The following is a 144,179-nucleotide window of genomic DNA, read 5'->3' on the forward strand; positions in this document are numbered from 1 at the left end:
GTATTATTTGATTTCTAAGATAATTGTCATTTGGTCACTCGGATACCGACCAATCCAATTAATTTAGTCACGTGAAACTGTGGCCTTGAACTGGTCAAGGATTCGCGGGAATTGAACCATACCCAGATGCCTTTCTTTCTCTCTTTCTCTCTTTCTCTCTCTCTCGCTCTCTCTCTCTCTCTCGTAATCTTTCATTTCATTTATAGTGTTTGGCATACCCACATGGTTATACACTTAGGCCGTCAGTTAATGCTTAGATACAGTGTGATGTTTAGCCAATGGATTGATCTTCTATTTACATCCTTAGTTTGTAGTTGGATTGATGATGTAGACCTGTGTACTGATCTGATGTGTAGTTATTCCCAATCAATGACAAGGTAGTATTTAGATCTAGTTCAAGTGCATATTTGTAATAGTTATAAATCAATTTTCTAGTCATGATCTATGTCTCTCTCTCTTTATTTGATGTAGATTATATTTGTTAAATTGTTATTCCAATTTGTGTCTGTACTTAGGCTGCGTATCTGACACGTCAAAGTGTAAATAGCATACATTATTCCATTATTATTATCACATTCGATATTCATGATTCATACTAGACCTGAAACTATCTAGTGGCAGGTTTTGCTGTTTGACTTGGTCATACATACTATTAAAATCACTAAATCTAGAGACACTTCAGAACACAAGTATCAACGATACATAAACACTGAACTATAACTTACAAAAGATTTTTTTTTTTAAATACTCAAAATGATAAATAAAGATAAAGGCACATTTCTTAAACCTTATGAGTTATGCTAGGACAAATTCGTACAAGTGCACCTTCTTCCCTATTTCCATTAAAACATAGAACGAATGCCTGAATCAGCCAGGAAAAAAAATGAATCAGCTGAGTTTTGTCTTTAATTAGCATGCATGACTAGATTAACGCTTGGATAAAGTCAGAAATATATTAGATGAAAAAGAAATATTGTGACATAGAGTACTACTGCAAGCAAAATGGTTGTCATTCTATGCTGTCAAATTTCTCTGCTTCCCAATGGTTAAATGATTAGTAGGCCAATACTATTAGATCTACACAACAGACCACATATATCATATAGTGTGTTTTTATTTTAAAGATTTAAACAAAACATACAATGCACACAAAAAAAGACATTATAACTTTATTCCACAAATAGACGTGTTTCTGGTTCTTCGTTTGTTTGTCTGGTTTTGATATCAAATACTTCGAAAACATTAAGAAACTAGAACAGACACAAAATAGAGCAGTGAGATTCATAACAAACGAATATTCACATTTGTCTTAAGTCAAGAGTAACACTTTTAGTAAAATCACTAAATTTAGAAAGCCTTCAGGAGAGAAGACTAAAAAGTAAAGTAGCAATTATACATAAAACATTGAAACATAATTTTCAAATACAAAAAAAAATCGAATAAAATACTCAGAAAGACGCAAAGATAAAGGCACATTCCTCGTTCCATATGCTAGGACAAATTTGTACAAATGCGCCTTCTTCACTAGTGCTATTAGAGCATGAAATGGGTTGACTGAGCTAGCCAGGAAAATCAGTGACTTGGCAGAATTTAGGTCAATGGCTAATATGCATGACTGAATGCATGACGCATAGGATCTAATCATCATCTTTTTTTTTGAAGTAACGTCTGTATTTTACAAAATACAACACATTTACAACTGACATACAGACCTATATAGATATGTCTCTATTTCTATGAGAACTGCCTATTTGGTATTTGCTTTGGACTTTCTTCACGATGGTTCCAAATTCGAATCCTGCCCGCTTCCATTTCCTGCCCTCATGCAAAAAGTTTGTTGTAAGCAGTAAAAGGCTCCGTTCCTTCTTGGAAATGACAATAAATAGTTGCAATCTTATTCTGAATACCGCTATTTCTGTTCTATATATATTTTTATCAAGCCTATCGCTAGAAACAATAGAACCAAAGCCCATAACGTATTGGCCCGGTTAGACGAGTGCCTCTTACAGATATGACCTTGTATTGGGTATAACGTATTGTTTAGTTGTTGTTTTTTCATTCAATGAAGAACATGCCAAGGGAGATAAAAATATATATATGTGAGGTTTTCTTCATTTTTAATGCCCTCCCCTAGATTAATGTTATATCAAGTTGAAGTAAATATTTAGTTACGAAAGCTCAGGCCTCTTCGTATGATGTTATTATTATTATTTAATTTATTTATTGGAAATAAGAGTACAAGAGCTGTAGGCTTTAATAGAGCAGTATGAGTGTACTGGACCCTCATCTTGTGACGTTGGAATGATGTGCTCTACCTGACTCTACGGTACCTCACTCCTTGTGGTCAGAAATCTTCCACAATCCTCTTTTGCACCTTGAAATATAATTTTGGTCAAGGAATCGATTTCTCAACGTGACGAAATCGACCCAGTTATCATAGCTTTACACAATTGAAGAGCACCACACTGCTAGTCTATTAAATTTTTAACTTTTTCTGTTGCTGATAATCGAAGAACATTAAGACCTACTTGTTTAAAACTTTTTTAGATTAGTTTTTTTTTATTTCTATTGTCGTGTTTGTGTTTGTAATGTTATTACAGCGCCTTGAGCCTACATTTTGTTTGCTAACAGCGCTTTATAAATAAAATTATTATTATTATTATTATTATATTCATCCAGATATTTTCCAGCTCTGGGCATATTGTCCTGCTAGTAAAGACCCTCTTGTTATGCTCACCCCGAGTGCTTCTATTCAGCTATTGATATATTTGCTATGATGCTTCTCAATCCGCTTGTTGTATGGATTTGTGTGGATTTCCTTATTAGATATAATTCCATCTATCCATCCCTGGGGCCCTGGCCTGCTTTAACACATCTCTCCCTTCTGATCTATCCTCCCGGGCTTGCTGCCCTGCCTCATCGTGGCGCCTGGGTGGAAACAATCGTATAGACCTAATGGGGGGCGAAAAAAGGCTCCCGTGGGAGTGTCTAAGGTGGCGTGAGAACATTGCCATTGCACTGGCGGGGATGTGAAAAAGCTCCCGCAAAGACCTGTCAATATCAAGGCGCCGTCCCTCAAGGGTCCGTTTCATAAATGGCGTGACCCGCATGGTTAGCCTGGTATAGCATACGAATACGACGGGGGAATGCAGTGGTGCGGCCTTCGCCGCGTCTCTAGTCCGCGAGTCCGGAGTGTCCGTGTCCACTGGAAGTGAACGCATTTAAAAACTCTAAAGTTTAACTCCGAGTCTCACCTCCCCCCCCCCCGGTCGTCGGACAGGGTGGCGGGTCGGGGGAACCCACAATCACCCAATTCAGGCTGGTGAAAGGGAGCTTTTGTTCGCTTTTGCTGGCCTTGGTGTTCCAAGTACGATGTACAAGACCAGTAGGACTCTTTAAGATCTAGCCAGTACTTTACGTCTCCATGCCAGGTCTTTGAGCTGGTTCTAGATCTGCCTCTACATCATCAAGCCACCGGTGAACAGTCCTTGCACCTCTGTTCTCAAGCATTCTTTCGAGGTGACCTGCCAAAACAAATCTGTTCCATTTTATTTCATTCACAATGAAGAAGTCTTCATATAATAATAATTTTATTTATAAAGCGCTGTTAACAAACAAAATGTAGGCCCAACATTACAAACACAAACACGACAGCTAAAATGACAAACTAATCTTTAAAAAAAAGAAGTTTTTAACAGGTAGGTCTTAATGTTCTTCTTGAATGTAGTGTAACATGTTGTCTGTCTGAGATCAATGGGGGAGTGAGTTCCTAACACAAGGACGCCCAAAAGCCTAAACCATAAATTTTCTTTTGTATGCCTTGTGGCGTTCGGTGTACATAAATGAAGCTATCTAGGGTGCTGAGCACTATGTGGCTGTAAATGAAGCTATCTAGGGCGCTGAGCACTATGTGGCTGTTCTGCTTTTTTAGACTGCTCGTTTTCTTAAAATATTTTACGGAAATTGTACAACCAGCATTTCTACCTGCACTTTAAAAAAACATTTCTCAACTTCCTTTTTATTTGCTTTGCGAGCAGTTTGAGTTGACTGCGTACAATATACGAAATAGTCCGGCGTTACGCTTGAGCGTCTATGTCCTGTAGTCATGCGTGACTGTTTCCGAATAGTCTCATTAGTAATGAACTTGAAATTTCAACAAGGCTGATTCTTTTTTAGATTTAGTTGAACTAGAGGACAATGCTTCAGGTATTCACGTGGCTTTATTATATTGAAAACTAATAGAAGTGCCCGAGTTTATTGTAAAAGATAAAAACAAAGTCAATGCAACTAAAGTAAAACCTTTGTTTATTAATGACCCCCTCCATCACCCGGTGATAGCGGAGGATTTTAATATATATATATATATATCCAGCTCACGTGCATACATCTTAAATTTGTGTTCTTATATTAGAACTAGCTATGTCTGTACCCGGCTTTGCTCGGGATTTTTTTTAATAATAAAAGGCATCTATGCTGTTTCAATGGTTAAAATCTATGTCAAGATGCCTGAGTGATGCCTCATTGACCTAAATCTAGTTAAGTCTCTAGTTGTAGGACAACTTGACATACTCTAAGATCACCGCTAGTATGTAGAGAACGTTCATGCCAAGTTTCATTAACTCTTTCTCTCCGTAATTATTTTCTATGTTTGGATGGATGTCTTTATTTTGCTCAGTAGTATTTCACTCCCCTGTTAGGATTAAGCTTCAATAACGTTTTCGTTTGTTATCAGAAAATGTTTTAGCTGGTATAGAGTTAAAGGGGAATGCAGGCTCTTTTTATATATAAGACAAAGTAGAGTTTAGATAATCAAACATTAATTTAATTTAATGAGTTTAAATCAACGATGCTATCGTCAATTAGGAGAGAAAGAGTTAAGATGGTCAAACGAGTTTAATTTACTATTTGGGACATGTAAATCTTACATTCTACTGTATGTATTAGATATGCGCAGTTAAAAAATAAATGTAACTATTTCAAGCTTTGTCTATTGCTTAGCCAAGAATTTTCAGTTCACATGGCTATTTCCGTGTAGCGTGTGCGCATGTCCGAAACGTCGATACGTCCAATGAGAATCATACGGACGTAAAATTTATAGCATTGCTTCATTATTCACCTAACGAAAAGACAACATTGGCCTAGGAAATGAAAGGATTGCGGAATAGCCTATCAGTTCACTTTATCTGCCAGAAACCGGAAGCACACACACAATATTCTCTTGTATATTATAGATACAGCATGTACAAGTATTCAAGATATTTAATGACCTTTTGGCTCGTCGGCGTTTTTTTTTCTACTAAGTTATGATAAGGATAAAATCAAAATGTAGTTTGTGCTTCCCTAAATGTCTATACATTTTTTTAATGCCTTCAATGACGTAGATCTAATTGAAAATATAGAAAGGCGTAAAGTTTACAAATTAAATAAACGATTTATATAGTTCAGGTCAGTTCATGTGTATTTAAAAATAAGGACTTTGTTCTCCTGTATCCTGAGAAGTAGCTTAGATTTAAGTCATTTGCGCCCCAATTGGGGAATATTGTTTGAAAGTTTGAACTCTTCCACCAGCCCAGCTTAATTTATCTTAACTAACGGACTTCTTTTTTTCTCCATCTCTCTCACTCTCTCTCTCTCTCTCTCTCTTTCACGTTGTGCTCTCATCCGTGAAAATATCAGTTACGCTTCCTGACGTCAACTAGCCCCCTTCCTCCCCAAATACCAGTCTGTCCTCCCCCTCCCGTCTCTCTCCTCTCTCCTTCTCTCTCTCTCTCTCTCTCTCTCTCCCTCTCTCTGACGGGAACAAAATGAAAGTAGTGGCGGCACGACTTTACTGGGTGCCCAATGGGCAGACGATATAGTTTACACCTAGAACTTCTAATTGAATTTGTTTGTTTGTTTGTTTGTTTTCCAGCTCTTGTCTCAAGTCTTTACCCATGTCTTCTTCGCGCCTCTGTCTAGAAATGTGAAGCTTAGAGCTAAGACAATAGATGATGTCTACAATGTTACGATGTCTACAGTGTTACGATGTCTACAATGTTACACATATAATGACTAGAACAAAGACATCGGTCTCCATCGAAATCCGACTTTTTGTTGAGGATGGCTTGGCCCGTTGGCTAGAGGCCTCACAAGTAAACATCTTTGTCTGATTCTACCATCACGAAAGACTAGGAAGTCTACGAGGCGACAATAGAGAGAAGAGAAAAGGTACGACTGGGAATAAAGAAGGGCAAGCGGTATTGTTCATTTACCGTCCGAGCGACAAGGCAATTAGAAACCACCTTAAACTGGAATGGCCTACGTTGTGTACACAAACTTTTAGCCCCCCCCCCCCCATTTTAGCACCCAGGGAACGCCCATGGATTGGAAGGAAATTTCTTTTCCTAAACAAAAAATTCACAGAAACTTAGCCTCTTGCTGTGTGGGTTGTCTAAACCCGGGTATCTGTCCGAAGCTACCCATGAACCAATATTGGACAATCTAAACAGATCTACTATTTATATTATTTCTCCGGGTTATTTCTGCTCCGCCGAGTACCCACTACACACCCGTTTGTGCGTATGGGTTTAGGGAAGGTTTCTTTTTTTCAAATTTCGATACCCCTGTGATAGCCATTTGTAGAACAGGTGAATGACCTAGCGCATGCGCGTCAAACATGAATAGGGACTGTTCCCCCCCCCCTCCCCTTCTCATCTGAAAAAAAACGGTGACGTAAATCACTTCTGCTAAACCATCTGTGACTGGTGGAGAGAACAGACGTGAACATCAAATTCTGAAATGTAACTTACAATTAAACCAAAAAAAAAAAAAAAAAAAACAGTCATAGCTCTAGCCTAGTAGTTTTACAATAGTCTGTGATTCATCTCATTAAAAAAAATAAATAAACCATTTTAAAAATATATTTTCATTCATAATGTTGGAAATGTAACCTATACAAAATCATTTTGCTCATTCTTACCATCATGGATTAAAAGCATACATTTTTTTTCAAATGAAATTGGATGTTATTTCAAATTGATTAAAGATATAAGACAATGTCCTTAAAAGTTGTTTTATTTATTCATTTTCATGTGTATGCTCTAGGAACGTAGAGAAGGCGGGAAGACTAAATGTCCATAGAACATGTCGTGTCTGGCAGACGACAGAAGAAAGTTAGACGACGGCTTGAAAGGGAGAGAAATCAGGAATACGATTGTTGTGACTTTTTCTTTTACAATCGTCTTCTCTGCCTTCAATGCCCTGCAGGTGAGTAGTTGGCCTTTGCTTTCCAGTTTTGGAGTTTGTGAAAGTCGATAGATCTTTCAGACAACATCCATGGTTACATCGATATAAATAATTCTCTTCTTCCCTCAAGAGTTTAGACGAGAAGTAAAGGAAAGTTTACTCTTTTATTTCTGAGGATAGAGTTATCCCACGAACTTTACGAGCCTTAAGTGTAGCAAAGTCATACAGTACCATGAAAATTGTATTTCCTACATAGATCACGCTCAATAGCAACAATTGATTAATACTTCAATCTATCTACGAGAATTGTTGAACTTAAGTAATTCTTCATAAGTTTGAGGCTCGAGAAACTTCTTTCACCAGATTCCACAATTACGGCTAATGCATAATGCCGTTTTTATTTATCGCCCGTAGGATTGGCGTTTTCCATATTGAATGACACCCCAAAAGGACAATTTTTGTCTATATATTTCATGAGATTTGTATGAGTTTTCAAAAGATTTTTAATAATTTCCGGATATTTCCAGGACTTTTTCGTATATTTTGCAATTTCAGGAAATTTTCAGGAGCTCCTGGTAAATCAGGCGGCCGCGAGAAATCTGTTATAAGTTTCTAAAATGGTTTAATTTAATAATTTACACATAGAATTAGCGCGGGTCCTATGAAAGTGTGAGGTTCACTGAGGTCGGATAGGTTGCTGTGGCCTATGGCCGCCCCTGCAAAATAGTGGCGTATGCTACGCCGCCGGTTGACTAGTTTGAAATCTTAGTGGTGATTTTAAAAAGGAAGATGGGGAAATGTACAAATAAATTAATTGCAATTAATTTACACACTTATTATTAGATGTTCCTATTTATAAGTAAAAAGCGGCTATTCCTTTGCTGTTGTCATTTGGTTTTTTAAACTCATATCCAGGTTAATTCGTGTTTTTAGCAAACGTCGTGTCAAAATCTCACTAATGAGCCTATATAGTCATTTCCTTCTGAAAACATTATTATTTCTCTGACACACTGAAAAAGATTTAGCGTTATTCAGAAATCTGGCCAACTCTCTATGATTAAAACACTGGGGTTATATTAACACAAAAAGTTATCCCAGTCAAACCTGCTCTACATATGTATTCTGTGCACAGGATACACCAGAAAGAATTGCTCTTTATGGATTGGTCTAGAGAATGTAGAGTTGGACCCTTTTATAGTGCCTACTGATATATGAGTCTACGAATAGATAGAAAATGACTTTTCAAACTAAAAAGTCATCATAACAAGCAAATGTAAAAAATCCTTTTTAAAAAAAAAAAAAAACAAAGTTTATCTAAAGGGCAAGAACTCCGTCCTTAAAACTATATCTACCAATAATGTACAAACTATTTCTCTTATTCAATATCGAACAAAGTAATTAATTACCAATAATTAAGTGACTAATTTATTCATTTTTTGTTAGGTACACTAAATAATTGTTTAAAGTATCAACGTGATCGGAGAATGCGTGAGTGAGAAATAGCGTTAACAATTAGGGGGACTAAACCCAACAAATTTAGCCATATATGTGAGTCCTGAAGTATTAGTTTCCCTTGTTGCTATTAGACAAAATAATGAATTACCAGTAATTAATTATGTAATTAGTAAATTTTTTTTATTGATTCATGTCTTGTCTAGGACAATGAATAATTGTGCAAAGTTTCATCTAGATCTGAGTATGGTTGTGGAAGAAATAAAGTGTACACACTTTTTACCAGACAGACAGAGTTGATATAAGCTTTGTAGTAAAAAAAAAAAGGGGAAATTAAAAAAAAAACTACTTATCGATAATCGTACACAGTTTCGTCGTTTTAAAAATTCCTACCATTACCTCACACACTAATTTAATAGTAAAAAAAAAAGAGTGTAAGGTGATCCAAAGATGGGTGTCAGGACTTGAATGTGTTCGTTAACTGTTTGAGACTATTGACTTGATCAGACAAGGTTACTGACTTCGATGAGATGACAATCAATACGTTAACCTAAATATGAGTTCGAAACATTCAATGGTCAGTATTAATTAATTTTGTTTTATATAGCAGAAAGGGAACTAAAACTTAACCCTGCTATCTTGAGATTTAAAATGCAGTAATTAGCGGTTCTTTCCGTTAGATAAGCTTTGTTTGGGTCACTACTTTTAACTGTCACTGAATACAATGCGCAGGGCCCGGAGGCTGAGTGGTTAAGCGCTTTGCTTCCGAACCTGGGGTTCTGGGTTCGAATCTCTGTGAAGAGTGGGATTTTGAATTTCGGGAGTCCACCCAACTCTTATGGGTACCTGACTTTAGCTTGGGGAAAGTAAAGGCGATTTGGTCATTGTGCTGCAACGTGACACACTGCTTGTTAACAGCTGACCAAAGAAACAGATGACCTTATCATCATCTGCCCTATAGATCGCAAGGCGAACTTTTAAATACAATGCTCAATATTTATATGCAAACTAATATAGTCTCCAAGCTAAACCAAACCACTAAAGTGAAACGAGGTATATATATATGGCTCCGTTTGTCTCGAAAGGCAATGGATGATCTCAGATGAGTCACTGGTTTTGGTCTAATCTTAAGACGGGGCAAAATCTGAAGTGGCTAATCAAGCCAATTCTAGAGCGGCAGACTTTGCCACAATTCATGCATATGTATGCCTCTGATATAGGGCTAGCGGACAGGGCAGCTTTCTTTTTTTCCCTCTTGAAACGAGGTATAAAGCGAAGTAAAAATATAAAACCAATTATTTCAAGCTAAAATTTCGAAAAATAGTGGTATACGTTGATAGAGAGTAATAGAGTCACGCTAATAGCACACTGTATTATTTGACCACAAAGTAAGATTTGATTCTTTTACAAAGCTTATATCCACTCTGTCCGTCTGTCTGTCTGGATTCCAATACACGTTTTATTCTCCCTCTTCCCATTCTCGGATCAAGTTGAAATTTTGTTTTTAATTTCGCTTGGTTAAAAAATTATTTTAGATGTACTAGTTTGTATACTAAATAGAACAATTTCATACTAGCAGCCCAGCATGAGCCTACATGCTTAATACTGTGTGAGATAGATATGTATAATTTTATTAGTATTTTGCATGTCGAATACTCATATTGAACACTTGAACCCTGGGAAGGTGTGGTGAATAACATTCAAGGAGGGGGGAAATAATGACAGATAGATAGATAGATAGATAGATAGATAGATAGATAGATAGATAGATAGATAGATAGATAGATAGATAGATAGAGATAGATAGATAGATAGATAGATAGATAGATAGATAGATAGATAGATAGATAGATAGATAGATAGATAGATAGACATTAATAGTGAGTAGATTATTAGATTAGATTTGATCCACAGATTATTTTGGTGATTAAAATGGTGTGATCATATTTGAGAGATAGTTAAATTGAGTTATTCGATCAAACATTAAATTCATATAATGCATCAGTTCTAAATATACACACACAAAAAAAGGAGTAACGTTTTATTAATTTACCTCGACAAATACAGAATTACAGGTATATTATGCTGTCCTTTTACTGTTTACCTTCTCCTCTGCATTAAAAATCCATGCGTGTTTTGTCTAACTCTGTTGCCAGAATCTGCACAGCTCCGTCCACGAGGAGGACAGGCTGGGGCTCATTAGCCTGGCGGTGTTATACTTCACGTCCACCCTGACCAGCGTCTTCTCTCCAACCATCATCAGCCGAGTGGGCGCCCGGACTGTCATGGTGGTCTACTTCTTCTGCCACTGTCTGTACGTGGCCGTCAACTTCTACCCAACTTTTGCTACCATGTTACCAGCGGCGGCACTGGTGGGGTCACTGTTTGGTCCTGCCTGGACTGCGCAGGTTAGTGGGTTTTTTTAACTCTTTCTCTCCGTAATTATTTACTACATTCTGGTGGAATCATCGCTGGTATCGTCAGTTAGGAGAGAAAGAGTTAAGTAGTTTCTTTTATCTAATAATAAAGTTTTAGATAGTGTTTTAATATTGTTATTCTAAAAATCTAAACTATAGAAAATAATTAGTTGACAACGAGTGCATTGTCTAGTCAGGTAATTGGAGGCCCTAGGCGAAGTGAATAGGCTGGCCCGAAATGAAAACAAAATAAATAAAGACAGAAAAATACGCAATGGATTATAAACCGTCCTGTATCTAAATCAACAAATAAGTTTGATTCATAGAGCGCCGATAGCTTCATGGAAGATTCATGATCACCAAACTAGAAATTTGACATTTCACCAAAAGAAAGAAACATTGGTCTTCTAATATATGTAATCTAACAAGCAGATCTAAACATTCGCGAATAAACCTTGAATCATAGTAGAACGTTAGAGCTAGGCTAGTAGATGTAGAGCCTTAGAGTTTTGAGATTTCATCTAGGTTTCGCAATTTTTTTATCTAAAAAAAAAATTTTCTTTGAGTCCTGTGCGATGCCCCCACCCCACCTTGGCGGTGGCCTAGTTTGCCTATACCCAATGCCGGCCCTGGTCTGGTTCACTTTAACTGTGGAAAAGTATGAAAAATGCTTGACTGTGAACATACTTCTACTAGAGATAATAGACACTTCCATCATACACCTTGATTGCCCTCGAAGGCATTTATTTGACAAAGGCAGAAAAAAAACAAAGATTTAAGAAACCTAAACTTGAAATCATCTGGCAGAAATGAATGTTTACATTTTGTACATTTTCAATTTCTCTAATTTATTATTAAGATGAATGATTTATTTTTTAAATTGCCTGCGGTTTGTACACCTGGCTACGCATTACTAAAACGACATAGATGCCTGTTATTTATTTAAAAAAAAATATTTTTTAAACGAGTAAAGCCGGGTATAGGATAGCTAGTAAGATATAAAGTTGTTTTTAACTAATCTTATATCCACTCACTCGTCTGTCTGTACAAATTTGTGCAGGTTATTTCTCCCACTTCCCATTCTCGGATCAAGCTGAAATGTTGCACAATTATTCATAGTCGATGACACTACATGAATCAATTTGAAAAAAAAAATAATTAAAAATCCGTGTTAATTAATTAATTAGTTTTTATATAGAAAAGAGAGTTAAAGCTTCCAGTATTGATATATTTTGCGGTTCTTCCATCGGCATAGCTTTTTTTTGTGTGTGAGTGTGTGTGTTTTAAAGTTGTTGTTTTTTATGTTTTGCTTGTTTTTGTTTTATTTGCATCTTAGCTCTACAACCCAAAAATATTTTAAAGACTTTTTTTGGTTCTTTCTTGGGTGATAGGTCTCTTTCCTAATACAGCACATAGGCGGTTGTTTTATGCTATTAGGTGAAATATTTAAATCAAAAAAATTAATGCACGTAGTCCAGTTACGTTTTAATTCAATGCAAAAAAAAAAAAGGGGGCTATTAAAATCATTCTTTTCATAAAATGCAACGTATAAATATGAGTACATAAGTCCATGTCGCCTTATGTTGACCCCAGGGGTGCGAATAGAGTACAGGGCACGGCCAGGGGAACAACATTGGGGCGGCTATGGTTACATCACCTGAGTATTAGCAATGGTAAGAAGAATGTCACCCACGCAGCAGTTACCCTCTCTCCTCTCTCCATGCAGCTGATGTTTCCAAAGGACCGACTGGTACCCGATAAATTTTGGATCAGCGGCGTCGCAAGTTATGTCGTGGTCTAGCTATGTGTACTGCAAGCTGATTAATGGTCACATGCTCCTGATTTCTTCAGGGTTGGTTCCTAAAGCTACTCACATGTTTTTGGTATAGCCGTAAAGCTGCAGGGGTTTGGATACAGAGTTTTTCTTTTCCTGTGTGGGTGGCCAACCAAGTCTAACAAGCCCTTTCTGTCCGAATAAGGTTACTTATGCCTTCTACACGGCATTGCAGATCGCTTTCTTAATAGGGACACATACGACGGTTAATATTTTTTGTTAGGCTTTGTTATGGTATCTATTTGTCTGTTTATCTATTTATGTTTCTATCTATCTATCTATCTATCTATCTATCTATCTATCTATCTATCTATCTATCTATCTATCTATCTATCTATCTATCTATCTATCTATCTATCTATCTATCTATCCGAATACATTCTTATAAAATCTACTCTTCATGTTTCACAGAGCCTCTACATCACAGTCAACGCCGACTCCTTCAGCAAGGGGAGAAAAACCTCGCCTTTCGTCATCATGAAGAGGTTCCAGTGGTGCTTCTTCGCTGGCCTTGCATCTTCCCAGGTACTGGGAAACGCCGTAAGTGGCATGGTCCTGCACCAGCATCATCTCGAAACCGAGACTAATAGCTCTGAGGATGGCGTCATCAAATCATGTGGCGTCTACGACTGTCATAAATATCAAAACTTGACGGAGGTGAGGAACTTTCTGCATTATAAGAGTCAAGAAACTAAGATTAGTTGGAACTAGCTATGTTTGTACCCGGCTTTGCTCGGGTTTTTTTTTTTCGTTCTGTTTTTTTTTTTGTTCTATTGCAAATGTCATCTATGCAGTTTTAATAGTGTATGTAAAGATGCTTGATTGATCTAAATTCTAAATCTAGTCAACTCTGGTTGTATGGTAACTTGACTTGTCCTAAGATCACCGCTATTGTGCAGAGAACGATTGGTCAAACGGTTTTGATTTCTATGCAAGACATACATAAACCTTACATTGTAATTTATATATTAGATGAGCAAGGACTAAGCATTATTATAAATTATAACATTTTATAAGCTTTAACAAATAACATTGTGATTGGGGGGGGGGCAGTGGTAGAGTAGTTAACTGATATGATGCCCAACAAAGGAGCTTTGAGTTTAATTCGGGATTTTCGAAATGTTACTGAGATTCTTGTTTACGATCTATAACAGGCAGTAATTGAGCGGTTCTGTCCCTTATATAAGCTTTGATTTTTTAAAGTCTTTTTGTATATATTGCTTGTTTGTTTGTTTTTTCTTTCAGTCAGAAGACCCACACGGTAAAGCTCTCACCGTAATCATGTCAGTGTACATCATCTGCACGGCGATTGGAGTTGCTATGGTCATTTCCTTTTTGCCGCCATTGCCTCGCCGTGATTGGATCACTACTGTCAGTGTCAAGGACAGCGTCGTTTCCTGCTGCAGTGTTTTGTTTACGTTGGATACGCTGCTTTTGGTTCCTTTTGTCTTTTACACGGCAGTGCAGAACGCTTTCTTAATAGGGACATATACGACGGTAAATGTTTTTTTCTTAGGCTTTGTTATAGTATCTATCTATCTATTTATTTATCTATCTATCTAAGTATACATGTATACATAGATACATACGACTATACAAATGCATACATATGTCCATCTCATCATCATCTGTCCTTTGACTTCCGTAGTAGGGGGCGCTGTGGCTGTTCTTGTAACCAAATCCCTCCCACTTTTTACGGTCAGCAGCTGTTCTTAGCTTCTTACAAACTGTACCTTGAAGAATGAGTTTTGATAGGGAGTCGTGTCTTACAATATGTCTAAACCAGCTCAGCTTTCGTCACTTCACAGTATTGAGGGGTTTCTGTTTTTTGCCAGCCAGAATGTTGACTTGTTACAATACAAACTCATTTCTCATATTTTCATGGTATCTAATACCAAGCATTTTTCTGTAGCATTTACTTTCAAAGGTTTGAATTCTTCTTTCAACATAGCGTTCAGTTGTCACAACTATATATGAGTACCTAGACCCCTTTTAAGAATACAGTTTTACTTTTTACTTAGAATCTACTGTAGCTCGTCCTGAATTTCCAGTTTCCTCATGTATTTAAATGTATCTATGTACAATCTCCCACACCCATTCTCGGATCAAGTTAAAACTTTAAACAATTATTTTTTGTACTTTACAAAGCATGAATCAATTTTTAAAAAATTAAAAAAAAATAAAAAATTAGTCAATTAATTGTTGATAATTATTTTGTTTGATGTCGAAAAAAAAAGGGAAATGACTTTTGCATTATTGTTATATAGTTGTTAATGTGGAGTTTTTCCCCTTAGATACGCCCTTCTTTTTTTTTTTTAAGAATTTTTTTTTCTTTTATATTTTAGTCTTATGTGTCTTGTCCGCTTGGATTGTACATGGTCGGCTATGTTATGGCGGCTTACGGAGTTACTACCCCAATCCTGTCCATAGCCATTTACAATCTTTCAAAGCTCATCAAGTCATTCATATGTCTCCTCCTGGCCATGGGGGCCCACATTACTCTCCTGGTCATACTGTTCTTCTGGGCGCCGGATGAAGATAGCACGGTCCACATCTTTGTGGTGCCCGTCGTTTGGGGCGCGTCTGAGTGTATCATTCTCACACAAGCCACAAGTAAGTCATACATAGTGGTTGAACGGAAGTAGTGAACATATTGATGGATGGATGGATTGATGGATGAATGGATGGATGTAGGTATGTATGCATGGATGAGTGGATGGATGGATAAAGGTATGTAAGCCTATGTAGCCTATGTATGTTGGCAGCTATGTAAGCGTAGATGTATGAATGGATAGATAAAGGTATGTAAGCCTATGTAGCCTATGTATGTTGGTATCTATGTAAGGTCAGATGTATGAATGGATAAATGTATGTAAGCCTATGTATATTGGTAGCTATGTAAGGGCAGAAGGATGAATGGATGTACGTTTTTATGTATGCATGGATAAATAGATTGATAGATGGATGGGTGAAAGGATGGATGGATTGATGTACATAGTTATGTAAAAGTAGATAGATGCATGGTTGATTAGATGAATAGATGGATAAATGTATGTTTGTATGCAGCCAATGTATGTTGGTAGGTATGTAATGTTAGATGGATAGATAGATGGATGGATGAATGAATTTTTGTTGGTTTGTATGGATGGATGAATGAATGGATATGTGGATGGATTGATGTATGTATGTAGATATGTAAGTAAGTATGTATGTATGTAGGTAGATATGTAAGGGTTGATGTATGAATGAATAGGTGGATCCATGAATTGATCTTTAACTGATGGCTGGCTAAATTGATCGTCTGAGTGATTGATTGGCTAAATGATTATAGATGCAGAGATTAATTGATTGATTCGTTCATTATTTCAGCCATGATATCCAACCACAACAACAACAATGCAGGTCACAAGTTCGCTAACTTCTACACGTGGCGTAGCCTGGGCTACTGTTTGGCCTTCCTCTGCGCCACCTATTTATGTGTGTCCATTACAATCGTACTCACCTTTATCTGTGCAGTAGTGGCTTTGGTTCTCTATGTGGTGGTCGAATTTAAACATTTGGTAACTTTTTTTTTTAATGTTGTTAGCTTATATCAGTAATAAACTCAATTATATTGCAAACTTTGAAGTCTGTACTTAATAAACCTTCAATCTAGAAGAGTTCCTTTTTCAGACCTTGCCATCTATTGGGCAGATGATGGAAAGGTCATTCGTTTCTGTGGCCCACGGTTTACGATGTTGTCATGTGGCCATGTGTTGTGGCCAGCGCCACGACCAACCACCTTTACTTTCCCCCAACTAATGTCAGAGCTGAGTGGACTTAAGACTCTTCAACAGGATTCGAACCCGGGACCCTGGCTAGGAAGCCTAGTGCTTTACCACTCAGCCACCTCGCCTCCCCATTACAATCGAACTCAAACCTGCGAGCAGTCATAGAAAAACAAAACTGTATAATACCGTTACTCATTAAGTACTTCAATAAAAACAAGAAAACAAAGTAACATGAAAATGCTTTTTGACTCTTAACATTGGACTGACAAGTCAACATATCAGCCAATATCAAAATACAAAATACACAACAAGATTTTTTTAAAAAGGGAGAGAACTTTCGTCCACTTTTTCGATCTTTCATTGGGTCGACTTCAATATTTGTTTATAAATGTCCTTCAAACCTATGAGGAATTGAAAGCTAATCAAACAAAAAAAAATGTTTTACATTAACAAAGTAGCAAATTTGTAAGTATACATAAATCTGCACCTTTCAGACCTTGCAATCTATGAACAGATGATGTATTGGTCATCTTTTTCTGTGACCCACGGTTAACGAGGACGTCGTGTGGCCAGCAGAACGACCAACTGCTTATACTTTCATGCACCCAACTTTTGTCAGGTACCCTATATCTATATCTGTTTAGCGTTATCTCCCTTCCCCCCCCTCCTAAAATTAGATATCCATTTGAAACAAGATAACAATGTGGACAATATTTGTACTTCTTTAATAAGAAGATATTCTGGTCGACAATTAAATATCTCGTGGAATATTTAATCCCATCTACCAATTTGTAAATTCAGTTTAACAATAATTCATTCTAAAATGTTAATGCAACACCAAACTCTAAGTAAGTGTTTAAGCCCAGGCAGTGCATTGGGGGGGGGGGAGGGGGAGGGGCGTAGTGACCGAGGGGAAAAATCTTGGCTTCTGAACCGAGAGTTCTCGAGTTCAAATCTTGGTGAAGACTGGAAGTTGGAACATTGGGGATTTTAGGGCTCACGTGCATGAAATACACTGGGTAAGTAAATGCGGTTGGTCGTTGTGTTGGCCACATGACACCCTCATTCACTACAAACAGAATAGATACCCCATAGATTGCAAGGTCTGAAAAGGATACCTTCTTTTTTTTTTTTCACCTTTTTTTTTTGTTTCATGTTAAACTTTTACCAACTATTTGTCTTTACTGACTTTTGTTTGTTTATTTATTAGCTGACGAAGCGTGAAGTGTGCGTCTCAGAGATAGATGTATCTGTGTCATCCAGCAATGACGATGTTAATGGCGTGGATAGACAGATTGACATCCCTACTGTCAACTCACCTCTGATGTCACTACAGGTAAGCACTTGTGTGGCACACGCCAATGTCAGGTGTGACCTTTTTTTATTTTAAGGAAAAAATCAGTTAATACGCTTATGCACAGTCATAGATGAAATTCTAAATATGGAAAAAAAAATTTTGCCAAGTCAACCTAAGCGCTTCCTAATGTAGAAAGCAGTAGAGAGCCATACACAATTTATACTAGAGAGCTTAGGCATTGATACTCAGGGGGAGATAAGTGACACACCAGGTTGAAATCACTTATGAGGTGATAGTATCAACTGCAGGATCAAATAAAAAGTACCCATCTAAAGGCCTATGTTGAGTTTGATCGTAATCACAGAGATCCAAATAGATAGACCAACGAGAAGATATGTATTCGCTCTTTCCAAAGCTTATATCAACTCACTTTGCCTGTCGAAAAGTTTGAACATGTTATTTCTCCCTCACCTATTCTCGGATCAAGTTGAAATTGGATCCAAGAGTGGATGTGGGAGAAACACACTGGCAGATCCAGGGGGGGGGGGGCGGTAGGGGCGATCGCCCACCCCCACTCGGCCGCCCCCCCCCCGACACAGGGGGGGCGGACGAATTATAGTATAGAATTCACACAATTTGTATGCGAATTTATTACTTATGTTAATAATATATACTAATTATTTATATTTCAACCTATTTTTAGATTATTTCGCCCCCCCCCTTCTAGTATTTTGGCCGATTTGGTAGGGTCGAGAGGGGGCGATGGCATCAATCCGCCCCCTCCCCACCATAAACTTTCGAGTGGGGGGGGGGCTGTCCTATTTATTTGTAGAAATCACAGCTTGCTAACAGAATCAATTAAATATCTATATGATTAAAACTTGTTATTGGTATTTTAACCGGTCTTTATATAATTTCGTTCACCTGTTGGCCGATTGGAAGGGGAAGAGCGAATACCTCCACCGCCCTTCCCATCTAAACCCTTTGAGTGGGGGGGGGCGGTCCTACTTTTATGGAGAAATCATAGTATGTGAACAAAATTAGTCGAATATCTATATAATATAAACAGGTGGAAGTGCGATACATGCAATCCCCTTCCCCCCATCGGACAAATCAATACTTTTTCTTTTTGTATTATAGTAAGAAATTACAAAATTTAAAAAAATCTGTCACTAATATAATTTATATATGCTATAAAGTAAATTCTTATATCGAGTCGCCCAACCCCTATTCCTTAATGCAAAATGCAATCAATAGCAGAAATTATAAAAAGGAGCGAGAATTAATCGTTTTCATTTTACCGCCCTTGCCCTTTCCAGACAGAGTTTGTGTAATTTGACATGAATTTATCATAACTATTTTAAGAAAGACTTTGCTTTGGAAAAGTTATAATTCAAACGAAATTTTTCAATATAACAGTCACGGTTGAGATGAGTTCAAAAGCCAGATAATCTTTTCCTAGTCGACTTTTTCCAACCTTTACTCTATCTCATATTTTTCTAGTTAAATAAATTTAGGACTATAACTCACAATGTATGCTAGAATTTTATTAAAAATTATTAATCGAATTTTTGTTTTCTGCGGCGATCCTCAAAACCTTAATCTAAATATGTGGGGTATCTAATCTTTTCAAAGAACAAATCGGTTTTATTTGCAATGTATTAAGGGACTATAAATTCATATTAGAATATTTTTCTCATTATTCAAAAGGCACTTTATAATAGAATGAATAATGAGCTGTAGGGCACGAGAATGCGTTACTGCAGGGAAGAATGCCAGAAAACGCTTTTAGCGTCGAGGCTTCGCCCCGAACCTCACTGATGAATAATAAGCTGTAGATGTCAGGAGAATGCGTTTCTGCAGTGAGAAATGCAAGAAAACGCTTTTGGCGTCGGGGCTTCGCCCCGAACACCACTAATAAGTAATGAGCTGTAGATGTCAGGAGAATGTGTTTCAGCCGTGAAAAATGCAAGAAAACGCTTTTGGCGTCGGGGCTTCGCCCCGAACCCCACTGATAAATAATGAGCTGTAGATGTCAGAAGAATGCGTTTCTGCAGAGAAAAATGCAAGAAAACGCGTTTGGGCGTCGGGGCTTCGCCCCGAACCCCACTAAAGAAGCTTACAGCGCTCTCCCAGACCCCCAAGCTTGCAAGAGAAAGACTGTTTTTTTTCTGTTATTTTCGCCGAAGATTGAGAAACAGTCTTATTTTATTCTCATATATCGAATATATATTTATATATATATATATATATATATATATATATATATATATATATATATATATATATATATATATATATATATATGCTGTACGCACGTTTATGCATAGGGTTAGGGTTTACTGGGCGTTAGGGTTAGGGTTTGGAAAAAAATCGCCCCCCCCCACTCCAAAGTTCTGGATCCGCCAGTGGAGAAACAACGGCTACAACTGCTAGAGGGGACAAAACCCCATATCTCTTAAGACTGAAGGATCAATTTGCCTTGTTGGTATCAAACAAAATAAATAATTACCAGTAATTAATTGACTTTTTTAAAAATTGATTCATGTTAGGTACAATAAGAAAAATTGTTTAAAGTTTCACCGTAATTCGAGAAGGGGTGTGGGAGAAATAACCTGTTAAAAATGTTTACTAGACAGAGTGAGTTGATAAAAGCTTTGTAAAAAATAAAAAAAAGATTCGCTTCTTTTATATTATGTACAATATGGGCCTAAGAACTGAGAAAAAACATTTTAATGGTTATTTTTTAAATCTTAAGATGCTAATTAGTAGAGGCAAAACTAGTGCTATCAATTCCTTTTATTGTTCACATTAATTTCTAGAAATCCATTATTGCATTTAAAAGAGTGTTGCATAATCCTCAGTTGTTTGAATTTTGAGTTTATAGGCCGACAATTTTGTTTTGTTTTTTATCCTTGCCCACATATTCCACATTAGCTCTTTTAACTCATACACTTTTCTTCGACTCCCAAACTTTTTAGGAACGAAGTGTGTTCGATTACCCCGAGCTAAATGACGTCATCAAAGAAGCTCAGTCCAATTGGCGCCGTGGTTCCAATGGCCCCAGACTGGACATTCAGAGGGCCATGAGCCACAAGCACCTCCAAGACAGTCAAGCTATGCGCCTCTACCACTCCCGGCACCTGGCCACGGTGGGCGACTCCCAGGGCATAACCAGGTCATTCTCTGACAGCCACGTTAAGAGCCTCCCTTCTCGACAGGGGGCGCCGTCATCCTGCTCCATCAGGGGCTCCAGCTCCAAAAGCTCTCGACTGTCCGAGCTGAATAACTGCGAGGCCCATTTCGATCCCCTGCTGGAGGTTAGTGTTGCTGACAATGTTGGAACTCAAGAAGACATTGAAGACACTGTGGAAAAGAAGATATTTCACATAGACTCTGACAGCGAGGCTGGTGATTTGATCAGCGACTTACATTTAGAAAATCGGCATTATCTCCGACACATACTTGATCCTTTGTGCAGCCGTCAGCATCATGAAACAAACTATAATGGCTTGTTAAACTTTGAACTACTCGTCGAGTCACCAAAGTATTCCAACCAATCAAACAAAGCCACACTTGAGAGTGGGAACCACGTGGAATTAGCAACGAATCAGCGAAACGGAGACATGTGCTCGAAACAAAACAAAGCCTTCATTCAAAGCGCCGTGCCAGCAGATTGTGGTTACGTAAGTGAAGAAAAGGATGTGATTGGGTCCAACCAGGAAAGCGATTCACTGTCATCCCCGACGAGCCCGCCTAAATATCCTCAAAGGAGGTCACTCAAACGGCGGAGCAAAAGCTCGTTCAGGTCAATCGCCTCATCCATCTCAGCGGCGAGTTTCAGATTTTCCAAAAGCTTCCGGCAGATCAGCAGAACCAGTAGCCACAGAAGTAGCAAAAGATCAGGGGACAGCACCAGCATGGACGCCGACAGCAATGGCTTCGTGCCAGAAGATAATGACTCGGTGATAGACGCATTTAAACCAAAGAGAAATAGGTCAAGGAAGACTGACCCAGATGAAAAAGATAGTATCAGTATATACTAAAACAAATGATTTGTTAATGTTGGTGACATCACCAAATATGAAATTGTTAACGCTGTAAAATGTCTCTTTAAAAAAATATTTTTTGTATGTGAATGTCTTTCACTTATGAGTCTCAAGAGGCCCAACTTTGGCATACAAGACAAAAACTTGTAATATCCAGGAATGTCTACCTCTAGACATCCATTTGTACAATCTGTATCAACATAGACAATTGCATAGTGGAACATTTCTACCGACTTCTAGTTCAAGTATTTAAAAAAGGAAAACTATTATTGAGTGTGATTTGTATTTATATGTTTACACTAGATATATGTAATTATATACATACCAGGTATATAAAAAGAAAGAGACGGGAGGGGAGAGGAGTGAGAAGAGATTTTATTCGAAACTAATGTAGTCTGTTTAAAACTATAAAATAATTAAAAACGGAACCATCTCTTTCTAAACCTTAATTTAAAAAAAAAAATGCAGCTTTAATTTGCTAATGACATTTCTGGAAACATTCACGATTTCTTTTCATATTCTTATTGTGTATCAAACTTGCAAAGTGGCATAATTATCCCTCATTAGTGACGTGTAAGAACTGGATTGCAGATGGACACAATTATATGTCCATTAATGACGTTTCAATTCATGAGCAGTCAAAACTATTATGAACTTTATACCCCCCCCCACCCCCCAAAAAAATGTTTTAAAAAAATAGCCGTTGTAATAAGCTGTCCACAGCTGTTGCCTGCACAGCTCAAACTCTCGTTTTATGTTATACATGTATAAAGTGTTCTATGGATACAAAAGGAGGAGATCATTCTCAGTCTAATACTCATGTACAAATATTATTGATAAATAAAAATGTTCAAATGATATAGATCCATATGTCAAGAGTTTTAATTTGTATTATATCATGAATGTGTGACGCTCTTTGACTGCTCTCTGAAAATACAGACAATAGAGACGCGGCTCAAAGACTATTGCCAGCCATGTGTGAATAGGCCAATACCTTTCATTGCTTTATTTCTTTTGAGCAGATGTATTGGGAAAGACCAACAGGTACGATAGAACAATAAATATTGAGAAATTGTTCCGGCCAAACGTTCTTTGTTTTACTTGGTCCCTCTGGGTCACATTTATGCATGTTTATTGTATGCGAAATTGTTGTCGGAAAAGACATGTGTGACACGTAATAGCTCGTTGTTGATGGTCTATTTTGTTGATGATTATAGATGTTAATGGTGCATGCGAGTCCATATGACACAGCAACAGAATGAATCAAGAACATACTTAATAACTCAGGCTGATAACTTCAACAATTTAATGAACAATAAAAAGGGCACAGTTCTCTGTCGTTCCTAGCCTAGCGTCGTCTCTAAGGCGTCTTGTCCGTTACTCTTTTTGTTCGTTCTCCCACTCTTTTATTACTCGTCACATCACTTAGGAAAAACCCGATTAACCTCAACTTCTACGCATCTTGTTTCATTACTTCGTAATGCCATTGAGAAGGCACTATCCAAATTCAAACCAGCATGTTGTTTCAATAGAATAATAGCCTCAAACAAGAAGAAAATGCATTAGCAACACCACAGACTTACTTTATCAGGAGAGAACAAGACATCAGCTCTAGAACTGGAATACATTGATACTTCTTTATGTTCAGCTTCCAATAGCAATGGTAGACGTAACACCACTAGCGGATTCAGAATTATTTTTTTTTGGGGGGGGGGGGAATGTTCATTGTTCTTTCTAAAAACATATTTTTAGATCTCTTTTCTTAAACTATGTGTAGATAAAAAGCTGCAACCAATTCAAAGGACTTCTAAGCAATATGAATCCAAATGTGCAGTACTTTTTAACTTTATTTATTTATGGAATAGAAAAATCTGACAAAACATATAGCACCTCTCTCACTGTCACAAATGGTACCGTCCGCCGTCTTTATTTTTAGATTTACTAAGGATTGAATTTGAGATTAGAGCGCGGTGCGACATAATATATAAATGGGTTTAGATATCAATAATTTATTTATTGTTTAAAAAACAACAACTGCGACGGGTATATTATAATGAACAGTGTAAATGATCATTAACTATATACAACCTGGACTGCTCGACAGTGTTATATGGTCTGAACGTGGATAAGTAAACATGTTTGTTTTGTGTATTGTTCTAAGTTAAATAATAATTCGAATATAGGCATACTAATGTAACAAACAAAAATATCGAAAAAAAAAATAGAAAAAGATGCTATGGCATATTATACTTTTCTAAAGTGAAGTGAACATATAAAAATAGATTTAATGTGACCAGGCGTGCCTTACATAGGCGGGAAAGCCCCGCGTTGTAATAAAATACAATTGTTTTCAAAAGCAAATTCATTGATTTAGAATTTAGCAGAAGTTTGGGCTAGGACGAAGTGGTTAGATCTGAAGCCTTCGGTGGAAGACAATTTAAATTATATCCTGCTTTGAAATCATATTTCTTTTATCAAAAGAAGTGTCCCGCCATATTCAAACGCTTCTATGAAAACCCATGGGCTGAATTGTGGCTGCATTTTGTAAACAACATAGCGACAATATTCCATGCAGAAGTTCTGTTTATTGAGGAATGAACTATGTTCTTTCATTGACTAATTGCAGAGACGTAGCTAGGGTGGGGGGAGGAAGGGGGAATTTGAAAATCCCCCAGGCCCCAACATGTAGGGGTGTCCCCAAATGAGTGTTTTTTTACATTAAATATTAAATATTACGCAAAATGCAGGGGTCCCCAAAGAGGTCAAGCCTCTGGGTCCCCAAATGATTGCAAATTTCTATGGCTACGCCACTGAGAAAAAAAATGGTTCAGAAATGCATGAAAAAAAGCATGAAAACTTTAAAATGTTCCTCCTCAAAGATGTGCACACGCATTACTATTCTGGATGGCGCGAGCTGGTCAGAAAAAGTTATGCAGTAGCGACAATTGTAAACTTTTACGAAAATTTTGCCTAGTATTATTTTAGAGAAAGAAGCTATTTGACAGGTTAACGCTTTCAGATGGATCACACTGCAAGATGATCTATCTTGAAAAACATTTCAAGTAGCCTGCAATTATTTAAATTATTGTATAGGTCTACATTGCGCGTAAATTGTGTGTGTATGTGTGTACATACTGGCTTGTTTTACTAGCTTCAAAGCTGTTAAAAGCAATATAAAAAATATATTGCTCGAAAAAAAAATTAAGCCTGTTCTTTTTACGTCCAATGTGTCAAGCTTTCACTACCCAAATGGTCACCTCATATAGATATGTCTAAACACAGGTGAGTTTTCTGAAAATGTTATATCAATATCAGGGGCGGACTTGCTATATGGGCATTCGGGCAAATGCCCGGTGGGCCGGTAGGACCACAGTATGTGCATATCTTCTTTTTTGAAATTACGTCTGTATTTTTATAAGACAAGGGCCGCAGGGATGCCACTATTAAATTGTTACATTTTTCATAGTACTGGTATTCCTTTTTCAGGTGAAATCTTTTACAGACTTTACTAAGACCTACTAATTTAATTGAACACATTTTCCGCACTAATGTAATAGCCTACATCGGTAGAGCTTCATCCTTTTAGGGCCTATACACTTTGCGATTAAAAAGCAACATAAAGCCTTTATTCCTTATAAGGACATAGTGTTCACTGTAAGCATGTGTACATCTATCGATACATTATCAAATTTAACATGATGATTTTGAGGACAGGTAGACCTAGAACTGGATGTCCATCATATAATATACAATTTATTGGCCGGATGGTTTAGAAATGCCCGGGCCGGTTTTGATACCCAATCCACCCCTGATCAATATATTGATGAATTAGGCTATAGGTCTATTATTCAGTAGCCTATTTAATTGGTTAATGTCCTATAAGCTATAGACCTTAATTTGTTTTGTCTTTAACTATAAATAATATAAACTACGGTATATTGTTTATCAACTTCCTCAAAAATATTTTCTTTGTTGGGTTTAAAAAAAACTATAATACACCAAAGGATTCAAAGATCCAAAATCGGCTCAACATCATTCAACGTCATATTATGTATTGTGGTTGTACAATGGTTGTACAGAGAGTAGAAGGTTTTAAAACTTTTGACATTTAGTTTCACCACGAATAAAATCCAGTACAATACTTTCAATTTTAACTATTGTTTCGTTATTTAGAGTAGCCAAAGAATTATGATTGGGATGTACACAAAGAAGGAATAACTTGGCTACTGTCAGAAAGTACTGATCCATCATTCCATGGTTTCATGGATTGAAATTGTATAGACCTCTATTATTTTGTAAACAAAAAAAAAAGTTTTGCTAAAAAAGCTAATAACATTTCTTGGGATTGCCCTTTTGCATTAATGATTACCTTTAAAAATGATTTCATAAAACAAGAGAAGAGGTAATCAAAATAACTTCAGAAATCTAGGATAGAGAAATAGAGACGATAGACAATAAGACATTCAATTTCAATGATAATGATTCATAAATAGAGACTAGATCTAGATCTACAATCTAGATGTAGTTAGAGTTAGAGCTAAGTCGCCTAAGACTAAGTAGTAAGGCTAAGAGTAGACTGTAGTCACTGTAGAGTAACTAGTAAGAGTAGACTATGATTTATGTTATTATGATGATACTAACTGACAGTGATCACTGATAGAGTAGACTTACACTTAGATCATTAATAGATCTAACTTAGATCTAGATTCTAAGTTAGAAGTTAGACTAGAAAAAGTTTAAAGTAGATTGATACTTAGACGTCTTAGTCACAGTTAGTGACTCTAAATCTAGGATTCTAGGCCTACTGACTACTGCGAAATAGATCTAGATAGAGTGATATATAGAGTCTATGATTAACAAAAGTATACCTTGGCTTAGGGCTTAGAGTAGAGTGAACTTATGAGTCCTTAGAATTTAGACTAAACCTTAGATCTATTCTAAGTTATAAGTATAATCTGTAGTTTCTATTAGACTTTTCTTTTAGATAATTAGTAATAAGATATCTCTTCTGGTTGATCCTGATCTAGAATTCTAATTTAAATTAATAGATATATCAGAATATATCTAGATTAATAATTTAAGTAGATCTATCAATCAAGTTGATCCATTGATGAACAGTCAGACCTAGTGGTGACTTAGGATACTTAGATCTAGATTATAATTCTAGAAAGATTCTAGATCCAGAGTTATATGCTGCAGTTTTTAATTTTGAATTTGTATAGCTGCGTAATGGTTAGTCCTAGAAAAAAACTGCAAACATCTAGATCTATATATAAAAATATAATATTATATTTATCATATATATATTTATATTTATCATATATTATAATATATATATATATAAGTATAAGTTGTTTTGTTTCATTACGCATAGTTACAATAAAATATGTTGTCGAAGAGGATCAGATCAATGAGGTCTAGCGCTGACATTAGCGAACACCTTTCCCTGCTTCGCAACATAACAAACACTCTCGGTACATTAATGAACACATGCATCCTTCTCATTTCCTTCTAGTTGAATATGTGCAATATATCATTTGAATAACAGTTTTGTTCACTGCTGTTGTTGAGCTTTATAAATGCTGTCCTGAGTCGTTTCACATAGGAGGTATCAGTTTTTTCCAAGTTTTGGAGGACTGTTTTTGCATCGGTTAGGAATACAATATGACTGTGCAGGGTACTTGGCTGATTATCTGTCGTGGTAGCTGCTTGCACTAGTGCTTCCTTTTCTGCGGCTGTCGGGGAGCTCTCCAATTGCATTTAATGGATTTTTCAAGTTTTTCTCCATCAGGCCATTCGATGAGTATTCCAGCTCCTCCATTTGTTGTGGCTTTATGAGATGAACCATCAGTGTAAACTGATCCACTGATTCTTAGGGTAATTAGTTTGTAGAATAGAGCTCACTGTTTCCTTGAGCTCTGTTGGAATGTAGTCAGATTTTTGGGTTATAGTTTCAATACAGTCTCTTAAGAGAGCTTTGGTCCCATGTATGAGATTGGCTGTATCTTAAGGGTCTCTAAATTTAATGATTTTACTAAAGGTCTTTTAAGGTGTTGTACTCCAATCATATTTGAGTTTTCATAAGGTCTGAAAGGGGAACTTTTTGACCTTATTGGTTCAGTCGTAATATAATAAGTTGTATTCAGTACAGTTCAGTAATTGTACAGCCAGTGTTTCAGTGATACCATTGCACATTATTCCGTTTTTAGTACCTTTAATAATTTTAAGGTAGTAAATTTCCCATTTCAGACCTTGTGATCTATAGAACAAATAATGTAAAGGTCATCTGTTTCTGTGCCACCACGGTTAACTTGGGTGTCATGTGGCCATCACTACCACCTACTGCCTTTACTTTTCCCCAACTAATATCAGGTATCCATTAGAGATGTGTGGAGTCAGGTGCCCTAAAAATCCTGAAATTCAATATCCCAGGACCCTTGGAAGCTTCAGAAGCGGAGCACTTTACCACTCAGCCACCATGCCTCCACAGTTAATAAAGTACCGCACATTTGGATTCATCTTGCTTAGAAGTCCTTTTTATCTACACATAGTTTAAAAAAAGTGATCTAAAAATATGTTTTTAGTAAGAACTAGTTGGTTGAAAATCTGTTTTATTATTTACATTTAGTGTTACTGTATTTTTAATACTTGACAATACTTTGTCATTCTTTCATTGTTTTACTTTTTGAAAAAGGGCTGATTCATGTATTTTATTGTCATGAGGTAATATTATATAATTTTTCTTCTTCTTTTCAGTAAAATATTTTCACAGATGTGAAGTTTTGACTTTTAATGCACCATGGCTATGAGATCATCCTATCTTCTGTTAGTGGGCACTCTCGTGACCCAGATATCATTGGGTTTCAAGAGCCCTCGCTGTGGAAAGAATTCATTCTATGATAACAGAACAAAGCAGTGCCGCATCTGTTCTACTTGCCCTAACAACCAGATCATTAAAATACCATGCTCAGAAACGGCAGACTTGGAATGCGGCCCTTTTAACTTCAGCAACACTGACACTTATATAATGAAGTCCTACCAAAAAAATGCAGAGTATGTGGACGTTGGGGACAATTATAATGAGAATGAAGACGAAGAAGAGCCAACTACTATTGAGAAGGAGGACAGAGAGTATTGGAAGTCTTTAGCCTTTGCTTTGATTGGACTACTCAGTATTTTAATTATTGTTGCTACTGTAGTCGTGCTGGTAGCTTGTAGGAAGCTGCAAAGAGCTTCTGTAATCAAACAGCCTGACGATGGAGAGACAGGTAAAAGGATAGCTATCAAATAATGCAGTGTTTCCCAAACTGTGTTCCGCGATACCCCAGTGTTCCGCATGACCTAAATAAGTGTTCCACAAACTACTGGAATAATGAACTAGGATGTCATCACGTAAATTAATCTCTCGAAAACAATAAGCAAATTGTTCCACTAAATACTCAGAAAGTGCGAAATGTTCCGTTAAGGAAAAAATTTGGGAAACACTGAACTAATGTAAATATATTGTTTTACCTTTTTTTTTTTTAATTAACACTGACATTGCAAAGAGCTTTGGGAAGGACCTTAATATTACTGTCTCAGTGTATGAAGGTTTTAAAATTGCTTTTATATAGTGAATCTTTCATGCATGCTCAATGCTCAAATCTCTTTTGTGGACCAATGGGGGGGGGGGGGGATCTGGGAGAAGGTTTCTGTGCTTCCTTTAGGTACTCAGCAAACACAACTTTTCTTGTGTCAGGATTCGAACTCAAACCCTCTTGCTAGGTAGCCAACCAGTTTTGGCCTCTCCTACATATGTTTCCACTTGAATGTGATGCTGATTTACAATCCATAGATCTAGATGAGTTACATGCTTAAATAAAGCAATAAAATATAGACTCAAATAAGATTATCTCAATTCAAGCAAGAATATAATATGCTCTTAGTTCCTCTGTATTCAATATTTTAAAAAAATCAAATCCATTACTTTGACAAGAAAATTAGTTATTAAATGTTAAAGCTGCCTATTTTCTTCTATCTCCCCTATTTATACATAGATTTATATTTATCCCCCAGAAGATATTTAAAATTGGTGGCTTAGGAGCTTCTATATTTTGAAGTAACATTTTTTTTTTGTCTTTCAATGGAACGCCTTGAATAACATTCATGTTGACGGTTAGGTTAAAAATGACTCTAGCCAAACTTCTCAATCATAAAAGTATATATCTAAACTGCAAGACAAATTTCTGAAATTAAATCCCTTGCACTAGATGAAAAACTAGAACGTTTCAAGCTCTTAACTGAAAATTCCATTTGCATTGGACAGGGCAAGGAAGGTTTAGTAGATGCAGCCTGCTATGTTTTTTCTTTGATGCCCACTTCCTTCTTCAAAAATTAATTTAAAAAAACTATTGTTTAAGATTTTCGTTAGAAATATATATAATTATATTATTATATAATTATTAGCTATGATTTTACCCATATAGATCTAGATGTATGCTTGAAATAATAAAAATCGCTGTAGCCCACGATAGATTCGTCTAGATTTATCGCAAAATGGGTTTACCTGGAACTGTGGTGACTGCCATTTGTTCTATTATTAAACAAAGTGATGCTAGTTAATGGTAAATATGTTCAGTAATAGGACTTCAATAATTGTACTTTTGTGACCTTACATCCAAATTATATTTGTATCACTTCTGCCTGACCTAAGATACATGCAATATTTATGAATGAGCAATTGTTCTTGTCTTGGGCAAGATGGCTTTGATAGCCTAGATCTAGTAGAGTCTTTTTCTTAGACAGAATTAAGATTTTTTTTATTTCTTTTTATTTTGGGGCTTTCCAATTGTGGGAGGGCAACTTTATATATATATATATATATATACACTACAGCCTCCAAAGTGATTGTTGTTGCCAAGTTTTATTAACATTAGTCAAATGGTGTTGATATATCTACGATGGACATACATACACATGGCATTGTCTTTTATTTTTATTAAATTATATGTACATAATTTTATTTTCATGTAATATATATTTTTTATATTTTTTTAAAATTAAGATGATGCAGACTCTGGTTATGTAGTGATTCGAGCTATCCGGAACATATCGACACCTAGGACAGGCAACACAGATTACAGCATGTTCTCACGAGAGGAATATGATGCCCGCCCACCTCTTTTATCCATATCACATCCCAACACAGAACAGCACAAACCCACATTTGACCCCTCCTTAGGGCTGCACATCATGCCTGGAAGGCTGTGCTTTCTCCCAAAAGTCTACCAGCCCCAGCGAAGGCTGCTGACCTATGATGCAGATGACGTCTTTGAATCTGAGGACAGCGGTGGGGCTTATATACCCCCTCTAACATCGAAGCTCCACACTGTGTCTGAAAATACACCATCTTCCAATTCAAAAGCCAGTGACACTTAAAATGAAGTGTTAATGCTGAAGTTAGAGTGTAATTTGGATTATTTATGGAAAAAATGTTAGAGAGTTTTTCTTTCTGACAGAATAGTTTTTCAAATGGTTATTGTAGATTGATACAAGAATTATAAAGAGGAGAAAAAAAAGGGGGTGGATAGAGGGAGTGCACTGTGTTTGTAAATATATTATATTCACCCAGAAATATATGTTTGGATTTTTCAGATCATTTTGCTGGAATGCTCACATTATTGATTGATTTTTGGTTGTGGGCCTAGAAGTGAATAAGGCAACAAAAAAAAAACCTATCTCTACAAAGCAATAGCCTAAGATTTTAGATATTTGGCATGAACTGTGCACGTGAAAGATTCTCAAATACTCATCAAAACAGTTTGATATTTTGTTATCTTTCTTGATATTAAACACTGTTTTCAAACAGATGAAATTTAGTTTGAAATGTGACACTAATTCTAGGACTTCTACTAAACAAATTTCTAAATATTTTTTTTGCATTTGTATCTCATGAAGTCGTCTGATAAGCTGAAGATCAAAAGAGGATATTAGCAAGTATTGAAAGTGGAATATAGCCAAATCACTCAAATTTCACACCATATTAGTGAATGAAAAGGTCTATAAGAAAATCTCGCAAAAAAAACAACTTATGTTGTCCACTTTCTGAACAATAAAAGTGAAGTGCCCACTTCTGTGTCCTTAACAATGTGTTTGTTCTCTGCTATTAGACTAACGCTATTACATCTATTTTTATAAATTATGTTAAAAGTGGCCTGGCACAATTGACGGTTATGAAACACATATCCAAATCATGAACAAGAAATTTTTTTTTTTTAGTTTTTCTTGTTTAGGCTACATTTAAAAAAAAATGCATTATCAGATTTGACTAGTCCAATTGGTATAATAAAATTTTATTTATTGATGTTTGACAATGTGAACTTTTAAATTTAGATTCGATATGTAGTAAGAGAACTGAGTTTGAATGTTATGGCATTGAGAGAAGAAAAAAAGTATATAATATTGCTTAAGCGTAAAAGCCATTATATTTGGCTTGTTTTTTTTTTCCCTTTTTGGTGAATCTTTAATCCATGAATATCTTCCAAGCTTAAGTTTGTGCATTATTTGCACATTTTTCTACTAAAAAAATGTATGTGAACATCGAAAAAATAGATTCCATGTTAGTCTTGACATCGATTATTTATGCCTGTAAAATATTGTAATTATCACTATGACTATATAATGTCTGACTTTTCTAAACTACTTTTTGGCTGTTGTTGGGATTGTTGTTGTTTTTTTAATGTTTTAATAAAATAAATTATTAAATAGTTGAATTTTATCAAAATATTTTGTTTAAAGTTTAAAAATGTAGATTGTTATTATGTCAGCATTCATTACATTTGACTTCCATTGCAATTGTATTTTTTAAACGATTCAAACTTATAATTGCTGAAATGTTAAGCCAATTCAAGGCAATCTTAGCATTAAAATATATATATTATAAATGTATTTGATTAATTAGCAATATTATGCCAACTCTAGGCAATCTTAGCATTAAAATATATTCTGAATGTTTTTTGATTTAGTAGCAATATACTTGTTCAAAGTTTTACATGTAAATTATCATATGTATAGTTTTTACAACTGCGTATATTCTCTAGTCAAATAACACTTTTTTTTTAAAGTAAGGATATTATCTGTTCTTTACAACCTTTGGCTGAATACAGTTTAAGAATTTTTTTTTTGTTTGCATTTGCTCTCATTTTGTCTGAAGAATTGTATTGCTATTTATTTCTTTGCCTTCATGACAAGTTTGTTGAGTAGAAGCATGATTTATTTCTTGCTTTGTTTTTTTTTTTTTTTTTTTTTTTTGTCATTGTAATTTGAAGCTTTTTGCATGCCAAATTTTCCCCTCACGACCTTGAGTTCTTTAAGGAGAGCTTATTTTATACCGTATTTGGTTGAGTGAATTACAAAAATTACTGTTGTGTCTGATGACAAGTATGTTTTATATGACAAAATAAACATTCTTACTGTTTGGACTTTGTAAAAATATTTCCAGGTGAATGGTTACTTGGCAATTATCAGCCCATCTGTCCAGTATTTGAAATTTGTTAGGGATAACAGCTGGGTTATCTCAGCGATGTGTGTCTGAGTGGCACAAAGTGCTTGGCTACCTTTCAAAGGGGCTAAAGTTCAAATCTTGGCTCAAGTTGAGTTGTGCCTGCTGAGCTCCTAAAGGCAGTATGGAAACCTTCTCCCAGAACTGCCTCTCCTAACACAAAGAGACTGAATCAAAGCGCTATGGCATAAAAGATGCGCCATACAATAGCAATTTAAAATAATAATAAAAAATTTCTCCACTAGAATTGAAAACCCTTAAAACTCAGGATCACATGTTTGTCAAGAACAGTATATCCAGTGCATGCAATATGTTTAAAGTATCATCAGAGCAATGTTGTGAGCTTTCTTGAGCTGACTGTCAAATGAAATTGTTTTATTGGAAAAATTGTTGTGTGTTAATTTTATTGTTTGGCCTAATTAGTTAGGATTTGTTTTATATGTTACATTGAAATGGTAAAGTTATTTTTTTAAATACATACCATTTACCATAATAAATTGGGTTTTCAAAATGGGAAGCTGAATTTTGTTTTAATTACATTGTGTAAAGTGTGTAAAGCTAAAAAAATATTGTATAAAGTTCTTTTTTGTAATTTTGTAAATGTTATTTTAAATATAGATCTACAACTATTTAAAAAATAAATAACAATTTGGGTAAGAATGTTTAACAATTAGGGTAAGAATGTATAACAACAGGATTAATTTGTTATTACATCTAGCCACAATAATTTGCAAGCATAGGGTTAGGTCAGGACCGGCCTTATGCCACTGCAACCTATGCCACCGCAGTGGGCCCCGCACTTTCATAGGCCCTACGCTAATTCTAGGTGTAAATTATTAAATTAAAACACTATAACTTATACATAATAGCAGGGTTTTCGCAGCCTCCTGATTTTCCAGGACCTTCTGAAAATGTCCTGAAATTGCAAAATAAACGAAAAAGTCCTGGAAATCTGAAATTATTAAAATCTCATGAAAACTCTTAATAATCTCCTGAAAATAGACAAAATTATCATTTTGGAGTAGGCCTACCAATCTTATGCGCGATTAAAAAAAAAACATCATTGTCAGTTTTCATTTTATTAAAAACGGTATTGCAAAGACGAATATATTTTTAATACAAAATCTTTATTTTGACATTATGGTTATTCCTACCCAAGATTGGGCCTCGCGCAATCCGTTTCGCATAGGGCCCCGCAATTGTTAGTGCCGGACCTGGGTTAGGTGATATAATTTCATCCTCTTTCTCTGACAGCAGAAATGAGAAATAATCTCTTAAAACAAATTTATTTGATAAATTTTATTTAGAAACCTTTAGAGTTGGAATAAGTTTTTTTTAATCAAACCAAATTGTAAATGATAGTCCTACACTTATATGGCTCCTTCTGTATATGAAGATAATGGATGCGCTCCGATGAGTCACTGGTTTGGTTTCGTCTTGAGAAGGGGTGGAATCTGGTGTGACTTATCAAGCCAATTCTGGAGCGGCAGAGTTTGTCACAGTTCGTGCATGTATATGCATCTGTTTTAGGGCTAGCTGATAGGACAGCTTTCTTTCTTTTGACTAAGGCAGCTTTGTACCAGCACGCACAGTCTGTCTCCATGCTGTCCGGTTTTGTCTCCTCCGACATACTTTCGTTAGTGCTTGTGGTTTCATGTCTCGCTTGCAGACATCTCTGTATGTTAGTCTTTGGTGGACTGACTCCCTCCTATAACTCAGCATATATCATGTCTTCAGGGATTCTTCCATCTGGCATAAATGTGACATGTCCTAGCCAGCGTAGTCTTCTCTGTTGAAGGAGCGCATAAATGCTGTGCACGTTGGCCAGTTTCAGAACGTCCTGATTGGAGACACGATCCCTCCAGGAGATGCACATTATGCGTCGCAGGCAGCGTAAGTGACAGTTATTTAATCTACGATCTTGACTCATGTATGTTGCCCAGCTTTCACTACCTTAAATATCAAAAGGATGGCTGCCTGGTCGTGCGGTTTGCGCGCTGGACTGTCGTTCGGATTTATCGACGGTCGAGGGTTCAAACCCTGCTCGCTCCCATCCCCCGTCGTCCTGCGGGAGGTTTGGACTAGGAAGTAAACTATCTTCAACTCTGAAGGAACATCCGAAACATGTAAAACAACAAACAAACAAAACAAACTATGAACAGAACATCACGCAGATTTTGTTAACTTTACTTGCAAGATTGAGTACGTGGGATGTGTGGCTGAGAGGCCTGAACCTCTTAGCTACGGCTTGGCTACCTAACAAGGGCCCTCGGGTTTGAATCCTGAATCGAGCGGAGTTGTGTCTGCTGAGCGCATAAAGGCTGCATGGAAACCTCCCAGATACACCCCTACCCCCAGTGGTCCACAAAAGAGATTGGACCCCATGCTATAAGCGAAGAAGGTTGCTCTACATATGAGCAATACTTTGCGGCATTATTATATATACATATAGATAATCTTTTTATTTATCAAATGCAAAATCTACTTTTGGTCTTCAACAGCGTGCATTTTAAAATAAAAAAAAAATGTAAAAGCTGTTTCATTGCAAAACAAATTTCGAAAGTAAAAAGATAAAATCATTTAGCTTCAAAATGTCGTTCTAAATAGTTGAAGGCTGTATTGCAATCAGGGCCGGATTTAAGCATGTGGAGGCCCCGCCTGTCTTTCCCTTATAAATCCAACCCTGAGTTCATTTACTAAAAGATGAAAGTAAAGAATTTTGGCTTGAGGCGAGTTTGAATTGACAATATTGTCAAAGTTTGGGTGGCTGAAGTCAATGTCGTCCAGAATGAGACCTCAGGAAAAATCTGATTGGTGGTTGTTAGGCGCATGCGCGCTTTGTCTTGTACAGATAAGTCTAAAGAGAGGTAACACTCAAAAGACCAAATCAATTAACACAAGGGAAAGGCCAACAATGCAGAAAATACTGAAGGCTGATGAACGATGTCGAATAAGGCGTTTAATACGTAATGAAGGGAACCAGGGGCGGACTGGGCTTCAAAATCGGCCCGGGCATTTCTATAGGCCTACAATGCGGCCCATAAATTGTATGTCATATTATAGGCATCCAATATATATCATATCTGTCCTCAAAAGCAATGTGTAAAGTTAAATAATGTATGGAAAGTATTTTGCTATATAAATAAGTTATTAGAAGATTTTGAATCTGATAAGCACTATTACTAAATGAATAAAGTATAACACTTGGAATAGTGAATCTCTTATTAGGCCTACTAAAAACATTTCTGCTACCATATACCATATACATGTACTTGACATTCACATTCATGACATATTCAAAGCTGGTTCGTTCATATTGTTTGACACGACTCACTATCAAAATCATCTCTAATAAAGGTGCAAAAGTAATAAAATTACAAAGAAAAGCTAGATGGTCGACGTCAAACAATGGACATGCCTTCGACTTGATTTCTGCTAAGGATAGCTTCTAATTGGGAAGAGTGAAGACATTTTGTTACGCCAACAGGGCGGCTAACTTTTAAGGGACGGATAATAATTCAAATATTTAAACAAAAAAATAGGTAACCACAGTGTATTGCAATTTTTATTGTTTTTTTCTGTTAATTAAAAAGAAGTATATAAAACTTCATGTAAGAAAAAAAAAATCCGCTTCAGAGAAGAGAACTCTCTAACTTTGGTATGAATAGCCAATGTTCTACGCAACTGCCACACGTCAATCAAGACTAATGGTAGGCTACTCGGGGTTATTTATACGTACTTTGAATTAATTTTTTTTTCTGAAAGAACCGGCCCGAGTACAGGCCCATTGGGCATTTTCTTGAATGCCCATATAGCCAGTTCGCCCGGCCTCCTGTATACTTGGACTTGGCGGCGTGTGCGTAACGTCACAAAACTAGACAAATCGGACAGAAAGGCAAATACCAGCACAGTGCTTGGAGCACTCAAAAGCAGGACAAGACACACAGAAATGCGGCGTCGGAACGAGACAACTGGAGGTCACTCACGAAGGCCGCGGGAAACACATTTGAGACCAAAAGAAAATCTGCTGCCGAGGACAAACGCAGACGGCGAAAAGAAAATCTAAATCGACCACCTGCGGACAATGGTCATGCTTGCCTGAATGTGGCAAAATATGTAGGTCATATCTGGTGCTGCGCAACCACGGGAAATACTGCATTCCTCACTAATCTTCGGACTCCAAGACAAGCCTTATTATTATTATAAAGTAGTCGATAGTCTGTAACAACAATGACCCAAAATTAAATGCATAGATAGGCCAGTGCAGTAAAGGCCGGTAAATATGGTTTGTTTTCGTTTACAAGACGGCGGGTAATATTAATTATTTAATATTTATATTACTAGATCTAGATTCTAATTTAGATTTAGATTCTAGAATATTCTAGATCAAGACGTGAAAGATCTAGAATCTAGACCTATATTGACACTAGATCTATAGATCTAATACACAGAATGGAATTTGGTAATGCTACTAAAGGAAACTATGATTATAATGGTAATTTTAATTTTTAAATTTATAGAATCTAGATCTAGAATCTAGATCTAGGTAGTTCGATAAAAAATTCAAACTCACAATATACTAATAAAACCTATATGGTTGAATAGGGCTTGAAAAAATATTTCCAACCATATTAAATTTATCATTGTATGACAAGTGGAAGGGGAGATATTAATTTTTATTTGAGAGGGGGAAAGTCTTGATTTTTTAGATCCATGTCATTTCTGTTCACTACCGGAAGTTGAATCAAACTGGGAAATAGGTCAAGAGTATTTTTTTGTTTGTGCTGCCAATTTATCTAATTTTGTGACAAGAATGATCCTCAATTTTTTTCTAATTTTGTTTTGAGTTTCTCTTTATTGCATGTAACATTGAATCAATTTTGAATGTATTGATAGGATTAATAATTATTATTTAAAGAAATATAAGTGTACTCTTAATGAATATATAGTAAAACACTATTTGTAATTGAAAAGTACTTATGTTTGTTAAAAATTCATTTTGAAAGATTTAAATCTTGAAAGAGAATTTTTTTTTTATTTATGTGTCTGGTATCTATACTTTTAAAGTATGAATTAATTATTATGCTGAAAATATTATTTAAAAAATTGAAAAGTAATGCTTTGATTTTAAGTAATTTTTGAAGAATGAAGTAAATTATTTTTAAATCTATATCAAATTTGCAACACAAGTTAATGAAGAACATAATTAATATTATGAAAAGAATAGATGCATTCTAAATATTAATACCTAATGCATGATTTTATATAAGAAAATGTCTAGATATTCTATTTTATGGGTTGATTATTAATCAAAATAGATTTTTTTTATTGCAACAAATGTTTGTCGTTGTTTTTTTGGAAATAAAATAGCATATTTACAATCATAACAGACATCAGCAAATCAATCAAATAAAATTAAAATACATTTAAGGAAATGTAAAATAGTATCACAATTAAAGAATAATTATAATCTCAACATCATCCATAATTCCATAATTTTTCTAATAGGCTATGGGTAATCTCACAGATTCTTAGATTATTTGCTGTTGTAAACAATATATTTTCTTTAAGAATAGGCACACCAACATCTTTCAAAGCAGCTTTTATTTCATTTGCCATTTCATTTCTTGCTCATCTGTCCACACTAAATTAATTAATCCATAATAATTTCCCCACATCTTTTTCTTGGTAAACAAAAAGAAAATTTATCTCTTGCTCATTTCTTTTTTAGTGCAAAGATAATGCAAGCGTTGTTGCCATTGACTTTTGTCTTACCATCTAAAAATAGCCATTTTAGCATTTGGTGCTTTTCATGATAATAAATTAAAAAACCTAAGATTCTTTCAGCCCAAGTATTGTGGTGAAGCACATTTTTTTATACATACTAATGGGCCTGATAAATCCCTTTGTAATGAGAAACTCATTAATATGCCCAGTGTAGACTGAGGTATAGTTTGATTTAAAAATTGAGTGGAGTTTACTAACAGTAGAGATATCATGATTTGATAATTAATTTAGAGGACAACTAAAAGCATTAATCTGAGAGTTAAATAGAAACTCTGGTGCATCTAGCAATTTTTAATGCAGTGTAAAGTGTCCTTGATGTTTCACCTAAATGTGAAAAACAAACCTTAGTATTGCCTTTAAAAATGTAATTCAATTTCTTATATTTTTGTATTTAACAATAATAGCTATATAATATTTTAATCAAAAAATCTTAAAATTAATAGTAATAAAATATAATAATAATAATAGTAAAAAAAAATTATAGTGAAATAATAATAACCTAACTAGAGTAGTTGATAATTATATGATGCAAACAAAGCTTAAATTCTATGAACATTACCAATGACTAGTGGTACAAACTTATTTAAAAGATAACTAAGAATTTTTTAAAATTGTATAGATTACATTAAATCATATATTGTATTGAATTGGAATAATTAGAAAATTATTTAACCTTATGTAAAAATAATTAATTTTATATTTAGATTAATCAATTGCTTTTAAAAAGAAATTATTCAAATCATAGATGGTTATAAATAGGGGGCCGATTGAGATGGATTTAAATACGTACTGACAGTGATGGATGTATATATGTTTTAGCAAAGCTCTTGTTTTCATGGATAATTTTGTTTCTGCCAACTTGTCCAAAAATATAGTGTTCAGTGCTGAAAAATGTCAACTATCGATAATTGGTCACATATTTGAGTGAATCGAGAGGACTTCACTCGAAGACGTTTTTCTAATTAAATCTGATTGAAAATATGCTTCTAAGTTATCAATTACGAATCTTTAAGTAATTACCCAGATGAGCCTCTTTTAAAAAGGATGAAACACGGATTATTTCAATTGACAAACATAAAAACAAAAATATGCAGTCATTTGATCTTCATTTTAATAAAAACAAGCCAACACTGGAATAATCGGGACATGCCATTTGAAAATATTAACATTCTAGAGCACATTGAGCACAAATTTTGTACAAAAAAAAAAAAATGTAATTTTACTATGAAATTCAAAATACCAACGTTTATGGACTTATGCAGGTTTTATATGAAAAATGGAATACTACTTCCGGTGTTTATACGCGGATTTCGAACTCACTACTAGATCTATTTCTAGTTAGTTATGTTAATGTTAGACTCTAACTGTTAAGAGTCTTGTCTATATAATAATTAGAAGTATTACTAGTATTAGTATTGTAAATTCTATATTTTTATTATAATAATAGTTACATATTTATATTTATTATGAAATATAATTAATATATTTATATTATAGTAGTCTAAACTCTAATTATAATACCGTAATACGCTCTAAATATAATGATATTAATATTATAATTATAATAATAATCTATACAATTACAAGTATACACAGTAATAAAGTAATCACTGAATAAATCAGTACTGAGACACTGAGTATGCTCAGTTTGTAGATCTATAGAGTCACTATAGACTATACTATATATATAGTAGGGGTGCACCGGATAGTCCCTCCGGCTTCTGCCGAATATCCGGCATTTTTTACTATCCGGTGCTATTCGGCTCCGGTCGGATATCACTACCGGATAGTAAAAAATACACCTATTTAATATGCATAAAGTGGACCTCGTTCCATTACTGTCTGTTATAGAATGTATTAATGCTTATATGAAAACAAAATAATGTGCTTAAAAATAGAGCCATTATGAATATGAACCAAATATCGTTTATTATAAAGACAAGGCATGTTAATAAACTAATATAAATAGAGATGAAACTTTACATCATAAATGCGCTTTACATACAGAGCAGCAATGGCTGGCACTTTTTTCAATTTGTCTTGACCTTTGAGTAAGTTAGTTAGTATCTTAAAATGCTACATTCCTTGACTACGTCATGCTGTCTAGCTGTGTGGGTATATCTCCAGAGGTAGAGATGAACAACTCCCACCCCCTTTTATTTGTTTAGTCCATCACATTGAGTTTATTTATAGGCAGGTAACCACAAGTTAAATACGATGGACGTAGGTTTAATGTCAGCGTATTGACACTATCTAGAGGTCACACCTTTCAAGGGAACTGAGTTTGTTTACTTAGTAGTTAATCTTTATTGGAAGGGGGGGGCTGGACTACAAGAGCCACACCTCTAAGGTAACCAGGTATATTTCCAGATGAACATCTCCCTCCCCCTTTTATTTGTTTAGCCCATCACATTGAGTTCATTGATTGACAGGTGAACCCAAGTCAGATACGATGGACGTAAGCGCTCTCTAGAGGTCACACGAGGGAACTAGGTTTGTTATTGGGGGGTGGACTAGACTTTACATTATAAATTTGTATTACATACGTAGCAGCGATGTCTGGCACCTTTTAAAAGCTTGTCTTGACCTTTGAGTGGTCTAGTAAACATGTAATATTCCTTAATTACGTCACGCTGATAATCTGTCTAGATGTGCGGGTATATCTCCAGATGGTAGAGATGAGCAACCCCCACCTCCATTTGTTTGTTTAGTCCATAACATTGAGTTCACAGATAGCCAGCTGACCACATTAAGCCAGATGTCAATGTGTTGACACTTTCTAGAGGTCACATCTTATGAGGGAACTGAGTTGGTTTACTTGGAGAAGAATTTTTATTAGGGGCGGGACTACAAGCCAAATCTCAATAAGGTTAATCTGGTATGAGTTTGTTTATTATGAGATAGGTTGTCAATCAAGGGTCTGGACCACAAGCCACACAATTTATAATATTGGCCGGGACAATAAGTTGTTTACTTTAAGTCTCAATTAGGAGGCTGGACTACAAGCCAAACAGACACTGACCAGGGGTATCTTTAAAGGGAGGGCTAAAGAGACTGCACACTAAACACTATTGCGTATGCCCAAGAACAAAAATGCGTGATGGTCAACACCATCATCTATATACACTACAGACAAGCCAGATGAGAGATTTCCATTAGTAACTAGTTAAATATATACTCACATATTTTACATTGACCCTCCAACACACAGCCTTTATGGTTGGTGGCCTCGTACATGCTACACAGATTAATTTTTGTTTATAAATACTGTTAAGCTTGAATAAATCAATCAGTAACAGAGTTTAAAACAATAAGGTATATAAAATGAAAAAAATAATACCAACAAATATAGGTATGTTATTTAACAGTTTCGTAAAATGCTCAGCAATACAAGCTATTTACAAGACACTTAGGTATTCGGCTCCGGCTCCGGCCGAATATCAAATTTTACTATCCGGTCATATCCGGCTCCGGCCGGATATCAAAAAGTACTATCCGGTGCACCCCTAATATATAGTATTACTGAGTTGAGTATACTAATTAACTAATTTCCTTTTTTTATTATTATTATTAATTATTATTATTATATTTTTTAAATTTATATATTATTTATATTATAATATACTTTAAATATATATATATAACCTAACCTAATATTTATATAGTCTATAGATCTAGAATCTTTTTTATAGTCTAATTATAATACGCTATAATGATATAATCTATACAAGTATACACAGTAATACACTTATTAAATATATTAGTCTTATTATGACTGTGACCGAAAAAGGAAAATTTTGCAATAAAAATGCTGTAACTTACAAACAATTTGAGTTATTTGCATGAAAACTTCACCAGAAATGCATGATTATGTCCTGATATTTATTTTACTCTCAAACAAGGGATAGACTGACGAAATTTTCTTATTAATTTTTAAAGTGAGGTTACTTGTAAAAAAGAAACGATCGACGAAGAAGTACTTTTTCACATTTCAAAGTCTAGACTACTCTAGTAGACTCTAGATCTAGTCTTGACTTTCATAGTTTCATCATACTTGTAGGGGTACTCACGGGTACTGGGACAGTTCACATACTGTCATAACCAAAATATGAAAATTCAAAGTCGGGTATATGCCTACCCAAAATCGCTTCACTTTAATAGACTTTATGAATTATCCTGTCAGCAGCTGTTCTTAGCAGTTAGGATTATTATCATTATGATATGATTATGGATATCATTATATTATTAAGAGACTTGGAGAGAGAGGCCAGCCCATTCTTTTATGTTATCCAGCCATCTCTTCTTTGGACTGGAGGACCCTTTCTTCCTGCTTCCTCTACTGTACCTTGAAGAATCATGACTTTTGATATTGTCATGTCTTACCATTCACAATATAGATCTATCATGACCAAAAAACAGCTTACTAAACTAGAACTAAATCTAGAACAGAAAATACTAGAATTTAGATCTAGACTAAAATGAAAAAAAATACTAGATATAGATCTGAAAAAAGCTAATTTAGAAAGCAATTTTAATTTTTTTTTAATTTATGATTTTTGTATTGTTGTGTTGTTGTTTTTCTCACTACATATAGGAAGTCTAAAAGATTATCTACTAGCTAATCACAGACAAGATGTTATAAAGATTCTTGAAGCCAGTGATGATGGAGATTATCATAGTCTTACTGTCAAGTAGGTATTGTAGATCAAATTAAGTCTGTGTCTTGCGGTCAAGTAACTAATAATAATGGTAATGTCTTATATTCTGAAGCTAAAGAATGGGTGCATTGTTTCACGTGGCAACGACTATGTAAACCAAGTTACGACTAGAGGTCTATTTCAGTTTTCTTTTCGTTTACTGCACCCATCTTCAGTAAGGGCTTTTGTTTGGGTTTCAAGCATGTGTCCCACTGCCTTTTTGAAAGCTCTCCAACTGTCAAGTAACTAGTGTAAAACAAATTACCTGTGCCTTACTGTCAAGTAACTAGTGCAAAACAAATTATCAGTGTCTTAATGTCAAGTAACTATTGTAAAAATATGACATACATGTGTCTTACTGTCAATTACTATTGTAAAACAAAATCACCTGTGTCATCAAAGGCCATCAGGCCTTCGCAAGCTACAAAACAAACAAAAAAGACAAACAATTAACACAAAATAGGTTTAAGACTTTTTAATTAATTCTACCACTTTAACTATTATTATTTAATCCGTTTGCCAAACCTTTTTTTATAAATACATCTAAATCCTATTAAAAAAAGGACCAATATAACTCTACCATTAAGGTTTCATTGTATTGAATTTAACTATAGCTGAGTATAAATATGATTTAAGATATTGTCAGCAGTATGTTAGGAATGCAGCACATGGCTCATAGTAACGTGACATGTGATCTCATATGTTAGAGTTGGCATACATATTGTCTTTTAAGTTTATGGTATATCAATTAAATGAATTCTCCTCCATCCATAAGGTTTGAAATTTTGGGTTTGTACTGGTTGGACTCATTTAGTTGTTAAGAAAAGCCTTGTAAAAGTATGTGTACCTTCTTTTTTAGATGATATAATTATTCCATTTGTGTTATTCACATTGAATGCTTGAATAAAGTAATTAATCAAGTAATGAATGAATTTGACAAAATGTTTATGAAGTAGCCATTCAAGACTAAAAATAAATCATAACTCCATTTTACAAGAGAATATTATCTTGACATTTAATTTTTTCTTGAAAGCATGCTATTTACATTTGTAGCTATAGTGTTAGCAGTGAGATGAGTAAAGTAACATTTCAAGTCTGTAGCTTTTTCTTGAATATTTCAGCTCCCTAACTCTGTTTGAAGCCAACATGGAGTTCTGTGATTTACTATTGACCCAACCACTTTCTTTCCTGAACATGTTTGACAGAGCACTAGTAGATGCAGAGAACAAATTGAAACAAGATCTAGTCAAAGATGGAAAACAGTCTCAGCTGGTAAAGTGCATATATCTATATACAGTGCTTTTTTTGTAAAATAATAGGTGCTGGTACTCAGTAATGGATTATCTGACTTTTAACTACTAATAAATTAATAATAAACATTAAAATACACTGAAATGTAATAATTTTTCCCCACATTGAAAAAGGTGCCATATGTTGTGTACAGTCAAAAAAAAGGCACTGTCTATATATAATTTAATAACTTCTTACATCTTATAAATTACAGATGTTCCCTCACAGAAGAAAATAATAATAATAATAAATAAATAATAATAAATTAATAATAAACATTAAAATACACTAAAATGTAATAATTTTTCCCCACATTGAAAAAGGTGCCATACCTGTGTGTACAGTCACCAAAAAGACACTGTCTATATATAATTTAATAACTTCTTACATCTTATAAATTACAGATGTTCCCTCACAGAAGAAAATAATTAATGAAATGGTACAAAGTCAGCAAAGCTGATATTGATCTAAAATTGACATGATATGAAAAGAATAAGTGTGTATTTGTGTGTATTTTTATATTAAGTTATATTTAGACTAAATTATGTCTAGGAAACTTGCAAAGCTATTAACAAATATATTTGCTATTGTGTTAAGATGTTTAATATCAATCTGCTTCATGGCCATTGATAAGTGTTATTTTATTCCAAAAATCATTGCACTTTTGATGGTCTAAAGGTGTTGAGATTTTTTAAAAGACACATTTTTTGATGCACTGTAGATATTAAGTAAAAACTTGTTCCTTGTTATTCGAATGTATTTTGAAACCTGATCAATGTGTTTAAAACTAGCTCATTCCATTCACTTCATGAATTGTAATCTAAAATACTAGAGCTGCACAAAAGTTGAACCAAATCTCTCAACTGCCTGTTAAAATGTACGTCAGGGATGTGTTTTTCATTAAAATGTTTTACCTGCACTGTTGTCCAACATATTTTGGTCCAAATCTATTAAGTTACAAAGTAATATCTTGCATGGATGAGTATTATCATTTTAAAATATAGCATTGTTAAGCGCTTAAACCAATAATTTTTTATATCTCTGTCATTGTTGAAATTAACAGATTTGATATAAAAATCTAGTATAAACCAGCCGACTAAAGCCACTATAATGTTTTTAGGAGTTCAACTAACTACACAACTTGTTAATTTGTTTTCAACAACTTACAGATTACTCATATTGCTCTTACAGATAACTCATATTGCTTCAAGCAAACTTATTTATATTATATAATTTGTATTTGTGTCATTTTGTTACTATTTACATATATGGTTACTGCAATCTAGGTATGCCAAGACTTAGTGAATTAGCTATTTGTAATTAGCTATTGTAAAATAATTTTACTAATATTGCTGATGTGCTAACATAAAATTAGTTAATTAATTAGCTGTTACCAAATAGTTGTACTGATGTTGCAGTTGTGTCCTGACACAAAGTTATTTAATAATTTGCAGACTGTCAAGACTAAAGTCCACGTCCGTGTCATGTCACTGCCACTGTGCCCAGAACTTAGTAGAACTACCCTACCTAAAACTGGGGACATAGGAAATTTCCTTTCTGTCACAGGTTAGCTCCTGTTTTGTTACTGAAGTTAATGATCTAATGGACACTTGCAATTTAGTGTGTTATTAGACTCTGCTTTGGAATGTCTAGATACTAGATAAAAAAGTACTGAGTTCCAATCAATGGAATGACTGGATTGGATGGTATTCTTTTTATTATCCATGTCTGATGTGCACCTAACATCTTTAGGTAAGAATAAGGATGGTGGATTTTTGTAATTATCATAGAACCATGTAAACAGATGTACATACAAAGTTACTCTGCACACACGACCTTGTTAAATGCCATTATTGGCTACAAATATGATAGAAACCATCTCTAGATTTCTTCAGGTCATGTTAGTCCAATGAGAGTGAATATATCTACTATTGACTGTATTTCATTCTAATGTAATATTTATTAAGTAAATGGTTTCTCCCATGTAAAATTATCTCCCTTCCTTTGATCTATCTAAAAATTTCCCCAAGTTAGTCTATATATTGTTGTAACCCTGCCTTGCACCAGTGCTTGAGGTGCGCACTAGTGAACGTAAACAGGAAGAGACTAGAACGGAGAGAATAACAGTGCATCAGGGATTGTGAAGAGTCTGAATGTTTGGGAAACTAAGAAGAAGACAGCTTTTGGTGCTGCCTGAAGGTTGTAGTAGGGACCTGGAGCGAAGCGGGGAAGGCTGTCGTTGGTCCACATTCGGGTTAAGTAGCAAAGGGCTGGTATACTTAGTAGTGAGACTCTGAGGAAGCTGAAGGATGAATCATCATGTTATGTGTTTACCCTAGTGAATAAACACAACTATTATTTCCTGTTAAACTGTGTTGAGTTGCATGCCTATTCGTTGAGTGCCTAACCTAGAGTTACAACAACTGGTGTCAGAAGTGGGATTTGGGCAGCTCAACGAAAGGAAAGAATGGCAACGCTTAGGAAGCTAGATGAACTTAGCTGTAAACAGTTAAAAGAGGAGCTCCGAGCCAGGGAGCTGAGGATCTTCTGTGCAAAAGAAAAAATGAGAGCCAGTCTTTGGCAGGCTCTTGTTGATGAAGGGGAGGATCCGGAAATATACCTGTTTGAGGTAGAACCAGATATTGGTGAGGTGCTGAACACCATGCAGAACTGGTTAAGTGAACTTTGTACCTTCCAGGATTCGATGAATCATTCTATGGACAAACTGATACGTAACGTGCAAGGCCAGATCAATCCTATAAGAGAGAGGAGTCTAACATCATTCAACAACAATGAACCGTTGCTCATTCAAGACTGTGGCTGTACTGATAGTTACAAAGAATGCGTCAATCTTAACAAGAAGCACAAAGATGAACAGAAAGAGACAGTCGAAGCAATAGAAGAAGTCTGCTACGCGACTGAAACTTTTGCTGTACCAGCTTTGAGTGCAACAATGACCTGGACGGAGCAGGAAAACTTTGAGCCTGCGTTAGAGCCTGTTATTTTGGACCTTAAGGACCCCTGTCGATCTGCCAGTACCTACGAGGGGAACTTGAATTTTGATTGTTGCATTCAGGTGGTAAGCAACAACTGTACATGCGGTGCTTCACGAAGGGAGTGCAAATGTCAAGAAACCCGTCAACAGGGTCTGAAACCAGTGGACTTCGATACTTCTGTTTTCACCAACGAGAGAGGCTCTGAAGGTGGTCAGAGGAACCCTGCAGCTGATGGACTTTTGCACCTGAAATGTTGTAAAGGTGCCTTACAGACAATTCTCCCTGAGACGGCTGAGGCTGACAGTTTGTTAAACAGCGTGGCTTCATGTGGGTCTACAGCTCTTTCACAAGTCATCCTTAGAAAGGGCCTGATGAAGCGCAGTTCTGAATCAACTGCATTAACAACAACAAGAGCTGTCACTACCACTCGATGTGTCAGGTGGCTGACGCCAGCGACAACCGTCAGGATGGAGAGGCCACGTTTGCGACATCGTGTCGAAAGAAACTTGGTCAACTGGAGAAGGAGAAAACGGCACCTGCAGAGAGCAGTGTGGATAGCTTTGTGGGGAGCACGCTCCATGCAATCTGTGACTCCCACTGACCGACCTCCACCTGCATTGATCAACCGTGAACATATTTCTTTTCGGGACGAAAAGACTAAGGTGGGGGTAGTGTTGTAACCCTGCCTTGCACCAGTGCTTGAGGTGCGCACTAGTGAACGTAAACAGGAAGAGACTAGAACGGAGAGAATAACAGTGCATCAGGGATTGTGAAGAGTCTGAATGTTTGGGAAACTAAGAAGAAGACAGCTTTTGGTGCTGCCTGAAGGTTGTAGTAGGGACCTGGAGCGAAGCGGGGAAGGCTGTCGTTGGTCCACATTCGGGTTAAGTAGCAAAGGGCTGGTATACTTAGTAGTGAGACTCTGAGGAAGCTGAAGGATGAATCATCATGTTATGTGTTTACCCTAGTGAATAAACACAACTATTATTTCCTGTTAAACTGTGTTGAGTTGCATGCCTATTCGTTGAGTGCCTAACCTAGAGTTACAACAACATTTTATGTTTGCAAACATTTGTTCAGTGTATAATGAAACAAAGATCATTTTCATCACTATGAGTCTGTAACAGATTTTTTTTAGTAATTGACACAATAAGTTTGTTTTGTATGAATAACTGACATCCCACAAAAAAAGAACTTCAAAATGTTACAAAAAATTGTGAATATAAATACTTGCTACAAGCTTAATCGTAAGGACATGCACATTCATAAAAGCTGAGTGAATTCATGGGCTAATTACTGAAAATAAAAGTTTCTACAGAATCATTAGAAACCAGAAACACTGTGGTAACTTTTCAACTTCCATCATCAGTTTCCTAGTACACAATGCATCTCTATAGTTTCAGGTGTTGATTTGGTTTTTAATATAAACTCCTGACTTGTAAGTATTACAGTCAAGTCATTTTGCCTTGTTGAAGTAGAAACATGGGAGAGACTTTAAGACCTGCATTCTTTCTGAGAAACTTTAATATATTTGGAAACTTGCTACATTTTGTGTTGTGAATATCGCAAATGGCAGAATCAGAATTGGAAAATCTGGGATTTGGGATTCTTAAATTAAAAAGATAGCACCTTGAGACTCACTGTTTACACTTTTATTAGCACCAATATTTTATCAAGAGTTCCACAACTACAAAAGTTAATTTTTTCTTTACACTATTTGTTATTTACTGAGTTAGATTTTCTCTCTAGTGCTTATAAAATTTCTATATTCTTCATAATACTTCATAATAGGACAGCCCATAAGCTGGTTTGATTTGGGCTATTGATCTAAGCTTAAACTCCTTGAAGTAAGAATTGACTATAAGGCTATGATCATATCTTATAAGTCACAGTAACATATGGTTCTGCAATGATCAACAACTTCAATTTCCAAGTCATCCTTCTAATTGGACACATCAGAATAAAGAAACCCTTGCTTAGGAAAATGAAAATTAGAACAATCCACAAATGCTTAATGAGTGGCTCTAAAGAATGCAAATCAGCATTTTCCAGCTTGCACATTGTATCCACAGGCCACTAGGACTTCTTTCAATATATAAAGTTCATCTGTTTCTGTGGCTCAAAGTTAATGAGGGTATCATGTGGCCAGCACAATGAGCAACCACCTTTACTTTTCCCCAACTAATGTCAGGTACCCATTGAGCTCTTCAATAGAATTTGAACCTGGGACTCCTTTTTTGGAAGCCAAGTGCTTTACCTTTTAAACACCATGTCCCCCATCACAGATATTGTACTAGTTATTTGACCCACCCATCAGTTTTCCATATGAGAATGAAGAAATAGATTATACTTTCTTTATAAACATTTCTTTAAAACTTTCTCACTTCTTTATTTCCCCATGTGAATGTTGTGTTACAGGTACAGTTATTCGAACAACTCTCATACGTGTTCTAGAACATGAAAGAGATTTTCTCTGCTCCAAATGTCGAGCAGTGAACGTTGCCAAGGTGAGTAGTGCTGGGCAGTAGTAAGTCTCTACTCTTTGAGAGCTGACCTTGACTTTTTTAAGGGAATATTTCTCATGGTGCTGTATTTATTTCAGGCAGACTTTGAGCAGTATTACAGTCTTTGTAAACCTAATGTCTGCACTAATGAGGCCTGTGGCAGTAACAGTTTTATCCCATTGGAGGACTCGGGTGAGTTGAAAGGAATATTGTATGCTTTAAAGTTTGCTTAGTGCTATTATCTACTGGTCCTTAGGGCAGCTCATGTAAACTTCATCGTTATGATCAGAGACAGATTGTGTGTTAAGCATACTTATCATTTTCAAATTACGTTTTGCTATAAATAATTTTATATGATGGTTAAGGGTTAAAGGTCTGGGGTGCTGATTTGAAAATCTGGGTGACTACTAGAGTTCTGATTCTTAGTTTCCATATGCCTTCTAACTCTTATGAGTATTTGTGATGGAAGTGGTGATGACATAATTATAATACATGCTTTGAAGCAGAATTTTACTTCCTTGGCCCTAAGACCCTCAAATTCTTAACATAATGATCTAGATGATGCAAAAATAAATTTTCTTAACCTTTCAAGGTTTCAATTCATTCAGGTTTTCAATTCTGCAACACTTTGAAGTTATTTCATTTTTCTTTATAATATGCTAATTAATAAAGCATTTGTAGGCATGTACATCTTGTCGTCAATATTCACTGACCTATATACATTGTCTAATAGCCTCAGGCCCTAGTAAGTGCAGAAACTATCAGGAAATTAAAATTCAGGAGCAAGTACAGCGTTTGTCAATGGGTACGATCCCACGTTCTATGTGGGTAGTTCTGGAAGATGACCTTGTAGATGGCTGTAAGGCAGGAGATGATGTCACTATATGGTCAGTCATTTTTTTTAAATTTCATTATTAATTATTTTTCGTCTGTATTCACCCCTCCATTCTGTGTATTAAAGCCTTGACAGATATACCAATGACAATAAGTGCCAACGATAATTCTCTTCACTGGGTTTCGCTAAGTTATTAAGGTCTTAAATTATGCCATTTGTTATTGTTTTTGTGTTATTTCATGTGTTTGATATTGATGAGTTTGATCTTATGACATTTGACAATATTTCATTTTGTTCCCAGTGGGACAGTTCGTCACAGGTGGAGACCAGCTGTACTTGACGCCAAATGTGACGTGGAAATTGTTCTCTACGCTAACCATATTCTGGTGACCAATGAACAGAGAAACCATGTGATCATTACCCAAGAGCTGGTCAGTATATCATTCTACATCTTAATGGGACTTAATTGCCAACAGAAAATCCCAGTTTCATATCTTGGTCTATATTGAGATTTTGATTCTCTAAGCTCCAGTAGGTAACTGACAGCTATTAGCAATAGATTCACAAAATGGGTACTCCCTATTTCATTTTTTATAGTGACATTTTTGTACTTTGAACATTTATTTTTGCATTGTATTTTTAAATCTATTTACGCTGTTAATGTTTGAACTATTTTAATAATCTTCCTCACAAATAGAAGTTAAAATTTGAAAGAATTTTGTCAACAATTAAGTAAATAGGTTAAATTTGAGCCACAAAGATTAAATGTTCATTCATCCCAGTGGTGCTACAGCACATGGAGGGCCCTGGCCTGATTTAGCACATTCTGATCTATCCTGTGCATAATGTCTCCATGCCCAGACTTATAGCTGTTGTAAATCTTCTCGTGGTCTGCCTTTGGGGCACCTGCCTTTTGTTTTTTGCCAGTGAACAATCTTTGCTCCTCTGTTCTCTGCCATTCTTTTGAAGTGACCTGCCCAACGTAATCTGTTCCTTTTTATTTCCTTCACTATTTTGGGGTCTTCATATAGCTGGTATATTTCTTGGTTGGTGCAAATCCTCCGTCCGGTTTACTCATGTATGGCATCATAAATTTTTCATTGAAAAAATAAATATATGGATTTTTACATTTACCTGATATTATCTTTATGCTTTACCATTTTTTTTTTTTTGTGGTCTCAAAATAATAGCCCTTTGTTAGTTGAACATAACTTTGACATGTTTTTCTTTTTTTTTTCCATCCTGTTTCTTCTAAGAAAGATGAAGTCATTAAATTTTGGGATGAGCACAAGGACAGTCCTTTAAATGGAAGAAACAAGATACTGGCCAGTTTCTGTCCGCAAGTGTATGGTTTATATGTTGTGAAATTGGCAGTCACAGTAGTTCTGGCTGGCGGCGTGCAGGTTAGTCAATGACATGTGAACATGATGGGAACTAAATATTTATACTGGTATTTGCTCTGGTGTGGCTTGTCTTGGAACTAATCAGTTGAAGAAATAAACTTTGCTTTTTTTTTTCACCTGTTTGATCATATGCTAAAGCTTAGGGCCACCACTTGCTTGCCCCCACCCTCCCACATATTGTTTTAAAGAAAAAGCAAAGAATTAAATTTCTTTATGCTGATTACAAAAGGCCATCTGTTTAGATGCTTTAGAAGTTAGCTTGTACTCTTCTGAACCAAAGAGATCATTGCTATCTGTTTGCTTCGATGGGTGGCCAAGAAGGGTGGATTTTTTAATATTTTTTTTTTATGTTGAGTGCTGTATATTATCTAGGATGTAAGGACTTCAAAGAGCATGCACAGGTCATATTTTGGCCAGGTCTAGTCAATCCTTCTAGGAAAGACGAGTAAAGCGTATTTCTAGGAAAACCCAGCTACTTTTGTTTTTATCATGAAAGAGATTAAAACTTTTTTCAGCTGCAGATGCTGGAAAAGAAAGCTTCTTGAAACTCTGTCAGTTAAAAAATTGCACAAGAAATTTAAAGTTCATTTGTATGAAAAACATCAAAGGGAATTTAAAAATATATATTTTTTAATTATGAGTTCTCAAAGAAAACCTAACTCTTTCAATCTTGTTTGTTTGCATCTTTTCATGTATTTTAGGTCTAGTTCTTAGAAACCTTTGTTTTTATAACTATTTTCAGAGGGTTGATGATGTTGGCTCTAAAGTCAGAGGAGAGATTCACATGCTGCTTGTTGGGGATCCAGGTTAGTTTTAAAACTGAACATATTGCAATGTTATGCTAAGAAAATAAAGAGTCAGAACTTACGTGTATTACTGACCAACTTACCTGTATTACTGACCAACTTACCTGTAGTACTGACCAACTTACCTGTAGTACTGACCAGACATTTTGATGAGACATTACAGCAAGTTGCAACCATTAATGTATGACTTTTTAAAATACATATCCCTCGCAGTCTTTATCAGCCCTCATTAAAAAATCTTGTGGTGTTTGGTTGCTGAAGGGGGGGGGGGGGGGGACAAATACTTGAGCGTTTGCCTGCTGTTTTGAAAGCTTCAAGTTCATGCCCTGGTGGAGAATTTAGTCAAACTTTTTTTTCTTTCAAGGCACAGGAAAATCTCAATTCCTAAAATACGCCTCCAAAATCAGGCCAAGGTCAGTTTTGACTACTGGAATAGGAAGTACCAGTGCTGGGTTAACAGTAACTGCTGTTAAGGTAAATATACTGAAATTTTGCAAGGTGGTTCTAATAAAACCAGAATTTTTTTTTAATTTTTTTTTACATTTATTTCATGCCATCTCTTCAGTTATAAATATCTTTTATTGTTTTTATATTAGCACCATTGTTATTTTATTTTTTTAATACACTTTTTATGTGAAAATTATTGATTGATTTTGATACAGTTTTGTTGAATTATACAGATGCAAGTATTATTATAACAGAATCTAAACAACTATTCTTATCATTTTATTCCATTGTTCCCCTGTTTGAAAATACTTTATTTTTCATATTCAGTTGTCCTATTCACCTGACATAAATGTGTCCACTTGGCAAGCAACATAATATGGTTCAACCATTTACTAAAGATAGATTCTACATCTGATGTATCATTATTGAACTTGTCAGCTTTCATCTATGCCTTGATTCCCGTGGAATCTTTCAGTTTTTTCTCTCATTACATTTTTGGCTCTGTTGAGATTTTAGATTTTTCTCTCATTAATTTTTTGGCTCTGTTGAGATTTTAGATTTTTCCCATTTACTTAGCTGCATTGAATGAAGGAATCTGATGTTAAAGTGCTTCCCAAATGAAAAGTCATTATGCTAAATCAGGGTGAAGACTTGAATAATTTGATTTTTGGACATTCCCTAGGCCATCTTAGTTGGGTACCTGACATTAATTGGAGATAGTAAAGGCACTTGATTGGGGCGTAGTGGCTGAGTGGTTTAGTGCTTAACTTCTGAACCTGAGATCCTGGGTTCAAATCTCGGTGAATACTGGGATTTTGAATTTTGGGATGTTTGGGCGCCCCAAGTCCACCCAACTCTAATGGGTACCTGACTTAAGTTGGGGAAAGTCAAGGTGGTTGGTTGTTGTGCTTGCCACATGACACCCTACTCCTTAACCATTGACCAAAGAAACAGATGACCTTAACATCATCTGCCCTATAGATCGCAAGGGTCTGAAAGAGGAACTTTATTTTACTCTTAAAGGCACTTGGTTGTTGTGCTAGCCACATAGAACCCTCATTAACCGTCAGCCATGGATATCAAGGTCTTAAATAAGAAGTTATCCCTTTTTTTTTTTAACAGAATTGTTTTAATTAAGTATGGACATGTTTATACAGGATGGCGGGGAGTGGCAGCTGGAGGCTGGGGCCCTTGTATTGGCTGACGGGGGTCTGTGCTGCATCGATGAGTTCAACTCCATCAAAGAACATGACAAGGCCAGTATCCACGAGGCAATGGAACAGCAGACCATCAGTGTGGCCAAGGTCAGTCAGGGTTTTTGGTAAATGTTATGTGCTTTCTACATATTGTAGTAGGTGAGTGTGATACCAATGCCTCTGTGATTTTCATAATTAAGTTTATCATATCAGGGTAATGTTTTCTTTTGATTTTTAAGATACCGTATACATTTAAAATACATCTCTTTTAAAAATAAAATACAGATTAGAGAAAAAAATGAGAAAGGAATGAAACAAATGAAAATATAAAAAATAAAAATTTTATAAATTTAAAAGAGAAAAATTACATAACTTATCAATACTTTCCTACATAACTTATATCAATACTTCTCTACATAACTTATCAATATTTCCCTATTCTATACACTGAATACATTAGTCATTTGAAGATTTTATCTCAATTTCTGAAAAATCCGCCCTCCCTTTTTTTTTTTAAAAAAAAAGAATAACTCAAAGAAAAATTTGGATGCACAAAAGCAACACTGAAGAATACTTGTAATATTTCTTTATAGAAATGTATAGAATACAATTATTCTTATGGCTGACATTGTTCTTTATGATTGTACACATTACCTTCTATTAGGCAGGACTGGTTTGTAAACTGAACACAAGAACAACCATCTTGGCTGCGACCAACCCGAAGGGACATTATGATCCAAACGAGGTATGCCGCCACCTCAATTTTACTAGCTTGCCAAAATAGTTTCTAGTCGAAAAACTTTCTATCTTTGGTCAATTATATGTGTAAGTGATAGGCATAAACCACTTCGCAAGTACATAACTGAGAGGTCTCGACTTGAAATCCTGATGCAGACCAGAAATTGTAAATTTGAGATTTGACTCGAGTTGAGCTGTATTTGCTGGGTGCCAAATGCAAGAGAGAGAGAGAGAGATACATAAATATATGAAAGAGTACTATTCAAAAGCAATTATAATACATTTTCATGCAAAATGTCTATAATCTTAAATGAGATTCAACATTAAAAATAAATACACTTGATTGACAGTAAACTAAAACAGCTCCTGGCAATGCAGCTAAGCTTTAAATATTTTTTTTCTTGACTCAGGTGTAGTAAATGACTAATAACTGAGACTGATGATTCACTTATTATTTAGAGAAAATTACAAAACTTAGAAAGACACAAAGATAAAGGCACATTCCTCGCTAGGACAAATGCTCCTTCTTCCCTAGTGCTATTAGAGCTGCATGACTAAATGCATGACGCGTATGATGTAATTATCTTCTTTTTTTGGCATAACATCTGTATTATATAAGATAAGATAAGAAATTTGTATTACAAATTGTTTCAACATTATCTCATTTGACACTTTGAGGTGACAGGTCAACAAAAGGGTTCTTTGTTGTGTTTTTTTTCAGTCCCTGTGTGTTAACATTGCTCTGGCCAGCCCACTGTTGTCCAGGTTTGACCTAGTTCTGGTTTTGTTGGACACTCACAACAACCACTGGGACCGTGTGGTGTCCACTTTCATATTGCAAGGAAAGCATCCAATGGGTTAGTTTCACAAGTAATTGTTTTAAAAAAATATTTTTCACTGTGTGCAAAATGGGAAAGAATGAATGAAAGTCTAAAGTTCAAATACTGGTGAAGACTTAAGATTGGATGACTTGTCTACAAGGTCATATTTGGGGGAAAGCAGGTGGGCCTACTGCCCCGGGGATTCCACAAGAGAAAGGGGCCCCAACTATAGAGATATAAAAACATGTCCAAATTTCCATGGGTCAGCAACTTTTTACATTTTTTGTCTGAGGCTTTTTTTTAAATATTTTTTTTTCGCATTTTTCTCGACAATACTTTAAATTTTATGGTTGGCAACACTGTTGTGATTAAGAAGTGTTCTCTAGTAGTGCGCTCTGTATTTACTGTAGTGCGTCAACCCAGGGTCTTAACCTCTACAAGCTCAAAAATATACATTTATTTTGACTCAAATATACATCTAAATATTTGTTTCTAAACTATGGTATGCTTTTAGAAATAAATAGTATTATTAATAAGGGGATTTTTATTAAAGCTTTCAAAAAGTGTAGGGGCCTCCACAAAAATCTTACCCTGGGGTCTCCACATACTCAAATGTACCTAACTTTTAATCAGAAGAGGAAGGTGGTTGTTGACTTTGCTGTCCAAATCAAGTTTAATACCCTTGTTATAGTTGCTCAGACAGTTTTGTTGTTTCTTTACCTTTTTAAAAAAAACAGAATTCATAAAGGATCTCTTGATGGACATTTCATATGTAAGACTTCAATGAAAAACAAAACAGTTTGAAGCGTGAATGAAATGGTTTGTAATACTTTTGTGTGAAAAACTAATTGTGATATGTCTGTTTTCATTTCTCAGACTGTGGTGATGCCAGTGATATGTGGCCCATGGATAAGATGCAAGCCTATCTGACTCTGATTAAATCTATTAACCCCCAGCTCACTCCAGAATCTAGCCGGTAGACCAAATTCATTTAGTTAGTCTCAAAACCTATTCGACCATTTACGTCTATAATCAGCACATAGGAAAATAAATGGCATTAAAAAAAACAAGAGACTTGGTTGAAACTTTTTTTTGTGTCTGTCTGTCACAGTGTGCTTCAAGCTTATTATCGAGCCCAGAGAGCAGCTGATGACAGAAATGCTGCTAGAACAACCATGAGGCTGCTGCAGAGCATGATACGCCTGGCTCAAGGTAGTTTAACTTTCAGGTTATTCTTTGGTGTTGGAAGTGTTTTTGTTATATTTTTACTAAAGAGAAAGCAATTTATGGATGTTTTAACCAAGGAAACTTTTTTTTCTTTATTCAAAATAGAACTGAAGATTTTGAGTTGTTAGTGTTTTAGATTTACATATGTCAGAAATAATTTTAAAAAATTTTTTATCCAATGTTAGTTTTCTATAATCAAGCAGGTCCATATGTCCATGATGGCTAATATATTTTGTACCTTTTTTTTTTTTTTGCCTTACAAATTGTAATTTCTTTATTGCTTTAAATAAAAGTACAATTCATCAATTTCCTTGGTTACTACTGGTATGTGTTTATAATGGCCTGCTTAGAGTAGCTCATAGATTCTAGTCACACCAAATCATGTTCTCTTTCACATTGGCCATATTCTTTGTTTAGTAGTTGTCTACTTTGACTGTGTCTTCATCAGCTCATGCCAGACTCATGTTCAGAGAGACAGTGACTGTGCAGGATGCTGTTGTGGCTGTCACCTTAATGGAGTCAAGTATGCAGGTCAGTGTTTCATGCAGTCATTCTTTTAAGGGCAAAGTCATTCTTTACCAATAGAACTTTGTTTTTTCTTCAATGCGAGAAAAAAAAGACATTGTTTTAATTTTCACTAAATTATCTTGTGAGGTTTTAGGGTTGTTGTTTTCTTTAAGCTTTATTGTTTTAATTGTGTTTTACTTTTCTGCAAGCTATAATTTTTTATCGTAATCTTTTTGTTAGTCCTGCAAATGTTACTTTTTTTTATCAAAAATCTATTAAGAGTAATGATAAATAATTTTAAAATATAGGAAATACCTGTAATATTGTCTTATACTTTCTTAAATTTGTAATCCACCTTTATGTCAACATTTGAAACTCTTACTCGGATTTTAATGAAAAATAGTTTGACTTCATTAAAGCAGTTCTTGAAAGTACATGGTGAGGAATGAAAGGTCATTGCTTTTTCTTAGGACAGCTCAGTTTAGCTTTCTTAAAACCGATTTGTAATCTATGTTTTTATTAAAATACCCATATGTTGAGACTTTAACTTGCCTTTGACTGAAGACTGTATTGCATCACTTCATTCCCAGGGTGCTGCATTATTGGGAGGTGTAAACATTCTCCATACAGCCTTCCCAGAAGATGCAGACACAGAGTATTTGGTGCAGGGTAAGTGTGACCTAGTTTTGTTGTTAATTATTTTCTAAGCAATGTCCCATCATGCATCTTTAAATTCCTCTCAGCTGTTGATGGTTCTCTACATATGAGTCTAGTGACTTCTTCTTCTAGCCAGCTTTTTGCTTCTGAGCTGTGAGCTCTTTTGCAGACTGTGCCAAAGAAAAATAGAGTTCTGTTTTCTTCAGTTGTTCTGCACTGCTGTACAGGCGAGTCTACTGACACATTTTGACTAAACTTTGAATTGGTCATAAACGTCTAGTGAAACTTTCTAATCAAACTTTGTAATGTGCATTGGAGTCTAGTGAAACTTTCTAATCAAACATTGTAATGTGCATTGGAGTCTAGTGAAACTTTCTAATCAGACATTGTAATGTGCATTGGAGTCTAGTGAAACTTTCTAATCAAACATTGTAATGTGCATTGGAGTCTAGTGAAACTTTCTAATCAGACATTGTAATGTGCATTGGAGTCTAGTGAAACTTTCTAATCAGACATTGTAATGTGCATTGGAGTCTAGTGAAACTTTCTAATCAAACATTGTAATGTGCATTGGAGTCTAGTGAAACTTTCTAATCAAACATTGTAATGTGCATTGGAGTCTAGTGAAACTTTCTAATCAAACATTGTAATGTGCATTGGAGTCTAGTGAAATATTCTGATCCAACTAGGCTTTTTAAATAGAAGTATAGAAAAACATTCTGTTTAAACTTTGTTTAGCTCATAAAGTCTAGTAAAAAAAAATCTTTTCAAATTTTGTCTAGTGTATAGGAGTCTAGTGAAACATTATTATCAAACTGTGCTTTTCAAATAGAAGTACGTCTTCTGAGAGCTTACTTTCTAGGATAAGACTAGAAGGCCAGCCACAGAACTCCTGTCAATATAATTCACTTCTCTTAAGTTTTCAGAAACTTATAGACAGAAGCCATTTGTTTTCTATAATATATGGCATATATAATGTAAGGTTACTGGTTGGTTAGTTTGTGTATATATATTCTTGCTAATGTAAAGCAAGCTAAATCAGACACAAAAGCTTTTAATTTTTTAAAATTGTAATAAGCTTTTCATGGCCACTATTGGGTTGGACAGCCATGTGTTGAAAATAACTTTGTGCTCATCTGAAATCTTGGAGTCCTTCCAAGTCTTTGTCTTTCATTTATTAATATGCTATCGTCTTTTTTTTGTTTTTGTTTCATGGAATTAAATCTATTCCATTTTTTTTTATATCTCAGCTGAACTGATTCTAAAAAGACTAGGTTTGGAGGACATCTTACAACTAGAGCTTCAGAGTCAGAATAAAATGAAGGAACAAAGACAGAGAAAACAAAAAGAACTGAAGGCATTAGAAAAAATAAATCCAGTGAAGAATATACAGCGCATCACTTCACAGGAGGCCATGCATGGTCCAACTAATGCTGACTTGTCTCCTCAACAGGATGCCACTGGCAAAAAACTGCCGTCACATAACCAATTTCATGTACCGCCTTCAGCCAGTGTTGAGTCCAATCAGATTGTATCATCTGTCCAAATCCAACATGATCTTGCTGTCCAGGAAACAGATGCCAACTCCCCATCACATTGTCCAGACATCAACTTCAACTCTGAGTCTTTTATACAGAGTACACCTTGTCAACCAGATCAACCCAGAGCAAACCTAGATCTCTCAAGTATCCAAGGGAGGACAGAATCCATAAAAACCCAGCAGGTTGGAACCCAGCTTCACACCAACCGTGTAACCATCCAGGATTACAGAGGAAACAAGTATGGGGCCAGCCATTTGTTTGCTGTCAACCAAGAGGATGACTGGTTGAATGACCTCTCTCTTGAGGAGGAGCTAGCACACGATACGTCAGATGCTTCGTTCCTGACAAACTTGTTGAACAACAAAAGTCAGTTTCATAATGATAAACAAAATGTTGGCATAACATCTCAGCTTACAACATCAACACAGCCTGTTGGAAGTGTAGCAATAACAAAAGATGCTGCTACAATAGGTGCAGTGATAAAAGAAAGAATTCAGTTTATGGAAGGTCGTGAAAAATTAAAGCAGCAAGTTGACCAAGAGGAAATGAACTTGTTAACAACTAAAAACCCAAATAAACTCACCTACACAAAAACAAATTCTAACTGTATCAAAAAGTTAAACAAAAAGAAGTTGAAAAAGAAAAAAAAGATTGTTAAAGGAAAAACAAAAGACAATTTGGCAAGGAAATCCAAAATTAAAAGAAATTGTCTTGACGATAGCAATGAAGTCACAGGAAATAGTTCTTGTGACTTAGAGAAGGATGATGGGATGCAGACAGCAGAAGACAAAGATGTATGTCCTGCTAAGCCAAAAAGTTTGTATGAGGACAGTGATGGTTGTAAGAGCACTGAACCTAAAACAAAACAATCCACTAGGAAAAGGAAAAAGTCTGATACCAGTGAATGTGATGATTTTGAAAGTGTGCACCTTGCAGAGAGTTGTTCTAAGGAGATCAGCTCTTGTGGAAACAAGATGAAAACTTCTGACACTAGAATTAAGACAAGAAAAGTGAAACAACAAAATGATAAGAAAAGAAGGAAACAAATGGTGGCTGTTGAATCTTGTTCTATCCATGAAGTTGAAAGCGTTGGGACCCAGCCTGAGTCTAGAACAAAAAACTTTGCTCAAAAGATTTCTTCATCAACTCTAAGTAAACTCTTGAAGTTTTCATTCAGTTCTGATACTGACCAGGACATGTCAGTACAAACCCAGGGGTCAGTTGATGATGGCTTACCTAAAAACTGTGAACAGCCAACTCCTCTGCCTGTCAATTGTGGAAGAAAGGCATCTGCCAAATTGCAGTCTCCCCTTATTCAAAGCAGTGACAGCAAAAGATCACCAGATAATCAAAACTCTCAGAAAGACTGTAGACCAATTTCCAAAGAAAGCACAAAGGCTTTCTTGACTTCTTCAAAGGTAATGTCTAAATCACCTCCATTGCTTTCCTCAGGGGAATACAACTCTGCTAGTTCCATGCAAGGTCTCAATGTCACAGATGGTCGTCCATCTTCTGATGAAATTCACATGAACGTAAATCCTGTTGCCAAACTTGCTCAATCAGGAAGCAGTTTTCTAGTTGCAGTACAAAGTAGATGTAGCAAGAATGATGTCGACGAGGAAAGCAGATCAACTCAAGTCAAGGGCACTGCCAAGCAACAAACCTCTGAATCAAGCCTCAGTGGGCTAAGTAGTGAAAACAATGTTGAGACCAGTCAGACCAAAGGGACACCAGAATTTCTGTGCAGGTTCAAATTTGAGAAGAAAACTCACAAATCTGTTCATTCTAACATGTCCAGTGCAGTTGTTTCTGACCATCCTTTAAACATTGCCACTCAAGCAAAAATAAAGAGTAAAAATAAATATTCAACTGACCTACAAACTTCATTGTCTAAGATTGAAAAAAACTGGACTTCTTTAATGGACAAAGGTCAGTCCAGAAAATGTATTTATGGTAACCTGGAACTTGACAATGAGGGTCAAAATGGCCACACGTCTCATCTCAGCCCTGGAGAAAAGACTTGCCTTGAAAGTAAAGAAGAATACAAGCTTCAAACATTTCATCTACCTGAGTCACTGACCGATGACTTGGACAGTATTTTAGATGAACAAAATGACCATTGGTCTCATTATTTCCCCACTACTACTACTACTAATACTGCTTCTGACCAGTTTAGACCTTTGGTCACAGGATTAACAAACTTTGCAACCTCCTCTGAAGTTAGCTGTGACAGCACTCAGCCATTGAGGGACAATATCTCACTAACCAGGACAGCAGAGTTGGCCCCTGTAGCAAATGCACTGATCAACATCAACCAACATGATGTAAAAACACCAACGCACAACAATCATCAAGTCGCTGATACACAGAACAGCATAGACTGGAGTGATATTAACCTGAGTCCTAATCTCAGTCTTACAGTAGAAGATAGTAACGATACACAAAGCAGCATAAATCCCAGTCTTTGCAATGACAGTCTTCCTGTTCCTGATAATTTTTTATCTCAGTACAGGGAAGCCATCAGGGCCACCCCATCCCAGCTAAGCTGTGCCAGCCCATACCAGCTAAGCAGTGCCTCATTGTTTAGTGCAGCACATTCCATTCAAACTTCCCAGTGCAGCCAAACTGCCATAAGTTCTACACCTCAGTCGAGTATAACCCCTAGGACTACTTCACCCCAGTCCCACAATGCCCCGGTGTCTCTTTCTCACCAGAAGGTCAAATTCAAACAGTTCACTTTCACCAAGCTCAAAGAGTCAAGCCATAAAACATCAGCGGAGCCATCGCTGGACAGTCAAAGATCAAAAGTGAGCCAGGTTATCAGGGAGACTCCCCTGTCATCTTGCTTGACCTCCCGTCAGAACAAAACAGACAACCAATTCCAAAAAGAACATTCTTCATCCCTGTACAGTGTATCTTTGAACAGCTCACTCAGCCGTACATCTGATCGCACGAGGTCTGGTTCTACCATTCAACCTTCACAACGTAAAGCAGCTTCTGGTCCCAACAACTGGGCAAAAGCTATTTCTAAAACTCCTTCAATATTTTCATCACAAGATGATATGTTTGATGATGACATAGACCAATTATTAAACTCGGACTTGTGATGACCTAAACATCATGGTACCAGTATGCGCTCTGGAGTGTTGACTTGATGGTCTGTTTTAAAACCCTGCCTGCTGTCAGCCCTTGCCATCTTGCGGGACCTTTTGGGCTGGCATGCAATAATCTTCAATTCTGAAGGAATATCCAAAACTTGTCAAACAATTAAAAAAATATGATGAACACCGCCTTATATATTCAATGCCCCACACACCAAAATTTCAAACTCATTACCTTCTTTTCCGATTTTGATCCTTACCAAATTTTTACTTTCACTTTGAACTTATTGAAAATTTCAAATCTTTTTCTTCATGAATAAAAAAAATTGTTGTAAATTATGTAAACAGTCCAACAAGAGCTCAAGTAGAAGTTGATCATCATCATCATCAAACTCCATTTGAGTGAGGGCTTGAGAGGCTTAAATCCTCTCTTGCAAAAGCCCTGGACAGAAACCCTGTATAGAAGTTGATAGGCCATGACTTGGCTGGGCTATGATAAGTGCACTAAGCTAGATAGCAGGCCCTGACTTGGCTGAGCTGGAAAACATCAAGCTTACTTATCAATTTAAAAATTTTAAACATAGATAATTAAAAATGTTTCTATCCAATCAATAAAGATCTAATACAATTTATTAACAATGATGAAAATTATGTAACAAGAATTTAAATATTAGGCACTTCTCTGTGTGGTATTTAAACGAACAGTTATTATGGTAGTTCCAAGTTCAAACCCTGCCCACAGTCATCTGCTGTCCTCACTTCAGCTAAGCTGAGTTTGTTGAGTGCTTAAATGCATCATGTACACCTTTTTGCTGAAAACCCTGACCCCCACAAGTCCTCAAAAGAAATAGGACCCTAACACTGAGCATGCTCTAGAAGAATGAGGGCATGCTAGGTACAATGATAATACTATTCTATTGTAAATTTGGTGTACTTGGAATGTTGATGTATTATATCATGAAGGTTATGCTAATGCAAATAGAAGAGTATTTAGCTAATTATATCTCTAGTCATATGTTACATATTTATTGACAACATAATAATAATAATGGATGGCTGCCTGGTCGTGTGGTTTGCGTGCTGGACTGTCGTTCATATATATCCATGGTCCCGGGTTCAAACCCTGCCCGCTCCCATCCCCCGTCGTCCTGCGGGAGGTTTAAACTAGGAAGTAACTATCTTCAATTATGAAGGAACATCCGAAACATGTCAAACAAAATAATCTTTATTGTCCTGAGGAAATTTGTCTTACAATTTGTGCATTACACCAAACAAAACATAATAACTATAAAAACCAAAATGTACATTCACACCACACTTACTCACGGGCATGACATGGCCTAAATTGTGCCGATGTGCCAAAAACTCAACTCATAATTTACATGTGAAAAGCTTATATTAGATAGTTTCTATGTAATGATTTGATTGCCAGGGAAACAAAAGAGTGTTTGTGTCTGTTTGTCTTTGCTATCTGTGTCTTGTATCTCTTGTGTGATGGTAAAATCACAAAATCCAGACCCAAAGAGTGATTTTTTTTATTTCTAGAATCTTTTTAGCTTTTTTATGGGTGTAAAAAGTATATATTATATAGAATTTATTAAGTTGTATAGAAAAAATTTCTACAAGTGCTTTGTATTTTGAGAAAATGTTTTGAAATAGACAGGCTTTTTTGTTATTATTATTTTACGAATGTCAACCTTGAATTCTTTGAATCATTAATTAAAAGAGAAAATTAGAAGAAATAATATAAAAATATCTCTGGTGCCGGGATTTCAAAAAAGAACAAAAAAAAAAAAAAAAAAAAAACACAAGAAATCAATTCATACTATGTTCAAATAAAATCGGCTAGGAACTGCTGCCAATTTCGTCAATTTCCAGACTTCCAACTTCTTACCAACTTTTAAGTGAAAAAAATGGGCGGAGAATGGCATAATTATAAGAAATATGTCACATGCTGCTCTTGCCTAACTTTTTTTTGATAAGCATTTACGACATTAAGTGACGATGACTCCCCCTCCCTCCCTCTCACAGACACGCGCTTGGATATTTCATTCGATGCTCAATCTGGGCACTGCTTCCATTGATACAAACCTTTTGGTGAGATAACACCACCAGGGGCTCTAGACATTCGCCATATAGCAGCAACTAAAAATTAGCCGTATAGCAGCAAAAGCATTTACTATTAAGAGCTTCCTCGCTAAGTGTTCATGTATTTATTGTGATTACATTTTTGTTTTTTACATTGATCTGACAAAAATATGCAAGTACGCAACTGGATTTAGCAATACTTTCGGAATCAAAGACATGGCCATTATTATTATTTCAAATTTGCGAAACAAAATTAAGAAGAGCTTTTGGGTAAAGGTACATTTAGAAAGGGCGAAGTAACATATGGACGAGCAGGGAATCATTGGACTTGATCTATTCATTACTGAATGCAACAGATGTTAGATTTCATTGAGCTGGGAGTTAGGAGAGAGACTATGGGGGATAAAGGGAGAAGGAGAGAGACTATGGGGGATAAAGGAGGAAGGAGAGAGACTATGGGGGATAAAGGGAGAAGAAGCGCTAAGGGAATAGTTTAGGAATTCACAGGTGGAAAAAAAAATATTCTAAAGTCTAAACAAATCAGCTTACTTGATTTCGCTCCCTTAGATTTTCTTAAGTACCCGGTATTAAATTTCACGAATAAAGTGACAGTGAGTAATTCCAGATTGGAAATGTTGTTTTTTTTTTTTTTTTTTTTGGCGTTAGGAGACTAAAATGTTGTAAAGTGTTTTACATGTTTCGGATGTTCCTTCAGAGTTGAAGATAGTTTACTTCCTAGTCCAAATCTCCCGCAGGACGACGGGGAATGGGAGCGGGCAGGGTTTGAACCCTCGACCGTCGATAAATCCAAACGACAGTCCAGCGCGCAAACCGCAGGACCAGGCAGCTAGCACACTGCTAATGTACATTCGAAAAAAAAAAAAAGCCTTCCATTAGTAGATGGCGTTAATATAATCCACACTTACAAATTGTGATAGTCGCAGCACATTGTATCTAGCACTATGATTACATCTGATAAAACGCGAGTGGAGTCTCTTGTAGAATTGAAATGACTATACCTGTGATTTATTAGATCAAGAAACATAAGTAATTAGATGTAAGTGAAAATGTTTCTTGGTTTAAAATTTTCACGAAGATCATATTTGTCTTGGGAATCTTCTGGTGCCCCACTGCGTGATACATGGAAAAAAATAGAAAAGCTATGCTGGAACTTTCAGATAGTCTATAGTTGTTAGTTCTGGTGAGAAATTAGATGTATGCTGAACTGTCTTAATGGCAACGCAAATTGCAATGATAAATTAATCACAAAGACCTAAACCATAATAAAGACTTTTTAATTAAAAATAAAACTTGAGCTAATAACTAGCCATATGGACATCCTCACACTTAAATAGCGCAAATTCTGAAGTTTCCTATTTAAAAAAAAAAAAAAAAAGTTTTACCCTCTTCTCTTGCGAATGTATAGTGATGCGTTACAGTCTGGACAATTTCCTGCCCAGTTTAATGAGGCTTACATTACACTAATACCAACGAAATTGGAAAACAACAGCTCTGTTAATGACTACAGACCCATTCCATTATTGAATATTGATTATAAGTTGCTAATGAAAATGATCTTTCTTAGATTAAAACCTCTAATTCCTTAACTCATTGGACAGGACCAATTCTGCAGCAATCCTGAAAATCATATTCTTGAAATGAATCACTTTCTGAGAAATTTCCTCAGTTTTATCAAATATAAAAACCTAAATACTGCCCTTCTGTCCATTGATCAGGAAAAGGCCTTTGATCGAGTTGACCATTCTTTTCTGTTCCAGGTGTTGGACAAGAGTAAAATAGGTTCTTATTTACTTGGGGGTTGCTATGTTACCCGGGTGCAACAAGTAAATAGTTAATAAATCACTCCCTTAGTTCGAGTATTTCTTTGCACCTCTAGGAATCGATTCCTAAGCTGCTAGGAGGATTGCTTTGGAGAAAGCTGAGAATGACTTATTAACCTGATTAGATTTGCAGTTTATTGAAGTGGTATATAGGTGCCAGTTGGCTTTTTTTTAGTACTTCCATCTGGGGATGGTGGAGTTTACTGATATTCTGAAGGAGGTATCGATACTGATCAATATGGGTCTGTAGTCACTAGTGGCTATCTGATCTGCAACATCTCTTGTGCACTTTTTGGATATGTTATCAGTTGCAAAGGCTAGATCAGGAGTGGTTGATGTTAACCAGGCTCTTGAGAAAAAGGTTGGTTTATCCTCAAGTTTATTAAGAAGGATAAGTCTGTTCTCTGCTTGCCATTCTTCGATTTCTTCTCACCTGGCATTGAGAGTCCCTGCTCCTGGCTCCACAGGCAGAGATAGAAGAACCACCAGCTCGCTTGTGTGGGCTCCTTCGAGGCGGAGAGCCCGACCCCCTACCTGCGCGGCGGGATTCCACAGGCAGGACGCCACATCTATTAGAATCGGTACTGAACTCCAACATAGATGAGGTTACGTGTCAATTTGTTATGCGCCAGGAGGCCCATTGACTCCGACTTCAGCCTGCTTTTCTTTCTGGGTGTGCTCCCATAGCCTTTAATCATCCAAGATCATCTGCATAGCAGCAGGTCTTTATTTTCAGAGTTGTCTCCCTAGCTAACGAGCTTCATCTACCCGGGTTTAGAGTTAGAGCGCCCTATACTCGCTTTTTGCAATCATTTCTCTGGATTTCTGAGATGTTTTTAGTAAATATTCTAACCACTGGAATACTCCATCTCATCCTTCATGACTGCAAACCAGTTGGTCCGCGGCTGTTTATTTGGTATTCACAGCTTACCCTTATATCCAGTGGCGTAGCTACCAATGTGCGGGTGGTGCGGGACGAACAGGGCACCAAGTGGAGAGGGGCACCAAAATTCCCCCAGCGTGTATTAATTTCCTATTGTCACAGATAATATTCGCATACACCTTGTCACTCAAGGATCTGAAACAGTTCAGCGTATGGACAGTCAATTCACAGAGGCGTATAGACATCAAGAATCAGCAAAAGGAAAGGCTAAAAAGCTTTCAAAGGCTTGGTTTTTCCGGCAAATGTCAAACGGGAAAGTTCTTTGAAAGTGGATGTGTTATTCGTCAAAAAAAAAAAAAAAAGAATCCTTATTTTGCTTCCCCTGCATACTCTTCTCAACAAGATCAAGTACCAAATCTTCATTTAAATCCAAAGATGGATTCAATGAGTGGTGGAGGTTACCCCCAAAAATAGAAAAACATCAGACCAGCAGAGCTCACATTTAGTCATCGCTTGCTTGGAGGGAACTTGAAGTTCGCCTGAGAGTAGGGAACAATATTGACAACAAGGCCCAAGATTTGATTATACAAGAGACGAAAACCTGGAGAGTTAGTAAAAATTACTATCAAAGTACGATCCACTCTTGAGGGAGCATGAGCTTCGAACTAAGCTTTGTTCCAGACCGAATACATACATGTCTCCACAAATACAAAATGAATTTATTACAATATTGGGGGAATCACGCTAAAAAACAAATCATACAGCAAGTAAAACAAGCCAAATATTTCTCTATTATTTTTGACAGTACACCTGACATCTCAAAGCTGGATAAAATTTCCCAAATTTTACGGTATGTTGTCATGGATAATGACGGCGTGCAGGTTCGTGAGTCTTTTATTTACTTCATCGACACAAAGGACAAGCATGCTGCTGGAATCACTGAGATGATTCTAGAGAAATTGCGTTCGGATGGCTTAGACATAATGGACTGCAGGGGTCAAGGCTATGATAATGCTGCGGTCATGAAAGATCATTAAGGTCATGAAAGAATTAACAATATTTGATTCATGAATACATTTTATTTTGAACAAAAAAAAAGTAAAGTTTTGCAACGTTATTAATTAGTTAGTTGTTTGTTTGTTTTTTTTTGGGGGGGGGCATCAATAGTTAGTTGTTGTTGCTTTTGTTTTTTTGTTTTTTTTGGGTGGGGGGGGCATCATGATGAGGTACCGCACCAGGCATCATATACTCTAGCTACGCCACTGCTTATATCTAAGGGTCTTTCCCCTATCCGCCACCTGGGGACGCGCTTGGTAGAAAGTGGTAGCTCCCCCAAGTGGTTTGTTGATGAAAAGTGCTCGTGCATCAATGACATCATTGAACAAGCGATTTGCTATTTATTTCATCATACAAACAGGAAAAAGTAACACAGTTTTTCATAAGCGTGTCATCATACAACAGGTGTCTTGGTTCAAGAAGAAACCCAAAGGTATCCATTTTCTTTCCAGCCTTTGTAATCTGCCCTTCATCTCCATATGAAATCTATCCAGCACTTCTGTCGCAACACGTTTGAATTGCAGTTCTATTGACAGTCCAGTGGAACTAAAACTCTAAAAGTATACAAACTAGGGGCCTATAGTGGTTTCGTTTTTACGAAAACTCTATACAACTGATACGTATAACTCGACATATCTGTACAAATAATTCAGTACTTTGTGATAACAGTTTAACTCTATAAGTGAACTATAGGCACAGAGACACTTAATAAAGCTTCGAATAAAGAGAAGTAACTAACAGATATTCTAACTACAATATTAGGACCAAGAAATAGGGGAGGTAATCAAAAGAAATGTTTGCACAATCATAAAAGGGCCTAATTTTTCACAACTATATGTTTTACAAAACAATATTCAATGTTTTCGATAGAAAAGATCAATAATTGTTAGTAAAATACAAATATATTTTTACTATAAAAAGATTGTTAGACAAAATATTTATCATGAATAATATCTATTATTTTTAAAATTTTATTTTTATAATATTGCTGAAAGCTTAAATGTGTTACATTAATTTTTTAAAGACGCCCCTACACCTAGCATATTTTATTATACTTACCTGGCACAGGAGACTACCGTGGTCACGATGGCGGTTCTCCCGTTCGAGGCAGCGTTTTAGGCCTCTGTTTCCACTGTTTAATCTATATCTATTGGAAGTATATTTTTACTTTATTTGTTTATTTGTGTTTTCTTTGGAGTTCCGATTCATTTGGATTTACGGTTTTAAAAATTTGCTTGTGTTTTTGGAGTGTTTTGCCTCCAATTTATTTCTTAAGGAGTGTGTTCTTTGGAGTGTTGTGTCTCCAATATTATCCTTAAGGAGTGTGTTCATTGATTTGTTGTTGTTTTTTTTTTTTTCATTTCCTTTTTTTTTTCTTTTTTTTCCTTTCTTTCTACTATGTCTATAAAGACATTCGTAATAGAAAAAAAGGATCTGGAGGGTGGCTTGGTCCACCAACCAGGTACTCTACTAATAAAACTGTCCGGACAGGGAGCAGTTCGAGCTTCGATGGCGTCCATCGTTGCCGCCTTGAGGCTCGGGCCGGAGGAGGTGGGTTCCCTGTACCGGTTTGAGAACCCTTTCCTATGGTTCCTGGGTGTTTCCTCACCGGTGGTGAGGAACAGGATCATAGGAAAGGTCTTCGGAAGCGAAGACACCTTCAGGGTGGAAGTGACCACCCTGGAGGAAGAGAAAATAAAAGTGACGCTTCACTGGGTGTCACCCACCATTTCTAAGAACAAAATTGAGGAGATTTTCAGCACCCTCGCTGCAGAAGGCTCCAAAATAGAAGCTTTTAGGCTAGGGGTTAGTGACAAGTGGGCGGCTTGGATTAAACCCCGCAAGGGTACCGAGCTACCCCATTACATACAACTGAAGTATGAAGAAGACCCCAGGACTTATAAGGTCTTAATCACTACACCGGGAAGAAGGCAGCAATGTTGGTTCTGCCAGAAGGAAGACCATTGGTCGAACCAATGTCCCAACAGGGCTACCCCTAGGGGTCCCAAAAAGGACGTTGAGAGGTCCCTGGAAGGTAAAAAAAGCACGTATGCGTCGGTCTTGAAAAAAGATAATGAAAAAGGGCAGACCAAAGCTATACCCCCTGAGGTAGATGAAGATGGGTTCGAACCAGTGAAAAGCAAAAAAAAAGGTACAACACCTGAAAAACGTATGGACAGTAGGAAGGGTACCCTTTCCCCCCAAAAAAAAGGCGAAAGTAACACAGGGTCTAGTACATACAAAAAAATTAAAACTACCGGACACGCTAGATCGGAGCCAAGCTCTCCAAGCAAAACAAACAGAAAAAGAACTCTTTCCCTGTCCTCTACCTCAGATGACCAGGGGGAAGGCTCTGAAGTGAGAAGGGAAAGGGGGAGAACGGGAGAGGAAATGGAGGATTCGGAAGATAGCCCCAGCTCTCCCGCACCTCTAGTAATTGATGAGGGGGAGGACCCTGACACACCGCCTAACGCATGAACTACTTTTAAATAGTAGGCACATATACGCACAGTGTCAGATACACACACACAACGCACAACACACAATCATGGCAGACATTACACCTCTTTCACTTAACATTCGAAGTCTGAAAAATAAACAAAAATTCATAGTTCACTCAACTAAAACACGCAAACCGGTTTTTCTTTTTCTTACAGGTATCCAATATCACTTCAATTTTCACAAAAACACACATACATCCTATTTATAAACAAACCCACTTAAATATAAAATCATGGAGGACATCACGATTTTGTCTCTCAACATTCACGGACTCACAAACAAACAAAAATATGTAGTTCACTTATCAAGAAAGTACAAACCAGACTTTATTTTTTTACAAGAGACAAACTTAGGTACAGAACACAAAGCACACACACACACAACAGACATGGGTTTTAAGGAAGGGTGTTTTAGTTATGGTAGCAGATGCCGGGGGGTAGCCATTTTTCAGGTGTCAGATAGGTTTAAAATAGTCCACAACTATAGTGACAAAAAAGGGAGAGTAGTCATTATAAAAGTAGAAACAAGAAATGAAACAATTACACTGGCTAACATCTATGCACCAGCAAAAAGAACAGAGAAACGGGAATTTTTTGAATATTTGAGTGAAAAATTACACGACACATATAAAGGGGATAGTTTAATTTTAGGAGGGGATTTTAATTATATCACGTCCACACTAGACAAGCAGTACACAACTACGGTAAATCTTCCTTCACAGAGGAACACTACTATTAATAATTTCTTGAAAGACATTGAGTTTCAATTTAAGTTACAGGATGCATACAGGAGTGTGAATCCGACAGGTCAGGACACTACTTCGGTGAATAAAGCTCATCCTGTAACTTCCAGACTAGATAGAATTTACGTACCAACCAAGTATCATATAAGTAAAGTTGCTCATCTAGAAGAGTCTCTGCAATATTCAGACCATAAGGCAATAATAGTTACGATAAGTAAGGAAAGTAAAAAAAAGAATAGAAAAACTAGTCATTGGAAATTTAATAATTCTCTTCTAGAAATACCCCTTTTTATAGAATTAATCTCAAACACATTCAAGTCTTGCTTACAAGATACAGACAATCCAAATTTTAACCTAACAACAACATGGTCACTGGTAAAAAATTCAATAAAACAACAATGTCAGGTCATAACAACACTGGTACAGACACGTAGAAAACAAGAACTAGAGAAACTGAAGCACACACTTTTACACGCTGAAGACGAAATAGAGAGAACACAGGCTTCATTAAAACTGGAAGAATTAAACAACTACATCTACAAAGGAGCAGAAGTTAGATGTAGGAACTATTTAAGTCAAGAAGGCCCAAACAAACTTTTCTTGTCGATTGAACAAAATGTTCAGTCTAGTAAATGCATAACAAGTGTTCTTGATAAACATGGCTCCAAAGTTGAAGACGAAGACAAAATTAAAGATGTTTTCATAAGTCATTTTACAAATATCTACCAGATGGAACCTATAAACAAGGAGGCTCAAGAATGTTTTCTAAAATATTGTAAACAGTTGAAGCAGACCGACGAAGAACTTTTGGGGACTCCATTTACTCTAGACGAACTCCAAACAGCACTAGACTCGACACAAAACAATAAATCTCCCGGACCGGATGGTCTGACATTTGAGTTCTATAAGACTTTTTTTCCTTTAATAAGCCCTCTACTACTGCGACTGTATAGTGACGCGTTTAAAACAGGACAACTTCCAAAAAATTTCAACGAAGCATATATTACACTATTAGCCAAAAAAACAACAGATAACAGTTCTCCAAGTGACTACAGGCCCATCTCACTACTTAATACAGACTATAAACTACTGACAAAAATGATTTTTAAACGACTTAAACCCTTCATTCCCCAACTCGTAGGACAAGACCAATACTGCACCCACCCCGACAGGAGTATTGATGGAATGACACATTTCATTCGAGATTTTATCATGTACAGTCATGAAAAAAACTCTAGCGTTTCCTTGTTATCTGTAGATCAAGAGAAAGCTTTTGATAGAGTCAGCCATAATTATCTCTTTAAAGTATTAGAAAAATGTAAAATCAGCTCTTTTTTAATAAAATTTATTAAACTAATTTACGCCAATGCTAACAGTAGACTAATAATCAACCATTCCTTAAGCCAATCCTTTTCAATTCAAAGATCTGTTAGGCAGGGCTGTCCCTTATCCCCATTTTTATACATCCTTTGTCTAGAACCCTTTCTAGAATCTATTAGGTCAGACCCATCTATCAAAGGAACAAAAATCCCAGGACCCATCCCGGTAGTCAAAGTTAAGGCTTATGCCGACGACACAACATTTTTTCCCTCCTCTGAAAATGATATTAATAACATAGTTAAAAAGTTTACAATTTTCGGCCATGCCAGTGGTTCCAAAATTAATATAAATAAATCCTCAATAATGGGTGTAGGGAAGTGGACATTTAAGGAAATTTATTCTTTTAAACTTGTAAATAAAATCAAAATATGTGGTATAGAATACAATAGTAACCCTTTTGTCTTCTGTGAAGATCAGTGGAAAAATATTATTATTAAGGCATCCAATATAGTTAACATGTACAAGCACACAGGTTCTACTATTTTTGGTAGAGCCATCCTTATAAACAATCTGGTCATCCCAAAGATAGTCTATTTAGCCAATATTATAGAACCCCCTACAAAATACATATTTCAATTAAATAACATAATTAGAAGTTTCATCTTCAAAAACACACTTAAAAACATCAAACATACTACAATCATTCAAAACAAAGAGGATGGGGGGATCAATTTACAAGACATCAAAACTAAAATATGTGCACTCAGATTAAAATTCATAGGTCAAGTAGTTAAGAACCCAGATGATTTCCCCCTTACAATATACTATTATGGTTTGAGATTAAGCAATTTAATTCCAATACAAAACAACACTCCACACTATTTTGGTACAAACTTACATCCTTTTTACAGATCCATTTCAAGAACTCTTTCTGGAAATGAACCTTTAATACACAATAAATATAAAGAAATATACACAACATTAAAAAAACAGTTACAGGAAAATTTAGCTATTAGGATTAAATGGGGAAAAGATTTAAATATAACAGATTTTAAAGACACTTTTACTAACCTTCATAACAAATACATTGCAACAAAAGCTAAAGAAATATCTTACAGACTTATCTTTGGGATGACTCCATTTTCAAAGAAAAAACCTGGTGTAAAATATTGTAAATTTTGTCAATCTGTTAATGGTGACAATGAAAAGCATTTATATCTAGAATGTTCTTTATTTAGTAATGTTAGAAATACTGTAAGAGATTTATTAGAAGGAAATTGTGAAACCAATGTGAATATTAATTTATCTATTCTCTTAAATAAGTTACCTAAAACTAAACACAAGATGATACATAATTTCAACCTAATAATTGTATCAGAATACAGAAACTTAGTATGGAACAGTAGACTTAAAGCTGTGTACCATAATGCCATTTTTAACCCTAATGATTTAGAAATAATATATAGAAATATAGTTGATTTTAAAATTGAACACTATAAAGGCTAACCCCAAATGTAATTTTACATTGACCCATTGTATGTACATATGTTACATATTAAATTAAGGTATTTATTTATTTATTTATTTATTGTTTTCTTGTTCAAGGAATCCTTTATTTTCTATCAATGAATTGGTAGATTCCATTTGTATCATAGATTATCAATTTACAAAGTCTTTTTAAACAATGAAGAAAATAAGTTTGAATGTATGGGTGTGTGGTTTTGTATAAGTAATAACTATTAAAAATTTGCATGTGTATGTATTTAATACATCATTTATTTGCTTTAAAATTATAATTACTAAAAACTACCTATAAACTATTTATTAATTTCTTTTTTCAACAAGAGAGACAATTAGGACTGGAAGATGCAAAGCGGAAATTTCTTTTGGTTACATCCCTTGACCAAATTAATAAATCTTCAAGACAACCCAAACAGGACAGGATTTCATGAAAATGGACCAAATGGACTACTAAATTGTTGAAAAATAAAACAGAAACGGAAAAAAAACAACACTATTACAATAAATAATAATAATAATAAATCTAATCTTAAAATGAGTTATATGCCAAAATGAAATAATTTTTTTTAAGCTCTTCACACACACACTTACTTTGTGATCTGTACTTAAATAGAAACCAATTTGCTTCATTATATGTACATTTTTGTAACTCTAGCAGACCCCAGAGAATCTCGAAGGATATAGGATAGAGGTCCTTTGTCTTAGGTTCTTAAGGGAAAAATTGTTGCAAAAATAAAAATAAATATAAATTAAAATGAATGCTAATGACTCATAAGTCTTTAAAAAAAATAATAAAAATTTAGTTTGGCAATACTCATTTTAAGGAACACCTTCAAAATTTTTGTGAATATTTTTTTTTTTTTTTTTTTCACCAATTTCTGGACATTTGCTGTCAACATTTTATGGACCGTTGCTGTCACCTATTTCTGGACATTTGCTGTCAACATTTTATGGACCGTTGCTGTCACCTATTTCTGGACCTTTGCTGTCATCATTTAATTGGAACTCTGCTGTCATCATTTTCTGGACCCATTCCTGTCACCATTTTATGGATCTTCGATGCAGCCTACTCCGCGATCATACTGAAAATCCTGGAATATGACTTTGATAAAAATGTCTTTTTTTTATTTATTTATCTATTTTTTTTTTTTTTTTTTTTTTTTTATGAAATTTTCCTTGTGTTAATTAATAATTTAGAATGATGTTTTGTGTTTTTTCTTTGAAAAAAAAAAAAAAAGAAAAAAAAAAAAAAAAAAAAAAAAAAAAAAAAAAAGAAGCCCAATAAAGAGGCAAGAGCCCAAAAAAGAGGCAACGCCCAAAAAAGAGGCAAAGAAAAGAGGCAAAAGCCCAAGGATTCCTAGGATGTACTAAGCTAGACAACTGTAGTCAAAAGCTAAAAAGCTGAGGTTTCCTAAAAAAAAAAAAAAAAAAAAAAAAAAGATGATGGCGGTTCTCCCAGGTCGAGGCTTACCCATTGCACTTCGGGTGGGCTGAACCCTGCGATCACCCCAAATGTGGGTGACTCGGGTGCGTAATTTTTGCGTATGGGGAACTGCGTTCGCGCTCTTCCCTGAAAAATAACAATAACTGAGATGAAAGTGTGGAAATAATTTTATGCGAGATTATTCCACAAAGCAACTTTTATTTGCCAACTACAAAAGGCTGAATCACTGACACGTTTTAATGACAACCTGAAAAGTAGCAGACAGGATTTCCACCTTGATGATGAGGAAGTAGTTTTCCAAATCTCAAGGGAGGAAATCAAAAATTGTCATTAAAAGGGAGACAACAAAAGAAACAATATAAATGGCACAGGAGACTACCGTGGTCGAGGCAGCGTTTTAGGCCTCTGTTTCCATTGTTTAATCTAAATCTATTGGAAGTATTTTTTTCTTTATTTGTTTATTTGTGTGTTCTTTGGAGTTTCATTTCATTTGGATTTACGGTTTTTAAACTTTCTTGTGTTTTCTTTTGGAGTGTTGTGCCTCCAATTTATTTCTTAAGGAGTGTGTTCTTTGGAGTGTTGTGTCTCCAATTGAATCCTTAGGGAGTGTGTTCATTGATTTGTTGTTTTTCTCTTCATTTCCTTTTTTTTTCCCTTTCTTTCTACTATGTCTATAAAGACATTCCTAATAGAAAAAAAGGATCTGGAGGGTGGCTTGGTCCACCAACCAGGTACTCTACTAATAAAACTGTCCGGACAGGGAGCAGTTCGAGCTTAGATGGCGTCCATCGTCGCCGCCTTGAGGCTCGGGCCGGAGGAGGTGGGTTCCCTGTACCGGTTTGAGAACCCTTTCCTATGGTTCCTGGGTGTTTCCTCACCGGTGGTGAGGAACAGGATCATAGGAAAGGTCTTCGGAAGCGAAGACACCTTCAGGGTGGAAGCTCTTTTTTAATAAAATTTATTAAACTAATTTACACCAATGCCAGCAGTAGACTAATAATCAACCATTCTTTAAGCCAATCCTTTCCAATTCAAAGATCTGTTAGACAGGGCTGTCCCTTATCCCCATTTTTATACATCCTTTGTCTAGAACCCTTTCTAGAATCTATTAGGTCAGACCCATCTATCAAAGGAACAAAAATCCCGGGACCCATCCCGGTAGTCAAAGTTAAGGCTTATGCCGACGACACAACATTTTTTCCCTCCTCTGAAAATGATATTAATAACATAGTTAAAAAGTTTACAATTTTTGGCCATGCCAGTGGTTCTAAAATTAATATAAATAAATCCTCAATAATGGGTGTAGGGAAGTGGACATTTAAGGAAAAATATTCTTTTAAACTTGTAAATAAAATCAAAATATGTGGTATAGAATACAATAGTAACCCTTTTTTTCTTCTGTGAAGATCAGTGGAAAAATATTATTATTAAGGCATCCAATATAGTTAACATGTACAAGCACACAGGTTCTACTATTTTTGGTAGAGCCATCCTTATAAACAATTTGGTCATCCCAAAGATAGTCTATTTAGCCAATATTATAGAACCCCCTACAAAATACATATTTCAATTAAATAACATAATTAGAAGTTTCATCTTCAAAAACACACTTAAAAACATCAAACATACTACAATCATTCAAAACAAAGAGGATGGGGGGATCAATTTACAAGACATCAAAACTAAAATATGTGCACTCAGATTAAAATTCATAGGTCAAGTAGTTAAGAATCCAAATGATTTCCCCCTTACAATATACTATTATGGTTTGAGATTAAGCAATTTAATTCCAATACAAAACAACACTCCACACTATTTTGGCACAAACTTACATCCTTTTTACAGATCCATCTCAAGAACTCTTTCTGGCAATGAACCTTTAATACACAATAAATATAAAGAAATATACACAACCTTAAAAAAACAGTTACAAGAAAATTTAGCTATTAGGATTAAATGGGGAAAAGATTTAAATATAACAGATTTTAAAGACACTTTTACTAACCTTCATAACAAACACATTGCAACAAAAGCTAAAGAAATATCTTACAGACTTATCTTTGGGATGACTCCATTTTCAAAGAAAAAACCTGGTGTAAAATATTGTAAACTTTGTCAATCTGTTAATGGTGACAATGAAAAGCATTTATATCTAGAATGTTCTTTATTTAGTAATGTTAGAAATACTGTAAGAGATTTATTAGAAGGAAATTGTGAAACCAATGTGAATATTAATTTATCTATTCTCTTAAATAAGTTACCTAAAACTAAACACAAGATGATACATAATTTTAACTTAATAATTGTATCAGAATACAGAAACTTAGTATGGAACAGTAGACTTAAAGCTGTGTACCATAATGCCAATTTTAACCCTAATGATTTAGATATAATATATAGAAATATAGTTGATTTTAAAATTGAACACTATAAAGGCTAACCCCAAATGTAATTTTACATCGACCCATTGTATGTACATATTTTATATATTAACCAAGGAATCCTTTATTTTGTATCAATGAAACATTACATTCCATTTGTATCATAAATTATCAATTTACGTGGTTTTGTATAAGTAATAACTATTAAAAATTTGCATGTGTATGTATTTAATACATCATTTATTTGCTTTAAAATTATAATTACTAAAAACTACCTATAAACTATTTATTAATTTCTTTTTTCAACAAGAGAGACAATTAGGACTGGAAGATGCAAGGCGGAAATTTCTTTTGGTTACATCCCTTGATCAAATTAATAAATCTTCAAGACAACCCAAACAGGACAGGATTTCATGAAAATGGACCAAATGGACTACTAAATTGTTGAAAAATAAAACAGAAACGGAAAAAAAAACACACTATTACAATAAATAATAATAATAATAAATCTAATCTTAAAATGAGTTATATGCCAAAATGAAATAATTTTTTAAGCTCTTCATACACATACTTACTTTGTGCTCTGTACTTAAATAGAAACCAATCTGCTTCATTATATGTACATTTTTGTAACTCTAGCAGACCCCAGAGGATCACAAAGGATATAGGATGCATGTCCTTTGTCTTAGGTTCTTAAGGGAAAAATTGTTGCAAAAATAAATATAAATATAAATAAAAATGAATGCTAATAACTAATAAGTCCTTAAAAAAAAATATATATATATATATAGTCTGGCAATACTCATTTTAAGGAACCCCTAAAAATTTTTGTGAATGTTTTTTTTTCACCAATTTCTGGACATTTGCTGTCAACATTTTATGGACCGTTGCTGTCACCTTTTTCTGGACCTTTGCTGTCATCATTTTATTGGAACTCTGCTGTCATCATTTTCTGGACCCATTCCTGTGACCATTTTATGGATTTTTGCTGCAGCCTACTCCGCGATCATACTCAAAATCCTGGAATATGACTTTGATAAAAAAAAATTTTTTTTTTTTAATGAAATTTTCCTTGTGTTAATTATTAATTTAGAATGATGTTTTTGTGTTTTTTCTTTGAAAAAAAAAAAGCCCAATAAAGAGGCCTATAGCCCAAAAAAGAGGCAACGCCCAAAAAAGAGGCAAAGAAAAGCCCAAGGATTCCTAGGATGTACTAAGCTAGACAACTGAAGTCAAAAGCTAAAAAGCTGAGGTATCCTAAGTTAAAAAAAAAAAAAAAGAAGGCGGTTCTCCCAGGTCGAGGCTTACCCATTGCACTTCGGGTGGGCTGAACCCTGCGATCACCCCAAATGTGGGTGACTCGGGTGCGTAATTTTTGCGTATGGGGAACTGCGTTCGCGCTATTCCCTGAAAAATAACAATAACCGAGAAGAAAAGTGTGGAAATAATTTCATGCGAGATTATTCCACAAAGCAACTTTATTTGCCAACTACAAAAGGCTGAATCACTGACACGTTATAATGACAACCTGAAAAGTACTATAAAGACCTAGATCTATATACTAGAGATGGGAAACGAACCGAACCCGAACTCGAACCTCACTTATGACCGAACCGAACCCGAACTTTGAAACTGCTTGGTACGAACCGAACCGAACGAACCCTCCTTTTCTTAACCGAACTAATTTTGCAATTTTTACATCCCTTTTTTATATTTTGGGTTTTAAAAAAAAAATTACTTAAATATTTTATTTCAATTCTAATGATTCCATTATACTTTGAAAACTTGGGAAAAGGGGGTGGGGGGTATTTTGAAAAAACAAAAGAGGCGCGCTTTGATTCCCATGGGTTTTTCCGTACATGCCGACTCTCCCCTAACCTTGAATTTTCGCGGGCTGTTTACAATATTGGTTTTGAGTCGAATAGGCGCCCTCTAATTAGATCTAGATCTAGATTCAAGTTCCTAGTAAGTAGAAAGTCAACATTAAAATATTGTCACTTTTATTTGACATGGCTGTTAGTTAAGAGTAGAATAGTTTTTGCCGATTATAGAGTGTAAATATAAATCTACAATAAATTCATTTGTGTTCTAGTTTAAAATAAATTTTAATTATCTTCTATTAAGTGATTTATTTTTTACAAAATTGTGAAGTATTCCATATTGGAATATTATCAGTGGCGTAGCAAGGGTGGTGGAGGAGGGTGAGAAATGTAAAATCCCCCCGGCCCCCCACTTGAGGGGGGCCCCAAATTAGTGTTTTTTACAATAAATATTCAATATTACGCAAAATGCAGGGGCCCCCAAAGAGGTCCAGCCCCTCTCGGGCCCCCAAATGATGAAAAATTCCTATCTACGCCCCTGAATATTTTTACTATTATTCTGTTTTGCATTTTTGATCATCAGTATTTTTAATGCAGCTTTTCTCAAACTTTGGGTCCTCTCCCGTGGGTGGGGATGGTTAGTACCTTGAATTGGGGGATGGGGAGACGCAACTTCTTGACAAAAAGGGGTGTCATAGAGTGTGTGTGTGTGTGTGTTTTCTGGTGGCAGTAAGAAGAGGTTAATCGATTGATTGGTGTTTATGCATTAAGGATGATGAAATTAGCGTAATGCAAATGTGAAACGTCAGACAATCTTGAGACATGAAAGAGTAAAGACGTTGTTTTGTGGTGACCTAGATTTTGTTTAAATATCAGTATATTTCATTAATATTACATCTCTATCTCAAGTTAAATATGTGAATATTGTAATAACAGTTAGGCTATATTGAGTTGTTCACATAAGAACTTTATTTTAAAGTTTATTAAGTTTATATATTATTATAAGGCAGTTTTTCCCATGGCTGCGCAGGCCCAGCTGTGACCTACATATTCTGCCACATCTAGGGCAAGCATAACCACTGTTCGCAGGTGGTCGATTTAGTTTTTCTTTTCGCGTCTGCGTTTGTCCTCGGCAGCGGATTTTCTTTTGGTCTCAAATGTGTATCCCACGGCCTTCGTGAGTGAACTCCAACTGACTCGTTCTAAGGCCGCATGCAACCAGGTGCTCTCTTCTATGTCAGCTAAGCAAAGTTGACGCCTAAGCTGGTCTTTGAAGCGTTTCCATGGGGCGCCTTTGTAACGTCGACCACCTTTTAGCTCACCAAAAAAAGAAGACTTTGGCATACGTTCGTCTCCCATACGGGATACGTGCCCTGCCCAGCGTAACTGTCGGACCATAAGAAGTCCATCTATACTATCCTTACCGGTAAAAATATAAAACGCCTATATTGGTTCAATTGTACTAGCTGTTTGTAAGCGACAAACCAACGACCAACTAACAAAGAGAGGGGGCATCGAAAAAAAAGTTTTATTTTTAGTGTAACTTATCTGAATATTAGTATAATTACATGTTTAAAAATTAAAATATAATAAGTGGAGATGTCATTTTATCTTCTAATAAGACCTTGTCAACTGTAGACTGCTTTTTGCGAGGCGCGTATGAACAATATGGGTCAAAACGTTTTGAAGAAAACATTTTAAAACATCTCTGCTAGTGTGATTCTTCTGCAGTGGCGTAACTAGGGGGGGGGAGAATTTTAAAATCCCCCCGGGCCCCCACCTAGGGGGGGGCCCCAAATGGGTGTCCGAAATTTATTTGTAAATACATTAATATATTTGACTGACAAATAGTGTCAACGGGTGTCTTTTTTTTTTCAACATTTATGGATTAAATTTATCACAAGGACTAAACCTAGATCTAGGTCTATCAGTACTTTGACTTTGTTGACATTTTTAAAATATTTTCTCCCACAGAGATCAAAGTTTTTTTCTAAAGTTAGTTTTACATTTTAAATTTTGTTGCCACGAATAAAACTGCATGATATACAGCGAATTCCAGGTATCTTGTTACCTTTACTAATAATAGATCTAAATGGCGAGTATTTTATGGCTACACTATTTAACCTGCTTGAAGCAAAATTTACACAATCGAGTATAACAGATCCAAAAGTTATTCTTAATAATGCTCAGGTTTGGCGTCTATAATTTCAGAATTAAACTTCACACTCGAGTTATTACCCCTCTATTCATCTTTCTTCAATCTAATGTAAACTCTCTTTTTATTTCCATCTAATCCTTTTGCTTTCGCACAAAACATAAACAACAAACAATAACGTAATATCATATGATATTAGCACATCCTTCCTTTTGAAGTTATTATCACACCCTTCTATTTAAAGTTCTTAAGAGTGATATCTACTAGCAGGGCCGGCCCTAGCATTTGCGGGGCCCTTTGCGAAACGGATCGCGCGGTGCCTAGTCAGGGTAGGGATGAACATAATGTCAATATTATTTTTTTTTAATTAGAAAATAGGCCTACTTTCGTCTTTGCAATAAATTTTTATCAAATGAAAGCTCGCAGTGCCACTTTTTATTTATAGGCACCCCAAAATGTCATTTTCGTCTATTCTTCAGGAGATTTGAATAAATTTTAAAAAAATTTCAGGACTTTATCGTAGGCCCTATATTTTGCCTTTTCATGAGATTTCCTGGAGGCCCTAAAAAATCAGGAGGTCGCGAAAACCCTGTTATTTTATATACGTTATAATGGTTTAATTTAATAATGTACACTTAGAATTAGCGCGGGTCCTATAAAAGCGCGGGGCCCACTGTGACCGCTTAGGCTGCAGTGGCCTAAGGCCGGCCCTGTCTACTAGGAACTTTAACAATTCGTCCACTTCTGGTTGTCTTGACTGGCACAACAAGTTCACTAGACGTTGGTCTATAACTGTCAGTTTCGTTTGTTCCAACAGTTTGCAGTTCATTGTCTCCATCGGAATCATAGTACCCAGAGATGTCTTCATCGAAACTCTTATTCAAAAAGCGTTGATTTCTTCTGTATGTTTTTCCGTTTGTCTTTATGATGTAAGATCTGGGTGCTGAATGTTTTTTTATGACAACTGCTTTCTGCCATGTTTGTCCTAGACGAACTCTCCGACAGAATAACCTTTAGGTAGTCTTGCTTTTGCATTGTATTTCACTTTGCTTTTCATCTGTCGTTCGTTGAGTAATGTCTCTGCATTTTCAGCTACCGATGGTTTCAATAGTTTGGGATCAGTTGGAATGATGTCCCTGAATCTTCTACTTGTCAGCAGTTGTGATGGTGCATACGGCAGTCCACTTATCGGAGTATTTCTATACTCGAGCATAGCGAGATATGGATCTTTCCCACTTTGTATTATCTGAATCCTTTTTCTTGCGCATAAAACATAAACAACCAACAATGACGTAATACCATATAATATTAGCACAGAATCTTCTTCATGCAGTGGAAAATTAAGATTTTTTTGCCTATCTTGTATTCTGGTCAAAGCTCTTGCGCCCAATTACTATAGTTCAGAAGAAACTACAAAAGTCTGGATAGCATATACGGGAAGCTGCTGAAGAAATTAGTACCCTTTCATGCTTTCTGCAAAATGATGAGAAACTGACAAAAATCCAATCCATCGAAAAAGCAAAAGAAGGTAGTGAATACTATGGATTCCCTGTAATCAAAACAACCAGAAGAAAGAAAAGACTTGATGGGAAGTTGAGTTCTAATGTAGGACTGTCAACAGAACTGCAATGTAAACGTGTTGCGACAGAAGTGCTGGACAGATTTCAAAGGCTGGAAAGAAAATGGATACCTTTGGGTTTCTTCTTGAACCAAGACACCTGTTAGATGAAGACCTGCTTATGACAAACTGTGCTACTTTTCCTGTTTGTATGATGAAATAAATGGCAAATCGCTCTTTCAATGATGTCATTGATGCACGAGCACTTTTCATCAACAAACCAGTAATACAATCACCAATAGACATATTGAGGAAACAAGCTTCATATGGTAATTACGTGTGCTCAACCTTTGCAACCTCCTCCGAATACTGCTAACTCAGGCCATTTCCATTACGTCATGTGAGAGATCATTCTTAAAGCTCAAGTTCATCAAAAGCTATCTCAGGAGCACAATGACACAAGAAAGGCTTATCATGGCTTTAATGTCAGTGAAGTCACAAATACTAGAAAGTATCGATGTAGTTGATGTTATAGATGTCTTTGCTGCACAGAATGCACGACGTTAAGCGATATCAATTTAGATTTGTCACTTGTGCATTATGTAACTAATAAACAACGGTATTATTCATTAAAAGAGTTTTGATTACTTTTTGTTAAGTTTACTGATATACTGAACCAATTTAATTTTGGGGCTTATATATTTTTGCGTACATTATCCCATGTCATATGTCCAATGTCAAAATGCAAGGGGCCCCCAGAGATGTCAATCCCCCCGGGCCCCCAAATCCCTAGTTACGCCCCTGTTCTTCTGCATTTTTTTTTGTCTCAGAATAGTCAAATTTCTTCCGTATATTGCAATTTATAATAGTGACGACTTATGTGTGAAAAAAATCCTCGATAGAGACGTCTTTACACGAAGAATATTTGTTTAAAAAGATCACGCCCATTATAGAAGTACGTGCGCAATATGTAGGCCTACCTAGAATGTCCCTTGCATAATTCTATTGGCCAGGTCTGCCTCTTTATTATTAGATTTAATATGGCCCTCGACTTTTTTTTTATTATGATGAATAGTGCGTTCAGAAAAAAAAAGTTTTAACTAATAAATTGCATTAAACCTTATAACTTAATTTTGTTGTTACATAATTTTATAACATCGAACCGAGCCGAACCCGAACTTTAGACCTGACCGAACCGAACCCGAACTATAGGGCCTACTCGTCATCGAACCGAACCGACCTCGAACTTAAATCTGACCGAACCGAACCCGAACTAAAAGTTGGGTTCGATTCCCATCTCTAATATATACACTATTAAAAAACTGGGGTTGATAGATCCGTTTGCTATAGGTCTAGATCTACTTGCCTTTGTTATTGATGTGTCAAGTTTGTGGTTTCTGTAGCAATTGTGGTTGTACAGGGTGGGGTCGCTAGTCCCACGTTATTGATAACATTGAAAAAAAAAAGTGTGACCTACATACCAACTAAAAATCAAACAAGTTTATCTACATGTATGACATGAAACGATGCAATAAAATTTTACAAGGACCACTGTGGATAATACTAACTAGACGTCAATAAATAATAAACTTAGAAACGAAGTTACAAAAACGAGGAAACATCTCAAAGAAATTGTTAACGAGCTTGTTAATTGGCTATCGGTTTTCTTAGACGCTAAGTTTTTCTCACTAGAACCAAGAAGGTTTCTTTAGGATCGCCGTTTTAATTTTTACTAGAAAAACAAAACAAACAAAAATTGTCAAAAACAAAATTCTTCTTTTCTACAAGTTATAAATATTTGTCTCTTAATAACTAAAGAGTGTTAGATTTAAAAAAAAAACATTATGTATGAAATGGTAATGTGTAAAGTGGTAGTGTATGAAATGGTAAAGTGTGAAGTGGTAGTTAATGTGTGAGAGTATGTGTTTCGTTACCCTGCTACGAGCCGGTCTTTGGCCGATTAGGCCGATTGCACCAGTAGGGCCCCGCGCGTGGCAGGAGCCCCGCAATTTGCACAGGTTTTAAAGATGTAGGACTTAGAGGGTAAACATATTTAATGTAGGCTTATCGTACGATTGACGTAACTTTAATTAACCCACTGGCGCCTATTGCGTTTGGCTTCCTATGCATGTGAAAGAATCCATTAAATCCCCCCCCCACCCCAATTCGTAAGGCCGGCCCTGCTGCTACGCCACTGATTATATGCAAAGATCTTATAAAATGCTTAGACGTAATAAGAGCAGACCTTGTTTACTGGACAATTCCAATAAGTTAAGCGCCATGTTTTTGTATTGTGAAATGTGACCCAAGCTTTGATTTCGGTGAAAGGTAAACCACGTTGAGGAAGTCTCAGCCTTGTTGATTGTAAAGGGCGTTAACTCCGTGGAGAGTAAAAAGATATTTCTTCATCGCTGCCCCTGTTGCTAAGCTGCTCAAGCACTGTTTGGTTTGTATGTTCATCTCAGCGGGATGATATGCACTCGACTTTCTTTACGCGTGCGCTGCCTTGACTTGGCCACCAGCCTTCCAGGTCGATGAACTTAGCGCCATGACCTAATCGCTTTCGTTGACCCCTTCGCCTAGTCACGTCCTCCTCCCCAGGGGTCTCGGTGGGGTCAACATACACATGACCTGACCAAAAACTTCCGTCTGACCCTGCATCGGCTACGCACAGGTCAATGTCTTTTCATCTTCATTTTTTTCATACTCATCTTGGTCTACCATAGCAGACGACAATGTCTGACGGCGACTGCCCGGGGGGTGGGTGAGACGGATGAAGGGGAGACAATAATTTTTTTTTTTCGAAACGAGTTTGTTTTACACATTTCATTTACACTTTTGTCAATAGATATTTTAGAATGTAGAATACAGTATTACGGCACACTTTCATTTATAGCCATTGAGAGTATTACCGTCTTTGTAATTCAGATAACGGTTTGGGAATGGGAAGATATTCAGGTTATTGAACACCTAATGTTAAATTACAGAAAACTAAATAAATCTAGAATGTACAAATAACCTTGTAGAGACTGCAACACAGTATATGGCTCACGTAATTGAATAATTGTAAAACCTAGGCAAAAAAAAATAGAATGTCCCATCCTGGTAAGATTTGAGATTACTTGGAGTGGAGGACACAGGGAAACATGTCTTGAACTGAGTGCCTACAGAATACCACATTGCCATTTCATATAGACTATGATCACCTGAGTGCCTACAGAGTGTCACATTGCTACATATTATGAACTATGGTGAACTGTGAGAGGCATACATATGGACTTTTGAAACTGTTAGAACTCTTGTTTTGAAGTGAAATCAAAGGCACTGTCAAGGCACTGTCAATATGTCAAGATGCCTTGTTTTATGTTTGTAATGTCTTTCTTCTATTGATGAAATGCCCTTGCAAAGACTTGACAGTAGTTTAGTTCAGAAATAGAATATTGACATATTTTTTCCCCAAAAAAAAGGGGGGGGGGAGTATCTGGTAGACACTTAGTAAGTATTTTTAGTTTATTAAAACGCACCATAATTGACGGACTTTGAACGCGACTAGTGGCGTTATGTTTGAGTTGGGTTAGAGGCAACTTAGAGACAGAAATCAGTTGGTGATAGTTTTTTTTAAAGGGTAGGACGTAATTTATTGACAAAGACATCGAATGTCGCCTTTTTGCTGGATTAAACCTTAATATAAAGTGTTTTAAAAAATCAACAAAAAAAAAATGTCCCATCCTTGTATGAAGGCTTTAAAAAAATTACAAAACAAATGCTTATCCAAGGGGAATGGTATAGTTATAGCATTTTAAACAGGGTTACAAAGACAGTTTGTGTGGAAACACAAACTCAAAATCGGTCCCCGAAGTGGTCCACCCAGGCAGGTAAAAAGGCAGGTATCAATATTTTCAGAAAGTACATCAGAATTAAATTCTATTAAAGACCAATGACAGAGAAGAATGGAGAAAGAAGCTTGACAGATCTTGTGTGGTGCCCCAGCGGTCCAGCAGACCAAAGGATAGGGGAAAGTGAATGTGAAGTTAAATGCGAACCTGGCCTAACTGATGTCTTATAATAAAATTGATCTAATTGTTTTCTGAAGGGTCAGTCTCTTATTCAAATCCTAAAAAAAAAAAAAAAAAAGAAAGAAGATTTCGTAAAAAGAAAAAAAAATTCCTTTTTTTTACCTCAGCTTTTTAGCTTTTGACTTCAGTTGTCGAGCGGTTTACATCCTAGGAATCCTTGGGCTTTTGCCTCTTTTCTTTGCTTCTTTTTTTGGGCATTGCCTCTTTTTTGGGCTATTGGCCTCTTTATTGGGCTTTTTTTTTTCTTTTTTTTTTTTTTTCTTTTTTTTTATTAACAAAAAGATGCATATTTTATTAGTAAGCGTACAAATTAAGTAGTTACATTTTTAAAAAAAAATGCATTTAGTTAAGTGTTCTCTAGCTGTATTGTATCATTGCAGTTCACGCGATAATATGAAAACCTACTTAGTAATTGTTGTTTTAAATTATGTCTAACTTATATGCATACTAAATATATTTTTTCTCTTAAAACGGACGGACAGACATTTCACACAATACTATTAGCGTCTTTTCCCCTTTCGGAGGCCGCTAATTTAAAAAATGTATAAAAGTCTCTTTTATAGTGGTACAAAACAAAAGTTACGGTGCGCAGCCCTATCTTGCGTGGACTCTTGAAACAACTGGATGAAGAATGGAGAGTTTTGTTGATTGCGTAATAGAGATTTTTTTTTTTTTTTTTTTTTTTTTTTTGCGGATTCTTATTTTGTTCTTACCATCGCACAGAATCCAGAGGCTTGGCGTACTGATATCCAACCCCCGCGTTTTTCTTATTTCACTTCCTGTTTCCTGACGACCTCAAGATGATTCTGCTGAAATAAAGATGATTGCATCTTACCCCAGAACAAGTAAGGAGGTCGTGATGACATTCTGAAGCAAACAACAACAACAACATGTCCAGGAGTCACTCGTTAAGGTCAATGTTCTCCTCTTGTAGCTTTCTCTCTGCCTATCTGTCTCTCTCTCTCTCTCTAAATGAAGTCAAACATCTGTTGCATTCAGTAATGAATCTTGAAGAGTTTCAAGACCAATGCTTCCTAGATTGTTTGTATGTTACTTCGCTTTTTCTGAACTTAGATTTTCCCAGGGAGCCTCTTAATTTTGTTTCGTCCAAGTCTACAGAGTGAAATTTTAAAATCTAGGAGACCAATAAACAACCACAACACTTTCAATGCATCTGAGAGTGGAAGTCTATGCTCTACTGTACGAAATACTTGGCCACTAAGTGTCGGAACCCCTGGATCTGTTATCTTACCGATGGAACCAAAAAAATCTGTATTAATCGAACCGGTGCCCAGATTGAGCATCAAATGAAAAACCCGGAGATGATGACAGACGTTTTAATACCCAATTGTGTGTGTGGGTAGATGTGTTTGGGTAGGTGTGTTTGGGTGTTAATGTGATTGTGTATGTACGTGTGTGTATGTGATTGAGTTTGTATGTGTGTGAGGAAGGAAAAAAAAAAAGGGGGGGGGGGTATTCGTCAATGTTGAAAGGCTTATAAAAAAAAGTAGCATGTGCAAGGTGCGACATTGTTCTTATGATACCCCCCCCCCTTTTTGTCCTTTATTTTCTCTAGTTATTATTGGAGTGAGTCAAATGAGTTTGTTTGTTTTTTAAAGTGAGACAGAACATTGGTCGCCTGTTAATGGTTAGTCCAGGTGTAGAGCCCTCTATTGTTTTTATCATGTCAAACTCGAACTGAAACTGTTAAGTAGCACTGGACAGAGAAGGCATATCATTGTTTCACTTCTGCTGATATTTTGAACTTGTCATCCATTAACCTGTCTGTTTGCGCCGTTTCCGTGGCTATAAGATGACCTTGAAAATATCGATAACATTCTTATCAAAGCTTAGTTCTATCATCGATTCTCATCATCTGTTGAACTTTAAAAAAAAAATCAATATTATTTGTACAAAGTGCAACTGAGTGTTGGAGTGATTGAACCTTATAATGTTATTCCCTGTGTTCTTTAGATATCTTGTTAAGTAAAGGCGATTTTTGACTTGAGGAGCTCTTATGTACTGCTGCACTATAAGTGGCAGTACATTATAGAAATACGGAAGAATCTCTGATGGGCTCGGCCTCCAGCCTCGCTTAATGGGGGAACTCGGGCGGGGCTCAATTAGCCACAACAGTTATTCACTTTTGATCAAGAGGACTTTGATTAAAAATAAATATAAATCACTGTCACGGCACCCCAATTGATTAAAAATAAATATAAATCACTGTCACGGCACCCCAAGAGTTATAGCCTTTGAAGATGACGGTGATTTTGTATATATTAATTTTTAAGTTTGGTGCTAAAACATAGGGCCTACAATGAGAGAAAAAGCCTGATTATATATTTGTGTCTAAAAAAATAGAACAATAAGTGAAAACAATTATACAAGCAATGTTGGCTGCCTCCCCCCCCCCCTTTTTTTAAGCATTCTCTTACTTTCTAGCTGCCCCTTAAAGGGCAGACGCCGCTGAGAGGTCTGTCTTTCCGACTGTTTGTCTTGTTTAGACCACAAAAACTAGAAAAGATATTGAATATCCGATTACAGGATTTTCGACGGCTAAACCTGGGTTCTGTATCGAAGGCGTTTAAGGCTCATCGAACGCTTCCATCAAAGATGTTTCACGCCTTAATGGGGATACGCTGTCATCTACATTACAAATAACTATTTTCTGCTGGTGGCCTGTGTGGACAGTATAGAAGCACTAATTACCATTCGACAGCCGCATGGGAGTCGACCTCATGCCATTAGCAATATTTTTTGACGAGCTTAAAGGTGGACGATGTAACAGAGGTGCCCCAGTAAGCGCTATAAAAAAATCAACTCAGGCGCCATTTCACCCTCACTGGCATAGAGGAGAGTAGCTGGCAGGAGATGGTCTCTAAAAGAGACAGTTGGAGATCTCACATTTGAGACCCAAAGCAAAGCCATTATTGAAGACAGGCGCAGAAATAGACCCCCGGCGGACAAGCGCTTTGTCTGCACGAGATGCTGAAGAATATGCAGGTCGCAACTGGGTTGGCGTAGTCTTGTGAGACACTGCACTCATACTTAATCTTCGGAATCGAAGACATTATACATACATATATATATATATATATATATATATATATATATATATATATATATATATATATATATATATATATATACACACACACACACTGCAATATTCCCGTCCTAACTATTCAATCATATCTACCCCCCCCCAACACACACACACACACAGGTCTGTTGTCGTATGGATGGTGGTAGGGTTGTGGGTTTTGATAGTTTATAGTTCAAAGCTTCTTATTATCATACTGAAAATCCGCCTTTTACCTGCCTGGGTGGACCACTTCGGGGGTGGGGCTGCTTTTGAGTTTGTGTTTCTACACAAACTCTCTCTTGTATTTATTTATTTTTTACTGCTCACTTTCCGATTGGTCAAAACACATTTAAAATCACTTTTCTTCCTCCGCATGAATAAGATGATTTAATAAATACGCTCGCAATCCATTTCTTCTTTAAATTCTATCGGCTTACTGCAATATATAAAGCATAACAAAAACGTGCTGCAGTTGCACGCCCTTGACTTGATAATGAGACAAGGTTATACGGTCGACATTCCCCACGTGTAATCCTAGAGAATATCTCATGCATCGCTCACACAGCTACACAGCAGAACTAGACCAACTTTTAAAAAAATTTAGCATCTTAGTACAATGAGTGAGTGGTTTCATTTTTTTTTTAAAGTTAAAAACATTATGCTTATAATGTGTAGTTAATAGTTTCAGACTTTTTTCTTTTTTAATTTTCCTTCTCAAGGAAGAGATTTTTTGAATATTTTAAAAAATATTTATGCAAAAATGTAAAATCTATTTGTTTAACCAAATTGAGTGTTTTCTTGTATATGCCTGCAAGCACTTAAATTTAGGACCGTCGTAGTTACATATACTTCATTAGAGCATGGAATGGGTTCTTTGTATTATTTTATAATATAAAATAATATGTAATGTGTTTTCTTTGAAATAAAAAATTATTTAAAAAAAAAAGAGGCCCAAAAAAGAGATAAAGAGAAAGAATGTATTTAGCATTATATAAGTGATATATAGTTTAAAATGACGTTTCAGTGCTTCATAGTAGGCCTATATACGCGGATTGCAATACCTATATAAATACACTTACACTTTTTTGCGAGGCTCCTGGAGCAATCGGCCTAATCAGCCTAAGACCGGCTCGTAGCAGAGTAACGAAACACACACTCTCACACATTACTTTGTCACACATTAGCATTTCATACATTACCACTTCACACATTGACTACCACTTCACACTTTACCTTTTCATACACTACCACTTTACACAATAACTACCACTTCACACTTTACCATTTCATACATTATCACTTCACACATTAACTACCACTTCACACTTTACCATTTCATACACTACCACTTCACACATTAACTACCACTTCACACTTTACCGTTTCATACACTACCACTTCACACTTTACCATTTCATACATTATCACTTCACACATTAACTACCACTTCACACTTTACCATTTCATACACTACCACTTTACACATTAACTACCACTTCACACTTTACCGTTTCATGCACTACCACTTTACACATTGACTACCACTCACACTTTACCATTTCATACACTACCACTTCACACTTTACCATTTCATACACTACCACTTTACACTTTACCATTTCATATACTACCACGTTACACTTTACCATTTCATACACTACCACTTTACACATTAACTACCACTTCACACTTTACCATTTTATACACTACCACTTCACACTTTACCATTTCATACATAATGTATGTTTTATCTAACACTCTTTGGTTATTAAGAGCCAAATGTCAGGGTTCACTTTAGGCTTGGTTGGACTTGGTTCCTGTGACTCGGTAGGGGCTTGATAATTGTTATACAATTAGGATCAATTACTACTAAATATTTGTAACTCCAACTCCAGAATAACACTAATTCCAAGAGAGGAGAAATAAACAAAGGAATAAAACTCTTTCACACTTAAATAGTACAAAGAAATAAAACAATCACTCTCATCATACCTGCCCCTGACACAAAATATCTATAACTTGTAGAAAAGAAGAATTTTCTTTTTGACAATTTTTGTTTGTTTTGTTTTTGTAGTAAAAATTAAAACGGCGATCCTAAGGAAACCTTCTTGGTTCTAGTGAGAAAAACTTAGTGTCTAAATAACCGATAGCCGATGAACAAGCTCGTGAACAATTTCTTTGAGATGTGTCGTCGCTTTTGTTACTTCGTTTCTAAGTTTATTATTTATTGACGTCTAGTTAGTATTATCCACAGTGGTCTTTGTAAAATTTTATTGCATCGTTTCATGTCATACATGTAGATGAACTTGTTTGATTTTTAGTTGGTATATAGGTCACACTTTTTTTTTCAATGTTACCAATAACGTGGGGCTAGCGACCCCACCCTGTACAACCACAATTGCTACAGAAACGACAAACTTGACACATCAATAACAAAGGCAAGTAGATCTAGACCCATAGCAAGCGGATCTAACAACAACAGTGTTTTTAATAGTGTATATAGATCTAGGTCTTTTAATTAAGTACTTTTCAGGTTGTAATTATAACGTGTCAGTGATTCAGCCTTTTGTAGTTGGCAAATAAAAGTTGCTTTGTGGAATAATCTCGCATGAAATTATTTCCACACTTTTCTTCTCGGTTATTGTTATTTTTCAGGGAAGAGCGCGAACGCAGTTCCCCATACGCAAAAATTACGCACCCGAGTCACCCTCATTTGGGGTGATCGCAGGGTTCAGCCCACCCGAAGTGCAATGGGTAAGCCTCGACCTGGGAGAACCGCCATCGTGACCACGGTAGTCTCCTGTGCCAGGTAAGTATGATAAAATATGCTAGGTTCAGAGGCGTCTTTAAAAAATTAATGTAACACATTTAAGCTTTCAGCAATATTATAAAAATAAAATTTTAAAAATAATAGATATTATTCAGGATAAATATTTTTGTCTAACAATCTTTTTATAATAAAAATATATTTGTATTTTACTAACAATTATTTATCTTTTCTATCGAAAACATTGAATATTGTTTTGTAAAACATATAGTTGTGAAAAATTAGGCCCTTAAAATAATCGTGCAAACATTTCTTTGATTATCTCCCCTATTTCTTGGGCCCAGTATTGTAGTTAAAATATCTGTTAGTTACTTCTCTTTATCTGAAGCTTTAATTGATTGTCTCTGTACCAAAAGTTCACTTATAGAGTTAAACTGTTATCACAAAGTACTGAATTATTTGTACAGATATGTCGAATTATGGGTATCAGTTGTATAGAGTTTTTGTTAAAAAAGAAATCACTATATTTTGTATACTTTTACAGTTTTAGTTCCACTTGACTATCATTCTCTACCACTTAGCCTGCCTATATATGAACACTACACATTAGCCTACCTGTATATGAACACTAGACATTAGCCTGCCTATATATGAACACTAGACATTAGCCTGCCTATATATGAACACTAGACATTAGCCTATATATATATGAACACTAGACATTAGCCTGCCTATATATGAACACTAGACATTAGCCTGCCTATATATGAATATTACATCTGTCATTAGTTTCAATGGGAGCTCTACTTTAATTGGTGAGTCCTACGTGCCCGATTGTAATGAAAGTGTTTAACTGCGTAGGGCTCTAATAGCTTCTCTGCACTTCACAATATATATATATTACATATAATAAAGTCTTTATACAAAATTGATTGAAATTTAATTTTTTTAAGTCCTTAGGTCTAACTGTAATACTACTTATAGACATTTAGTGAGTGTATATGAAAACAGCTTGGCTAATGGAGGCCAATCAAGAGGGCCCGAGTTGTGTTTGCTAAGCGCCTAAATCAGACAGCAGGGAAACCTTCTAGATACACCCTCCCCTCCCCCAGTTCACAAAGAAGTTAGGAACACTACCTACAGAGCGTGTTAAAGCAGGGCCGGCCTTGGGTAATTAGACGCCCTTAGGCAAAGTGAATTTTGGTACATCGAAAAATTAAAACTACGCAATTGATTAAAAACCCGCATGTGTCAATATCTAAGTCGTCAAATTTACATTACCTTTACCTATCCCTTAGTCTGTTAGACCGTTGGGGCACCAAGCACGATTTATCAACCGTCTTTCTCCATTCCTCCCTGTCTTTTGCCTTGTTTAAAACTTCTTTCAATGGCAGGCCCGTCCATTCTTTTATGTTGTCCTCCCATCGCTTTCTCTGTCTGCCTCTTCTTCTTTTTCCTGGTACTGTTCCCTGAAGGAAGGTCTTTGCGAGCCCCGTTGATCTTGTAATATGGCCATAGATTTTAAGCTTTAAGCGTTTCTGTACAATAGTTAGCAGGTCATCGTGGGGTCCGATCGCTGCAGTAACCCTGTCGCTAATCTCTTGGTTTGTGATGCGGTCTTGGAAAGTGATGCCTAGGATCCTTCTGTAGCATCTCAATTCCATTGCTAGGATCCTCCTCTCTAGCTCTGCAGTCAGCGTCCAAGACTCGTAAGCATATCTAAAAATGACTGAAATTCATATATCGCAATATTCGTAGTAGAGACAGAGCTAGACTATGTTTGAAATCTGATGCAAGTTTCGCACTATTTTCTCTCATTTTTTTTTTAGTCCTGTGCGAGGTCCCCATCAACATGCTTATTTTAGGCGGCTGCTAAGTTTGCCTATGCCTAATACGGCCCTGATGAAAGTTACGCTACACTGAAGTTATTCGTTTTGATTTTGCAAGCCTTCATTTTTGTATACACACTCAGTAAGTCTGTCATTTCGTTTAAGTAAGCTTTTTATGTTAGCAAAAGGTAATTACGCGTTTCAATGAGTCAATCTAGTCGTACACGCTAATTAAAGACTTAGACACTTTGAAGTCATCGATTTTCCTGGCTGATTCAGGCAACCCGTTCCATGCTCTAATGGCACTAGGAAAGAAAGAGCACTTGTAAGACTTTTTCCTAGCATATGAGATACGAAATGTGCCATTATCTTTATGTCTTTCGCTAGGCCTATTGTTCTAGTATCTAGCCCAAGTCTCACAACTAGGCCTACATGTTTGTTACTAGATCTAGACCTGGTCCATCTAAACAATTTGATATCTGTGTAACTATTCCACAACTGACCTGAACTTATGCCCATTAACCAAGTAACACGCTTGCACGTCTGACTTACGTCATTGGTCTAAATTTCAATGCCATTTTTTTTCCCTGTGTTTTGGCGACTTGCCAGTTAATATAAACGAAGGGGGCAGGGAATAAAAACTAGAAGAGAGAAAAAGAAGCTAAATATTTTTTAAGGAATACTGTTTATATTGAGTGAAATTGCATCAATTATTTTGAATAATCACGTATTTAATTTTTAATTACACAAAATTTAACAATATACTTGCAATATCATATTGGTTTGTTGTCCAAAAAGGATAAATCGTTTGGACCTTACCCTTTTGAGAGTGCGACCAGAGAGCACTACTAGAATTTGCCAAGTCAGTGTGTGTATTTTTTACCTTATTGGTCATTTTGGTTGACCTTCATCCAAGAAACTTGGACAGTAGGCCCTACCGGTATAGAAGGACTTCGTATGGTCCCATAGTTGCGCTGAGCTGGCACGTGCCCCGTATGAAGGACGATCGTATGCCAATCGCTGTCTTAGTTTGGTGAGATGAAAGGTGGTCGACATAACGGAGATGCCCCATTGAAACGCTTTAAAAAAAAACATCTTAGGCTCCAACTTGCTTTTAACTCTTTCTCTCCTAACCGACAATACCAGCGTTGATTCCACAGGAATGTGGTAAATAATTACGGAGAGAAAGAGTTAACTGACATAGAAGAGAGCACCTGACTGCAGGCGTCTTCAGAACGAGACAGCTGGAGATCACTTACTAAAGCCGCGGAATACACATTTGGATGATTAGAGACCAAAAGAAAATCCACTGCCGAGGACAGACGTAGACGGCGAAAAGAAAATCTAAATCGACCACCGGCGGACAATGATTATGTCTGCTCAGGATGTGGCAAAATATGTAGGTCGCAGATTGGGCTGCGTAGCCACGTGAAATACTGCACTCCTCGTTAATCTTCAGACTCGAAGACAAGCCTTATTTGATATTTATGTTGAGATAGGCTTACTGATAAATGCGCACAACTGCGTGAGTTACTTTCATGTCGTCTGCTCCCTTACATGTTGACAGTATCCCATAATCCCATTCGTGCTTTGATATAAGCGAGGTTAAAAAACAAAAAAGTTGCTCTAGTCTGAATTCAAATTCCAGTCTTCCAGTTATCCATGAAAGTCCGAGAAGTTCATTTACTCACAGGGAAGTTAATAATTTACCTCCCTTCCCTTGTCGTCTGCCAGTTTACTGTATTGACTTAACAGGGTCCTCAGGACTCGCAAATATCTTTCTTCAGGGAACAGTACCAGGAAAAAGAAGAAGAGGCAGACAGAAAGCGGTGGTAGGACAACATAAAGGAATGGACGGGCCGGTCTACCCAAGAAACACTGAGGAATGGAGAAAGATGGTCAACAGATCAACTATGGTGCCTGCCCCAACGTTTCAAGAGACTAAGGCGAAAGGTGTTGGCTTCAATAACAAATGCCCAATCAATCATCGAGATTTTTGTCAAAATTAACACTTCAATGCCTCGGGCAATATTTGTTCGAGATGTGACATTTTCATACGAAAATAATTCAAGTCTAAATTGTGCATTGGAAATTGTACCATGTTGTCATCGTTAAAAGTTTGGGGAGGGGGAGGGAGGGGCGATTGCATGTAGAAAAGGGTCAGTTAACGTTAATGCTCCAAGTATCAATAGATTGGGCTCATAAACTAACTGAAATGAATTTGCCAGTTTGGCTTAATAATTGACTGCAAACATGTAAATGTTTGAGCGTTTCACATAAATACCATCCTTTTACCCACCAGAAACTGCTTCAATATCAAATATTGCATTTTAAAAAGTAACATTTGAATTTATTTTTTTTCGGGGGGGGGGGGGGGGGGATCATTGCATTGCCAACTTCGCTGACTAAACGTGAGAGATATTTCATTGTGGGGCGCGCATATTCAAATTAGGCATGCTTCGCTTTCTTTTTTTGTTCTTTTTTTTTTATTCTTAATAACGCCCCCCCCCCCCCTCATTTTTTTCTCAATAAAAAATATGCTTTAAAAAACATGCTTTAGGCCAATCAATTTCATTTGCCTAAGAGGATAAAACGCTTCTGGTTTACTCCTCCCCCGAATCGGACCTCTCCCCCCTTTTTTTTGTTACCACAATTTAGAGCTACCTTTTCAAACATTCAATCGCACTTTTGGAGATTCAGGGACGGAGGTGGGTAGATCAGCTTTTGAACGCGTACATAGTTCATGTTCCTTGACTTGCTGGGCGGTGCTGGCGACACATTTAGAGATCAACTAACCCTAGAAAAAATCTGGCAAAAAATCTAAATAACACAAATCGTAGAGAAAAATATGGTGGAATGGCAAAGACCTTTGCAGAAGAATTACGAAGTCATGGCACCGCCAGCTTTAGTTGACGTGTAGCTGGTTTTATGTTCTGTGTCCAGCCCCCTTCCAAGGTTGACATATTATGCTTATTAGTAAATACGAAAAACATGCATATATATGCTTATTAATGTCCTTCAATCGTGTATGCATTACACTAAGACACAATAAAATGAAATGTTGAATATATTATCTTTTTTTTAAGGCATTAGCGTTTTTCGTTGTGTTTCATTGTCACCTAAAAGAAATCCGTAACTGGTGCAGACGACAAGCAGAGGTGAAGGTCAACTGCACTGACCCGAATATGTATTTTACTCGGTTAACGACAAGTGTGCTACAGCAGCGTTTCTCAATCGGCGGCCCACTGGCAACAGGGGATTAGCAAAATTGTTTAATCGGATTCAAGAGTTTACAGTTTAATCCGTTACTTTGATAACCTGAACCTCGTCGAAATGTCATTTAAAGGGTCCAAAATGTTCTCTTTTACGATCCTTTGACTCGGGGAAGACTTTTACTCCGTGGCCTGTGTGATAAATTGGTTCATCATTGACCTCCCTGTCAGGAGACCCCCAACAAGGTGATCATTTATTCACATCTGTTTTTCATGAGACACGTCTCTCTGAGCTGACGAAGTAAGTTCCTCCAATTACGCAAAGGTCGGGGGTCGAGCCCACGGGGGTGGGGTCTCTCCTTATTTCTTTATTGTTCCGAAGTTTACCGTGGTAGGACCATCACCACGATTATGGTCTCTGCTGGGGAACGGTGCAACGGATGGGCTAAAGAGACTCTCTTACATCCTCACCACAGTCAATGCACTGTGCTAGTAGGCCAGTAGTTCATTTGTAATAGATCTAGATTAACAAAAATAAACCTTTGCGATTGGAAATATTTTAAGCATTTGTTTTTATTGCGCAATTTCCTGATCCAATCACTTGTGTGGACCAGCTGGGGATGGAGGGGGCGGGGCTGAAGGAGGGGGAATATGAGAGAAGATTTCCATGATGTTTTTTTTTTTAAGTAATTTTTTTTTTAAAGTCCTTCGACTTCAGTTCGAACTCGAGGGCTCTACCCGACACACTAGCCACTTCGCCAGCCAAGTGTTTATGGAAATAGAAGGTTCTATAGAGTCTTTTGTTAATGTACAATTCCGTTTTGCTTACCTCTTCTTAGCTAGTAATTAATTAATTATAACTAAAAATTTGGATACAAATAGTTGGTCAGTTATTCAATTGATTCACGTTTTCTCAAGTGCAATGAATAATTGTGTAAAGTTTCAGCTTGATCCGAGAATGAGAAAAGAGAGAGATAATGTGTACAAGATTCCATACAGACAGGTAATAATACAAAACAGACAGGTAATAATACAAACACAGACAGGTAATAATACAAACACAGACAGGTAATAATACAAACACAGACAGGTAATAATACAAACACAGACAGGTAATAATAAAAACACAGGCGTTTAGATAAAGATTAACAACAACAAAAAAGTTATCTAAAAAAGAACAACCAACTGAGATCCACTGATTCATTCAGCCTGCTACAAATGCATTTACCATTGTCTGAAAAGTTGCCATTACGTTATTTCCAAGGACTAAGCCGTGACGACTTGAACAAACATTGAGCCTATTTATAGCACTATAAGTAAGTGACTTGGGCCATGAGAAGAGATATGACCATAGACATATATATGTCTATGGATATGACATTCATAGCCAACGCATTGTTTCTTTTATTATTGTCTTTTTGTTTGCACAAAGACATCAAATCTCTATATTGTCTATATGGGATAATTCCAAGACGTCAATATGACAGTTGATAAAACTTCTTGGCTCTGTGATCAACATGTATCGAGGGTGTCATGTGTGTGGTTAAAGGGGCGTCAACTTGCCAAGCGTGTGGTCAAAGGGGCGTCGACTTTTAATGCGTGTGGTCAAATATGCATCGACATGTCATGTGTGTGGTCTAATGGACGTCGACTTTGGTCACAGGGGCGTTGACTTTTCGTGTGTATGTAATCAAGAGGTTGTCCACTTGTCATGTGTGGTCAAATGGGCGTCGACTTGCCAAGCGTGTGGTCAAAGGGGCGTCGACTTTTAATGCGTGTGGTCAAATGGGCGTCGACATGTCATGTGTGTGGTCTAGTGGGCGTCGACTTGTCATGTTTGTGGTCAAGAGGTCGTTGACTTGCCATGTGTGTGGTCACAGGGGCGTCAACGTGTCATATGTGTGGTCAAAGCGGTGTCTAATTTTCATGTGTGGACAAATGGGCGTCGACGTGTCATGTGTGGTCAAAGAGGTGTATAATTTTCATGTGTGTGGTCAACGTGGGTCGAGGGTGCCCCGTGCGTGGTCAACATTTTTCGACCCAGTTGCGACCTACATATTATAATATATCTAATGCTGTCAAAGCCTTTGTCCGCTTGTAGTTATTAAAGTTCTCATCCCCTTGATGGTGTGAAAGGTGGTATGGATTGAGCCAAATAAATGTTTTATCAGAAAGAAAAAAAAAAGAAAAAAGTTTCCAAATTTCTAAGTAAAAGACATAGTAGATGTATGTAAACTATGTTTAGTAAAGTATGCGCATTAGACAAACAAGAATGATAGAAATTTTCTAACACAAATGGTGAACAGAAACCTCCCTAAGCCATTTTACAATGAGATAACAACTGGCCTAGATATCGACTAGCTTCCACGAACCCCACGCCACCCCTTTCCCCTCATTGGTTCAAATGTCGGCCAAGTATTCAAGGTCGAAAAACAACTCTGGCAGTTTTAATGTTGACTTTATTTATAGCTTTGCCTCCCCCCCCCCCTCTCCGCCGTCTTGAATTTATATCTTTTGTTGTATGTTGCGAGTGCAGGTTTTGCCCAAACAGTATCTAACAAACATACACAATCTATGGCGTAATCAGCATGGAAGTTTAAGATCTAACAAGTAATTAGTAACAAATACAAAATTGCAAAATTGAAATCTCGTGATTTTATGTTTCGAGGTCTCAGTGGTTGAGTAGACAGGCTCTCGACTACCAAACAGAGTATCAGATCATGATTAATGCTAATTTTTTTTTTTTTAGCGATAGAATAAATGTGTTTGTGTTTTCTGTCTGTCTGTCTGTTCAGATTAAAAACAAATAAAGCGCAATTTAAAAATGTCTTCTTCATCATCTTCAAAATATTAAATAATATAACCCACCAGAGGTAGGCCTGAACTAGTGAGGAGAGTTTGATATTTACACTATAAACTAAACAATGTCAACGCTAAATGGCATTCACTGAACTATAATTTGAGCACTATATAAATGCGTGGCACGAGGCTTCTGCGGAACACAGTTTGGGAAACACTGACTTAAAACTTAATTAAAAACGAAATGGGCAATTACGCTGCTGTAATAAAGGAAAGTTGTTACGAAGCTAGTTATTTATTAGTTTTTCCCGCCATAAATGAAAATCCCTAATAAAATAAGCAAACATAAAAGTATGGACCCACATAATGCGATAAATACACATCATATAGATATCTATACAATGTCGCCAGTCAGTGGCGTAGCTAGGGTGGAGGGGGGGAGAATTTGAAAGTCCCCCCGGGCCCACACTTGAGGGGGGCCCCCAAATGAGTGGGTTTTTTTACATTAAATATTAAATATCACGCTAATTGCTGGGGCCCCCAAAGAGATCAAGCCCCCGGGCCCCCAAATGATGGAAAATTCCTAGCTACGCCCCTGTCGCCAGTTGACCCTCCTGACAGGACAAAGGTAAGAAACAATACATTTCCTGCAAGCGGAGAATTGGGACACGTCATAATTAGCCCTTGTGGAGGGTCACCAGAGAAAGCCAACCTATTTCCTTCCTAGCTGAACACTACATCGAGAGGCCCGAACCAGCTCTGGTCCTAAAAAAAAAAACCGTAGAGGAAAAGCACTAAAGTAAAACAAAGTACTGTAAGTAAAGTTAATCCTTTCAGACCTAGTGATCCATAAAGCAGATGACGTAAATGTGATCTGATTCTGTGGTTGACGGTTAACAAAAAATAAATCATGTGGCCAGCACAACAACCAACCGCCTTTATCTGCCCCCAACTAATGTCAAGTGCCCATTAGAGTTCGGTGGAATCCAGAAGTTCAAAATCAGGTCTTCACTCAGATTCGAACTCAAGACCCCTTTCAGTTCGGAAGGAAAGCGCTTCACTACTCAGCCAACACGCCTCCAGAAAGAGCTGCCTAATTAAGTAACTATTGCGCAGTTCTTCTCCGATATTGGACTAGTTACATGAACCCTCAAACAGAATAATGAGAACGCAAAATAAGAAGACTTGGTTGACCTGATTAACCTCCAAATCATGAGAACGCAAAATAAGAAGACTTGGTTGACCTGATTGACCTCCAAATAATGAGAACGCAAAATAAGAAGACTTGGTTGACCTGATTGACCTCCAAAGTAATAATAAGAACGCAAAATAAGAAGACTTGGTTGACCTGATTGACCTCCAAAATAATAATGAGAACGCAAAATAAGAAGACTTGGTTGACCTGATTGACCTCCAAAATAATAATAAGAACGCAAAATAAGAACAGAGGAAATATTGCTCCATAAGATGTCCAAGATTATCCTAATATTTCTCTCACTAAGTCTAGGTTTGACAACATTGAACTCTTTGGTTCATAAGAATTGATGGTCATTGTATGAGTTTTATGTGTGTTGGGTTATGAAAAAGGTAAACAGTTAACCGCAAGTTTTGTTAATAATTTCCCTGTGAAGCTGGCAGTGCATTTTAGTGCTAACAAACAGCTTTGTTTTTACATTCTTATTTTCTTTTGTATATAGAATAGGAAGATTTTCTTGACAAAAGGTAGATTTGTTTACATTTTTTTGGGGGGAATAGGAAGATTTCTTGAGAAACGGTAGATTTTTAGTAATTTTTTATAGAGAATGGGAAGATTTTCTCGGTAAACCACCAGTTATTTTTTTGGAAGATTTTTTATAATTTTTATAGAGCATTGGAAGATTTTCTAGAGAAACGATAGATTTTTAGTAATTTTTTTATAAAGAATGGGAAGATTCTCTCGATGAATCACCAGTTTTTGTTGTTGTTGTTTTTTTTAACTTTTTTCGTGTCCTATCGCCATGTAGCTATTATACATTATATACAAGACATTCAATGTGTACAGTTGACCTCGAGGTGACCTCTATCTTGTTGAGATTACATTAATAAATTAATAAATGTGTATCGATTCGAGACATTTCTTTTGTCTCCCCTTCTCCATTATCTCCACATGCCTCTTACCACGTTGTCCCAACATTCCAGCCTCGTTCTGACACTACAGGCGGAACTTTTTCTTGTTTCTTATTTGGTGCGTGAAATTTGAATGGGCTTGAAACTAGAATGGTAAAAACAAGGCTGTTCTGGCAAATTTTTCATTTTATTTTTACAAAAAGGTAAACGGGACGAATGGGGAGGGGGGACATACTGAAGACGCGAAATTATTAGAGCAGTGTATCCCAAACTTTGTCTTCAACGGAACACGTCGCACATTCTGAGTATTTAGCGGAACGCTTTGCTTATTTTTTTAGAGAGGTAAAAATGAGAGGTTAACTCACGTGGTGGCCTACTAGTCAATAGTGCCAGTAGTTCGAGGAACACCTATTCAGGTCTCGCGGAACACCTATTCAGGTCTCGCGCAACACCTATTCAGGTCTCGCGGAACACAGTTTGGGAAACAGTGTATTAGAGCATGGCATGAGTGACATCTGGTCTGAATAGCAGAACACACCGGCTACGCCCGTTGATTTTGTCCCAGGCTTTATAATGTTTATTATGGCCGAAACACCCCCTTCTTTTTTAATTTTAATAAACGGGCCCCCCTTAAACGATAAATCCAACATACTTTTTTAGCCCGTGAATCTCTTACAATGAAATGGGAAGTCCCACTCTCTCTTTCCTGAACCCCCCCCCCCTCCCTTTTAATAAACGGACCGTGTTTTAACGAGCAACCTAACAGACTTATTTTAGCCCGTGAATTAGTGTAACCGTTACAATGAAACTTCACGGCCTCTCTCTCTCTCTCTCTCTGGAACCCCCCCCCCCTTTTTTTTTTGTATTTTCTCCTACATAGACTTGTGACTTGATTAAGAAAGGGACGTTTCAAAATGGGCCCCCGACACATACACACTCTCATATTTTGGGCCCGTTAATTTTAATAGCACTTCTACTTATCCGCCATTTTCACACCCCACCAACAACAAAAAAATTAGTCCTTCGTACACATTCCGGTTCCCCTTTCTACGTTTCTCTAGGTATTTTGTTCTCTAACTAAAATGAAGATTTGGTTTTATTAATTATTATCGTATATGACCGCTTTTAACTCTTTCTCTCCTAACTGACGATACCAACGTTGATTCCACCAGAATGTGGTAAATAATTACGGAGTGAAAGAGTAAAATGTAACTAAATGACAAAAGATATAGATTTATCTTTTCAATGCTAGTAGGATTAGTTTTGTAGTTGTGTTTATTTTGTTGTTGTTGTTTTTTTGACAGTGTTACAAAGAACTATTACTTGCTCTCTCACAAAATCTCATTAACGCTATTAGGATTTTTGTTTTCTTTAGATTGTTTCTAAAAGGAAGTGAAAATAACGCAAGGCATATTAAAAATAAGGAATTTGTGATTTTTTGAAAATGCTTTATCTTATCTTATATAATACAGACGTGACTTCAAAAAAAGAAGATTATTACGTCCTATGAGTCTTGCATTCAATCATGCATATTAACCAATGTCTTAAATTCTGCCAAGTCACTGGTTTTCCTGGCTAGCTCCGGCAACCCATTCCATGCTCTAATAGCACTAGTGAAGAAGGAGTATTTGTACAAATTTGTCCTAGCATATGGGATGGGGAATGTGCCTTTATCCTTGTGTCTTTCTGAGTATTTTTATTAAATTTTGTTTTTGTATTTGAAGACTATGGTTTAGTGTTTTATGTATAATTGCGACTTACTTTTGAGTCTTCTGCTTTCTATATAGACTGAGACATTTTATGGAAATACCGAAAATAAAATACAGTTTCGATAGAGCTTGCGGTTTTTTAGCGAACGGCTGTCGTCAGGTTGCGAATCTGTCAAAAAATGGTTCTTAGAAAGCACCTATAGTAGGTAAAAGGATCCTGTGTACGAAATTTGATGCGGATACGTACGACAGTTTAATAGATTTCATGATCAATGAATGTGTCAGTCAGTGGTAACTTAAAAATATATTATAAATTGGTAGACATGTAGAGACTGCATCATGTTTAACTACCATTCGTCTCCTAATCTAGACAGACATAAATCGAATTCACTAAAATCAAATGAAGAAAACCTTCCTTTTTTTTTTTATTTGCCGCAAAAAAAACAACACACACACACAAAACTAAAAGCTAACCGACTTTTTTGCTCCACATGCCAGGTTGCGCCAAATGGGATTTTCTGCTAGCAGACTTGAAACAGAGCCAAGCGTACAAGGTCGGCCTGTGAGACGAGTCACGTCCTGGTAACACGGGACTGCTACACTGTTACAACATGCCACCAAGTCTGTGTTGTTAAACCAGAGCGAGTAAGTCGGTCAACCGAATGTTACGTTGACAAGACTGTAATTAAAATATGTTTTGGCCTATTTTTTTTTTTAATATTTATTTTCCCTGGCAACTTCCATTGTGTCTCAGTTCTGACAGGCAACTGTAAGCTTATTTAAGTGAAGTTTAGTACATCTAGCATTATTTATTAAATTCAGTAATATCTAAATGTCGAATATTTAAACTTTTCTTAGTGTGTGTACGTCTGTGACATCAGAGTTCATCAGATCTATGTGTATTTCTGCTATTTATGATGATGCAAAATATTTTACTAGTCCACATCTAGATACCCAGTAGATCTATATATCTTAAGTATGTGTATGTTTTTAGCGATGTGTTCTAAAAAAATATGCTTTTTTTTTGGGGGGGGGGGGGGGATGAGGGTTGACCAGCAACTTTGGTTTTAATAAGACCTCTTTAAATAAATAAAAAAGGGGGGGGGGAGGTGAATTTACTTTGTTTTAATTACGGTATCTAAAAAAAGTAAATACTTGTCTCTACATCTGTAGCTTATGTACCATTTTAAAAGCATCGTCCTATATAATGAATGTTATAATTTGTGAAGTCCTCAAATGTCATACCACTACTTGGATTTGACTCAACCTTGAAGTCTTCCTATTAATTAAGTGCTTGGAAATACAGGAACAAGTAAGAAAGGGTTTGAGTTTAGGCACATCGGCACAATTTAGGCCATGCTGTGCCCGTAATCCTTTAGGGATCACTATCCCTTTACATAACAAGGGCTAAATTCTATACAGTTTAATCATTAAAAACAAGGTCTATTCAGTTAAAATAGTAAAGGTAGTAAAAATTTAGTAATTTGGTAAAAATCAGATCTTCGTAGACAACCCCACCTCCCGGACAAAGCCCAGTACCTTCTCAGGGTCGACATTGTCGAATAGTGTACAAGTAAGTATATTGTTAACATTGTATTCACTTGAGTAGTCACTTGTCTCCATATTCAACAGAAGTCTCCATATTCAACAGAAGGCGTACTTGAGTACTGGTATCCAAAAACATCAATATAAAAAAAGTCCAAAGGTTTTCTTGTTTTTAAAGTTCATACCAGTAACATAAAATTTATTGGGAGTTTTGTTAATATATATTTTTCTTAAATTATTAGACTCCATCCATGCAAATTTGGTTTGTAGTCTTAATTGAAATGTTTTTGTTCACTAAAAACAGCTGATCATATCAAAAACAGAAACTACAGCTATCAAGACAAAGCCAAAATAAACATTTGTTGTTTTTTTTTTTATTGAAGATTATTTTTTTTTCTTTCTTTTCAAATATGAAAATCAATAATTCATTCACAAATCCAGTGTGATATCAAAACTCAACATAGCACCTAGAATAAATCAACTACATTAGTCAATGTAACATGTCCAACTAAAACAATGAATCATAACAAACACACACACACCTCACTACACTTGAACACTTTTTGTCTTGGTTTTACAAAAATGGAAAAAATTACAAATACATAAGTTCAAAAATGCCATTTTAAAAATTCCACTTGCATATCAGATGCAACAGGGCAAAACAATATATTTCATTTATTAACTAAAAAAAATATATCACAGATTCCTCACGTCTAGAAAGTGAAATCTAAGCAATTACTATTTTCTGGTACAATTGTTTTTTGAAATTAAATTTACATCAAATACATAATGAGGACTGCTTAAACATTAGTTTTTTTTTAATTAACTTAATTTAAAAAAAATATTTCTAGCATGGTCTAGTTTAAAAAAATTCTTTTGATAAAAGCTCATTATAAAAAAATGATCTTTAAATCTTTAATTAAATCCCTGCGTAGCCATTTAACAGTCATTTAGCATGTATGACTCGTCTGGCCTTAAACGTTCCTGCAACAAGGTCTTTCTAACATAGCCTATAGTACATGAAAGTTGAATGTGTTAAGCTTAATGTTGGATATGTACATCCACAGCAACAGGTTCATGAAACAGAAATATATGCACATGTAGGACAATGGAGTTGAGAGGTGGGTTGTTGCGTTAGATATTTTCCCCCTCTCTTAATCAGATCATGCATACTCATGAGTAAAAAAGTGCAGCTCCAATGTAATCCTTGGTTTAGAGCCCTTTAAAGACTATATCTGGGGTTGGGCTCAACAGATGGCTTTCATTGTAAATAGCAAAAAGCAAAGTGTGATATCTTGTAGTTTGTTCTAGATGATGTCTTTCTGTGGATGATGTTTTCTAAACAATGTTTAAGACAAAAACAGTTTCAAAGTGGAACAATTCAATGATTGTCCACTACATGTGTGCTGGACTGTGAGCCAAATTTGAAAATAGCCCTCCCAGTCAGACGATTTTCACAAAGGTCTTCAAAAACTTGGTTGGCGTCTTCAACAGGGAAAACTTTGTACTCTGGGACTTCCAACTGTAAAGAACAAAGAGAAAACATCCATAAGTTTACTTGGTTTAAATGCAAATGCTGAGTACACAGTTAAAACATTTTTCTTCTTTCCTTAAATAATGTGGTACACAGTAAAACACTTTATTGGGGGGGGGGGGGGGGGGGGGGGGGGGGGCTAAATAATGTGTACACTTAAAATGCTGGAAATCTTTAAAAAAAAACAAAAAAAAACGCAGGTTTAATTAACTAGTGCAATAACACAAGATTTACAGCTAAGTAACTGACCTGATCTTCTGCAATAGCATTAAGAAGTTCAATGAGTTGATTCAGATTGCCTTGTGGGATGCCAACAATACTCTGCTGTTTGGCTGCGAGTGTGTTCAGGGAAATGCTTGTTTCACATGTGGAGTTACCGCTGACTAAGATCAAGCCCTCCTGGCACAGAACAGAATAAAAAGAACAAACATAAGCAACTAGAGTTTGAAATCATAAAATGAAAGAAAAAAATCTTAATTTTTTTTTTTTTTTACATTTCTAATAAATATGTTAAAATACTAATGCAATAGCTTAGATACTCACTCTGTTTAAAACTTTGAGTGACCTCTGCATGCTCCTGTTGGATCCAATATAATCAATGATGACATCCACACCACCCCTGCAAGCATCCAAGGTGCGTTCAATGATGTACTGTTCATGATCCTCTTCATTCCAATGAATGATGTCATAGCAGCCATGTTCTTGTGCAGTCAGCAATTTATCAATGCTGTTGTCCGCAACAAAGACCCTAACGTTGTTGCACTCACGACCAATTAAATATTTGGCAAGCTTGACAGTCCACAGCCCCAGGCTGCCAGCACCAACAACCAAAACATTCACACATGCTGTAAAGAAAAAGAAAACAAAATTTAAAAAACTTTGTAGACAAAAAAAAAAAAAGTTTGAGTTTTGAATTTTTGGTACACATCGGCACAATTAAGGCCAACAGAAAAAAAAATTTTAATTTTCAAGTTAATTTAATTTTAACTAAAATATTTCAATCAAGTACCGGTAGTACTAATAAAATACTAAAATACTTACATTTGACTTTACGCAGCTTTTCCACATGTGGCTTAGCACTGTTCACAGCAGCGTAAGCTGCAAGGGCTCCACCAGGTAGCATGGCTGCCACTTCAAGGGGAACTTTGTTGGGAATCTGAATTACTTTGGTTGTGTCCTCAATGGGAATGTACTCTGCATAGCCACTGTTCACCTTATCAGCATCAGGGAAGATGATGACTTTGTCTCCAATGGTGTAGTTGCAGTTAGGCAAGTTTAATCCAATATCATGTATTGTGCCTGCGACTTCATTGCCAGGAAACTGAGGAATGAATCTTTTGCTTCTGTTTTTACCTTCAACATAGCAAGCACCAGCATAGGCAACCTGTAATATATAATGAGAGTCAATTAAAGTTAAAGGCTTAAAGGATATAACAGCCTCTTGGCTTTAAAAAAATGTCAAAATGTACCAGCATCTGAATGCAATTTAAACTTTAAAAAATGCACAAGACTAAAGTCAAGCCTAGCTTTATAATTTATCTTAAAAAAAAAAAAAAAAATATGCTCACCTTGACAACTACACCTTCACTTGGTGTATCAGGAAGTGGCATAGAGGACACTGCCTCGCCAATGTGAGAAGACAATAAGGAAGAGCTCTGGATGTCTTGTGATTGAATAATGGGCTCACCAGCTAGTCTCCTAAGAGCCTGGAGCTCGTTTTGATTCAGCTCTGCTTTAGTCATTTTCTAATCCTTCTGTTGAGTAAGAGAAATGTTTAGATCAGAAATCTAAATCTAGATTTAAAATCTTTTAACAAGTTTTCCAATTAACAAATGGTCTGAGAAATTGTTTGGATCTAATCACAGAATAAAGTTCCAGAGTAGATTTGACTAAGTTCTGGAACCTACGCAGATTTGAATAAGTCCAAGTCTGTTTAACCACTGTACTATAAAATAAAGGTTTGTTATTTATATTAGAACGCCAACATATTTTGGAGGTGGAGCTAGTGACGTCGGCAAAGGTCACAAAGCTGCAGCCAATCAGGAGCGAGTCTAAATTTAGATGCGCTGGGCTAGTGCGTGCTACAAACGTGATACTGAAATGTCACAACTAGGTCAAGTAATGACCTAGATCTAGATTTTTTTTTTTCGTTCAGCAGTTGCACTTAGTAGATGGAGCGTAACTCTGCACCGCAAATAAATAGATCTACTCAATAAAACTTTCTAAGGACTGATCACATTGCCTAGCTAGAATAATTTCTAATTGAGTTAAAATGAATAATCTCCAAAATTCACATTATTCACAACTTTTAATATAGATCTAGATCTAGTTTTATGATACTGATACTCATAGATCAAATCTAGCTAGTCTAGTATTCATACTGCTGCATACTCATGAAACTGTTACTGTACACAAGAATAGGCCTACAAGATTAGGTTTAGATTCCCTAAATCTAGACTTTTTGGTCTTATCCATAGATTAGACTTTAGACTAAACATCGAATGTATCATCTAGACTTATTTAGAATCTAGATATAGATCTAGAATGACTAGAATAATATAGATCTAATCTATCTATGATTCTATCTGACTTAACGTTTACTGTAGTCAGTGTGTGTAGTCTTTTACTAAACTAAAACTATCTAAACTTTATCCTTCACAACAGACCAGACATTATAACAGTTAACACATCAACTTACTTAAACTAAAAACTTTGAGTAATAAATAAAATGATCTAAATAATAGAATCTACAAGTCTAATCTAGAAATATTCTAACATTTTAATATAACATAATACTTACCCTTGCCAAATTAATCCAAGTAAGAAAGCACTGTATAATAGTCTCGATAATTTTAAGCGTCTTAACTCCTTCGTTGTAAGCTCGTGTCTAAACAATATCGGTTATCTCAGCTACTTTTATGTAGCCCTGGAATCAGCCACTGTTCACGTGCTAGCCCCAGCTGTAGGACGAAAACAAGACCTTGAAGAAATCGAAAGGATGAACTATTTTCTGACAAGCATTTCTCTATAAACCTATTTTTATTTTTAATTTAAAAACAAAATAAAATAGTAAAATATTGCTTTTTAATGTATTACATTCCTTTATTTTATTTTTATTGATTTATTTATTATTTATTTAATTATTTCTGCTTGTGTATATATGTTTAAACAATTTTGACTAAAATAGTATCTATTTTTTTAGAAACTAAATATCCTTTCGAGCTTAGGTAAAATTAGGCCAGGCCATGCAGCGAACAGCTGATAAGAGGGTACGATTCCTGTCCATGATTCACACACTAAAAAAGAAATCGGCTTTTCCTTTGTTGAACAAAGCAGTTTATTGTTAACTTGCGGTGTAAAGGTGCCAAATATAAGTTACATGCGACATTGCGCTGACATTTCCTTAGTAGCTACAATACAACTTAAAATAGTACGCCTTATAACCTAATTTTAGTCTATGTCTATGTAGATCTCTATATCTAGTGTTGACGTCTTCTGTTACCATTCCAACAAATGTAAACATCTTTGGGGAAAATTGAAACCTTCTGTCCAGGGCCAGAGTCTGTTTATGAAACATTTATTTTTAATGTAGCCTAAATGTATTTGTAAATGCTTGACTTGATGACAGCTATTCTAAATGTTGATAAACAATATCTAGCCTTCTCGTATGCCACAGAAAATAATTTAATTTAATGTTGTCTACGTGTAGCTGGTATTTTCCATACAGAAGAAACAATGCTTGACCTTAAAGTCAGGTCAATACGCCGAATCAAGGCCAACTACTTTGACTTAAAGGTAGAATAAGCAGCGGTCATTTCAGGCCAAATGTATTGGACCATACAGACCAAACTATGTAGGCTCCCTTACGCCATGGAGGTCAGTCGAGGTGACCTATAGGTGGTGTTAGCTAGCTAGTTTAGTTAGTTGGGTTGCGCACTTTGTTAGAGCGACAGTGAACGTACATTTATTAGTGACGACATAGACTTTGGGTTAGAGATTAGGATAGACTTAGAATTAGTCAGTTACCGCTAGATTCTGAAGGGGATAACATCTTTCTATAGTGACAGACAAGACTGTGGCCCATTCTGTAATAAACGTTTGTTTGAAGTTCACCTTGAGTCAACTTGGTCATTGAGTCTGTGTTCCTGTTTAGTACCTTATCTATATTTGTGACGGTGTGCATGAAGAGCTCGCAGATTGAAAATACATCATACAAGGTACGCACGCAATTAGTCTTCACACTCATTTTAGAAATACTTCAGCTACATCTGACTACACATGCATCCGTTACAGTAATCCGAACGACAGTTTAGCGCGCATACCTCACGACCAGGCAGCCACCCGCGTTTAGTGTTAATATGACCCCTCAATCTAGTTCGTAATATTATAGTGTTGCGTTTTATTCTCTTATTTTTTATGTTCTAGTTTGTTTTAGATTTAGATTCCTAGGAACTCAACGTAATCAAGGGCGAGGTGCACTGTCAACGAATAGATAGCCAAGTGAAATGTTCCAAATAGACGTAGACTATACAATGTTGAAAAAACTAACAGAAAAGGATAGGTGGACAGTGCAGGTGGTCGAATAACTGTTCAATCTGTGAAATTACATCTGAGTCATTATTTTTCATTGTTTGGTTGTTTTTCAGTGGTGTCCATTTTTTTTCCCGACACATGTGTTAGGGGCGGCATCCCCGAAAAAAAACAACTGTCCTCCAATCGAACAAGATTCTCTACGATTACATTAATCGCTTTTGGCAACAGGAGGGGCGGTGGCAGAGCGGTAAAACGGGTTCAAATCCTGATGATGACAGGGATTTTTTATTTCGGGATGGTTACCTGACATTAGTAGGGGAAGAACTAAAAGCGGTTGGTCGTTGTGCTGACCACATGTGGACCTAACCCTAACCCTAACCCTGGACCACAAAAACAGATGACCTTTACATCATCTGCCCCATAGATCTCAAGGTCTGAAAGGGGTACGTTACTTTTCTTTTTTTTTACATTTCATAACAGTTAAGAGGTGGCTTTGAGGACGGGTAGCACAGAGTTACGGGCCCGAGATGTCCCGCGGGTCGTAGTTTGGGAATCACTATATTTCGTAAAAAACACTTGTCCCCATTTGAATACCATAGGAATGTATTTCTTTCTTCCTGAGCCAGCACCTCCCTCCGACGGTGAAAAGATTATAGAGATAGAAAAAATACAGAAAGAGGGGGAAAATAGTGGAGGGGGGGTGGAATAGTGCACTTTTGTTAAGGAGAAATGATACCGACCCTCCCCCCCCCCCTCCGACCAGCTTACAACGACAAAGTGACAGTAGAAGCTGTCCATTCTTTAAAACCAAAAAACAGTATGAAACTCAGACTGACGAAAGCCAACTTGAGGTTGTAGCTATAGAGTTAACAGATAACAGACGGACAGACGACACAAATTAACTTAGAAACTTGACCTACTTATTGGTGTCCTATTTACGTTCACATGTCTGAACGCCATCTTGAAAGCGTTTAGATCTTAGATTGTGTAGCTGCGTGTTATAGTCTTGAAAGGCTGTAAATAAACTCTTCTTGTGAAGCTGGCGTGATCCTTTGAAAAACAAAATATGACTCTTGACTGAACTATCTCTTTGTAGATCAGTCTAAGATCAGTCTCATTACTGAACTATCATTTTGCAGACCAGTTTCTTGAATGAACTATCTCTTTGCTAACCAGTATATTGACTTAACTATCTTTTTGCAGACCAGTTTCTTGAATGAACTATCTCTTTGCAGAGAAGTCTCTTAACTGAACTATTTCGTTGCAGACCAGTGTCTTGAATGAGATCTCTTTGCAGGCCAGCCTCTTGACTGAACTATCTCATTTCAAATAAGTCTCATGACCGAACTATCTCTATACAGAATAATCTCTCGCATGAGCCATCTCTTTGCAGACGAGTATCTTGACTGAACTTATTTTTCAGACTAGTCTGTTGACTGAACTATCTCTTTACAAACCAGCCTTTGAACTAAACTAATGCTATTCAAAGGTTGTTTGATAAGTTTCAATTTTTATTGGGGCGTCAAGGACAGACAATATAGCAGACAGGTGATAAGCGTGATAGCAAGTGCATCAGATAAGCGAGATAAGGCTTATCTCAGTGTGGCCTGCGTCTGTGTGAGTGTGTGCAAGTGGGTCACGATAGACGGTAGGTCAAAATATAAGAACTGTGTTAAAACAAAGCACATTGGTTTGCGCGGAGGTCATGCCGACATTGTGGACTATAACAAGCGCACATAAATGTGCCAATTAAGTTAAACTGTTAAACTCTCCAAACCGATTCCCAAACATTTTCTTCTCGGTCGATAGTGAGAGAGAAAGAGTATCAGAGACGATAGTGGACTTGAATTAATAGGACAGAAATATAGAATTGCCAGCAGGAAACAAAGAAGCGTATAATGAAAACAATAATCGTACTTTTAATTTTTATCTATTTATAAGAGAACTTTGTTTATCTGATTGTGTTTATTGGTGATTACATTTTATTATTAAATGTATTGGCAATTCTCAGTTCGTTAATTACAAGACAGAGAACTCAATGCATGGCGGGCATGGAGCTTATTACGAGTTTAAAATATGTTTACAAAGTGAAACACAGCATCTAGTTTCAAAATAATGTACTCAGTACCGGTACTTGTATCATGTTTCCCAACCTCCGCTCAGACTACACTACTACTGAGAACAAGTCCTCTGAGATACATTGCGTAAAGATTTAGGTCTATCTCTTACAAACTAGGATCCGTGGCCTTTATCTAGTGGTAGAAGATATTTTCACTGAAAGCTGTATACATTATTCATCAGAAATAATATATATATATATATATATATATATATATATATATATATATATATATATATATATACATATATATATATATATATATATATATATATATATATATATATATATATATATATATATATATATATATATATATATATATATGTATGTATGTATGTATACATTGCTTTTTTTGTAAAAAAAAAAAAAAAACGGGTGCCGGTACTCAGTGATGAATTGCTAACTTTTAACTACTAATAAATTAATAATAAACGTTACAAAACAAAAAAAAAGTATTATTTTTTCCCCACATTGAAAAAGGTGCCGTACACCGTACCTGTGCGTACCGTCACAAAAAATATTTATATATTCCTAAAAGTTAAACACGTATTCTTATCACATAAGGTAAAGCACTAGTTTTTAAAATTAAAACATATTTTTAAATTAAAACACATATTCATAATGTCAAAGTGAGCCCCCTTAGCAAAGAACAGCATCTATAGACATGTGATTTTGTTGTTGTTGTTGTATTTTAAATCATGAACAGCTTTTGTCATTTAGAGAGTAACTATTTCGGTTGGTTTCAATTAGTCTTACTGAAGGTTTTCGGATGGCATAACGCATAGTATCTGTTGACATTTCAAAGGAATCCCTTGCGGCTTATGTTTCCTAAATAATCGTAGATAAGATTATTTACTTATAAACTTAAAGATAAGTTTTTGGGAAGGAGGGTTGTGTTAACTTCTTTCTGTTCAGTGTATGATCCACCCTTGCTTGAGTCACTAGAAATTACACCCACTCTCGTTGTATTTGGGGGGGGGGGGGGGGGGGGGAAACAGATAAAGCCATCGACGTCATCCCCTCATAATGTCACCAGAAACAGAAAGGGCGGTAAGAAATGAAGAATAGACTAGATGAGTTGCTCGCCTTTTGCTCGGACTGTCGGTCAGCAGACAAACATCTACAGAGATTATCATCAGGTGGCGCCTAATGGCTATTTATAGAAAAAGCATCTAAAATTAAAAGTTAAACTATTTCCGTAGCAAAAATGACGTATGATATGAGTCCTGACGTCAAGAGTTCAATGTATGACAGACTACTGGTATTTTACGTTGGCCACAAAAAAACTATCTCTCTCTCTCTCTCTCTATATATATATATATATATATTTATGTACAGTGCCGGATTTAAGAATACGGAGGCGAGGCCCTTGGGCAAGATTTTATGGAGGTTCCTATATTCTTTCGAAAGCTTTAATAAAGATCCACTTATGAATAGAAATACTTACATCTGAAAGCATGCTATTTTTTGTTTAGACGAAAGAAATAAAGTACTTCTATTTAAATTCACTTTCCCTTTTTTTTTCAATTTAAATATGCGCCTTTCCATTGGACTGATCAACTACGTGGAGAGGAGGGAACTTCTGTGTGGGCGACATCGCCCCGACCATAGCCTATGCCCAGGCATTCATCTCATTTCTATGAGATGATCCATAGTCTGGGGGTGGGGTGGTCGCATAGACACACAGCAATACCAGAAAGTTCTTTTCTCGAGCTCTGGCGAAAGAAAAAAAAAGGGGTGGGGGCACATTATTTGTCACGTTCGTAAGTAAATTAAAACTAAAAAGTACCTACTCCTTGAAGTAGCGATTAAATACTATATTAGAAAAATTGTTATTCAATAACATGCTTCTGATTTTGTTCAGGCATCTGGAACTTTAAAAATAAATTAATAGAATAATACAGAAAAATATAGAACAAACTAGCATATGACTGAAAAATAAATCGCGAATACTTTTCAAAATCCCACTACTTTGAAGCTGTTTCTTTTCCCAAATCAAAGCAAAAGTATTATTTGCTTTAGATCATTATATCTTACAAGGGAATATAAAAATAAAAATTGAATGGAAAAAAAAAAAGCAGAATAAAATATTTTTCTCTCTTTGACAAACCAATGCCTAAGGCCAAACAAGCAATTTGGATGTGGGAGATCTTGTTAGAGAAAACTGGCCACTCAGCGCTTTTTCTCACCGATAATCAATAGTCAACATCAAGGGTTCTTGAACTGGTCACGCCATTCTAAAATATGGTTTGTTATGTTTTGTTATATTTTGTGTAATGCACAAATTGTAAGACACATTTCCTTACGGATAATAAAGATTATTATTATTATTATTATTATGTTTTGTTATTTATATCAATCATACAACGTGATACACATGGTGTCTTTCTGGTTTTTTCTTATATGTCGAGTAGATGGTCACTCACTGTGCTAGTGTTTGCAATTATCCATCAATTTTGTAGTTCATCCCTGTATGGAACAGAAACCACCGATTAGAAGAATTGCTGGTATGAATGGGTTGCCTGAATCAGCCAGGAAAACCTTCAACTCAGCGGAGTTTTAAGTCACTGAATAACATGCATGGTTAGACTGACACATGACGTATGGCGTAATTATCTTCTCTTTCGAAGTAACGTCTGTAATGTATAAGATAAGATGCTGCCCAAATCAGAACATCATTTTGTGTAGCGTCTACAGGAAACGCTCTCACTGGCATAGAGGAAAACAGCTGGCAGCGAATGGCTTCAGATAAAATAGCTGGAGATTTGTTCAAAGTTGACGGGACAGACATTTGAGACCCCGAAGAACAGCCCTTGCCACAGACAGCAAACAGAGAATAGGCCCACCCACGGAAAACTGGGTCTGTGTAGTCATTTTGAAAAGAAAATCTAAATCGACCACCGGCGAACAATGGTTATGCTTGCCCTGGATGTGGCAAAATATGTAGGTCACAGCTGGGGCTGAGTAGCAACGGGAAATACTGAATTCCTCATTAGTCTTCGGACTCGAATACAGCCTTATTATTAGTATTATAATTATTATTATGTAACATAGTCCTGCTTGTCTGTGTTTATATGTTTCGGATAATCCTTCACAGATTCTGAAGATAATTACATCCTAGCCCAAACCTCCCGCAGGACGACGGGGGATGGCAGCGGGCAGGTTTCGAAGTGATGACCTTCGTGACCACTGAATGTCAGCCCAGAGGGCATACCGAACGACCAGACAGCCACTCAAAGTTTGTTTTTTTTCGACGATCTTAGTATCTAGAGTTTGCGAGATTATTTAACAGTAGAACAAAAGTAAACCACTCGGGGGCGTAGCTAGGAATTTTCCATCGTTTGGGGGCCCGGGGTGCTTGACCTTCATTTTGCGTAATATTTAATTAAAAAAAAACCCCACTAATTTGGGGGCTCCACTGAAGTGGGGGGCCCGAGGAGGGATTTTCACATTTTCCCCACTCTTCCCCTCATCCTAGCAACGCCACTGAAGCCACTCCCACACCCGAAATTTTTTCTAAATTATAACATCAGAGAGTAAATATATATATATATCGTATGGAGTCTTATTGTGTAATTAGTTAATGTACGTTTAACACTAGCAGACCTATATGCGCTAGTTAACATGTGACGGCGGTGGTAGTTTGAGATCTGCTGAAGCACTGGCTTCTCGTCTGCTAGAAGGAACCAGTTCTCACAAGCTGTATTGATCTCAAAATCATGCTCGCTGTGTGATCGACTCGTGTGCGGACAGAGGAGGGGAGGAACGAGGAGAGGTGAAAGAGTACATTTGGTGGGTTTGAGGGGAGTGGTCTTGCTGAAAGTGAGGGCGTCCTTGACTTTGTGTTAGTCTGTTTTAAAAAAAAAAAATGGAGTGATGCTCTCGTGAGAGGAGTGTGATAGGATGGTAGAGAGAAGTCATTTAACTCATCGACCTAAAAACGAAACAGAACCAGATCAAACCACTTAGACATGCTCTTTAAAAAAATGTGTATTCCAAGTTTTTAAAATACTTTCATTAAAAAAAATATGATAAAAGTATAAAAACAACACAAAACATGTTGTAGAACCAGGCCTGTCGAACATCAACATCCAATATATGGCCTCCTTAATGAGATAAACTACTTCTAGAAACAGAGAAAAATATTATAAGCCTATTAAAATATATTTTAAAAAATCAATTATAAGACTTCAATATTTAGCGTGAAGCTCTTCAAAATCGACACTGGCAGCTGGGAAAAAAAGTGGCACTGAATAGATACATATGGAGAGCGAGGATAAAGGAAGGGTTTCGGATTGCAGATGTCATACACAACAGAAGCAGAAAGAAGGGTGAAAATGCAACCTCCGACCGCAGCTGTGTATCAAGGATTAGCCTCTTTTGTCACACAAGAAATTGCAAAAGGAAAAGATCATCTCTCGAGACGTAAAATGCCACAAATTTAGCGTGTAATTTGATTTATTTGGTCCTTGTGCTGGCTACATGACACCCTCGTTATCAGTGGGCTACAGAAACAAATGTCCTTTACATCATCTGTCCTATAGACAGATAGAATTGAATTCTCTTAAATTCAGTGTGTGCCAGATTGGTATAGAAACATCAACTAAAAATACAGAAACCAATTCCTTCCACATATGTTATTGGACCAAAAGTATTACAGACTATAAGAAAATCTCATCTTATATATTACCTACATTCCTTAAATGTCCCACAAGTGTTAACTTGTTTGGGTTCAGTTGTTTGCGTTTACTTAGTTGTTTGTGCTAACATGTTTGTGTTCACATGTTTGTGTCACTCGTTTGTGTTCACATGTTTGTGTTAACATGTTTGTGTCACTTGTTTGTATTCACATGTTTGTGTCAACTTGTTTGTGTCAACTTGTTTGTGTTAAAAGGTTTGTGTTCACTTGTTTGTGTTAATTTAGTTGTTTGTGTTACTTTGTAGCATATTTTTTTTTATACAAATTTTGAAAAAAAACTAGATAGATAGATAGATAGATAGATAGACAGATAAGCTAGATAGATAGATACATTGATTGATAAATAGATAATATAAGATGAGAATAAGATAAGATTACGAATAATAAAAAGCTAGATAAAAACAAGTTGTTTTCTTTAAATGTGTTACATCATCATGTCAGCAGATTAACTCTTTATTTCCGTGACTCAAAACGTGATTGGCCCGCTGTCAGCTGACATGACGTAGCTCGTGCCGGCCGAGTGATCGAGAAATGTTCAATAACTGCTTTCCGGTGTGTACCTGTGAGAAGCAAGGGTTACCCCGCCTGCAAACTGAAATCTAAAAATAGACCTCAGGGTAACTCCCGGCCTGCTCATAGTTGCCTCGTTTTCGTCTGCACTTTACTGAGCGCAAGGTCTATCGAGCGGTATGGAAGCAATGGCTGGCTTAATTTATCAAATTTAAAACTTGTTATGAGGACAATAATGTTATTGGGTTACATGAAACTGGCTTTTAAACGATTTCAGTCGATAGTTTAAAGGAAAGAGAACGAAAGTTCTCATTTTTGATGTAGGGGAGGTGATTATAGATCTAGATCTAGATAAGAATTATGTTTCCCTGTTTCCAGAAATGAATAAAAAGCCTCGTCCAAACTTGCAAACAGAAAAACAACTTATGAACAGACTACGTTAGTAAAATGTAATAGATCTATATATTTGGCTTATTTTCATGTATTATTTTTTTCATTTTCATACTCAGAAATACACACACACACCTTTGTGGATTATTGTTTTAACAATGGGCCGGAGGAGGGGGTAAAACCTTGGTTTTCATGCCTTATGGATCTACTCATGTAGAAATTTGGGATTCTTAGCGAAGACTAGAACTACTGACTTTTAAAAACACATATTAGGTAACGGTATGTAATCATAGAAAAAGGGCACGATGGGACAAACACGTGACGAGATCACTTAATTTCACAGCAGATATGAGTCAGGACGGGTCAAAATAGATAAAGCTTAGGGAATCCATCTGTAAATCACCTGAATCGAATCTGTTCACGATGCCAATGATACATAGCTGGCAGAAACCTGAACAGTTTTAGTTATTGTGTCATCTGCTAGATCCCCCCCCCCCCAAAAAAAAAAAAAAAGAATTACTTGGGTTCAATAAGAAGATGCAGGTTGTTTAGCATAGAGATTTACGCTGGACAGTTTATAGGTAAGATTTATTCTTTTATTTTGCATAGGAGTTGACTCGAAGACTCTTGGAACTCTGGTCAAACGGAAGCTTGCCACCGTCGGCCTGTCTGAACAAACTATTCTGTCTGGGAAAGATCCACGCAAATGTAATTTTTTTTTTACATCTATATTACGATGACTGGTATCCCAAAAACTCTCGGGTTTGAGGCGAGGCCGAAGGCTGAGAACATCGGAGAAATGCCCCATATTCCTTCTCTGTATCACATCAGCCGTGCAGGTGTCCACCATAAAAACGCCCACTGGAGGAAAGGTGTGTGAGTAGCGACATGTTTGCTGGGAATTCCTTCCATCCCCCGCTAGTGCAATGGACTTGTCCAATCCAACATAAGACTGTTTTGCTTTCCCAAGGCCTAATCGTCTCCGAATAGCGACCGTTTTCACCCGAGCGTCAAGTAAGAAAGACGAAAAGACATCTTCCCTTTTACATAAATAAACACTGACAATTGGTGGTTTTAGTGATCAGGCAACTGCGATCACTTTCACGTGATTGAAGTCTCCTTTGGATTAAGTCACAACACTCCCTCACCCCTCCCTGGGTCCGTTAGAAGATTCCCATTCAGCGCTGTATACGTCTTGTAACTAACAGTGGCACGTCATTAAGTCATTATTTACTCTACAGATCAGTTCAGGGCCTGAATGGAATCAATCAAGTGAAGCAAAATGTATACTACATGGGCAAACAGAGGGACCACAAGGAGGTGTGTGTGTGTGTGTGTCTGTGTGTAGAAACAACATGCTGTTATTGCAACTGTTGCTAGTGAAGTTCACAATCACGTGACCAGAACGTGCCCTATGGGTGTAGGACATAAAGACGACTTCCGTTTGTGTGGCCGCCTAACTGGAGTGTCGCTATATAAGAAACAACAAATAGCTAGTTAAAATAATTAGTCTTGATAAACAGTTGGCCTCTTCATTTTGTTAAAACTTCTTCTTATTATTATTTTTCTCTCTCTCTCTCTTTTCAAATAACTATTATCCCTATAAGAATAACACACTGAGGCTCACTTCAGTTGGATGTATGATTTACACATCTGATACTTTATAATTATAATTGTATGGGGGGGGGGGAGACGGATTAATTATGCCGTAATTCAAACCTTTTGAAGGACAGAAGGGAATGGCTTATGGAAGGGTTCAAACCCTGGACCATCGTGTCGACAGTCCGAGGTGTCTACCAAAGACCAGTCATTTAAAATACAACAGATAGATGAAGATAGAGACGCGGGGGGTGGGGGTGCAAGACCCTTCTTGATCACACTGAGACCAGTCATCATAGAAGGCCTGAACACTGACCAGCAACGTTGCAGCCTGTGGGCAGTTTAGACCGATAGCTCGCTACCACGTCACAGATCTGTACGACGCAGCAACAAGCTATTGGTCTAAACTGCCCACATGTTGCAACGTCGCAGGTCAGTGTTGAAGCCTACATATACAGTATATCGATTAAACTGTATTTGACCGTTTTTGATTTTTTTATAACCCATTCCACGAACCCCGCCTTCCTCTAATTTCTCATGCGAGCATTGCCATACGACAATAACTTACTTTGACCAGATGTATGTGTTTTATCTTATTAAAATTTTTAATTTATATTAAGACCGGCGGGCCGCGGTTAATATATGGCTAGTTTTGCTATATGCACAAGAAGATGACACATTTCTTTGAAAACTATCTCGCTATAAAGATGTAGATAGATCTATATGTCATAATGTAAATTTTAAAAATAGATATCGACTAAACGAAACCTCAATCTATTAATAGCTGCTATTAGGAAAGCATAAAAATCGCGTGAAATTTTCCAGCCAATCGGCGATCTCCTAAAATACATTCCCCGTAAAGAGTGCTGGCACGCTATGTACACGCGCTAGAAGAGTGAAGCCTTTAAAAAAAAAATAGATCTATGTCTATTCTTACGGTGCATGGCTGGAGGATCGCTGTTGGCTTTGATCAAACGTGATATAATTAGCAGTAGGCGGCCGTAGTACTTTCAAACGTGGAGGGGAAGGAGGGCGTGGTTTGAAATGATTCATTGGAGTCGTTTAATTGATTAGAAAAAAAAAAAGTTGCTCGGTGGGGTGTAATATAATTCTCACTTGATGTCACCTAGTCAAGGTCTGAATCAAATAAGTCACAAAAGTGCAGTGTTTTTGACTATTGATGTTTTGCATGTGAAAAATTTACCGTATAAGGACTAGCGTGTCTGTTTGTCTTTGCTATCGGTGTCTTGTATCTCTTTTGCGATGGTAAAATCACAAAATCCTGATCCAGAGTGTGATTTTTTTTTTAATTGCTAGAACCTTTTTAGTTTTCTTATGAATGATTTTATCAAAAAGCTGCCTAAATGGAGTTTGTTTTTTGCCAATGGCTTTACCAGCATCGGCCTACTGTGGTCAACTGTTTCAAATGTAGATCTATAATGACTTTATTTTCAACAAACAATGTCAATATCTCATTTGAGTTTATTCACTGCCACTCAGGGCCGGCCTTAGGCATAGACGAACTAGGCAGCTGCATCATATACAAGATAAATGGCTATGATATTTAAGAGAAGAAATAGCGAAACTTGTCTTCAATGCCATTGCTGGTGCCAGAAGTACACTAGGTTCTGAATAAATTGCATACTTTTAGTGGTTTTTTTTTTCCTTGTTTATTTTTTATTTCTATTTTATTTCGAGCCACCAAATTCACTCCGCCCAGCTCGTCTACCTCTTTCCCCTCCCTCTCCCTTTTTTTTTATATCTCATCTGTGCCCAATTTTTCATCTCGTTGTCCTCTCTCTTTGTCTCTCTCTCTTTGTCTCTCCCTCTCTTTCTCTCTCTTTCTCTCTCTCTCTTTCTTTCTCTCTCTCTCTCTTTCTCTCTCTCTCTCTCTTTTTCTCTCTCTTTCTCTCTCTCTCTCTCTCTCTCTCTCTCTCTCTCTCTCTCAGTGATTCTGTTTTCTCTTCTTCCGTTTGATCATGGGTCACGGTCCCTTAAGGCACGCCATGGGTTCCTCCCCCCATGCGAGGCCGGAGGCCTAGCCCACGAGGGAGGGCCTCGATATTCCTCTAATGTGCCATTGCCACCGTGGGGGAGCCATCCCCACCCTTATGGCCCCCGTTGGGGAACGACCCACCACGTGCAAGTATACTAGCTAGAGCATATTAGTGTTAGCTCACTAGGAGCCCTGTTTGCTCTCGTTCTTAGCCTTTCCACTTCCCCGGGGCGGACGTTTCCACGGAGGTGCCACGCTGGAGGCGACGGGAGCATTTCCTCCATCTCTCCTCACCTCTTCCCTTTTTATCTTGTCTCTTTTTCTCACACTGGCATTTAATGAAATAATAGTCCAGTAAAGGTTCCACTTTCAGACCATGCGATTAATGGGACAGATGATATAAAAGTCATCTATTTCTATGGCGGACGATTGAACGAGGGCGTCATGTGGCCAGCACAACGACCAACCGACTTCACCTCCCAGACGCATGTGAAGTGCCCATTACAAATTGCGTTATGTAAATCCCGAGATGAAAATTCAAGTCTTTAATGGGATTCGAACTCAGATCTATTCAGAAGCCAAGTGTTTGTACTTTCACGTATCCCTTTCTCTATTCTTTTTCTATTTCTCTCTTTCTTCTGCCTTGGATATAATCTTTTTCAATGCCAGGCCTGTCCATTTTTCATGTTGTCTTCCTATCGCTTTCTCAGTCTGCCTCTTCTTCTTTTTCCTGGTTCTGTTCCTTGAAGGAAGATCTTTGCGAGCCCTGAGGACCTTGTGATATGGCTGTTGAGTTTTAGTTTGCGTTTTTGACAGTAGTTAGCAGGTCATTGGTGGGTCCAACCGCTATATTTGTATAGTTAGAAATAGGCCCATCTTTCACCAAGCCTACGAAAAGTTTTTTTTTAAGGAGTTATGATTAACAGAGAAATTATGCAATTGGTGCAGTGGCGTAACTAGGAATTTGCCATAATTTTGGTGACACTGGGGGCTTAACCTCTTTGAGGGCGCCTGCATTTAGCGTAATATATAATATTTAATGTAAAAAAAAATCCCACTCATTTGGGGGATCCCCTCAAGTGGGGGCCCTGGGGATTTTCAAATTCTCCCCTCCCCCCCCACCCTAGCTACGCCTCTGAAGTGGTGTTATTATAAGTTTCATAATCGTGTTGTTTTTACACGTCGGAGCCACTCTGACATCCCTGTTAGACTTGATTTGGTTTGTGTAAATAAAAATATGAACTGCACTGTAACGGCGAAGATATTATGAAGAGTCCAGGTCGTCTGGTGTGGAGGTCTTGAGTGCATCTCCACATATGACGCATGTACTCACCTGACCTACTTTGATCACGTGACAGAGGCGTACGGGCCATCCCTTTTTCACCACCTGCAAAGATTTTCCACTCACCGCTAAACGTCTGCCATTTTGCCTTCACGACCTTTGACCTCTATTTTTGAACTTAAAATTGAATGTTTGGTCCTCTTCCAGTCGGTTTAGGTTTTTTTGTTTTTCATCCTATCGATAGAATGGTAACTGTTGCCAACTCTCTTACTTTGCGAAATATTTTTTTTTCTTCTTATTCTTATAGGAATGAAGGTCAGGGTTAAGTCTTTAATTTTTATGAACAAATGTCAAAAAGCAAAGCGGAAAACTTTTAACCCCCCCCCTCACTTACCTATATAGTGAAGTTACGGAATTCGACCAAAATAAAACGAACAATACTTATATAAATATATTAACGAAGAACTTATAAATATAAAAGCCGAAATTCTAAAAAGTGATTGGAGGAGTGGCGCGGTGGCTGAGCGATACGGCGCTTTGATTCCAAACTGAATCCTAAGCTCGGGATCTTTGGGCGCTTCTGAGTCCACCCATCTCTATCACAGCTCTACTGGGTAAATGACATTAGTTAGAGAAAGTAGGGGCGGTTGGTCGTTGTGCTGATCACAGGGCGCCCTCGTTAGCCGTGGGCCACAAAAGAAGATGACTTTTAAATCATCTGCCCTGTAGATTGTAGAGTCTGAAAGAGGCGCTTTCTCCAGAAATAATGTGCTTTTACTTTAGTTTGTCTAGAGTCTATGGTTCTACGTTTCATTGCGCAATCAATTTAATCCTTTTAGATTATTTTATTATGCTACATTTGTGTGTAACTAAGTTATGGTTTACAAATTCTATGAAAAAATATGTGTCTACAATTATGATATTTGATACATAGTTTTACTCATCAACTTCACTGTTGTTTTTCACGTCTCTTTTGATTTCAAGGAAACCAAAATAGAGGACTCATAATAATTGGTATAAATCCAACAGTTAAATATCATTGAGTGTTATGTTCTTATTTTTTAAAAATTTATATTAAACTATGCCTTTAGTAACTCTAACATGAATGTCGAATATCCGCAAAGTCTTGAAAATAATGTAAGAAATATTTTGTGCTATTGTAAATAAATCAAGGCAAGCCACCCTAATGAAGGTGACTCTGGATGTGGATGGATATTTACAGAAAGAAAATAATAATAACAGTAAAAATAATAATAATAAGGCTTTTCTTCGAGTCCGATGATTAACAAAGAATGCAGTATTTCCTGTGGATACGCAGCCCTAGCCACGACCTACAAATTTTGCCACATTGAGCGCAGGCATAACAATTTTCCGCCGGTGGAAAGAAAATGGTGTACTTTATATCAGGCAATGTTGAGATACTGGTAAAAAAAAACAACTTTCAAAGAACATTTCTGAACGCTATTGGCTCAATTGGAGGTCAATAAAAACCTCTTACAAAATATAGGTTGACTTATTTCTTCCACTGAAATAGTTGAGTTGAAAAGGCAAAAGAACAAAGCGGTAAAATTTAAGTTTTTTCCATAAGTAAAGCTCAACCTCTTGACTTCGTTTCTGAACACAACTGGAGCCAAAGATGGTAACATAAGTGTATGCATACTTTAAAAAAAATATAACTGCTTATAATTTCTAGTACACTATTGTTTAAATCTAAATAAATCCTCTTGAACCTTGACCCTTGGTGGTGTCTAGTGCTCGATTTAGTAGTTTAAGAGGATAGGGTAAAGTGTATGGGGCGGAGACATATAGGCTGATTCCAAAGTGGACAAATAAAGTAATTTTTAATTATTTACCGAATGGCTTTGCGGGTGGTTATCGTCCCAATAGGCAGGAGTTTAAACCTTACGTAAAACATTAGAGAAGGGCACATGTACCTTCATGGAAATATATTGTTAATAGCACGCAGTTTCAATGTTTGTCTATTAAAATCTATGAGTACGTGTGTAAATTATATCAAGGGCCAATAATTCTCAAAGACGAAAAAAAGTTTATGTTAGTTTTGACCTATTTACATATAAAATTTAGCTCTTGTGATATGAAATGGCCTAAATTGTGCCGATGTGCCAAAAACTCAAAACTAAAAAAAAAATATTTACATATTCTTCATTTTTACATCAATTGAGTTTTATAAATCAAGCAAATTATTTATTCAGAATATAAACACTTTGTTGGATTTACAAATGTGACGTTGTTTCGTATTCTCTGGTTGTTCAGGTAGTACACACTTTTAGATCTACCTTCAGCCACCCAACTCGCCCACATGAAACATGTTTTTTCCCCAACAGGCTTCATCTTTACGTGGGCGGGGCAAGCCTCGGTGGAAGTAGGAGTCAGCGGAACCCCTCATTAAATGGCATAGTTTTGTTTCAATGTGTCACTGTCGCCATTTTGTTTCAATGTGTCACTGTCGCCAAGCAACTGCAAAACTAGAAACGAAAAACTTTATAAAAACAGTTCTCTCTCTCTCTTTCTCGTTCTCTCTCTTTCACTCTTTCTTTCTCTCTCTCTCTCTTTCATTCTTACTCTTTCTTTCTCTCTCTTTCTCTCTCTCTTTTTCTCTCTCTCTTTCACTCTTTCTTTCTCTCTCTCTCTCTCACCCTCAGTCCGCATAGAATGTCATCGTGACCGCCGTGAAAGTCAGTGTTGATATAACACGGCCATATAACAGGTCTAGATGTACGAATGCGCAGACTGTGTGTGTCAGCCCAGATCTTCACCCCAAAAGAATCAGGACTTGTACATTTCAAAAATATATAATTTTGTAACAAAATATGCATATTAAATGCAAGAAACTTATAAACATTTTATTTCTTTCTTCCCAAATGACACACTTTGAAACGTGTTAATATTATTAAATATATTCATAAGCTTGAAGAAGGTGGCAGGCCGTAGGAGCATCCACACAAAATCCTGCCGTGGGCCTCCAATTATTAAGATCTAGGTGTTTACAACCATATAAAATGAAAGACACAAATCTCCTTTAAATGTAATCACAACAATTTAATTCCTTTAATATCTTACTATATAATTAATTATTTTCATGCAATAAAAATACATTAGTGCAACGCATCCTTCAGGCTTATACTTATATAGAACTATTATGCTCATTGCGATATGGCCCAATCTCTTTAGCAGTCATGTGGGTTAGTCGGTTAGGGTATCTGGGAGATTTCCATGCTGTCTTTAGGGGCTCAGCAAGCACGACTCAGTATGAGTAGGGATTCGAACAAGGGTCCCTTTGATATGTAGCCAAGCGGGTTTTTTGTGTCACCCATAAAACACACAGTGTGCTTTCTTCAATTAAACTAAAACTATGAGGCAAAGAAAAGTTTCATTATGTTTAATGTTCAAAATAATTGAAGTGATCCAGGCACAAACACATTGTATGTCGCTCAGTGGCTGAGAACAAAATCTTTTTTTAAATCTAATATTTTGAATACTTTCACCATGCTTTGGTAATTGGTTGCATTCGACTTTGCCTTTGCCTCGTTTTCAAAACGAGGCAAAACAAAAACTGAACAAAATTTCCGAAGTCTTAGAACTACGTAACAATGAAATATTTTTTTTAAACTGTTAACTTTTTTTTTTAAACCTGGAGATTTGAATCGAATAGTAACTTGTATTGTCCACCACTCGAGGTTGGATTTAGTGTCGTATTGTTAATCTTTTATCTGTTTAAAAGCTTGCGTCCTCTCAGCGTGCAAGTCTTATTTAAATTCATACACATGTAAGAAACAGAAAGTCTGTACGTAGTTCAGTAGATAATAATAGCCATCAAAATAAAAAGGGAAACAATCCTGAGTAGACACTGTTAAAGGGAGCACAGAGAATGTTGTTTCCTGCAATCAAATTTCAACCCTGGCAGTGTCAGACAATGAACGCTTGCTCATTTCTCTAGTAATAATAATAATAATGGTTCGAACCAGACACCATATAGTAACGACAGTCCAGAGCGCATGTCATACGACCACTTCGACATAGCAAAACATTATAAGTTAGCAGTTAAATTTATTACGAGATACCACACATAAAATAACCGTGGTCCCCATTTATAAGTCTACGTTCATCCTTAGTGTAGCCCAGACCTAGCCCAGCTAAAGCCAAATCAAAAATAAATTTAAGCTTTAAGTTCCAATGACGTCATTACGTTTCAAAAACGTAGCCTTTGACCCCCATTTCACTCGCTTTTTTTTTTTTTTAGATTTTGTTATTTTATTTTTCGTAACACTTAATCACTCCCATAGTCTACTACAAAGTCTCCCGCCACTTTGAAGCCCCAGCGTTACGTTAAGAAACACACAGTAAGTAATTAAATTCAAAGCACACTAGTAGATCGAGTTGGTCTCGTTTTCTTCTAAGCGTGTTCGCCTGCTGACGTCATGTGACCTATTTTCGTCTTGTCTTTAAAAAAAATACATGCTATGACGTAAAAGAAACCACTCGGCACGCGATGTCCTGGCCATTAGTTTCAATTTCCAGGATGGCGTCTGACATTAAAATAATATATATATATTAATTTAAAAAAAAAGCGAAAGAAAAAAAAAAAGCTACTGCGTAAAAAGTCGAATTTCAATTTAGAGACACACTGGCCCAGAAATCAGAAGAAACCATATAAGAACAATACGACGAAGTCTAGCATGCTTTGTGTCAATTGATGGAGTGATAGACACACAAACCTTTCTTTTTCTTTTTTTTTTTTTTTTTTTCATCTTGGGGAAAAAAAAGGAGGGGGAGGGCCGAGGAGGAAAGTATAAAAAACGTTAAAGAGAGGGGGGGGGGAGTAATTTAAAGCGAGTCGAAAAATCACCAGGATAAGGAAAAAAAGTATATGAGTGCGGGCGCGGTGGTTGAGTGGTTAAGCTTGGCTTCCGAACCCGGGGGTCCTGGGTTTAAATCTCGGTGAAGACTGAGCTTTTGAATTTCGGGATTTTTAGGACGCCCCTGAGTTCACCTTGAGTAAAGGCCACACAACACGTTAACCGTGGGCTTTTAGATCGTAAGGTCTGGAAGGGGAACGCACTACTTTACTTTTTAATTATACGTATTATACGTAACATTGTTCATCAATACAATGAAGCTGTTTAGTTGTTTAATTAAGCAAAATGGTCAAGGCAATGTTAACTATTCAAACTATAAAATATAGCAAAGAAAGACTATAAAATGTAGCCACAGAAGCCTACAAGTGTAGTCGATGAGACCTTGTACTCTAACAAACCATATATTGTAGCCCCATAAGACTATAAGATTATGAAATTTACAGGATCGCTTTAAGCGGTTGGGGGGGGGGTAGAATTCTTTTGCACTTAAGAAATTACATGTACTTCTACAAGACTAAGATCTTCATGATCTCAAACAAGCAAAATATTACACAATCCTTTTTTTTTTTTTTAAATCTAAGGGGATGAACTCCGCATTTACATACAAATCTTTCAATGCTATAAGATTTGTTTCTATTTTTTTAATTCCATTTGGTTAATTGTTTTGGTTGATTCATGTTTTGTTACAAACAATAATTGTGCAAAGTTTCAACTTTATCCGAGAATGGAACGTGGGAGAATAGAACGTGTTCAGAAGTTGTACCAGACAGACAAACAGTATAAACAAAAAAAAAAGTGAAAATAGCCCTGGTAAAGGGTGAGCCTAAGACCAACATTAAATATTGTATAATACTTTTACAAGATCTAAATCTCATATGAACGTCTCTTAATAAATTCCCCATATTCTGTCCTATTTTTGTTTTAGTTTTTCGCATTAAGTCTATTACAATAGAATTTTTTAGAAGAAAAAATAGTTCCGTTACTTATAAATAAGGTGACCACGTCACTCCATAAATAAAACTGATGTGTTACAGTGTTAGGCTTATGTTTTCCTTATGCCTTGTTTTTAACATTGCCACTTTTATGTTTCAAAATAAGTTGTATTATGAAATGATACTAAAAAAAAAGTAATAAACAACCAAGAAATTGCGTTCTTCTGTTGACACTCTACATTTTCCTTTGCACATTGATTTAAATGCGAAATCGTTAAAATTCTTTTCTATTTTATTTTTTTTTTATTTTGATTATATCGTTGTCATTCCGTCCAACTATTTCTATTTTACTGTGACACTGTGATCCTGGAATGTAGTTATATATATATATATATATATATATATATATATATATATATATCACCAGAAGATTCTTCATGACGACAACTCAAATGGCGCTTGTCTTTGTCTTCGAAAGAAAGTTTAGCAATGCCGGGGTGCGTTGTACCAAGACCATTCGTAATAGAAGGCCTCAACACTGACCTGTGACGTCGTAACCTGTGGGCAGTGGAGACCAATAGCTTGTTGCAACGTCGTACGGACCTGTGACCCTAGCAACGAGCTATCGGTCTAAACTGACCACTGGCTGTGACCTCGCAAGTCAGTGCTCAGGCCTTCTATGACGATTGGTCGAGGTTGTACGCGTTCGAACTGTCGCTGTGATGGTTATGAGTTCGAGCCCTGCCCGCTATCCTACAGAAAGTGAAAAAATCATGTATGAAAGAAATCCAAAACTTGAGAAAGGAAAACAAGTAACTAACTTAATTAAGTTACTGTCAGCCTTCATTGTTACGCATAGTCCATCGTGTAGTTAAATAAAACAAAAACAATGGCACGGGCCTTTATGCCTTTTAGAAATACGAATTTAAGTCTGAGGAAATTAAAATAACTCCAAAATTTAGCGTCTCTCTCTTGTGTATCGTCTAAGAGGTATTCTAAATATTTTATAAATAAATACAGTCATCAAATTATATGTTATGCTCAATCATCAAACAGAGATAAACAATTTTAAAGAGATAGTAATTATAATATTAATAATAATGATATCCGACTCATAGAAAGGAGAAGAAACTTGAACACCTCCCTTGGAGTGATTGGACTCCGGACTCGTCCCAATAGGGGTGCCTAGTGAGGCTGGGAGACAGGAACCTGAAACATTTGCAATTAAACGAGTTCCGGTTAATCATCTCATCTCATCTGACCATTGACTTTCGTCGTAGGGGTAGGCCTACTGTGACAGTCCATCGTAATCTAAACCCTCATTTTTCCCGGTCAGCAGCTGTTCATTAGTCCATTCTTTAATATTGTCCAGCCAGCTTTTGTTTGGAGGACCTTTTCGTCATGCTCCCTTCCTTTAAAAAGAGAGGTCAGTAAAGAGTCCATCTCTAAATTCTAGCCACTTTCCATTGGTCAAGGTTCAAATGACTTCTGAAACAGAGTCTGGAAAGAAAGTTAAATATTACCAAATGTGAAACTGACACATTATAACCAAGTACTACTGGATCAAGTTTTTTTTATTAAAACACTGGTCACTCACATTTTGAGCCCTTAACATCGGACACCGAATTCCACCTAGAGCATCTTTCTACTGTGTTGTTGGTCAGTTATTATTTTTACTTTTGAAAATGTGTGTGTGTGTGTGTGTTTCAGCATTAAGTACAATAAACACTATATCGTCTAAAGTCCAAAATAACACTCAGGCTGACAACAAAGAAATAAAGTCATTCTCGCTTCTGGTTGACATACAATGAATCACAGAGACACAGATCTAAGGGGTTTTCCAAAACAAAAGCATATAACTACGACTGAGTTAATCCTTCGGGAGTTCCCATTGACTACGTCAGCAGATATTGACGTTAGATGATGTCAGAGTTGCAGTGTAGTGATTCTATCAGCAGGCAGTAAGCTTGGAGAAACTAGGTCGAAAACAATAGAAAGCCCAGGCTCACCACATGCGTGGCTCGTGAAACTCGCGTGTTGGTTGACTTGCTGGAGCAGAACTCATCGCTAGGCGGCGCTTTCTTATACGAAACTTTCCCGCAAGTGGAAGAGTGAAAAACAAAAAAACACGCTATTTTAAGCTAGGCGTCAATTTACTATGTATAGGCCTAATAAATACTCTATATGCCAAGGGATTTAAATCTAATGATATGCCTTCGGCCATGAGCAAACACAGAAGGGGGTGTGGGGTACTTGTGTGGAGGGTGCACATTTTTCTTCTTCTTCTTCTTCTAGCCAGCTTTATTGCTGCTGAGCTGTGAGCTCTTTTGCAGACTGTGCCAAGGAAAAAAAGTGTGATGATTTCTTCAGTTGTTCAGCACTGCCGTACAGGGTGTTGGTTATGTTGGGCTGTAGTGGAAGTAGGGTCTGCCTAAGGTGGATTAGGGAGGGGCATTCAAAGAGGATATGGTTTACGGTTTCAAAGGGGTGGGCGCAGTGTCCGCAAAGGGGGAGTTGTGTGGAGTTTATTTTGTTCAGGTGGTAATTTAATAGTGGTGTGTGTCCTGTTCTTAGTTGGAAGATTGTAGATTGTTCTTTGCGGGGGAGGAAGTTAATACTGTCCAGTTTGTTAGGCGTAGTCATTTCTTTGTACATGGCTCTGCCTTTGTTTCCTGATGCCCATTGGTTGAGCCACTCCTCTTTGTGATTGTTGACTAACATTGACCTTAGGGTTAGGTAGTTAACAGGTCTATCTGGTTGTTCCATAGATGAACTTGCCTTTGATAGCTTATCTGCCTTTTCATTTCCCATGATGCCAATGTGTCCAGGGATCCACTGTAGTGTGATATTGATATTTAATTTTGATATCATCTGATGGATTATCACAATGAGTGTTGTCAACTCTCTTGGGCTGTTTGAGGTGCTGCTGTTAAGTGCTTGCAGAGTAGATTGGGAGTCTGTAAAGACAACAATATCTGATGGTGGTTGCACTCCTTCATATAATTTGTTTTCCACTGTCTGAAGTGCTATGGTAATTGCCTCAATTTCGGCTTGGAAGTTTGAGCAGTAATCGCCACAGGGTGCGCTTATCTCAAAGTTTTTATTTTTAGGGAAGACCAGGAAGGCACCAAGACCAGCATTGATGGTGGCTTTGAAAGCCGATATGTCTGTATAAATATGGATAGCTGTTTTTTGATAGCTTTCAATTGTTTCAAGCGTGCCTACTTTGAGCTCCAGTGGATTTGATTCTTTTGTTAAGGTGTTATTTAGTAAATGTGTTTTGATTGTTGGTTGTTTGTAGTTTAGTCCGGGTGTAATGTTTGAAAATCTGGTAATTTTTTCTCTGTTATTGGGTAGATGGTGTTTTAGGGCTAGTTCGTCAGTAAGTTGGATCAGAGTCCTTTGCTTTTTTTGGTTGTTTTTCCTATTTCTCTGTGTTAGTAATTTATTTGGATGATCGTCCTCCAACCTTCTGTATCTCTCAATAGCTTCTAATGCTGCTCTGTTGCGCATTAACTTAAGAGGTTCAATATTGGAGTCTTTTTCACAGGCTGCTGTGGGAGTAGTTCTCATACCTCCACTAATTAGCCGCAAGGCTTGGTTTTGGATAGTATCTAATGATGATTGATAGGTTTTGTTGGCAGCTACTTGTATGGAGAGACAGTTATTCATTACAGATCTGACGTATCCAGTGTATAACTGTTTTAAGGTTTTCTTTTCAGCTCCCCAGGATGTTCCTGCTAGGTGTTTTATTATGTTTAATCTTTGTGATGCTTTTTCTTTTAAATCTGCCATAAAGTGTTTTAGAGACAGTCTTTGGTCTAGAGGGTGCACATAAAAAAAAAAAAAAGTGAATAATTTAAAACCAATCGTTATTATATAATCTTCCAAGCAGACATTTTAAGCCACTGGTTCTCAACATGTGGGTCGCGACCCCTTTGGGGGTCGATTGACCATTTGCCAGGGGTCGCCTAAGACCATCAAAAATATGGATTGTTATTGTCTACTCTTCTATTGCTGTGTGTGTGTGTGTGTGTGGGTGGGGGTCGGGGCAGAGTGGGGGATTGTTAAAAGGGGTCGCCGAACTTAAAAGGTTGAGAACCACTGCTAATTTTAAGCCTTACTAAAGCTGATGATGTGTCTACTCCCCCCCCTTTTTTTTTTCTTTCTTTAAAACAGTTGTTCTACAATAGGTGAAGAAATTGGATGTATGGCTGAGTGGTAGAGACCGCTTAGGTGGAGTTCGAATCCGGACTAGAGCTGAGTAGTGTTTGCTGAGCGCCTAAAGGCAGCAGTGAAACTTTTTTCCAGAACCCCCCTGCTCCCTCCCCCCCCCCCCCAACGGGTCCACAAAAGAGATTGGAACTGATCACCGAGCGTGGTTATAACATGCATGTGACGCGTAAAATCTGTTTTAAAAGTGGGAGGAATGAAATCGACTTTGCATTTTTTTTTCTCTTTGTCCTTTTCCTCTCTGTCTGTCTGTTTGGTTACACTTTTTGTACATGGTAGTTAACTTTGCATAATCATTCATTCATTTTGGTCGATGTCGAAAAGGGAGACAAATCTTACAGTATTGAGATGTATGGAAATACATGTGATATTCCTCCCAGTAGATAAGTGCTTTTTAAAAGTATTTTTTAAAATATTTTCTTGCTTTTTTTTTTTTTATTTTTTAGCGTTTTTTTTCTAGACAGGGTTGGTTACATCTAAATATTGACAACAAAGTATCCGGTGTACAAAAATGAATGAGGCGTTGATAAGCTATGTTTTAAAAAAGGTATATGATTATATGAATATATTATGTAAATATTTTTGTGCACTTTTTAGCACTGCAGAATCCAATTTTCTAAGCTTTTCCTTTCTTTTAGAACAAAATAATGTCCACAGGAAGAAAGCATCCTATTTTAACTCTACGACAAATTATGACAACGTTTTCAATAAAACAAATGGGCAACACCCGGGGGTCGGAAATATAATTAATAACAGAATAACACTAAGAAATGTTTAGGTAATTGTTTTTATTTAGTTGGCAATATTAGCAAATTTTTCGTCCTTGACATTGTTTAGTTTATCATGAAAATATCCAATACAGTTGTGTCGAGAATAGATCTAATTATTGTATAATTGTTTTGTGTAGTAGGTCTATTGCAGTGGCGTAGCTAGGGGGAAGGGGGCAAGGAGGGGGAGAACTCAAAAAGCCCCCGGGCCCCCACTTGACGTGGGTCCCCAAATTAGTGTTTTTTTTTACATTAAATATTAAATATTACGCAAAATACAGAGGCCATACAAACAGGTCAAGCCCCCCCCCCCCCGGCCCCCCAAATGATGGAAAATTCCTAGCTACGCCCTTGGCCTATTGTGGAGTTTTATAATAGAATAATGTTGTTATTAATAAAAGACTATATCATTGTTCTTGAATCTAGATGAATGGGTGCTTGGTCCTGTGGTATGCGCTCTGAATCGTTATTTCGATGGTCCCGGGTTCGAGCTCTCCTCTCCACCATCCCCGCTGTCCTGCAGAAGATTTGGGGCTAATGGAATGGAATGTAATCATTTTCATTTCTGAAGGAACATTCCAAACATATAAAACAAACAGAAATATCTCTATATGAATAATATATATATATAGATTTAGTCAGGGCCGGATTTAAGCATGTTGAGGTTACCACACTTTTCGAAACCTTTAATACAAATCCACTTAGTATTACTAATACTAGTAATACTAATATGCGAAAGCTACATTATAGAAGAATAAAACGGAGTGCTTGTATATTGAAACATATTGTTCTTCTTTTGAAAACAAAACAAACAAAACTAATATGCATATTTTTGTTTAAAAAATGTATATTTTTTAGTTTGAGGAGGGTAAGGCCCTTGAATGAAGTGCTGTCGTAACTCCAGATCTGCATTTACATATTACGAGCAGGCTACAATCGGATACTTCCTAACCACAACATTGCTGCCAACCGTAAGATTAAAAAAAAAATGCGAAAAAAATAATAATTTAAAAACAATGTAAAAGTTTCTGACCCGTCGAAATTTGCATATTTTCTTTTACCTACTTTGTGGAGGCTGTTCCCTAGTGCAGTAGCCCCTCCCCCCGCCCTAAACAAAAAAGAGTAACGTTTCTCTTTCAGACCATGCGATCTCTAAGGCAGACGCTGTAAAGATCAACTGTGTTATGCGGCCCACGGTTCACGAGGGTGTCAATGCAAATGCCCCATGTTAGCACTTTCCTCTTCGCGCCCCCCCCCCCCACCCACCCTGTTCCTAAAATACAAGTGTTTCACTAATTCACAAAATTGTACGCTTCGTTCACCTACCATTTGTTAAATCACTCTAACGGGAAGGTGTCGTGAGTAAAATGTAGCTGACGATCTGATGTTAGTTGTGAGGTTTAATGCAGCGAAAGGCCTTCCTCGGGATGTGATGCCGAAATTCTTGTTTTGATTTTAAATCTTTTTGTTACATTATGGACAGTAAGAAAAAATTAAGTTAATCTATAGCAGGGGTTCTCAACCTGTGGGTCGCGACCCCCTTGGGGGGGGGGTCGATTGACAATTTGCCAGGGGTGGCCTAAGACCATCGAAAATATGGATTGTTATTGTCTACTCTTCTATTGCTGTATGTGTGTGTGGAGGGGGGGTCGCGGCAGAGTGGGGAATTGTAAAAAGGGGTCGCCGAACTTAAAAGGTTGAGAACCGCTGGTCTAAAGAGATAATACATGGAACCAGCTGCAAGCTAGATGTGAAACAGTTATAAACTTATAAAAACTAGTTGTAATCTAGCTGTGAACCAGCTGTACAACAGCTGTGAAGTAGTCGTGTTAAAATTAATTTAAAAAAAAAGGGCCTCGGCGTTGTGTGTTCAATATTAACCTACAATTTCGTTTCACAGAACATGACAGTGAATCTACTCAATGGCTGAGGTCGATAGTGCAAAGAATTCACAGCTCTCTGAGTATTGATCCTGTTCGATTCTCAATACCAGCAGTGGAACCTCATAGGCCATGAAAAGCGGTTCATTAAATTAAAAAAAAGTGTGTCCTTTTTTGGTGCGTGTGTGTGTGAGAGAGAGAGATTTGAATGTGTATGCGTGTCCTCAGAAGTGCGTGTGTGTGTGTGAGAGAGAGAGAGAGAGAGAGAGATTTGAGTGTATCAGCATGCACGTATATGTGCTTGTGTGTGTGTCTGCATACAAGAAAGTCCAGGTACTCTAAGGTTCATCCAATGAAACCTAAGGAATATACCCGGCATTAGATACCCGTCTCCACAGGTCCCTGCACGATGCTTCCTGCCTGGGTTTGGGAATATACCCGGCATTAGATACCCGTCTCCACAGGTCCCTGCACGATGCTTCCTACCTGGGTTTGGGAATATACCCGGCATTAGATACCCGTCTCCACAGGTCCCTGCACGATGCTTCCTGCCTGGGTTTGGGAATATATCCGGCATTAGATACCCGTCTCCATAGGTCCCTGCACGATGCTTCCTGCCTGGGTTTGGGAATATACTCGGCATTAGATACCCGTCTCCACAGGTCCCTACACGATGCTTCCTGCCTGGGTTTGGGAATATACCCGGCATTAGATACCCGTCTCCACAGGTCCCTGCACGATGCTTCCTGCCTGGGTTTGGGAATATACCCGGCATTAGATACCCGTCTCCACAGGTCCCTGCACGATGCTTCCTGCCTGGGTTTGGGAATATATGTTAATTATTAGACTTTTATTTCCATTATATGTAAAGGTAACAGCCAGTCAAAGATGACGGGAACTTGGGCAGGTGTTTCCCCAGATTTGGGCAGCATTAATTAGGAAACAATTTTTTATTCACGTAAAATCAATTACTAGGAGAAAAGAGTATTTCAACAAATCCTCGGGGTAGGGGGCGGGAGAATACAAAAGCTGAAAAAAAAATCTATGCATACAATATAATGAGTCTGCTATGAGAATTGGAAAGATGATATTATTGAGCGATGCTTGCAGCTGATTGGTCCACTAATCTCGTACAAGATCCACAGATCCTGTCTTTAGACAAAGTTTGGTCAATATTACGAGTTATAATAGAAAGAGAAAAAAAAGCGGGAAAAGTATTTGTTTTCACATCAAAGGCTCCACGACCAAAGTCTACTTAACCCAAATTCAGAGGTGTTGCCATATTTTTGAGATAGAGGAGGTGTCCGAAATGAAAGATCCCCCTGTACTCTAAAAGCTGATCATTTGAAGACAATCATGGGACGTTACCATCCAATGCCTGATAACTATAAATAGCCAACCGTTTTGGTGTATGCGGTGTTCTGAAGAGTTCATAATCAATGGATTTTAAAAGGTTTACAATATTTTGTGCACCTTTGAGTATTGTAAAATTAAATTTCCAAGCTCTTGCCGGTGGAGGCTTATCCTAAACAAATTTTATTTAATTAGTTGACAAGAGCGATCCTTCAATTTGGCGCCCTTGTTTAGTTTGTCTATTTCTTTCAAAATTCCTCTTCCTTCTTTTTTTCTTTTCTTACGTCTTTCTTTGGGTCTCCTTATACAGCCACCGCATTATCCCGTATCGCTTTCTAGCCATTTTGTTTTTCTTTATTAATGTACTGCTAATAATAAGGCTTGTCTTCGAGTCCGAAGATTAATGAGGAATGCAGTATTTCCCGTGGCTACGCAGCGATCTACATATTTTGTCACATCCAGAGCAGGCATAACCACTGTCCGCCGGTGGTCAATTTAGATTTTCTTTTCACTGTCCAGGTCTGTCTTCGGCGATGGATTTTCTTTTGGTCTCAAATGTGTATCCCGCGGCCTTTGTAAGTGACCTACAGCTGTCTCGTAGTGAAGCCGCATGCAACCAGATGCTCTCTTCTGTGTCAGCTAAGGCCAGTTGGCGCCTAAGCTGGTCTGTTACGTTCCTTACCAGGGCACTACGGGAGACCTAGGTCTCCCTGCCTTGTCACCAATTGGAGTTCATCTTAGGTCTGTTACGTCGACCACCTTTTAGCTCACCAAAAGAAGACTGCTTTTGGCATGCGTTCGTCCCCCATACGGGATACGTGCCCTGCCCAGCGTAACTGTCGAACCATAAGAAGTCCATGCTGTCCACACCGGCGTACTATATTAATTAAAAAGGGAAAACCCGATCTTAAAACATTAAATTTAAATCAAAGAGGAGGTTAATGGGGTGTAAATTTAGCGTGAAAAGTTCGAACGATATAACTGCACTAAACATTTTTTTAAGTCACATGGTTTCTTGGAAAGGTTGGCTATACAGAAAATAAAGTGGGCGCTAATATTAAATGCTTGAACCACCTGACGGATCCGCCTTTGTCTCGCTTTCTTTTTAAAGGTATATAAAACGCTGCTTAAAAATCGGTATTTGAAGTGCTGGGAATGTACTGCGAAACAAAGAGCTAGTTTGAATAGTAATACTATGATACAGTGTCTAGTGTTCATTGAAGTACTCTATTGTCCTACTAAGGAGAACTGAAGACATACAATAGATACAATCAAGTCAATAATCTCACACACAAAAATTTAGTCTTTGAAAATTGATAATCATCCTTAACAATGTGATTGGCGCGTAGCCCGGATGTAACCGAATGTGACAAAGAAAAAGTCTTACTAGAGTATGCTTGTGATTGGCGCATCGCCCGGATGTAACCGAATATGGCAAAGAAAAAGTCTTACTAGTGTAGACTTACAAAGAAACTTTAGTTCTGGAAAGTCAGGCGTTTAAACTTCGTTTGAAGGTACTCATCATGCTTCCAAACTCTGTTGATGTAATGTTATAGGCCACAAAAAGATGGCAAAGATGAACACCGCCTCGCCTTATACTATCTATGTGTTATTGTTTCTGTCAGTGTCCACTGGAGTATGGGCCAAAACAGTTTTGAACTCGTTCACTTCAGTGCCAAGTGTGAGCTCTGTCTGCACAACGCTCAGTGGATTTATCACTCGCAATGTCGTCTCTTGCATCATGGCTTGCGGGCAATCGCCGACCTGCTACGGCACAAAGTGGACGTTGAACAAGACCTGCTCCTTCCTGTACTACGATTGTTTTTCCACGACGTCATTAGGGGGAGCGCAGTTAATAACCAGTGATAAAATTTACAAGAGGAATATTAGAAGCTGCCAGAACAACAGCACGTGGGTAAATGCAACGGTTGGCTGCGCTTGTGTAAATTGTTGGGTAGGTAAGTCGTCTGCCCTTTTGTTTTATGTTTAAGATGTAAAAGAGTAAAATATAACAAGAAAGACATAAAAAAAAACAACTTATACGAAGTGTAATTGTATCAATTAGTTTGGATCAGTCATGCAATTAAATGTGTAATAGATCTAGACCAATAACAATAAAACTATGCGATTAATAATATTTTTACCAATTGTTTTTGTTTAGCGCTGTTTCATGCTTTTAGCTTTCTCAATACGCTATGATTCTATCACTTGTCTGGGTCAGTTGGGAAAATGGGGGAGGGGGGGGGGAGCGGGATATCCCGGTGGATTTTTACCAAAAATGGGTTTTTAAAAGCATTAAAAAAAAAGGTGAATTCGAACTCGTGGCTCACGCCTCCTCGGGCCGACGTGCTAACCACTCTGCTAGTGAGGTACTTATGACTAGAGAAGATTGTATAGTTATAGTATTGTTTGTTTCAATTTAGAGCGGCGACCTTTAAAGGGGACTAATTCAGCCTATACCACCATTTCAGTCAAGTACAATATCTTTCCCTTGTTCGAGATACCAAACACAATAATTAACTACTAATAGTTAATTAACTAATTTTTTTTTTCAATTGATTCTTTTGTTGTCAGGTACAAGAAGTAATTGTGCAAACTTTCAGCTTGATCCGAGATTGGGTGTCAGAGAAATAACATGTACAGACGAAACGAAGAACAAACAATAGAGAAAAAAAAAGATTACTTAAAAAAAAAAACAAAGCTTATCTAAGGGAAAGAACCTCTAATTAATTCTATTTATCTAAATATATACAATAAAATTAATTAATTAGTACTAATTTATTAACTAATTGGTTAATTTTTGGCTAATTGGTTAATTCGTGTATTGTCATCGACTATGAATAATTATGCAAAATTTCAACTTCATCCGAGAATGGAAAGTGAGAGAAAATAATA

The 144,179-nt window shown here is 36.6% G+C and overlaps 5 protein-coding genes, 1 long non-coding RNA gene, 1 other non-coding gene and 2 pseudogenes across 14 annotated transcripts in view; 7 read left to right on the forward strand and 2 right to left on the reverse strand.

Moving 5' to 3' along the window:
• The first annotated feature begins 225 nt into the window (after positions 1-225).
• LOC106060915 (protein unc-93 homolog A-like) lies at positions 226-22,907 on the forward strand. Of its 4 annotated transcripts, none has more exons than XM_056044982.1 (9): positions 226-377; positions 7,084-7,245; positions 10,833-11,084; positions 13,339-13,584; positions 14,173-14,424; positions 15,273-15,540; positions 16,297-16,487; positions 17,908-18,033; positions 20,976-22,907. In XM_056044982.1, the coding sequence occupies exons 2-9, from the start codon at positions 7,123-7,125 to the stop codon at positions 22,038-22,040; spliced, it is 2,523 nt and encodes an 840-aa protein (XP_055900957.1). In that variant the 5' UTR covers positions 226-377; positions 7,084-7,122; the 3' UTR covers positions 22,041-22,907. The 4 variants fall into 4 exon arrangements, with proteins under 4 accessions (XP_055900957.1, XP_013074400.2, XP_055900959.1 ...); XM_013218946.2 differs by lacking the exon at positions 226-377 and adding an exon at positions 6,720-6,779; XM_056044984.1 differs by lacking the exon at positions 226-377 and adding an exon at positions 6,826-6,850.
• Positions 22,908-26,230: 3,323 nt separating this feature from the next.
• Positions 26,231-34,099, forward strand: LOC106060916 (uncharacterized). Of its 2 annotated transcripts, none has more exons than XM_056045002.1 (3): positions 26,231-26,445; positions 28,800-29,311; positions 31,087-34,099. In XM_056045002.1, the coding sequence occupies exons 2-3, from the start codon at positions 28,843-28,845 to the stop codon at positions 31,458-31,460; spliced, it is 843 nt and encodes a 280-aa protein (XP_055900977.1). In that variant the 5' UTR covers positions 26,231-26,445; positions 28,800-28,842; the 3' UTR covers positions 31,461-34,099. The 2 variants fall into 2 exon arrangements, with proteins under 2 accessions (XP_055900977.1, XP_055900978.1); XM_056045003.1 differs by lacking the exon at positions 26,231-26,445 and adding an exon at positions 27,776-27,920.
• Positions 34,100-37,916: 3,817 nt separating this feature from the next.
• LOC106073959 (DNA helicase MCM9-like) lies at positions 37,917-64,319 on the forward strand. Of its 3 annotated transcripts, none has more exons than XM_056044634.1 (19): positions 37,917-38,077; positions 43,964-44,060; positions 45,188-45,338; positions 46,811-46,922; positions 50,771-50,859; positions 50,955-51,048; positions 51,590-51,743; positions 51,993-52,122; positions 52,948-53,094; positions 53,837-53,900; positions 54,265-54,374; positions 55,505-55,651; positions 56,208-56,288; positions 57,003-57,138; positions 57,979-58,078; positions 58,214-58,314; positions 58,778-58,860; positions 59,427-59,505; positions 60,744-64,319. In XM_056044634.1, the coding sequence occupies exons 1-19, from the start codon at positions 38,035-38,037 to the stop codon at positions 64,139-64,141; spliced, it is 5,316 nt and encodes a 1,771-aa protein (XP_055900609.1). In that variant the 5' UTR covers positions 37,917-38,034; the 3' UTR covers positions 64,142-64,319. The 3 variants fall into 3 exon arrangements, with proteins under 3 accessions (XP_055900609.1, XP_055900610.1, XP_055900608.1); XM_056044635.1 differs by having other exon boundaries at positions 37,978-38,044; XM_056044633.1 differs by lacking the exon at positions 37,917-38,077 and adding an exon at positions 40,573-40,706.
• A 6,749-nt stretch (positions 64,320-71,068) lies between these two features.
• LOC129928868 (uncharacterized) lies at positions 71,069-77,181 on the forward strand. Its single transcript, XR_008780399.1, has 2 exons — positions 71,069-71,159; positions 76,413-77,181. It is a non-coding gene; the product is annotated as an uncharacterized LOC129928868 (long non-coding RNA).
• Positions 77,182-77,477: 296 nt separating this feature from the next.
• Positions 77,478-77,661, forward strand: LOC129928885 (U1 spliceosomal RNA; annotated as a pseudogene).
• Positions 77,662-81,148: 3,487 nt separating this feature from the next.
• Positions 81,149-81,323, forward strand: LOC129928884 (U1 spliceosomal RNA; annotated as a pseudogene).
• Positions 81,324-95,262: 13,939 nt separating this feature from the next.
• On the reverse strand, positions 95,263-95,427 carry LOC129928882 (U1 spliceosomal RNA). The gene has a single exon (XR_008780412.1). It is a non-coding gene; the product is annotated as a U1 spliceosomal RNA (small nuclear RNA).
• Positions 95,428-108,935: 13,508 nt separating this feature from the next.
• LOC106060290 (uncharacterized) lies at positions 108,936-113,068 on the reverse strand. Of its 2 annotated transcripts, none has more exons than XM_056043719.1 (6): positions 112,912-113,068; positions 111,680-111,865; positions 111,153-111,495; positions 110,655-110,956; positions 110,361-110,507; positions 108,936-110,099 (listed from the first exon to the last, which is right to left on the reverse strand). In XM_056043719.1, exons 2-6 carry the CDS (start codon positions 111,851-111,853, stop codon positions 109,959-109,961), a joined length of 1,107 nt encoding a protein of 368 aa, XP_055899694.1. In that variant the 5' UTR covers positions 111,854-111,865; positions 112,912-113,068; the 3' UTR covers positions 108,936-109,958. The 2 variants fall into 2 exon arrangements, with proteins under 2 accessions (XP_055899694.1, XP_013073559.1); XM_013218105.2 differs by having other exon boundaries at positions 110,361-110,510; positions 112,912-113,067.
• Positions 113,069-142,451: 29,383 nt separating this feature from the next.
• The window catches only part of LOC106060924 (uncharacterized), a 7,102-nt gene continuing 5,374 nt past the window's right edge, over positions 142,452-144,179 (forward strand). Inside the window, exon 1 of the mRNA XM_056043720.1 lies at positions 142,452-143,242. Coding sequence (XP_055899695.1) covers positions 142,852-143,242 — 391 coding nt within the window. The 5' untranslated portion in view covers positions 142,452-142,851. The remainder of the gene's footprint in view (positions 143,243-144,179) is intronic.

The sequence above is a fragment of the Biomphalaria glabrata genome, chromosome 10 (genome assembly GCF_947242115.1).
Source record: "Biomphalaria glabrata chromosome 10, xgBioGlab47.1, whole genome shotgun sequence".
NCBI lineage: Eukaryota > Metazoa > Mollusca > Gastropoda > Planorbidae > Biomphalaria > Biomphalaria glabrata.

Excerpts from the sequence above, each read along its gene's own strand:
- LOC106060915 (XM_056044982.1), top strand. The coding sequence starts at position 7,123 with ATGTCGTGTCTGGCAGACGACAGAAGAAAGTTAGACGACGGCTTGAAA. Across the intron at positions 13,585-14,172 it reads AATATCAAAACTTGACGGAG|TCAGAAGACCCACACGGTAA; the intron begins GTGAGGAACTTT and ends TTTTTCTTTCAG. Across the intron at positions 14,425-15,272 it reads TAATAGGGACATATACGACG|TCTTATGTGTCTTGTCCGCT; the intron begins GTAAATGTTTTT and ends TTTATATTTTAG.
- LOC106060916 (XM_056045002.1), top strand. The coding sequence starts at position 28,843 with ATGGCTATGAGATCATCCTATCTTCTGTTAGTGGGCACTCTCGTGACC. Across the intron at positions 29,312-31,086 it reads GCCTGACGATGGAGAGACAG|ATGATGCAGACTCTGGTTAT; the intron begins GTAAAAGGATAG and ends TTTAAAATTAAG.
- LOC106073959 (XM_056044633.1), top strand. The coding sequence starts at position 40,646 with ATGGAATACTACTTCCGGTGTTTATACGCGGATTTCGAACTCACTACT. Across the intron at positions 45,339-46,810 it reads ATGGAAAACAGTCTCAGCTG|ACTGTCAAGACTAAAGTCCA; the intron begins GTAAAGTGCATA and ends AATAATTTGCAG. Across the intron at positions 58,079-58,213 it reads CTCACTCCAGAATCTAGCCG|TGTGCTTCAAGCTTATTATC; the intron begins GTAGACCAAATT and ends TGTCTGTCACAG.
- LOC106060290 (XM_013218105.2), bottom strand. The coding sequence starts at position 111,853 with ATGACTAAAGCAGAGCTGAATCAAAACGAGCTCCAGGCTCTTAGGAGA. Across the intron at positions 110,957-111,152 it reads AAAGCTGCGTAAAGTCAAAT|CATGTGTGAATGTTTTGGTT; the intron begins GTAAGTATTTTA and ends TTTTCTTTACAG. Across the intron at positions 110,511-110,654 it reads CACTCAAAGTTTTAAACAGA|GAGGGCTTGATCTTAGTCAG; the intron begins GTGAGTATCTAA and ends GTTCTGTGCCAG.